The sequence below is a fragment of the Ammospiza nelsoni genome, chromosome 4, assembly GCF_027579445.1.
Source record: "Ammospiza nelsoni isolate bAmmNel1 chromosome 4, bAmmNel1.pri, whole genome shotgun sequence".
Lineage (NCBI taxonomy): Eukaryota > Metazoa > Chordata > Aves > Passeriformes > Passerellidae > Ammospiza > Ammospiza nelsoni.
Window position 1 is genome coordinate 51,762,958 of NC_080636.1, and position 138,126 is coordinate 51,901,083.

Consider the following 138,126-nt stretch of genomic DNA (forward strand, 5'->3'; position numbering starts at 1 on the left):
TCCGGATTGGTGAGGAGGCTGCTTGGGAAACATAGTCATGGGTAGGTGATAAAGTCACCTTGCTCCCGCGCTGCCTCACTGTCACCGCAGTGGCTTTCACCATTTGTTACAAGAAAATGATGGTCCATGTACATATTTATACGTGGATGGCAATAACATTGGCAATAACCCTCCCTGAGCCAGCCACCTTGTTTTAGGGAGCCCGGCTCATTTCCCCGTGCCAGCAGCCCTCGCCCGGTGTGCAGGGAGGTGAATGGAGCTTGGGTGATGGACGTTTGCAATGGCAACTATTCTTTGTCATGAAGGATGTTGCTTAAACTAGCAGCAGGTGCCAAGTGCGCCACATTTCCCCCCAGGTGCTCCCGCGGCACCCCCTTAGCGAGGAGATGGGTCTGTAAGGGCCTTCCAGTCTGCTCTGGAGAACAGCATGTCTACTGGTACTTGGGTGGCTGGAGTGTGCCTGGCTGGGCATTGCCTTTGTGTCAAAGTGGATTTGTGCTGGCTGGGGGAAAGGCTGCTGGATGCAGCGCTGGTTCAGCAGCGAACCATTGTTTGAGTTTTAGTTTGTGTTTTTAAACACCCACACACACTGCGCAATTAGCACATTCTTGTCCAGGCTATTGTTGGGCAAGGCTGTCAAATGGAGCAGCAATTGATGGTGCCAAAGCCTAGGAAAAGTACAACTAAAAGCAAAAGACAGTATAGGGTACACAAGGCAACTGGCTGTGCTTTGGGGCACAGAGGAGACACTTGTGCTGGTGAATGGAGGCACCTGGGAGGTTTAGTAAATCCCATTTGGAAACCTTCTCTGTGTGTCCCAGCCCTCTGCCTTGTCTATGTCTTGCTGCATTTATTCAGTCTAGCATATACTAATTCTTTGCTCCAAATTCAGGATTTGCCATTTTTGTGCCTTGATTTCAGGTGTTTGCCATGTTTTACCCCCCTCTCTCTGTGTCCAATGGCAAAGTTCCCTGGTTTTGATGACTTATTAGAGTGTGCAGTTCTGGCTAGGGTGCCTTCTTGCCTTCTTGCCTTTTGTCTTGGCCTCATGCTCAGGAGGCTGCTGAAACCTTTCTGGTTCTTCACTACCACCTTCTGTTAAAAAAAAAACAAACAGTGTGAAATGGTAGGAAAGAGGTTATGAACTTGATGCTAGTGATAAGTGAGTTCCTTCCATGGGGTGAGGTGACAGCAGATGGAGGTGTTGGGAGTCAGTCCTGGTAGCCCACAGGCTCTGGTGCAGCCCAGTTCCACCTTCCCCTCACCTTCTGAAGCGCATGCAGGCTGGGCAGCATTTTGGCACCTGCCTGTGGCTGCACAGAAGGGTCTGGGAGCAGAACCTGCCAAGTGCTGGGCCCTGGAGGAGTTGCCAGCCTGAGTCCCACAGGTCACCAGCCATGCATGCACGGCGCCTGCTCCCTGAGCGTGTCCAGCTCCGTGTCTCGCAGCCCAGTCCTGGCTGGCATCCCCGCTCCGCGTGCCTCCTCCTGAGGGGGCTGTGGCCAGAGGACAGCAGCAAGGTCACAGCCGCTGCAGGATTGTCAGGTTTGCAGGCTGCAGGAGGGGTCTGGGCTGGGCTCTCTGGAGCCATGGCAGCCTGCATGAGGATGGTGTCATGGCGTGTGGCACCTGCGCCTGGAGTGGCATTGTTTGCACTCAGAGGGGTGTGAAGTGCTCCTTGGGAACCTCTGATTTTCTGCGTGGCTCTGGCTGCTGCTCCTCATGCCCCGGAGGTGACTGGACCATGGGGAGGGCAGGCAGGGGTGATGGGCACAGCCCAGCTCGGCTGTCGTATGTGGGGAGCCAGACCAGTGCACTGTGGCCACCATGCTTGTCACTGTAGCCTGCTGGTGCCCTTGATTCCATGGCCAGATCAGCACAGGCACGCTCCTCTTGGGAAGCACACACAAATTCTGGGCCAAGGCACAAGGCTAAAGGCATCTTGAAACAGCCACAGTCAGGCATGGCTGCCCTAGGAGATGCTGCTACTTGTCTTGAAATGAGTGAAGTAGTGAGGGAGAGCCCTCCCTCAGCCTGCTGGCCACACACAAATTGCTTACAGAAGGTTTTAAATTTCAGTTGAGAACTGTTTGTGGCACGGCTTGGATTTCTGCTGGTGTTAATGAATCAGTGCTGACTTAATTTGTTTCTCGTCTGGAAGTTGGATGTGAGTGAGAATTTAAGGCCAGCATTCCGTGTTTTCGAAAAGCAAGGGTCCACATCTGCATTCCCAGGAAGTAAACATGTAAGGTCCTTTCCTGTGCCCAAACTGCAAATGGCATTCAGAGCCAAACCAATATGCAGTGTATTTTCGTCCACATTTCTTCTGCTTTGCTTAACACCTGCTTAACCATTTCAGGAGAGGCCCTTGGTCAGATAAAACAATTCTTTGTGGGCCACCAAGCATCCTTCCCTGTCAGTTGCTGTCCAAACCTTCCATCCCAGTGCTGCTCTCCCCACAGCCCCCCCAAACCAGTCACCCTTGGTTACCTGCAGGGCTGGCAGCCAAACACGCTGTGCCCCTATCAGCATAGGGAGGTTTTCTGCTTCTGTCCTTCCTTTAAAGCCACTCTTCTCTTACTGGCACTGGTGGCTTTGCCTCACAGTTCCTGGCTGAGTGAGCTGCTGCACGTAGGGGCACTCTGCACTAGATCAGATACGAGTATCAGTGGCAGAAAGGTGTGATTCAGACAAGGCAGCCCTGGTACAAACTGACGTTATTCTATCCCACCACTCCAGTGGAGAAACTCTCAGGGGCACTTACTGTAACCATGTGTAATGATTACTCACGTAACTTGGTCTGATCCTGTGGGGATTTGAGCTGTATTTGACATGAAGTGAAATGGATTTCCATTGACCCATACAGACACTTGCAGCAGTTTAACCAGCTCCGTTTCCAAAGTAGTTTTAGGGCATCTCAGGCACAGCTGGGGGAGATAGGGAAGTGGCGGGGAGTTGTGGTGGATGAGGAGCCCAGAGGTGATAGCCCCATAAAAGGGATGGTGCAGGTATCTGGATGCCCTGTCCAGCATAGTTGGCAGGTGCTTATCAGAGCCCAGCTTTTTAGGGCTGTTCCTGCACCCTGGAGTGGGCCAGCACACTCTGTGCTCAAAGCGCAGCAAATGGGAATATTCTGCCTAAAGCACTTTACGTTCTTCATGTTGTTATTGCTCTGATACTGAGCAGAGATTTATGAGGTACTCCAAGGTGGTGATTGAATGTATCTGTGCTTCAGGACCTAATCATGTAAGCAGGAATTAAGAAGGCGATTTTTAAGAGGAATGCCAATTCCCCAGCATTTGCCACAGTTGTTGGGGATTCTACCAAAGCCCACAGCAGAGCTGCATTTATTTCATTTATTTTGATATCCAAGTCTACTTAGGGAAGGAAATGAGTTAAATTAAGTATTTATAAAAGAGAAATTGGAGAAAAGATGTGCAAGTTCCCCACCCCAAGAAAGATACTGCATTGGCTGTAAAAAGAGTTCTCAGGGTGTTCCGTGTTTTACTCGCCTGTGTCATTCCTGCTCTGTGCAGAAAGAATCTCTCCTGTGTCTATGTCAGGAGGGTGACAAGCCAAAAATGCCATCAGTGCCTGTGGGGAGACAGAGGTGACTGGTCAGCACTTCCCAGCATGGGGAATCCCAGTGAATGGGATCGGGTTTAAGATAGGAGCCACATTCTGTATGTACTAGCAGGAGGAAGGGCTTTATTGCTCATTGATGAATACCCTGAGCTAGTACAGTTTGTAACTCATGAGAGAAAGGCAATGCTTTTGCTGCTTCTGTTTGCTGTCTGGTGTGAAGTCAGTGGGTGACTTGCAGAAGCCTTCCAGATGTGGGATTCCCCTGTGGGTGACTCAAATGTACCTTCTCTTTCTTTCCAATTTTGGTGGGATTTTCCTTGTGGAATCAGAGCTCTCCTTCAATCCATGTCCATGTTGTTGGCTTTCCCAGGGCAGATCTCCTTCCACAGCCCCTTGGAAAGGAGAGAGACTGAGCTTTTCTGTCTTACCAGGGCCAGACAACACATGGAGTGACTGCCAAAGACAGACACGTGTCACTATCCCCTCTCCCAGCACATCCCATCCATCCCACTGTCCCTGGAACAGAAGGAGAGGGGAGTGGGGAGCAATAGAGCATGAACCCCTTGATAGGAGCCCCCCACACCCATGACAGAAGCTTTTGAGATGTGGGCTGTACCACTGCCATGTTGTCTCTTCTCACAGAGCAGATCCCCAGTCCTGCTGCCCCTGTTGTGTCTTGGGAAAGGGGAGCTCTTTTTAGATCTGTGAGCTGGGAATTCCCTTTATAAAGGTGTTCTTGACTTCCAGTTCAAAACACTTCAGAGCACATTTCCCATTGCCATTTCTCAGCATCTTGCCACCAGTTTTGTTAGCACCAGTTTTAAGAGCAGCAGCTTTCACATAGGCGTGAGTTAGATCTGAGTTTTGCTAAAGGCTGTAGGGAGACGTCCCATTCCTTCCTGTCATTCCATGTATACTTTGAAGAGCTGTGCTAATTGTTCCCTTTCAAGAGTCAAACCCCTGAACTTCTGAAGCACCACTTCCTTGCCAAAAGCACTGCCAGATCTGTCTCCTAAGCTTTCCTGACCACAGATTGCTAAAGCAGGTGCTCATGGTCCATGGTAAGTCATTCAGGCATTACAAAGCTCCAGAATGTGGGTGTGGAGGCCAGTTTCTGGGTGCAAGTTAGAGGTGACCCTGGGTGTAGTAACTGCTACATAGCCCCATACAGAGTGCAGCCACTGCCTGGCTCTCTGAGTGATCCCAGCGCTGGCTATAAGGCTTGTGCCTACTGCTCAGTACAAGCTTGGAGCCTAACTAGAAGTCCAGCAAACTGGAGGAGTTTCAGGCAAGGTCCCTGCTTGGCCTGGCTGAGCAATAAAGTTGTTTCAGTTTTTTTCTTGCTCCATGGCCTCTTAAGCTGGAACCAAAACCCAGCAAAGGAGAAAGGTGCTTGGGTCCCATAGGAGGGGAGTCTGAGCAGCCCCAAAAAGCAGAGTTGCTGTGTTCTCAGTGCTGTGCTGGCAGCCACTGCTGGGCTCTGCAGAACATTTTCACAAGGCCCCTGCAAGTGGCACTGACTCACTGCAGCCACAGCCCCTGGAGCATGAACAGCTGGAGCAATTTCCAGCCCCGAGTTTTCCAAATTATGAATGTTTGTGAAAGGAGAAGCAATGCTGAAGGTTTTTAAGGATTTGGTTTTGTAAAAGACATCTGGGTTGGAGGTTTGTGATCCCTCATAAGCATCTGTGTGTTTAGTGTGCTGGTATTTCACTGCATCACCTGGCCCTGTCTTTGTGTTTGGATTTCTCTCCCATATGCCTTCACTCTTGTCCCATTTTTACTGAGCCTTCAGCTTTCCTGAAGGACAAACAGTTCCTAGCCTTTGCAAGCACCCTTAAATGTCCCCCACCTCCTCCCAGCTGCTCCGTTCTCTTTTGGCTCTGCTTTAGGAATGTTTTGGAGGAGCTAAGAGATGGGATCTTGTATGAGTTACAGGCAGATAAGCTCTGTGCAAAGAAGCTCTTTTCCACAGAGGTGGAAAAGAGCAGCTTCCCTACCTGGAGGTGGGAGGAAACAAATCCCAACTTTCAGCAAGGTCCTAAAAGAATCCCAAGCAAATTCCATCAAACCAGTGACACTGGCTTTTCTCTCATGGCTGTTCCTGAGAATGATCAAGTGCCATAAGAAACCAGTTCTTTGAAAGGCAGACTGTGGTAATGTAGTGGGATTCTTTGTGCCGAGCACAACTCCAGCTGTGACATCACCTCTGTGGTCTCACCACTGGTGACAGGCAGGAATTCCTCGCAGCTATAATCCACTATGTGCCAGCCAAAATCCCAGCCTGGCAAAAACCCCTGCTTTCCATCATGGAGGCCCAAGGATGGAAGGAGCCAAACCTGCTGTGTTTGGTTCACGGAGCTGGTCATTACCAGAGCCCAGCTCTGGTGATTACCGCAGTGCGGCGCTGGTGCGGGGCCCGATACAAATAAAAGGTCTTTGCAGTTATGAGATATTCATGCATGGCAGCTCCAGGTATGAACTCAGGTGCTACTGTGTGCTTAGCTATGGGAAATGGAGCAAAGCAGGGCTGAACTCATTGCATCCCACCACAGCTGCATCTCACAAATAATGGCCATGAACACCCTCGTCAGCAAGGCCATTTCCTGTGGCTGGGGCGGCAGTTCCCAGGCCAGGTGTCCTCTGCACAGACAGGCCAGCCAGGGGTGACATGGCGCAGTGGGGAACAGTTGTGAAGTATTCATATAGCCTGTTTATGGGAATGCTGATGGTGACAAGGCCATAACAAGTGTCTCACACTTTTTGTCCCAGACAGGGGAGGGGAGCTCTGTGTGGGAAGGCTGTGGTGTGCTGGAGAGGGGGAAACTGAGGCATCATGTGACCAAAGCCTCGTATGTTGTGCAACAGAGTTTGGAGCACCCAGGAAGCCATGGCAAGGGAACAGTGAGGCTGGATAGTACCTGGTGATGTTCCCCCAGCCTCACAGTATGCCTAGTGGGAAATGGGGAGCTGAAGGCAGTGCTCATGTAAGAGAGACCAGAGGGGTGACAGCCTTGTTGCTTTGTCCCTCATGTTTGCAGTTGACATCCCTCAGACCTCCCTGACTCAGAGACTTCTTCTGGTGTCTATCCAGACTTTTCTGGTGTTTTCTTGGGGTTTGGGGTGGATGTGAGGCACAGGAAGTTAATTTTCCAGCTGAATTTACAGCATAGAGTCTGACATCTTCCACACCATTTTCCTGCTGGAGTACCTTGCAGACTGAAGAGCCCTCCCTGAAAGGCTGGATGCTTTGGCACTGCTTCTATTAGATAAAGCTAGAGGTTTGCTGCTGATAATCCTGCCACAAATTCAGAATTAATCACAGCATAATGGAATCTGGTAGTGCTGGTTGTTAATTCTCTATTGAGTCTGCATTTCTGTGTTTGTTCTCATTTGTTCTGATCAGGGCCATTGTCTCTAATATTGCTGCATAAAGGGTAAGAAATAAATCAGTGGTGTTTAGCTTTCCTAACCATCTGCTCTGGCTCCCATCCCAAACTCAGTTTTTAAGTTGGGCACAGTTTCTGTGATTTTGCCTTGTGACAGAGAACGTCTCTTGGGAGAGGAGGAAAATGTGACTCCTGATCTCACCCCAGGGATCAATCGTTCCAGGGATACTGCATTTGAACTCACCAGGTTTTTGTTGTCATGCCCGTGATTAGGCTGAGCTTTGGTGGAAATGCTGAAAGGAGCTTCTTTCTCTCTGGTATAATGGGATTAATGCTTTTAACAGCAGTGTGGGTACTTGGAGGTGTAAAGCACTTGGTTTGGCCATGGAGTTTGTGTGCTTGGTGGCATTTGGTCTCAGCAAGGTCGGTCTCCAACCTGGGTACACTGTGATGCACCCCTTGGGTTGTTACTGAGCCTTCCTGTGGAGCGCAGCCAGTTGGTTTTAAGAGGTGTTGTTAATGCAGTGAAATTCAGGGCATTTGGGAGCTGCTGCATCGTCACAGATGGGACATACATCTTGTAAACTATAAATTTTTAAAAATTATTTAGCATCTCCATTGCTGTGTGGGCCATGTGGCAGCGAGCATGGGATAATTCCGCAGCTTTCATTAGAGCACACATCAAACATTTAAAGTCCACGGGTGGTGTTTTCAGGAACTATTATAATAATTAGGAAAGGAGAATGGGTTTAATAAGAGTTGTAAACAGTGATCAGCAGCCAGACCCCGTCCCTCCCCGCAGACCCATCTGCATGGCACATCTGGGTACATGGAGCAGGGAGCAGCATGTTCCATCCCACCTGCCCTGACTCTGAAGGAAGGTGTGGGGAGTCTGGGGTCACTCTGGGACACAGCAGTGACAAACTTGAGGAGGAAAATCTGTAAAATAACACAGAAAACCCTAGCCATACCCTTCTAGTAGATACTTGTTCTCAGTCTCTTGACAGCTGTCACTAGGTGCTCAGGGCTCACAGGCACAGAGCCCCGTGGGCCCTGGGCTGTGCTGGGTGGGCACAAAGGGATGTCCCTGCCAGTGTGGGGCCAGGTCTGGCAGCCAGTGGGATGCAGCATGGCCCCACCCTTCTCAGGGACTTGGACACAAGGGCCTGAGCCAGGCTCTTGCGGTCAGGCCCTGCTGACCCTCTGGAGACCAGCAGAGAGAAGTCTGCAGGTTTTGGTGCATTTCAGCTGTCAAGATGAGACATGAGAGGTAAAATCATGAACTCTTACCTAAAAGTCATAATGGGCACTCTAATCTACTTAATCAGACCAAGTAGTGTAATCCCTAGGAGCAACTCCTTGCAACAGGATACATTGTGGTCTGGAGGGAAGCTCCAACAGCTGGAAATCCAGTCAGGCTATGTGGATTGTGAGCATCTTCTAAGTGATGGGAAGTCCCAAATTATACCCAGTGGAGGAATATTCTGGAAAGCAGGTTCCCATTACTTAAGTTTGATATTCCATGCACAACAACCATAGTCAGGATTGCTTCCTGTGACTATGGGGCAGTTTGGGGTGCTTGTGTTCAGCCACTCTGGTCCCCATTCCCTGGTGCTCTCTGCAGACCTTTGGAATTTCCTAGTGACAGGCAGTGGCTTTGTTCAAGGTGATGGAGATCCTTGTGTAAGATACTGTGGAGGGGAAGGATGGTTCCAGTGCAGCAGCGAAGAAGCTGTTGAATAATTAGCTGCTTGCTGCAGCTGCATTGTGTGTCCTGCTGGGTGTTAAATGGGCAGTGCTCAAGTCAGCAGATCTGTTATGTCATTCCATGTTCCGTGTCAGTTCAGGCTCTGGAGAAAGCAGCCAAGGTGCAGGCCTGGGAGCCACAGGCTGGTTTGAGCACTTTTGCACTTGATAGCCCCCACCTAGGAAAGGCCCTGGTTCAGGTGGGACTTCCAGCTGAGCTGTCCTTTCTCTCCCGGAGTACATCCTTCCCTGGGCCAGCTGTGCAGAAACACAGCTGTGGCAACTTGTCAGTCACCCGGCCACCTTCCGGACAGGCCACCAGCCAGGCAGGTCTCAGCAGGGAGCTCTGCTGGAGCCACCGGTGGCTGTCACAATGCTCTGCCACACCCTGAGGCGCACTGCCAGGCAGGGGTCACCGTGGGAGGGGGGAAGGCACCTCCTCTTAGGCTCTGAGCTGAGGGCCGGTCACGGGGCATGGTAGGCTCCGGATCTGAGGAAGCAGTATGGTCTCACCTGCCCCATGGAGGGTGAGCCCCACCACAGGGGCAGATACCCATGGCTGGGGTCCCCTCCATGTGAGCCCCCACAGCCAGCCTGGCCCTCCAGCCTGGCATGGGGCAGCTCTTGTCCACTGACCTAAATTGAGGCTGAGCAAAGAGAGCAAGCAGCTGCCCCACTGCTGCTGCTCTGTTTTCAGCACAGCTCGAGCCTCCCTAATCCCCTCGGATTTCGTATCTACCAAACCAGCTTGGGCCCATCAGTAAATTGCAGTGGCATATGGTCCAGGTTTATGAGTAATCTGGCACACGCTGAAGGCAAGGAGGACGTCATTCTTCAGCAAATACGAAAAATATTGGGGGGGAGGTTATGACTGTATTTAATATAGTTGATGAGAAAGCTGTGAGAAATGTTTACCTTTGAAGCCAGTCCTGTTTCAACTTCAGCTGCTGGGAGAAGCCACTGTGAAACAGAAAACAAATAGAAGTAACAGGAGAGTCCCATTGGTCCCGTGAAGGTTTTGTCACTTAAACTGATCCCATGGGGCTGTGCAGGGTTGGAGGGGAAAGCAGGCACCCTGTATACAACCAGTGCCACAATTGGAATAGTCCTCATCACCTCCCTGCAGGTGAAGTTCCTCCAGCTGGTGCATATGTCAGCAACATAGCTTCATTCCTGAAGAGAAGAGGAAAATGCAGTTTTAGCAGCTCTGGGAGGAGGAGCCTGGTCATGGACACCTTGGTGGGCCTGGCCTTGTTGTAGTGGCAGTGGATGTCCGTCTCAGCATGGTTTCCAGATGTTCTCTGAGGACACAAGAAACACCTCCCAGTGTCAGTGTACTCAGCATTGGCTTCATCAGGGCAATTCACCTGAGGAATGTGCAGGTCCTGGTCAAGGAACCCTTTGTGCAGTCCTTTCCTGGCAGGCAGATGAAGCTGTGGCTCAGCTGACATCCCCAGAGACATCTGTGTGAGGACTGGGACATCTCTGAGAGCAGGAGGACATGGAGACTGTGTTAGGTACAATGCTGCAGCAGCACTGTGAGAGTTTTCCCTTGGCCCCTGATTGCTCTCTGTGGCTCAGACCAGCAATGCTGCTTTTCCCTCCAGCTGGGGTGAGAGCTAACAACTTCTCTCCTCCCCACTCAGCTGCTGTGGGCTGTGGAGCCCCATTACACAGAGGGCTTGAACTTCCTTTCGCTCTTGCCAAAATCCATGTTTCCTCAGTGTGTTTGGAAGCCCAGCTACAAGAACCTCAGTCTCTCACAGCCTCCCTATGCTGTGTAATGCTTTGGCAACACTACATGTTTTCTTGGTTGCATAGACGTGGCTGTGACATTCAGGGAGGAGTCATCTCCAAGAGGAGGTGCATGTCTCCTGTCCTGTGGCCTGGTCAGCAGCACAGGGAAGGAGAATACAGCTGGCTCTGAGTGCCACTCTTTTCTTGCTGCCAGCTGACACTTGGAAACACCCCAAACTTCAAGGAAGGTTTCGCCTCTTTAATCCAAGAAAAGGCCTCAAACAGCTCACAAATAACTTAAACCTCGGGCTTTTAAAATTTTAAACAGAGCCTTTGGGACCATATTTGTTCAAACCTTGCGTATCTCGGTGGCTCAGATTTTTAGCTGTTTGCTGCAAGCTTTGAGGCAACACAGTGTGCAGTTTAAAAGGAGCTTTGTTTTTTAAGTGGGAGCTGATTTTGTAAGCTCGGAATTGTGTGTTTTGTGTCTTTGTTTTGCATAATCCAATTTTGCACTCGGGAAACTAAAGGAAATATCTTGTGTAAAAGGGTGGATGCAGACCATGTGATCTCAGCAGCAAGCTGGAGCAGGGTGTGTTTTTCCAGGGGTCGTGGTGTCTTCTGTGGGACCGTGCTGAGACATTCTGCCACTGCTGGGGCAAGTTGCTGGAGTCAGGAGAAGTTTCCAGCAGTCCGTGGCAATCCAAGGGTGTCAGCTCCCAGTTCTTATTTTAAGTGTATGTTGACAGGACCTTCACGTGCTCTGTTGCTTTGCTTGGTGTGCGTGTGTTCAGATGGATCAGGACAAGTCCCCCCTGCCCCTCCAGGTTGCCCTGGTACAGCAAAGGCCCTGCTTGGTGCCAGGGACAAGGGCATCTCAGGGTCCTGTGTCAGTCCGTGCCTGGGAATGCCAAGCTGCATGCCATGCCTGGAAAACAAACCCCACGGTGTCCCCTCATGCTGTCACTGTCATGAGGGAGGGCACAGCTCCCAAGAGGAGCCCACTGGGATTTTTCAAAGCAGTTTGGGGAAGGGCTGAGCCTCAGGTGTGCAGCAGAGCTGTGGTCTGCAGTTGTCTCTGCAATTCTTCTCTGCTTTCATGTGGGTGGGACAAAACCAGGTGATCTTTCCAATTGTGATGACAGGACATCTCAGGTGTTTCCTCTTGTAGCAGATGTAGCAGTGAGTGGTGGTGACTCAGAGTCTGCATTTGTAGCCGTGCACAGGCGGTGTCCTGGTGTCTGTCTGCTGCTGCAGGACACATGCTAGGCCCTGGGAGCCGAAGGAGTTAAACTGTTTCCAAATAGGCCTCTTCATGCTAATAAAGTACCTTGGAGCTGGTCCAGCAGGCAGACACCTGGGTATTATCCAAGCATCTGACACCCCTAGAGAACTAGAGCCTTGATGAGCTTTGTACACTCTCAGAAATCTTGGAGAAGAAAGGAGGCTTTCCATGGAAAATGGATTTTCAGGGCCAGCTGAAGGACATGACGTTCAAGATCATTGCTTTAAAATAATTTCAGCTGCAGTTAATGTGAAGCAAAGAAGAAAAGAAAACCCAAGACAGTGAAAGGATAATTAATTCTGAGTTGGAGCTGCAATTTGGAAGGGCTGTATTGTGAAGTGACCCTTTTCCAAATGATACCTGCACTGGCTCTTCTCGGAGAGTCCTTTGCAGTGAAATGTTGTGTTGTTTTACTTTTACACTGTATGTTTATTCACCCCTGGTGTTACAGAGACCTTGAGTTCAGCCTTGCAGACAAGGGCCCAGTGTAGTGAGGAGGTTCTGCAGGGAGCTCTGGAACAGGCTGGGCTGAGCAGAGCTCTCTGGGGCCAGGTCCCCTCTCCGTGCTGTGGCAGGATGGTGCCTGGCTGTCCCCTGGACTTGTGGCACCCTGCCATCCATCCTGCTTTGTTCCTGTCTTCTCCCTGACCACCACAGCATGCACCCTTATCAAGAGAGGCTCTGCAGAGCCCCCTCTAGGACCATGGAGCATCCCTTTGGAGGGGCACAGTGTCCCTACTCCCAGGGTCTCACCCCACAGAGCTCTAAGGAAACTTGGGTCAGTGGATCACCCTATCTGGCTTTGACCTCCTGTCGCTGGTGCATCTCCTCCACTCCTTGCACATGTTGTACTGAATTTCTCCAGAAGCTGAGAGATGATTTTTATGAGGAGCTGTTCCAGGGACTGAAGCCTGTACAGAATATGATGTTTATTACTGCCATTCCAATGTAATTTGGAAAATATTTATTTCTGGCCTACTTGCTCTTCCTCAGCTTACAGCGAAACCAAAAAAAAGTGTCGAGGCCAGAGCTCTAATGAGATTCACATTTTGGACATCAGATCAGTACAATAATGCATTTCACACTGTTGTTTCCTAATTTGCCTAATCAAATAAAAGGAGATGAAGCATCACAGAGCCCAACCTCCCCGTTCCAACAAGGCAGCACTGAACCCATCACTTGGCACTCAAATTAATTTTCCCCATGCAGGTTGGCCAAAGCACATAATTTATTCAGCGTCTTGCAGCTCTGTCAGTAGACACCATCTATCCCAGGGGCTGGCAATCCCAGGCAGCTGTCCCAAGGAGCCACAGGGTGCATGGATAGCCTGGAGAGGTTTGGGGAAAGAGGGGAAGGCGTCTCAAGCTACTGCAGCCCATGCTGTTGCGGCAGGTATCGATCAGTCAGGTTCTGTGCTGTGCTAAATCCCAGGGAAATCCTTGCTCCAGTACCACAGGTGGAGCAGAGGGGTCACTGTGCCCTCAGGAGATATTCCAGGGAAGTGAGGGCTGTTGTTGGAGCTTGGGGAGGTGCTCGGGGCCAAGGTGGGGCTTGAGTTAATGCTAAAACCAGTGGTGTGGTCAGGGAGGCATTTCTCAGTGACTTAGTCATGTCTTGTTACATCCTGAAATGGGCAGGACTCATGCTCCAGGTAAATCTATGTCCCTGAAGGCAGCTTAAGAAGCAGTATGCTGTTTGGGACAGGTTTTCCTAAGTGTCCTGCTGAGCAGTGCTGCAGGGAGCTGGGAGCTTTTGGGTACTGCCCAGTTCACCACCCAGAACAAAGCAGTTCCACTTAGAGAACCCGAATGCTGAGACCTGGGACACCTCTCCTGGCTGTGGAGCAGACTTAGGAACCCCTGTGAACAAATGCTGCAGGATTGGTGCCATTGCAGATGCTTTTCTCCTACAATGTGTTGGAGAATTTAGCAGAATTTGAGATTGTGCTTTTAAAGGAGAACTAATCAATGGGATGGGTTTGGGGTTTTGTTATGATTCACTGGGAGTCAGGAATGTTATTTCAGTGCTGGTGAGATCAGTGCAGACCTAAAAATGGTACTCAAACCCCTCAAAGTATAAAACCATGTTTGAATTCTGTTTCTCAGGAGATCTGTCCTGGGCTCGGCTGTGCTGTAGAGCACATCCAGCTTTGCAGGTGGGGTGTTTGTCTCAGAAGGAGGTTTGTTTCCAGTTCCAGTGAGGACAGCTGTGGTTTGTTGCAGTGGGCCCCTGGGCACTACTGGAACATCCCAGAGCTCCCCAGAAGGCAGCAGCAGCCACAGGCCCCAGCTGAGCAATCCTGTGCATTCCCATTTGGGAAATTAGGTTTGTTTACAAAATCAGGCAGAGCAAGCAAATTAAAAAAAAATTAGTGTGAATTAAATAATACAATTTTGGTGCAAACATGGAAATCAAATTTTGCTTTTCCATGGGCTGTGGAGCCATCCTTGTAGCACAGGAAGAACCATTGTGAGTTCACTGCCAAGACTCAAAAAGTTATCAAGTAAAGGCAGTTTCTTGCATCCAAAGTCCCTCATTATATTAAAAAAAAAATTGCAGCACAAAATTTACAAGTGCATCACAGGACCCAACTGCACTGTTAAACAGATGGCACCTACACAGGACCCAAAAATATATAACAATTTTAATTGAGCCAATGCAAAACAGATTTGTGAAGTAAAATAGGACATGCCAGGTCTAATAAGGCCCTCTCTAGAAATTGTGGCATTAGTTTTGTAAGGGCACAAGAGGTACTCAGAAGTTGCTCTTTAGCAGATGAAGCACTGCCTTGACTTGCTCACTGCAGCCTCTGAAGTTTCTGTTCAGCACACTGCCCCTGCTGTGGCTTTTCCTGGAGTGCAGTGCCAGCCCCCTTGGCCATGTGAGGCCATTTGCCCCGTGTCCTGCTCTGGTGCAGCTCCCTGGTCCACAGCCCTGGCTCTGGGTGAGGACACAGCCAAGCCCCTCGCTTGGCACGTGGGAAGGGGACATTGCTTTGGCCACACCTGAGCTTGTTGTCTGCGCTGGTGAACTGTCACCAGGGCCACACTGCCATGCCTGTTTTGGATGCATAGAGGGGAGGTCAGAGATAGATCCTGCCTCCCAGCACTGCAGAGCTGAGCTCCCAAATTTCCCCTCAGTGTCTCCTCTGGTGAAGCAGGGGTTCCCTAAGCTGAACTCTGAAGGCAGGTGGTGCTGGTGCCTTTGCTGCTTCCCAGTGAAGTAAGGAAAACACCTGTCCTGCAGCAAATCAGGGTTCCTGTAGTGATGAGGCACCACTCAATGAGAGAGAATGGATTGGGGATTTCTCCCTCATTTATAGCACTGGGTTTCTTTCACCTTTCCCTGCAGTCTGAATTGTGACCAAGAAAAAAAGCCATTTCTTCCACAGCTGGAAAGGGAGGTTTGGTCTGAAATGACATAATACAGAATTCCCAAGTTCCTCCTGCACGTGCAGGAGAAACAGCAGAAAGGAAAAACAAAACCTCCCCTACTCCAAACTTTGATCTTTGTTTTTTCCCTGGAGTATGTCAGTATGATCCAAACCATGAGGACATGGTAAGGTAATGACAGTTGTCAGGGCAGTCTGTGTCCTGGGAGTTTGTGAGAATCCCAGGAAAGAGATGCAAACCCATGATGGCCTGCATGAGGTGCCACTGCTGAGAGGGGTCAAAGATGAAGTTATCTTTGCCACTAAACCCCAGCACCTCCAGGAGTGGGAATGTACCCCTGTGTGGGAGCATTCCAGTGTGATGAGGCTGAGTCAGGTGTGTCAAACAAACTGCAGTGTGGGAAATGCAGAGCTGTGGTGTCACCTTAGGGATGATAAGAAGAGGGATGCAGCTCAGAAATTTCCTGCAGGAAAATCCCCAATAGGAATTAGTACCAGTCAGCCAGGACTGTCCTGCAGTGCCTAGAGCTCGAGATGAGCCTGCATCACAGCACTCAGAATTCCCTTCCATTTTGCCTTGGATCAGTCTGACCCAGCTCCCCTGGGTTACACACAGCAGGTTCATGCCTGATGAATGCTGCAGTTCTTGTTAAATCAAAAATCTGAAAGGGAACATGGCAAAATTAATGTTTTGTTCATATTAACTCCAGCCAATTCATTTCTGCTGTTATGAAAATATATAAAATAAACATAGCCTTGTCATACTGAGGATCTTCTTGTCCCCATGAGTTCTCCCTTGCCTCACTGGTGAGAGGAGCCCTTTGGGTTTGCTTGGTGGCATTGCTGGACTCTTTGTACACAGCTCTTTAGAGTTCTCTGAGCCATCCTGAGCACTCCTGCCAAGTAAGTCTCACTTGTGTCATCTGAATCAGTGGATTTTATATCACCCTACGCCTCTTGTCCCACAAATTATTTGTGATGGACGTTTCCACACTGTGTAATAAGGAAACTCTTAACTATTATCTGCACCAAAATGCCACGTGTAAGGTGCTGTGCTACTGTGCCAGTTAGAAGGGAAAATCCATGTAGGGACTCAAAATGCAGTTTTGCTTGTGATCAGCCTTTCTGTGAAGATCTGCTCATTTCATGGTTTTCAATGGGCACAGGCAGAAAGGATAAAGAGTGATTAGTGGATTTCTACTTCGGTGTCTCAGTTGGTTACAAATATTCTTTGAGAGGCAGCAGAAGAACGTGAGGGACAAACCCTCTTTGTCTGCATGTTGTCCTGTTACACAGCACAGCTCAGAACACGAGCCAGCGCTCCAGTGATACCTTGGAATGTGTCGTGTGTACATGGAAAAGGAAGGAAAAGTGAGAGGGAGTCGATTGTGTTTTAACCTAACATCTGCTGAGCTCAGTGCTTCCAGCTGTGCCACCTCAGCGCCTTGAGGAGCACTGCAGGACTTCACCTGTGTCCTGGTACACCTGCCCAGCGCTCGCTCTTGGTCCTGCGTTGGGCTGGAGACTGCACAGAGATTTAGTCAGGTGCTTGCTGGTTGGGCTCTGTGGGTCAGACGTCCCCAGCCCAGGGCCAGTGCCACCCAAGCTGTGGTTCTGCAGCGACAGGGCGTCACTGTGGGCACTTAGTGGTTCTGGTTGTGTGGCTGATGCTCCACAAGGCATGAGCAGCATCCTTGTGGTGTTGGAAGGGTTCTCCCTGGCCCTGGGTGGCTGGGTCCCCTGGGTACAGCTGTGGCAGCTCTCCTGGCCACGCTGTGCAAAGCAAAGTGGACTGCCTCTGGAATTCAGCACCACAAGTCACCATGGCACTGGAAAGCAGAGGTCTGAGATGTGGGAATGATGGGGAGGCTATGGGGGAATAGAAGACGGAAATAATGACTGAAACTTTGATAATAATTTTATTTATAGTCTAATGTGCAGACATGGCTGTTGCTGATGAGGCTACCAGTGACATAAATAAACTCAAGCAGAAGATGTAAGCGAGTGGATAAATGTAAAGGCATCTTTGGGCAGTGCCACGGATTTGGACGTGGACCAAGAGAATTATTTCTGTCCCTTGCGATTCCAATGAAGAGCACAAAGGAGATAATTAGCCCAGGATGCTCCGCATTGCTCTTTCCATCTTACGCACATTCATGCCCACCAAATGTGAAATGTTCGCCTTTTCCCCTCCAACGTGATGGTTGTTGAACTTATTTTTAGTGTCATTTGATAAGCCTTCCTGCTCGCAGAGAGACATCCCACTGACCCAGCCACTGGTCATTGTCTATACCAGTTCCCATCAAAGCGGGCGCGCTTTGTCAGGTTTCGACTCGAATATCCATTCTGCCTCTGAAGTACAGTATCGAAAGTGACTGGATCATTTGAGCCTTTTTCTTCAGCTGCTCCCTCCTTCCTCCCCCACAGTGTTTCCGCTCACGCTAACATAATTTGGCATTGTCGACGTGACACGACACTGGTTTTTCTAAAAAATTATAATACATACATTGTCGATGTTTGGTGATGGCCGGCGCTCCCATAAATTTAATTTCCGAATTGATGGAAAGAGGTCTTTCCCACTCGGAATCGTACCCAACGTTCGGCGCCCCCTCCGCCACTGAGGAACGCACATACAGTAATAGGTCATTCAATGTCAAAAGGCATAAAAAAGATGAGCAAAATCTTCACAGGCTGCTGCTTGCTGTTGCCTTTAATTATATTAATTAAACTTTGAAATTCTCATGCAAAGAGGGTTGCTGGCTTGTGACGCTGAAGAGCCCTTGGAGATTTGCGGGGGGGAAAAAACCCTGAGATACCAGTGTAGTGGCTACTGCTTTTTTTAATCTAAAAAAAAAATACACAAGCCTACGACTGCTAGGTATGTTTATAGATGATGATGTTTTATGCGCTACTGAACTGTGAATGCAGGAAAGGGGAAAAAACCACCAGCCACAGTGTCAAGGTCTTGAAGCATCAGTCCCTCCAACTCGGCTAGAGATCTCTGCTTACAGGCTGTCTTCCCGCAGAATAACGCTCTAGTAATTCCTTCCTGTCCCGGGTGCATAATGAAGGAAAGGTGTCTTCAAAAACTAAAGGGCAAAGTCTTGCTCGCTACTGATACCTCGAGGCATCCTGTCTACATTTTGTCATGCGTGTGCACTTTTCAGTGTTAGAGTGACAAGATTTCCAGTCAGAAGGTTCCCGTAAGGCACAACGGAGGGAGCTGGCAAGGGTTGGGGATCTGACATGGCTCTGAGGCACTTGACTCTGTGCCTGCATAGCCTGGTGGGAATCGTTATCCTGTGCCTGTGGCGAGTAGTCCCTGTGTAAATACCACGTGCCTCCGCTGCAGCTGAGGAATGCTGCGTCGCCGCTAAAAGCACATTGCGTCCTGAGAATCTGTAGTCCTTAAAAAAACAGCAAATAACAAAAAATAGAAAAGCATTCTCATCTTTGGTGTCTGTGCTGTCCCTTCAGTGGCGCACAGAGCCAGGCACTCATGGCAGTGCTGCTCTCCGGGGCACGGGCAGAGCACCAGTGCGGAATTAGAACGCGGGCTCCCGGAGCGGGGATGCAGGAACCTGTGGAGCTTGGGCTGCAAGATGGTCCAAGGGATGCGAGGAAGGGCTCGGTTCTCTCAGCTGGGTAGGACAGTGGCAGTGTGGCTGTCTCTCTTCCTGGTATCCGCTTCTTCTCCTCTACTGAGAGGGAACTCGGGTGAAGTTGATACAGCGGCCCTGAGGGAAGAGAGAAGCTGTTACTGGTGAAGTAGCACACAGACAGAGGTTGCTGGATGCTGGAAGGAGGCTGTTGAAATTCAGATGTTTGGGAAAATAACAAACCCATGAAAAACCTTTTAAGAATTAATGGAAATTACCCAGAGTGAGGCACTACATTTGCCTTACAAATGCAGGCTCTAGGCAAGCACGAGGACACGGGCGACACATTCTGACACTCCCAGGCCTTCTGTGAGCATAATTCACGAATTCTGTCAAGCTGCAGTGAGCAAACCCAAACCCATCTGACTGTGGGGAGGGAAGAGCATGGGGAAGGCATATCCTGCCCCCAAATCTCCCCTAAGCCAGGTCCTCACACAGTGAACATGGATAGATGTGACTGTTAGTTAGCAGAGCTGCTGCTGATTTGAAACTGCATTTTATTAGCAATAACCCTAGCTCTGCACCTACAGACTCTGTACTTAGGATCTGTGAATTGCTGTGCACAGAAGGAAAAGGGGTTTCTTGGGATGCCATATCCATAAAGAGGTCCAGGTGAATCCTGACAGCTTACTGTGTAGCTGAAATGAAACCATTCCAACAGCAAAATCTTCAGCCTTTTTTATTAATTTGGAGCTCTTTTAAATGCCTAAACTCTTACAGGGTCATGGGGTGTTAGAGCAGGGTGTGCTGCCTCAAAGCAGTTCTCTGGCACAGCAGCAATTCCTTCCCTTTGGTCACGGGCATTTGTCAAGGATGGTGCCACGTGAACAGTGCTGGCTTTGGAGCAGGCAGCACTGCTTGTGTTCTGAATCCTTATTTCTGCTTTAGATGCGCTACTGGAGGAAAATTACTGCTTTCTGCTCAAACCTGGGAGATGATGGAATTGCCAAATTAAATTTGGGCTGAGTTTCATATTCCTATCATTCATTTAGTTTGATCTCCAGTTTTTCTGGGTATCAAGGAGGGTGATGGCACACAGTTATCTGGCATGACTCAAGCGGGTCTTGGCTGGCACGAGAGGGGCAGTGTTCTCATCAAGGGGTTTCCTAATGTTTCAGTTCTGTTTCTGTCAGCTGTTTAAGAAATATAAAATGGGTGAAAAGGTGGGGACAGGAACTGTAAGAACTTCTGGCTGCCACCATCTGTATTATAAATGTAGAAGAGATGCACAGAGATAAATGATGGAATCCTTTAGGCTAGAAGAGCTCTTAAGATCACCTAGTCCAACCATTCCTTCATCACTGTCAAGGCCACCACCATGTCCCCAAGTGCCATATCCACATGGCTTTTCTGCCAGGATGAGTGGTTCTAGGCAGAGCAGGGAGACAGGAGAACCTTAAACAAGCACTGCCCTTTCTGGTTCCCCTCTTCTCTCCCACATCTCTGCCCCCACCTTCTTTATTCCATGACTCATGGAGAAGGGAGGAGAGAAAGAAGTTGTGTGGTCAGGCAAACTGTTGCCCCTGTCACTGGCAGGGAAAACACCCTGAGCTGGGGAATCTCAGAGCCCTAAGAAACACTGTCAGCATCAGACATGTAACATGTAATAACAAACAGACTGTTGGTTTAAGTGGGAAGTTCAACCATTTGCATTCTAGATGGGCAGACTGAGGCAGGCAGAAGATGAAAGGCTGGTGTTCACTTGTTAGGGGTTTATCACTTCAGATCAATATGAGCTGCAGGTTTTTGTTACTAGAAACTCAGTGATGTGACTAACAGCACTGTCTCCTGCAAACTGGTGTGGAGAAAAAGCTCTGGACTCATGTAAGTCCTTCCTTGAAAAGTATCCAAAACCTCCCATGCAGCAATATCTGTGTCATCATTGAGACCAGCTTTTAGAAACAGAATATTAAATTCTTCTTCTGATTAATCTGACCTTTACAGAGACAACTATTTACTTAAGTAGAAGCACTATTTACTAAACATTAGTCTCACCAGTCTGGTTTTGGACTTCCCAATTAAAACATGCATGTTCCATGTAACCAATTTCACCAGCGCATTCTCCTCCTGGTGGTACTGCCAGGATACCCCAGTGTGGGGAGTTACTGTTACACTCATGTCCCTGTGCTCAATTAAATCATCAATCCAACCAATTTGAGTTCTGACGTACCATGCCTTGTAAATCACTGGCTCATAAACCTTAACAATACCAACATGTACTCCGTATGAAATTGCACTAAATTAGTGGTTTAGCATGAGAGTAATTAAAAAATGAGTTATGCATGCATTCTGTGATCTTTGCAGGGAATATAAGATCTGTCTCCATGCACCAGATCCAACAGGAAAAACCCCACTCTTAAGCTCACAGATGCACCAGATGTACTGCAGGGTAACAATGTGGCAGGTCTCTAACACCAAGAAAAAACAGGAAAGAGATCTATGGCAAGGGGGTTTACCTAAGAAGGAACTCTTTTATATGACATCAAAGACATTTCTTTAGTTGTTGAATTTCTTACTGAATCTAAGTTACAGGACAGGGTGGAAATAGTCACAGGGCAGGGGATCTCAGGGAGTGAGTGCTCACACCAAACCCCAGATTAACCCTCACCTGGCAATGCCAAAACAAGGCACCAGGAGGGGCCTGCAGGAGCGGCTCTCCCCATCGTGCCCCTCTCCAAGCCGTAAGGCTCTGTAGGCAGTGCTGGGGGCAAGGGGGAAGGAGAGATCACTTTGGGACAGTGTCCACCCTGGGCCTGGAGCTTGGCCCTTGACTGCAGCGAGTCAGGTGTGACGAGAACTTTGAGGTGTCTGTGTGTGTGTGAGCAGACACATGGTGCTGTCCTGCCATTCCAGCAGAATTCTGGGCTCCAGCAGGGACAGGAGAACATGGCATGGGCTCCTTTGGAGCCCTTCCAATGTTCATCAGGAATTCGGGAAGGGCAGGTGAGGCACGCTGGATCTGGGATGGAATGTGACTGCACTGAGACTCTAGGCTGAGCTGCTCTACTTGGTCTCGGCTGCTTGTCCTTGCATGTTTCCTTTAGCATGCTGAGTAGTTGTATCTGTGGGAAAAATTTCCATGGGTGGCATTGCTGATGTGTTCAGCATCTGGCTCAGGACTAACAACTGCTTTTCCCAAAGGAGCACTTGGCAGTGCTGTCTTGCCCGGACAGTTGCTGCTCCGTGTGATACCCAATGTCCTAAAAGCTTGGCTTCTCCTGGCCTTGGAGGACTGAGATCCCCACTGCTCACTGCTGAGACTCTTGTGCTCCTACCTCGGCTGCAGTGTCCCATGAGGAGCACACGCCCTTTTGGGATTTGGCAATGATCCTGCTCTCTGTGTGTGATCAGTGCCTGCAGAGCCACGAGGAAGGACAGGGCTTCAGAATAATGTCCCTCCCAAGACACGTATTGAACACTGTTGTGTTGTTTCTGTTGCCCCATCGTCACAGCACTACCAGAGCATCTTCCATCCCCCACGGGCACATTCCTGTGAGCACAGCCTGTCCCTGGGAAGCAGTCTGCTCCAAACAGCTCCCCAGGACAGCCTGCCCAGGCTGCTGCTGCAGTGTGGGTCAGCAGGCAAGAACCTGCTTTATCTGATTCTGTTTCTTCTCACATATACCCTGTGGCCCAGCCTGCACTTGGCCTCCCTCTAAGGATCCAAGTTGAGGGCAGTGGGTTCTTCCCTGTAGCCCTTACACAAACAGGACTGTGTACACCTCTTCCTCTTTGGTAATGCAAGGAAACACGCCATTTCCTGCTTTCCACACCTCTTCAGAGTCATTACCTCCCCATCTGCTGTTCACTGGGATAAGGCATGGGTTCTGGACCTGCATGCTTGTGTGCAATGGTGACAGTAAAAGGGAATTCTGAGGGAGTAAAGCTGGGAGGGATTCAAACTCGGCACTGAGGTGCCAATGCATGGCAGCACCTGCCTCAGAGTCCCGTTTCCTTGCTGAATTGATGCTGGCACTTCCCCTGGGCAGTGGGAGCAGAACCAGAGTGCCTGTGCAGGGCCAAACCCCACTGTCTGGCAGGGCCCTCAATGACCTTCCTGTTCCAGAGGTGGCAGAAGCAGCATTACCTACAGCTTGTGTCACCTGGCCCATGTGGGCACTAAAATCCCTCTGGCATTAAATCTGACCGCTCCTTCCTGGCTCCGCTGCCTGGGATGTATTACAGTTACAACACTCAATCACCCCATAAATACCCACTGACAAGTGTACAGCTGAAGGGACTTTTTTTTTTTTTTTTTAGATCACTCTTTACTGTGGAGAAGGGCTGCTAACCTACCCCATCCTGTGCAGCTCTGGACAGCCCTCAGGGATTGGGTGCTGGCATCATCTCCCTCCCCTTTGCTCTTTGTCCCCGACAATGTGGTCATCCCTTGTCCCAGCCCTCTGGGAAGCTCAGGGTGTTGTGGGCATTTGAAACTGGTTTCCCATCCTGCTGACACCAAGCCCAGGGCTGTGCTGCCAGGCTCTGAGCACTCAGACCTCCTCTGTGCCCAGGTGCGCTGCCACAGGCAAATCCATTGCCAGTTGTTCCTGTCACCTGCGGCAGAGCCCGCACGCTGCCATTGTGCAGGTGGCACCTGCAGAGGTCCTGCTGGGCATCCCTGAGCCATGGTGTGGGAGCAGGACTTTAACCCCTGGAGAGCTGCCTCCCAGCATGACCTGCTGCTGGACAGACTGTTTGTCACACAGTTCATCAGCAGTAACTCCTTAGAAGGACTGCTCCTGAACCACTGTTATTGCTGCAGGCACCAGGATCTGCTCCTGGGGCTCCCTTGAGGCAGCTTTTCCCCAGAATTCCTGAACTGCTGGCTGAAACACCTGTGACAGAGCTGAGGTGAGCTCTGAAAACACCACAGGGTGGGCTCAAAGGCCTCCTAAAGTAACACAACATCATGAAAAGAAATAAACTACAACTGAATGGTGCTATTTGGGCCCTAGCAAGAATTCAGTTTTTTACTTCAACAAATTTTACCAGCAGCTTCAGTGGAAAGAGATGTTCATTTGTGTATTTTCCTCAGATTTATGTAATGTAGCCTCCGTAGCATGTGTGCATGAACCTCATGATCTTTCCCAGCCATCCCACAGTCCTGGATGTCACCTTCCAAAGGTCACAAGGTCTGGGGTCCAGGAACTGATTTCCCAAGGAAACCCAAGAAAAGGCTGCACAGTTACAGGTACCTCACAGCCACCTTCCACCCCTTGGACCTGCTTTAGCTGCAGGAAAAAAAGGACAGGAAGATAGGACTAAGTTGTTTTAAAAAGTAGTTCCTATGTTTTCGCACCTGATAAATGCTGTATTTTGGAGCACAGGCCAACAAACCAAACCTGCCAAGGAGAGGTTCCAAAGAGGTAGTTTAAAGATGCTAGGTTGGAAGATTTTATTTTTCAGTGCTTGTGATTTAGACGTGTGCTTGGAATACACGTTAAGGAGGGCAGGGCATGTTAATGTGTGAAATGCTGCTGTTGGCACGTGGGGTGGCTCGTACCCACTTGGTACTCACTGCATGGATGGCACTGCACACAGCTGCTGCTGCCCTGGGAGCCAAGGGTGTCTTTAGTGTGCTGGCAGCTGGGAGGAAATGCCATTAGAGCAGCTTTCTACCCATGAGCAGCAGTTACTTGGGAACTGGGCATATGGGCAGGTCAGCACAGTTGCTCTGTCTTGGCAGAGCATGTCACCAGGGGTGTATCCCTGTGGGATCTGGGTGCAGGGGCTCTGCAGCTCCCTGAGTCTGTGGCACCCAGCGAGAGCCACCTGCACTTTGGCCTGTGTGCCGGTGCCCTGCACCCTGTCGTGTGCAAGGCGGAATGGAGACGGCACAAGGCTCTGGGCAGCCAGGGAGTGGGCAGGAGTGGGCACTGGGCTGGCGTCAGCACTGACCATCCTGCCCTGATGGGTTTGGGTAGTGAGAAAAGGGAGGGATTTCTTTCCTTTGCCAAGTTTTCCATGACTGCTGTATTCAGCAGTTGTCCAAATAAACTCCTGCCTTGACCAAGAGTGGTTGTGACAAGCTGCCTCTCCTGTGAGCCGGCCTTCCAGGCCTGGGAGGAGGGAGTGCCGAGCTGCTGAGCTCACCCGTGGGCCTTGGGGGAGGATAAAACTGGCTGTGTTTGTAGCATCTGCTTCAAAAGGAGATCGTGGCAAATATTTTATTCAGCAGAGCTGGAGGTCTCCTGTCTCTAGAGGGCAGGAGTTTGTTGTTTTCCTCATGCAAGGCAAGCACTGCTTATGCAAAAGGAAAGGATGTGGAAATGGCCTGCAGAGTCCCTGTTTTTCCAGCACAGATCCTTTGGAGGGAGGGCCCTGGGTCACTCTTCCTGACTTTTGGCAGTGAGCTTCCCTCACTCCCAGCACTGCTGCCTCCCTGGAAGTACCCCCCTGACCTGGTAGGGTGTGACCCTTTCCTGAAGGGCACGTTCTCACTTCCATTGCAGGCACCTGCCAATGGAGGGCTCTTCTCCTTCAGCTCTCCTTAGTCCTTGGAAGGCAGCGCGAGGCCGTGTCACTGCCCGAGGGAAGGTGCTCTGTGTCCTGGCGCTGGCCCAGCACACACCTTGCCCAGCACCGACACTCAGCCGCTCGCGCACGTGCTGCCAAAACCAGGACACAGCTCCTGCCATCTCCACAGTGACGTGCAGCGCTGTCCCTGGGACAGCTCCCTCTCCTTCCATGGGACACTGGGGGGTCAGACTGTAATTCATGCTTCCAGGTGAAGCTCCGAGAGCCACACGTGCAGCACTGCAGTGTGTGGGGAAGAACAGGGAAGGGGTTTTCTCTGAGACATGTCCCAGCTCTTTGAGCTCTTCCCAAATCTTCTGGGATGAATCCCTGCTGTGAATGGGGACCCCATTTATGCTATAGGGTGTCTCTAGACAGACTGACACCAGGCCGGATCTCTAGTGCCAGTTTCCTTATGTCAGCATCCTAAACAACTTCCTGAGTTTGGTATGTCTTCTTTAGGAAGAAGAGAAAGATAATCTGCTACTATAGAGGCATCACACTTCAAGCCTCATAGAATCGAGAACTGGCCTGGTGAAACCATAATTTAGCAAATCCTAGTGCTTCAGGGCCTTTTTTTATCTATGAGGACAAAGAATATCAGAAATATGGAGTTCCTAGGGATGGCACCTCGAAAGCACAAGTTAAATATTCCCATTATTCTTCCTTCCTCCTCTTTGTGCAACCACTGTGAGAAGAAAGCAATTTATCCTTCTCTGAAATCAGGTGTAGGAACAGATAAACCAGAACTGTCAGAAGACTTGTTCTCCTTAAACTCCACTTCTGCTCTATCATGACCTCAGCTCAGTCCTCTCCTAAAAGCCCTTTCCTTTAGGAATACTTCCCAGCGTCCTTTTCTTGATCAGCTCTCTAACCTGGGCCTTTCTGAAGAAAGACTCTCCTCTTCAGATGGCCCAGAGATTTAAGACTCAGGTGCTCTATGGCTTTAGGTGTGTAAGTCATCCAGGCACATGTTGTGAGCCCTTAACAGAGCAGTGGTGGCACAGCATTCAGATCCTGACCCACAGATTATACAGCATCTGACTGGCATGTGGCAATTGCTTGTAATGAGAGAAAGCAGCCCAGTTCTGTGGTATTTAGTACACTATGGGAATCATTTTAAGCTAGTTATCATACAAATACTATAACCAAAAAATCCACCTGTGGGAAGATGCCAATCTGTTTGAAGCAGTAGGCAGGGTTTAACTGGGGGCTCCTAGGAGGAAGACTAGAAAGGCTGTGGCAGGAGGGGCAGCTCCCCGAGGTTGTACCCACTTGACTGGGGCTGGCTCTGGCCCTGCAGATGGGAAGGGAGAGCCAGCAGGACCCTCGTTCTGCACACACACAGTGCATGTGGCAGCCCTCTAGATGCCACTGTCACCCAGCTGTCCCAGCCCTACAGTGGTGACAATTCTGTGCTGCTGACACCAAGCACTGGGCCAGGAAGGACACAGTGCCAGGCTGTTCCCCACCCCTCAGCCACATCAGCTTCCCTGACACCATACAGTAAATTCCTCTTCCTGCATACAAACCCCCAACACATTTTTAGGCTTTGGTTGGAATGCCAAAGGGATTAGTAATTCACACTTTTCAGGTATTTGGGCATCCCACTCCCCAGCAGCATTCTCTGATTTTATACTGACGAGGCATTTGCTACAACTCCCCCGTAGGTGCCAGTGTCACTAAGTTAGCAGCTCTGTTAATTTTTAGGCTCTGCTTCTCCTGTGCACCTTGCTGAAAATGAGGAATAGTTTCTTTAAAGGCAGCTGCGTAAGGCTCATGGCACTGGGATGTGGAGGACCCTGGACTGGGCAGCGACAGGCTTCAGTCTGTCAGGGGCTCCTTCCTAGCCCCCCAGGCTGGCCTGTCACACTCTGTGCCAAGTGTGTGACAGGGGTGGGTGCACTGGGATGTCCTCTCTTCCTGCCTTGGGAAGGGGCCTGGGAGTAGAGGCTGTATTTCCTGAGATGTTTTTTCCTCATTAGAAGTCACTGCTACAGATGTGCCTATGGAGATGTCCCTGTTCTTTAGCAGTCAGGAGAGGTGTCCTGTGGAAACACCATCAGGCTGAGTTTACTCCTTTCCCTATGCATTCTTCCTAAATGTCCATTACCAGTGACTATGGGAAAAAGGGATTTGATGGGATGTTTGTGTGCTCCAAGTGCTGAGCAGGGACAGGGTATTTATGGAATTTACTCCATTGCTGCCAGACCCTGTTCAGATCCCCTGACTCCCAACCCCTCAGTGCCGTGTTTCATACATGGGAATCAGACCAGACTGGTGAGTTTGTTCTGGTTTTCAGTTCCCACCTTTGCCTTTTTCCCTTTTTCCCTTTGCTCAGTTTAATTTGTGTAATGAATGAGGGCTTTGGAGGGGCTTTGTTACACATAAACCCAGAGATGGTGGCATTAAGTGCATTTGCTAAATTAATAAAGAAATCTGCGCGTTTGCTGTAGGGTTCTGTTGTTGATTCGGGAACAGTGAGCTCTTGCAAATCTCAGCTTTCACCTTGCCAATCCCCGTATCCCTCTAAGTGCACTGCAGCTCCTTGGAACCTGTGGGGGGTTGGTGCTGGCATCCCTTCACTAGATCACATTTATGCATTAGTGCCATCTGTGCCTGCTGCACCTTCTGTGAGCCAGCCCGGCCAAGTGACTGGCAGTTATCTGGGACTGCACACAAAAGGAGAGGGGAGAGAAAGGAGGAAGGAAGAAGAGTCAGTAGGGATGGCACCTTCCTGTGTGCTGGTGGGTCTGGGGAGCACAAACCTGCACTGGGGTCCCTCCCTGCCACTGCTGAGTCCTTTCTCCCTAAGTAACAGAGAATACCTGTATTGTGGCATTCACAGAATCACAGAATCACAGAATTTTCAAGACTGGAAGAGACCTATAAGATCATCTAGTCCAGCCGATGTTCTAACTGTTCAGCTAGATCATGGCAGCAAGTGCCACATCCAGTCTTTTTTTAAATTCTTCAAGGGATGATGCCTCTACCACCTCACTGGGTAAATGATTCCAGTTTCTGACCACTCTTTCTGTGAAGTATTTCCTTCTTACTTCTAACTTACATCTAGCTTGACGCAACTTGAGACTGTGTCCTCTTGTTCTATCCGTTGTCGCCAGTTCTCCCTGTCCTTGTGTTCTGGAAGAGAGACAAAGTGCCAGGACATGGGGAAAGAAGCTGCTGCAGTCTGGGAACAATTTGGGGACAATGCTGGGCTTTGCACTGTGCAGTGTTTCCCTCAGGGCAGGGCTGGACCCGGGTGGTGCCGTGGTTCTGTGAGCAGGGGAGGAGCAGGAGGGAATGCAAGGGTGGCCGTGCTGGTTTATCCATTTGCCTTCTGTTCAGGGTCTCTGTTGGTAAAAAACCCTTGTGTGTGAAATGGCCTCTGAGGAGTTCTCCCGTCAATAACAAGACAGGGGAGCGTTTGCTGCTGTTCCTGTGCAGGCAGCTGAACTGCTCCCAGCACCCAGGCCCATGTGGATGAGGTCTGGGCACTTAGAGATCATGAACTCCCAGCTGAAAGCCTGGATTGATCTGTCCTACACAGGCAGGTACAAAGTACAAGAGCAGACAGAAATACAGATGCAAGAGTTCTTACACTGAACATAACTGTGTGCTAAGAATTTAGAAGTGAATTATCTGGCATAGAAATTAATTAAATCATTGCAGTGTCAGTCTGTCCAGATAAATAAGGTACCTTACCCAGCCTAACTTTCATCAGGGAAGGAGCACACGACCGCCTGGCAGGGGTAGTGAGCAGCCTCCTGAGCTGAGCACCTTTCCTAACAAGGCTGAGGAGTCATACCTTCCTCTCAAAGCAGGACTCACCTCTGTGTGTGCCTGGACACACCCCAGAGTGAGGGACCTCTCCTCCTCATAACTGAGTTTATAAGTATTTACATATAATAAGTACATCTTCCTGATTTTTTTTCTGAATGACCACTTTCACACTGTGGAGTCTTTTCCACTTAGAATATGATACTTGGAATTCAAGAGTTGCTTTTTCATTCTTTCCATATGTTCTGTGTTAAACATATGCTATACTTTATATTTAAAAACTAGCAGCAGCAGACTGAAAAAAAAATGCCCACACCACACCACAGAAATATGTTTGCTTCATTATCCAAAGCTTCTGGGTTTCTGTAGTTTTTTACCAGGCAGGGGGAAGCACCCTCGAGGCCAGTCTCAGAATGGGAGATAACTCAGAGGAGCTGTGGAGAGAGAGGAACATCTGGTCCTCACTAAAGCGTGGGTAAAGCTGGCCAGAGCTTAGAGCTGTACACAGCTGGGTTGAGGTGGTGATGGAGTTATCAGCTTTGGAATTAAGGAAGGAAGCTCCTCCAGGTCATTGAGGAATTGGCCTTGAGTACTTGGGTAGTACTTGAGCCGGCCTCTCCTGAGAAGCTGCACTGATGCCAAAGGAAAAGCAGCAGCATGTGCTGGGTGTTTAGGTCCCTGCCCAGTGCCCTTCCCCTCCTGCCTGGGCTGACCCAGATTTCCTCCTGGTCATGGCAGTGCAGATGGCTTGGCTTGGGGGGGCACACACCTGGGCACAGCACAGGGCCAGGCCAGGATGGGCATCCATCCAGCAGCGCTGAACACCAAGGAATGCACTCCCCACTGTTTGAGATCTGCCTGGCCTGGAAGGCTGGCTGGGTCGGGGGATGGCACTGCCAGGGACAGTGTGCTCGGGGGCATTCCTAGAGCCTGGGGCAAAGCTGGGGGCTGCTCCCAGAGGCCAGCCTGAGCCCTGGCTGTGAGGAAGGGCACAGTCAGATCTCCCCAAAGGAGCTGCGTACCCTCCAGAGGGTGTGTGCGCACAGCACAGCCCCCATCAGTGTCACTGGGAGCCTTGCTCTGAGCTGCCTCCTGCCTGAGGAGACACTTGGGAATGCCACCAGGAGGAGGACACTGGAGTTCTAAAGGATTTGACAGAAATTCAAATTATCCCACCCTGAGAGTTTCAAGCTGCCTGAGGGTTCAGATTGGTTTGACTGGACAAAGGAAAGGAACAGCTCCCACAAAAATCCCTGTGTGAGAGCTGGGAAATGGCTGGGAACAGTTAACTGGAGGTAAAGTGTAGGAATGCCGTGATAAATGGTGAATTTGGGAAAGGTGGCGGGGTTTGTCACAGCTATTACAGAGCCGAATGAAGCGTGGTTGCCGCAGCAACGCCGTGTTTGTTGTACACAGAACGGAGCCGTGGGTTGCCCAGTGCCCTGCACCCCCGGGTTTGGGGCTTTTCCAGTACTCTTGGACTCACAGTCTGGGAGACAGGAGGCAATGCCCCAGTGTCCTCCTGCTAGGTATGGATATTTTAAACTTTATGAAATCACTGATAATTTAGACCTTGTCTCTGGAATTACCTGGTAAATTACCACAGCAGCATTCAGAACTAAAAAGCAATGAGGTGTGCACAATTACCTTCCGAAGCTGCAGCCACACATGGACTGAAGCCGGAATTTAATTGCAACACAGGTAGATCGGTGCCTTTTCTACATCCTTTCACTGATGAGCATGTCAGCTCTTTGGAGTTGAAAGCACAACAGAACCAAATGACAATCAGAAACTTCTATATAAAAATTCTCTGGCAAAAATGAAACACAGGTTCAACTATTGTAATTCATTGCATATTTCAAATTATACTTTCAAACAGGTGCAGATGAATGAGTAAAAATAGCTTTGTGAACTGTCCTCAAATGGTTTACATGCATTTAACTGCAGTTAATGAAGGGCTGATTGAAGCTAAATGATTTCTAAAATTTTTAAATGACCCACACATGTTGTAAGGGGTCTTGTACCAGCTGTAATAAAATTCAATCCAGCTGGTCTGTCCTAGGCCCTTGCAAGGCCTTACTGACATAAACGGCACTTTTAATCCCACTTTGCTTGTGTAAAACCCCCTGGTTCAAATTGTACCTTCACTTAAACCAGAGGAGGTTTCACAGTCTGTGAATTACATCTGCCAAGCAAGTACACAAATTCAAGCCCTTATTTTCCTGGACTGATCTCGGGGCTCAGTTCACACAGGAAAGTGCACAAAATCCAGCAGTGTCATTTAACACTCCATTAGAACGTGTGAAATATAAAGATACTGGGAAATACAGTTAGGAAATGCACTTACAAAATCTAGCCAATTAGGATAAAAAATTCAAAATTCAACAAGCTAAAATCCAACAAACCAAAAATCCCAGCAGGAGCAGCTGGAACGTGGTCAGTCTCTGCACCGATTCCAGTCGGATTCCATAGCAAAGTCTTTCTAAAGTAAAGGCTGTTCCAGCAGTGCTGCAGCCCCGCTACCACAGCATTATAAATTAATGCCAGAGATGCCAAAAGGCCCCTTAAGTAGAAAATGTCAACATGCAAATGTTGAGCAGGAGATTCAAGGAGCACTGGGAGCCTCCAGTTTCCCCTGGGACAGTTCCCACCCCATGAAGCCCTGGGAAAGCCTAAGCCCCCGGCCCTGCCACAGCAGCTTTGCTGGTGGAAGCACATTCCCCTGCAGACCAGGGGAACTCGTGGAATGGCCACTTCCCTGCCACAGGCCCTGTGGGGCAGTGTGTGGAAAAAAATCTTCCACCCTGTGGAGGAGCACACAAACTCAGCCAGGGCTTCCACACAAAGAACCAGCCTGCGCCTGTGCAAAGCTGCCACCTTTGGAGAGGCTGGCTGGGGAGGAAGGAATGGGAAACACGGAAAGAGGAGCACAGGAAAATCCCTTGCTGCTAAAAGTGAGGGACTTACACTTAATTGATGGCAGCATTTGGTAAGTTAGAAGAGCTTAGTACAAACCTCTAATGTGCTCAGGGCATAACCTGTGTGATCTGTGTACAGTTTGCTGTAGGTGAAACAGGAGCAGGACAGACAAGTGATGCTTCTCTGTGAAGTGTTCCAAGGCCTGTGCACGTGGCACTTGGGGACCTGGGTCGGTGGTGGCCTTGGCAGTGCTGGGCAGGTGGGCAGACTTGATGATCTGAGAGGGTTTTCAATGTGACTACACCAAAAACTCAGCACTCTAATGGGTCATTTCCTGGTGTCTTATTGAAGTGAGGACTGTAGAAGTTAGGTGTGAAATGACACCTGGAAACACTCAGGGAAAGCATTTCTGTGGAAGACTCAGCTTTCCTGAACCACAGCACTGGCTGTGCTGTGTTAACTGTCCAGCCCTGTGGCACCTCTTTGGGAGGACATTCTCACCATGCCTTCATTAATACAACTAAGAACAGAAAAAAGTGTTGCTGCTCTTTATCTTTTTCTTTCTCCTTCCCCCAGACAAGTGGTTTGGCTGTTCCTAATTAAAATGAAGAAAAAAATGGCATAAGCTTAATTAAGATTTTAATTCAGTTAGAGCCTACAGGAATAAATCACTGCAGACTTGGTAGTGACAATCAGAAAATACAGTTCCTCCTCTGTCACAGAGATGGTATAAATGATGGGAAATCCTGAGACAGGGATGCAAGAGCTTACAAGTGCAGGTGTGTCTGTTACCCAGGTAATAACCCTGTGGTTGCACATGCGCTGGATCAAAGAGCACGGAAACTGGCTTTCCCAAATATGGGTAATATTCCCAACTCTGGTGCTGGATTTTTTGGTGGGATTTTGGGACATGGACCCGTTCTTTGGAAGCGTGGGTGAGAAATTGCAAAACATGTGAAACACTGTGTTTTTCCTAAGCAAAATGATGCTTTCCTTAGGATTAAGTAGTGGTGGTGAGCACAAGAACAAAACGCAAACACCTCTCAGCTGATGGCCTGACTGTGGCAGGTGGGGTGAAAATGGACAGAAATGAGGCCCACGTAGCCTCTCCTCCTGAATCTGCACAGAAATCCTGGTTTTACTGTGCTCACAGAATAAACCTAATGATGATCCCCTCACACAGACAGAGTTCCTTTGAGCAGCACTTCAGACTGTACAAATTATGTGCATTTTAAAACTAAAAACTGCAGTAATTTTAGCAGTTCTATGATTTTTTTTAATGTAGAACTGTGTCTTTGCTCCTTGGCTAGTAGATTCTTTTCAACAACTCTTATTCTCAGACTTTTAGTATAAGTTTTCAATTCCAAATCAGGAATTCCTTCAAATTCCTTCCAAGAAATTACCAAGATGTTATGAAGGAGAAGGCACTGCTGGTTTTACAAGACTTAAGAATAAAGAAAATGCATCATAGGATGTTGAACAGGCACAGGACGCGTGCACTGCATTTTTCTTGACTGGGAACTGGGTTCCTCCCTGTCTGAGCGCCGTGAACACCTCTGCCCCTCCCAGGAGCCCTTCCAGAGGTGCCATCCCAGCGCCTCCCAGGGCAGGGACGGGCCGGCTGGCCCCCAGGGCCACAGGGCTGTTGTAGCAAAGTGTGCAGTTGGGTTTTCACCGTAATTAGGTGCCTAATTGTGCGCCTGGACTGGGCTGCTGTATTTGCATGTGGACTTAATGATGATTTATCGAGGAGCTCTCTGGCCACACCTCGCTCTGCAGCCTGGCAAAGGCAGCCACAGGGTGAGAGGTGAGCCTGAGTTCTGGCTTCTCCCCAGCTTTTATTTTAAACTGAACACCTGTTTCACTTGGGGTTTTTAAACCACTGGAGCAAAGGGAGAAGTCCAACTCCCAGTGTCACTGAGAGACAAGCACACTGCTGCACTAACAGCTGGGAAAAAGAGAAATTCCAGGGAAAAGGCCAGGGCCAGGTTAATAAATGACATTTCCATGCCAGGCGTCCAAACAGTGCTGATGTTGAACTTGTTCAGTGGTGTGCTGTCAGGAAGTAACCTGTACCAGCCAAGGTCAAAAGGGATCTTCTTTCAAGAGAGATAAATTCTTAGTGTCCTCTCTCAGGATCATCCAGCTGCCTTTTAACTCAGAACTGCCTGAACTCCAGCACTGGAGTTATCAGGGCCAGCTCAGCTGCACAGCCACGCAGTTGGACGCTTAATAGACACAGCACTGTGAAAATGTCTATTATTTCCCTTCAGTGAAACACTTTTTAACTACAGCATCCGATCACTCTTTATGTCGTATGATGTCAAAAACACTTACTGCACAAGCAGAGATCTGTGTTTCTTTTGCCACAGACAATAAATCTTTAGTGTCTTCTCTTGCCACGCATCACTCCACTTGCTCTCAGGAGGCACCATACGCCTCTCTTTCCCTCTGCCTCTTCTAGCAAGGTCACTTTCCAGTGATGAAACAACTTTTCCAGAAGGTATAGTGTTCAATAATTAATACCTACTGGTAATAGCTTCCCAAAGCAGTCCTTTAAAGCTCTAATGCTCATCACAGACTTGCAGTGGGAAGAACCCTTAAAATAGATCTGAGTAGCACATCTGAAAATATCAGCCTCAGGAAGCTGGGGTGCGTGTGACTGAACTTGCACCATGGAAACAGACAGACCTGTAGCCCTGGCGCCAAAGGAAGCCCAGCCCTTCTTCTCACACCAGGCTGTACTGCAGGTGTGAGCAGGTCAGGTCACCCCTGTGCAGTGCTCCGGTGTCACCTCCCGAGCAGGCACATCTCCTGCTGCTCCCACAGGTTCTGTGGGAACAGGGTCCCCAGCAGGAGGATGCTCAGGAAGGTGCCCAGCTGCAGATGCTGAGGGCTCTGTGGGTGCTCAGGCCATGTCAGACAGGCTGGGGACAGACCCTAATCCCAGAGTGGCAGCGAGCTCAGAGCACCATTTCCCACCGCTGTGGTGGAGTTCCCTTCTCCCAGCCATCTCATTAGCACCAAACTGGCCTTCCCAGGCCATGTCCAGTGACGGCAGCCTTTGGCATGCATGCCAAACGCTGTCCCTGAGCATGCACGGGACAAACCAGGGGATCAGTAGTGTCAGTGTTTCTCCTGGCTGACAGGGGGTGCCACGTGGCTCAGCCTGAACTGCTCAGTAGCTGCAGCAGTTATTCATAAAACTGCTCTTCAGAGCCATCTCAAGAACTGAGCTCCATGCCACAACTTTCTACCTAAGCAGTGCAGTCCTTGATAGATGCAGGGGCTTTGTGTAGCTCATTCTAGACTGGTGTAAATCTGACTTGGCTTGGCTTGTGTCTGTGTACGAGGTGAAATCTCTGCGCCCTAAGCTCTGCAATGAGTGTATTCATGGGAGAAAACCTGCTTTATGTTGCTCCACTTTGGCCCCAAATACCCTTGTCATTGTTTTAACAGTGTGACTCTCCCATTTTCACCCCCTAGAAATGCACTGTGAACCCCTTTAACTCCATCAGCGACCCTCTGCTCCCTGCTGGTACTCAAGGCTCACCAGGGGCATCTCTCCTTCCCCTTCTGGCCATGGGCTTGCTTCATTACTTGGGGCTCACATCAGCTCTGCACATGTGCCTCAGCTCCTTTTGTCCCTCGGGAGAGCCCTGCTGCTCTGTCCAGAGGACACACTGCATTTAGGGATGTACGGCCAGGGCCCAATGGGAAGGCACGTCCTCCCTGCTGCGGGGGAGACACAGCACTGCATTACTCCTGACTTCTCTGAGCCAAAACCTAGTATTACTCTCCTCGCTCTCAGCAGAGCATTTATGGGTTTATAAATCAGGACAGACTGACATCAAACATGCCCTGAGAGTGCCTCGGAGCATTCACAGAGTGCCAGCTGGGCATGTGGCTGGCTTGGGAGGAAAGGGCCTTAATTACAACCAGCATAGGAAGAATTTAAGGAAGCAGGAAGAGTTCTTTCAGAGAATTCTCACAGTTCTAATGCACAGATTCCTAAGTACAATGGAAAAATTATATCTGTTATTCCCCTAATCCTTCAAACACCTTTCCTTTTTATTGTAAGTATTGGTATCAGAGGAAAAAAACCTTACTGGGCCGCCGTAATCATGGAGCCGATTGGCCCCGATGCCCTATAACCACCTGCTGGGGCACAGTCATGTCACCAGAGGGGACTGATGGCTGCTCCACTGTGGGAGCAGGTGGGCTGGGAGGGCCATTCCCAGCATTCCTATCACTGCCCTGGCCACTTCACTGGGGAGCCTTTGTCTAGAGATGTTGTTTTAGTAAAGGCATGGCAGCAAATGGCCTGTGACTCTTGTGGCTGGGCTGTGGGAGATACTCCAGGTTCAAGACAGGCACCCACAGCTCCCCAAGGGGGCAAACAGAGATGGGAACAGGGCAGCCAAGCAGTCCTGAGAGGCAGGGAAGCAGCCCTTGGAAGAGGGCTGCTCAGACATCCTCTCTGTCTCCTGGGCGAGCAGGGGGGCACTACTCAGAGTTTCTGAGCAATTCCCAGATTCAGGGGTGCTCAACGGGGCTGGGAACCTCCTTCCCAGAATGGACTGATATTCTCAGAGCCCTTGGGCACTGCTCTGAATGTTCAACTCTAAATAACCATTTTCTATTGGATCATAATATGCTTATTCTGCTGATCATTTTATGGCCTTTCCAGATTTTAGTAAGGTCTATGTTTTACTATAATGTAAAATAAAGTATCATCCATCTACCTAGGTACAGAAGGATACAAAACATGCTACAAGCTCCTGTGTGCTTTGCACCCTTGCTTCCTCTCTGCTCAGACAGGCACAGTTTGCATCCAGAAAGGGAACTTCTATTTCACACTAGTAAAGAATTTCTGTTCTTCCACTGGAAAAAGGTGATAATGAACTCCAAGAAAATCTACCCCTTTTTCACTGGATTAAACTGTTTTACACTGCTGTGTGTGGCCTGCTGGACTAACAAATAAAGACAGGGCAAGGCTGTGGGAGAAAACTGCAGACAGAAATGTGTCTGAGGAACAACCATTACTTGGGAAGGGGCAGTACTGAGCCCCAGAGCACCCATGAAGCTGCAGCAGGGAAGCGCTGTCCTAGGAAGGCTGTCGCCCCATCCCCAAGGTTGTGTTCACAGCCAGATGTGTCACCTGTCCTGAGGCGGCAGGCCAGGGACACTGCTCCCCTTCCTTGGTCACCTGTCCAGCACAGCTTGGAGCCTGGCAGGAACTGAGCCCACCTGAACTGCAGTGGTTATCTCATGTAGCATTTGCTCACCAGTTCCTGGAAGTTACAGAATTCTTTCTGGAGTCACTGGGAGGGGACAGACCTGTGTGCACCACAAGCCCTCTGTGAGAGGGAGCAGCATTGGTAACCATTGTTGTGCATTGCATTGCCTTCCTTGGAGCCTGTGCTTAAATTGCAGGAGGCTGTGGCACAGCCAGCCCACAGCCAGTGGTCAGGAAATGTTCTGGCTGGGGAACACCTGCCCACAATGCAAACAACTGAAGTGTTATGGGGGTTTTGTTAATGCTTTATGGATCTGTAGGTCAGAATTAACTTAAACATGCAAAAACTGATTTCAGAACAAAAGTAATTTTGAATTATGGGAATGCACTAATAAGATCGGAGGCAATAACTAATTTTGGATCACTTTTCCTCTCCCTCTCCCCACTGTCTGCCTCTCCCATGCAGCAGTCACATCCAGCAGCATGTGCACTGTAGTTCTTCCCAACTTTTGAAGAGCTGTAGGGGAAAACAGCTCCCTCCCCCTTGCCTTCTTTTGGATAATGTTGTGCACAAAAGGATTAACGTGTGCAACTGCTTACAGGCTTTAGAGCCCTGGGTTGGCAGGGCCTGGGTGGGCACATCTGAGCATTCCAGTAGCTGCAGTTTACCACAGGTTTGTAACAACTCACCCTGGGTGACTGAACGAGCTCAGGCTGCCACAGCTATGGTCAGTGATAGCACACCTGCCAGGTGAGACCGAAACTCACTTTATAGAAACAGCTTTTCCAAGGTGTTTTCACATGCCTTTGCTGTTGGTCAGAGGAGTGAAGTTAGAGGCCAGTGAAGTGACAGGGAAACCAGCCTAGTTCTATTCACCTCATTCTGCCACTACCTCCCATCTTTGGCTCTGGTCACCATTTCAAGCATCACCTGACTCTGTTCTATCAAGTATTTGTGCTGATCTCCTCCAAAATGGCAGTGGAACCACAGCCTGGACTTTTTAAAATGTACCATGTCACTGTGGAAGAACACTGGGACCTCTTAAATCTGCCAAACTAAGAATGCCATTTGAATGCTAATCTAGATAAATGGCACGTAAAATTGATCTGGATTAATACACATATCAATATAAACAGAGGTATGGGAGTTCAGAGTGTGGGAATGTAACCTTTGAGCGAGGTGTTTTTTCATTTTCATCCCCTTTTGCTGAAGACTGTGTGAATGCAAACGCTTCCTCGGCGCTGCATGCGCGTTACCCATGCGAGCAGCTCCCATACAGCGATGTATGTATGTGTAAATTGTGTGAATGTAAATATAGATAGGCCATATGTCCCCAAAGTCCCAAAAGAGCATCTGATGTTGATATGTAGACAGTGTGTTAAGGACCTTCCTAATTAATAAGCCAGATTAAAAACCTCTTGGCAATCAATTAAGATTAATGACAGAAGTCATTCTGTCTCCCCCTCCGCCCGCGTCTCGGGCTGTGAAAACCCTGGGTTGGGAAACTTTAATCCTGTTATCTGCTGCCTCCTTCATCTGCAAAGCCTGGAGATTAGCTCAGCGGCCATTCCCGAATCCCAGCCAGCCGCTCGGACAGCTGCCCTGTGCCACCAGCTCACAGGGGAGGAATAATCTGGCCAGGGGAACAGGCCTGCTGCATCACTCTGCTGCAGCTCACTCCATGGGAAAGGTGTTGTCAGGATGAGGAAAACAAATGTGCTTGTTGCTTGGGAATCCTGTGCAGTGAAACACTCTGTGATTACCAGCCCCTGCCCTGCCCAGGGAAAGGTTTTCTTTGGCTTGGTTTGGGGGGTTGCACTGCTCATGTGCTGGCAGGGAAGCTGTGCGACACCTATGGCACATCCGTGCTTCCCCCAGCACCGACGTTCCTTCCTCCATGGCTGCCATCCCGTGCCACATGGCCTTGGAACTGACAGGCAGGTTGGCTTCTTCCTGCTCTCTCATTCCTACCACTGCTCACAGAGGGATGAGTCCCCAAGGCTCATTCAAGAGAGCAGCAGACTCATCTGCACCAAGGGAGGCAGTGCCAAGAACTGCTGCCTACATAGTTGGGAAAATATCCCTGTTTCTCCTGACACCAGCATAACATCCTCTCTTCAGCAAGATGGTCCCTCCCGCTCCCACTGACTGACAGCAAATCCGGCTGCCAGGAGAGCCACTCCAGTGGCTCTAGGAAAGGGCACCTGCCAGGCAGCCAGCCAGACCCTCCTGAAACCAGCTCAGGCTACAGGGAGAGGGCATGATTCCAGTGACCAGGAGCTTCCTTTTGGAGGGAGAACTGCTAGCCACATCTTGCACGTGCAGAATGTATTACTTTTGTAGTATGCAGAGATGCTCAAAAGTAACAGTTTAAACAGATGCTTGTGGTAACTCTGCAGCCATTATTAGAAAAGACCTTTAAAGCAGGAAAAAACTAACAGGCTTAAAAACAAGTACCAGTGTCTTCCTGTTTAAAAGGCTGGTTTGTATATGGAAGTACAACCTGGAAGTATTCTACAGTTCTTGTCTCTTCTGATTGTCCTAGAATGAAGTACAGTCTTTCTCTTCCTTTACCACTGACTCCTATTTCCATCCTGATAGGGCAAAATTTTCATTACAAGTGCCATGCACTTAAAGATGTTTGTGTGCATAAACGTACACAGGATCAGAGTCTCAGCCACCATCACATTGCAGCAAGCTCAGACAAAGAATCCAAACTGCTGATGATCACCTTGTGCTGCTAAACTGTGACTTGGAAAACAAACACAAGGATTTAGAGGAAAAGCTAGGCCCCTGAGGCTGGTGCTGTGCCCCTGTGCCAGGCTGTGTTCCTGGGCAGCCCCAGACTCCTGGCAAAAGAAGTTCAGTACAGATCCTTGGACACTGAACTGGTTTATCAGAGTAGCCCAGACTGCTGTGGCTCAGTCTTCTTTGCCCCTTTAATAAAAAAAAGGACGGAAGTCTAGCTAGGAGCACAGACACAGGGTAATGCATCATTTATAAATTACCTTGTTAGCACAGAAAACACCACATGGTTCTGCAGCTGAAATCTCCTGCTGTGGACTTGCTCTGTTTGATGGGAGCCCTTCAAAAGCGCTCGTGGCTTAATGGAGGCTGTTTGTGGGGCCCTCGATCCATACCTGCTGTCCTCATCCCTCACTGGGAGCCCGGCGCAGCTGCCGTGGCGTGCAGCTGTCTCTGAAGTGGCTGCGTGTCCTCGGCCCCCAGCACAGCCAGCCCGCGATGGATCTCTGGATTTGTGCCTGAGGCGAGCCGGGGAGCAGCTGTGTCTAAGTCGTGCTACCTTTAGTGCTGCAGCCCCCGGGCCCCACGTGCCCCGGCCTGCCCTTCGCTCCCGCGGCCGCCGCACAGCTGTGCCCGCAGCCTGCTCGGTGTGCCCACACCTGGGCGCGGCTCCCGCGGCCCCGGCCTCCCCCGCAGCCTCCTGCTACGGCCCTCCCGGCACCGCCTGCCGCACGGCACAGCCAGGACAGCGCGGGGATGCACCAACTGCTCGCTCTGCTTTGATACCTCATGCCCAAATTTCAACTGCCTCATCAAGCACTCCAATTCAGCAGTGAGATCTTTTACAAATGGAACTGACAAGTTCCTAAACAGTAACAGAAAGGTGCTGAACAACTCCACGGCTCTGTGTGTGTGTCTGTGTGTCTGTGTGTGTCTCCCTGTGCACACTCGTGCACTGACACACTAGGGGCCCACCATGGGATCTCCACCCAGTGTGTTAGGAACAAGGAAAAAGATACCATTTTTTCCCCAAGACAGCAAACACTGCGCAGACAGAAATGGCACTCTGCAGTGACATAGGTCACATCTGACCCACCATTCCTTTTCCCTTGAGCCGCCACTCTGTTTTTCACAAGCTGAGATGCTGGCCAGTGTTGCTCCTGTCAGGCCCAGGGAAGGAGGGTATCTGCACAACGGCTCAGCAAAGCCTGCCCCCAGGGCAATCCTTACAGTAACTCCTTCCCTTTAGGGGCAGAAATCCCCAAAACAGGCCCTGATTGACACTTTTTTAGCCTTTTAAAGCACCACTTCTACGTTCCTGTTTACATTGCATTTACCCGTTAAACTGTATTGTGCCATGTATTTTGTGTGTAGATTGCCGTTGTTATTGCTGCTCCATGTCACATGCATTATTCATGCAAACAGTGACTAACCTGCCACGGTAACAATGCTAACAGCTGTATCCAGCTGTGCTCTCCACCTGCAGCACTGCACTTGGCCATTCTGCTGTTTCCAACACTTGCCTTACCTTAGTCTCACCTCTTCATCCTTTTGAACAGCACCAAACTTCATCCCGCGAAAATAATCAAAATTCCCGTTACCTCCCATTCTACCACATGTAACTCCCTCCCCTTCAGCCCTGTCATCCTTTTATGTGGCCTTCATGTTGCATGGTGCACAGACAGTGCCCTGGAGTACGTGAGACTGTGACCTGCTGCCATCTTGTTGAAAGTAAAGCATTTGCTCCCGTGGCTCTTCCCAAGTGCCACAGACAGGAAGCTGAGTGGATGCAGGAGATAAATGCTGACAATCAAAGTGATACTTTCCTAAGGAGCAGCAAACAAAAATATTTGATCTGGTTTCACTATCAGAGGTGCAAACAGCAGCTCTGTGTCCTCAGCAGCATTTGGGGGAGAGGCCCCTTTTTCAGTGGCCAGAGATGTTCCAGGAGAAAGGACTATCTGAGAAAACATATTTCCTCACCTTCTTCTGTGAAAGGTGCCATTGGTGTGCAAGTGCAAAGCTCTAGGAAGCAACTTGCATGGACATTATTGCCGGCCTCTGCTGTTGCAAACAGCTGGGTCTGAGAGTGATGTATGTGCCTGTGACAAGAGTTTACCCTGCACGAGGCTGTGTTCCTGTTCTCCACCTGAGCACACACCACATCCAGCACCCCTCCCTCTGCCTCCGCCAGCCCTGTGCCAGTGCTGCGCATCCAGGCTGGTGCAACACCCCTTTTGCCACCTGGATCCCCCGGTGTGTCGCCCTTCCCACCGTGCCACTCTGGTGTCGCTCTGCTCCCCCCCGGGCCGTGTCCCGGCCCCTGGCCGGCCGTGCACCGCACACCCACCTGGTCTCCTTGCTGAGGCCGCATCAGCGAGACTCTGTCATACTGGCGCCGCAGCAGCGCCCACAGCGCATCCAGCCGGCCCTGCGGGGACACGGGGGCTCAGTCAGGGGCAGCAGCACCCCCACCCGCACAGGGGCTGCCCAGGGCAGCACCGCTTCCCTGGAGCCTGGGGAGCAGAGCTAAGGCTGGCCTGTGTCCCCTACAACCACTGTGGTGCTGCTCCTGCCCACCCGGAGTGCCTGGGGAGCAGAGCCGGTTAGGAGCATCCCACACTGCACAGATGGCTCCAGACCTTGCCTGTGTGTCTGGACATCACGGCTTCAGGGCTTTCTGGGGGTCAGAAAGGAGTGGCAGGCACTTGGGAAGACAGCAGTGTCCAGTGTCCCAGCTACACCTGGGTGTTTGCTGCTCTTAACACCTAAAAAGGCAAGGTATTTACAGACCTACCCTCTGCCTGTAGGCAGTGCTTGTGCTCTCCTGGCAGGTGACTCAGAGCACCATCCATATGAGCCAGATAGAACAATTTGCTTTTTATCAGAATTCTTGCACTACATTGTTTTATGTAATTTTTTGCTTTTCTTGGTTTGTCATGACAATGTGTGTTTAAAACTTAGTGTAGCAGCTACAAACTGTGCAGTTTTGGGTTTAATTAGCTCTACTAAGCCAACAAAGCCCCCATAGATTTTAATGCTCTCACTGTACAATATGTCCCTTTTTAAGGGGAGGCAAACAGAATATGGCAGTAATGATCAAGTAGTGCATTTAGGGCTACAAACTGCTTCTGCCATTCCTGCTGAGTAGGTGTTCCCTTCGAGAATAGCACATTACACTTGAATGGGAACACTTGGAAAGTAAGGCACAGCTCAGCCTGCATAAGGCACAAAGAACCCAGCCCTTAGTAACAATCGTGCCAAAGACTGAACAGATACCTTGATTGGTGTGTACCACTTCTGCTGTATGGCTGGTGAGGTAGGCTTTCGTTTAGGTGGTTTAGGGTGAAAAGGTTCTTCTGGTTCTTCTGGGAGTTTCACCACAGCATTCTTTGCTTTTTCCAACCTGGCCCCTTCTTCTGTGGAGCCTTTGTCGCCCCAGCGCACCTGAGGAAAGGCAGAGTTCAGGCGTAAGTGCACCTCAGGGCAGGGAAACTGCTGCAAATAACAGAGGGTAAATCTGGAAGAGGTGCTGGATAAACAAGAGAGGAGGTACTGAGGAAAACACTACCTCTTCAGTCTTAGGTAAATGTCTGTAAATAAGTCTCAGAACTGAAAAATCCTATCTTTCTTCACATGGGTGACAGGGGATCTGTGAAATCTCTAAAAATATAATTTCTACTTCTTATTTATCCTAAAATTTCAGACCTTAACCTGCACCCATGAAGGGTAAGATTTCTGAACCAGGTCTCCTAGCCCAGAGAGTTTTCAAGAACCCCAGTGTAGATTTAATGTGATGCCTAGGGAGGTTTAAGCAGAAGCTCCCTGAACCTGCTCAGGTTTCCATGTTGTCCTGCAGGAAGATACATGCTGGAGAAGTGCAGGTGAAACTGTCTACCCTGCCTAAGTGCATGCAGAACATGCAACACTGTGTATGATAATGTTAACTGTGTGTGTTACGCTGCTCCAAGTGTATAAAATATATAGAGAGTTGAAAGAGAAGGAAACCAGGGTTATCACTGCCAGGGAGACACATATTCTCACTTCCATACAGGCTGTACTCACTGTGCTCTGGAGATTAAATACATGGAAAAACCTCCCTGCTAAGAGGGATAATTCACCTTGCTGCAGGAATCCTGTTTCACCTTTAACTCAAGTACCATGCAGCAATCTGAGCAGCAGTGTTTGCTGTACTGTGCACAGAAACAAGCCTGGACAAGGCTGTTCCCTTCTCATCCAAAAAGGAACAGCTGAAAGTTTGAGAGTCCTTAGTGAAAGTGACCTGGACCATTTCAGCAAGACTTGCCATAATCATGCCATTTGCTGAGATGTGGCCTGCCAGGAAGCCCCTGTACACCTGTGTCTTCACTGTGATCAGTGGTACTTTTACAGGGCTTGTCATGTGGCTGCTAACATGTATTTTAAACACTGTTAAAACCATTAGCTGGTGGATCTCTCACTGAAAAAATTACCTTCTCCTTCAGACAAAAGCCAATTCACCCAGAAGAAACCACAAGTGGTGGAGTCTGACCACCCAATTTTGACATAAAAATGAATTAACTGTAACAGGTGGGTTCTGGCAATGACATCACAAAACTTTAAAGCAATGCCAAAAGACAGAGCTAGGAGAGCACTGCCCAAGCTATCTGGGATTGTCACAGAGGAGTGGAGCTAGTGGAGAAGGCAGGAGTGGATGGGTACCTGCTCCAGCACAGGAGTGGGAAGTGCAAAGGTGTTGGTTCAGTCCCTTCCTTCTCCAGAAAGGGAAGCAGCCAGATGAATCATGCTGCTGAAGGAATGGCAGAAGAAAAAAAGCCAGAGAAGCAATAAAAACCAGACGACTCCACTGCCACATGGACTGCGAACATGGAAGAAATGACAAACTGGACCAGCAAGTTTGTCAGTGGCCATGGCACAGAAACCACCTTTACCTGCCAGATAAGAAACAACCTCCCTTGGAGTGTTTTCTCTCACTTCTTCCCCAGCTCCCCAAAGGAGCAGCGTGCTCTTCTAAGCCAGGGAGAGCTGTGAGGCCTGTCCTGCTTTCCCTACAGCCAGAGCCCATCTTCCCAGCCTGTCCCAGACACAGCAGGGCAGAGGTGAAGTTCCCCACTCAAACCCAGAGGCACTGACCATCGGTGCCCAGCCACACCTGACACTGCTCTGGGGTCTCAGGGACAGACAGAGCCACACAGCCCCACACAAGGGGGGCTTTTTTCTAGGGCCCATGATAATGCTGGCAGGAATTTCAGTTGGTTAACTTCTTTAGCCCTTAGTCCTGCATGAAATTCTTACCACAGATGAAAAGGTTTTCTAACCTAATCATCAGTTTCTACCCTTGTTTGCATTTTTGCCATGGGCTGAACATGTCTTTCTTTGTGGTCCCGATGTCACTTTGTTCATGAGCTTTCTGCTCCATTGTGCAGGATCCCATTTGGGAGCCCCTCCTGGAGGCCATCATAGTTTCCCTCAAATCCAGGCTTGTAATTCTTGATGTTGGAAAGCATTTCCTAGTTTGCTTCTGAAAAACACTGCACAAAATGTTTGCTTTTTGTGAAATCTGAAGCTCTTCTAAATTAGCAATTCTAAACTGTTGAAGAAAATGCATATAAGTGACACAGCTTCAAACCTGCATATTCTGCCTCTGCATTTAAAAAGTACTCGAGCAAAGCTGATTAGGCCAATACCTTTAAAGTTTCATTAAGACACCTCAGTATGGCCTAGGTGGGTGTTTCAGACAGAGACAGCTTCCTGGACTGCAGTTAGGAACTGCTTTGCACATTCCATATAGGCTGACTTGACTACAAAACCTGCCATAAGGATGTGCCCATAAGGATGCACATTCTTCATTCTGTTTTAATTAACATGATGCTATCGTGTCTCTTCAAAGACAGGCTCTGTTGTCGCTGCGAGTCCCTCTGGGATCAAGCCTCTCCTCAGCGTCACCATTGTCAGCGCATTTGGCTGGCCCACACTTGGGGGACTTATGTTTCACTGTAATTCCTTCCAAAACACGCAGAAAAGGCTCTCACTCTCTCATTAGCGTGATGGAAAGAGCATGTCTTGAGGCAGCTATTTAAAGTCCCAGTCAAATGGAACTACTGAAAGCTGTTCTTTCAGAGGCAAGGTCAGAATTGTTCGATATGGTAACGAATTTTCCAAGGCTTATGCCAGTGGGAAGACAAGCACACATTATGGCCTTGTATTTTCAGTGCACTGTCAAGTCTTTGTTTCCACACTTACAGCCTCAGAGAGCTCGTGCTTGAGGGAACTGCCATCTCCAAATCATACCAACCTCCATCCTCTTAATTCCCCCAACTCCTCGTCCACCGTAGTAGGAAGCATCCACCGTGGGCCACTTCTTGGAAGGCAAGGGTTCCTGTTCTTCTTCCTGTAAGTACATTCAAATGGTGTTTACTTTTAAAAGATGCTTCCACACCCACACACTGAATGTCTTTTCTGTGTATTCCACTGGAGTTCCCGGAGTGTACCCTGTTGGTTGTGAAAGGGGTGCAAACACTGAGGACAGCAGAGCCTCCAGTGTGTTACTGCCTGTAAGAGGGACAGGAATTCTCTTGTTAGGGGGATTCCTCAGTGTCTGGAATGAGAGAGCAGGGGGAAAACACTGCCTAAGTCCTACATGAATCTTTAGATGTTGGACAAGGGCTATTCAAGCTTTCTGCTTTCAGTGCAGAATGTGGAAAACAAAGCTGTCTTGGAATAAAGGCCCTAAGTGTTTCTGCAGATCTGGGCTTAATTCAGGCCACACTGAGCTGAGGCCTGTGGAGAGACCCACACATCCAGATCTGTGAGAGCAGAGATCTGGACTTTAGGAACCCTCTTCTCCAGTGAAGGCACCCCCCAGGGCAGTCCTTTCTCTGGCAGCACTCGGACAAGGAGGCGGACGTGCAGCGCGCAGGAAAGCACAGGAGTGGTTCCATGTGGGGGCACCATACCTCTTTTGGGGCTGGCGGAGGTGGAGGGGGATCCTTGATCACCTGAAAGAACCAAACACAGGAAAGAATAAGGTGCTGCACTGCAGCAGCCCAAGGCAACAGACCACGGTAAGAGTGACCTGTTTCCACCCGAGCCCCCACGAGGGCCAGCGAGCTGGCAGTCTGTGCTGCCCGCTCCCCTGAGCATCCATCAGCGAGGCCTTCTGGAAATGAGCACCATCCGTCTGCCAGAGCTGCCATCCCCAGCCTGCAGACACTCTGGGCAGACGTGTCTGCCACCGCGCTTCCTGGACGGATGAGTCTCAGCCGCTGTGAGGAACAGCCACCACTGAGACCTCACAGAGTCCGTCAGCAATCCCGGAGGAAAAGCGTCTGAGGGCTGTGTGAGGTCCTGCACAGCCGTGGGCCGAGCTGCCACTGCTGCTGTGGCGGCTGCTGGGGAGTCTCTGGCCCAGTGACAAGTGTGAAATGCCTTCTGGCAGCTCAGGCTTCACCTCTGGATGTCCGGGACGCTTCCGCAGCCCTCTCATTTCCCACCTCCCAGCTCCATGACTGTGCAGTGCCTGCACTGCAGTCACACTCCCACACTTCTGACACTGCTCTGGGTGAAGCCCACTCCCGGGAGCTTTTCTTACACCTCTATTTAAATCTCCCTACAGTCTCTTCCCATTCCCTTTGTCACATCCACACTATAAAGCTCAGAGAATGCCCAGCACTGACAGTCCCAGCAGGGGAGGGACAGGCAAGGGACCCTCTTCACTGATTCAGCTGAAAACTGAATGCACAGGCATTCCTCCACGAGAAAAGCAAGTTTGCAAGCTAACCTTGGTACATTTTTTGGTGACATTGGGCCATGTTTTGGGCTTGGGTATTGCCTGGAAATGACTAAAAAATACACCATGAATATCAAGGAGTCCATTCTTGCTATGCTTTGATATTACACAAACATATCCAAAACTGTACATGCCGACAAACAATTCAATCTAGTACAGGTTTTAAGTAACTTAATTGAAATATGCCTTACTTTATTCACTCTGTGCTGTTTAATATTAGTACTTTTATAAAAATACCACTGCAGTCAGCATAATACATGAAAGAAACATATTTTTCTGATCAGTAGAGTTTTCCATCTTGATTTATATTTCAGTTATCAGTCCCACCCAGACAGTTACTACTGACTGCCTTTCAGCAGTGCATAAAGGAATTTGGCCCAATAGGATAAATAACTTATGGCACCCCTGGAACCAGTTTTCCACAGCCCTCCAGGTTTAAATTATGGAATGGCTCATGTCAAACTCAGAGTGCTTTGGGTGGATTGGAAAGTAACTATGGATTTCAACTTTGAGACATCCCTTTGCTGTTAGGATGTTGCAAAACCATGCCAGATATTACTTTTCTTTAAACAGCTCTGAAAACTTTTTCTTCCCAGTCATCAAGAGTTTCCAGCGTACTTAACAGAAAGTAATTATTTAATTAGTGAAACACTCCTGAGAGCCACACTGGAATCATTACCCCAACTTTACATGAAACAGCAACACAGAAGGATTGTGGGACAGATGCTGAGAGATACTTGGATGCTGAGTAGGATTTCCCAAAGCCTGGAGATATTTAATTCTCGCTGAAAGCAATTAGGAGACTGGAAACAGTAGAGCAGCATTTTCTCTCAATGAAGGGACACCTTATTTAATTTCTGCCCTTATTTCCATTTCACCTGTCCCTAACCATCGTCCCAAAACAGTCTCTGTCTCTATCTCTGTCAAGCCTGCCAGCTGTACAGGAGAAGGTGCTCCTAGGTGGGTCTGTATGCACCCATATGAAATGGCACTGCCTTCCTCATCTATGGCTGTGCCACTCTGAAGCCTCTGTCTGAGCACAGCTTTGCCCAGCAAACCTCTCCGTGATGAGGGATGGAATTCCTGCGGGCCCTAAGCCCATTGGGGATGTAGGAATCACAACTCCCACCCTGGACAATCAAGGGAAACCTGACTTGTTTGAGCTTACTGTGGCTTCCTAAGGCAATAGTCAATGACAGCTTTTGCTCATCTCCTCAGTGGAGGATCCAATCCTGTGCCAGCTCCTGAACTTGCTAAAGTTTGAGGGGAAATTCAGTTTAAAGCCAAGCAATCCATTAATTAGCTGTTATTTCTAATGGCTTCAGAAAATGAAACTTGTTTTAAAAGTGACAGTGGTGTGAGAAAATAATCTGCTTTGAGTAGCAGCTCCTCACCCTGCTGACAGCACTGGAATGTCAATGCCTGCATCCTTATGCTTCCACAGGCTCTCACACTCACACACTCGAATCACACGTGCACACACAAGGATTCTTTTCAATCGTGTGATATTCCAAGTGAAATCAGTAGAAAGCTGTTTTTGAAAAAATAGAAATCCAAGGCACACGTGCAGCTCTGGATGGAGCAGCACACAGAACTGCAGAGAGGAAGACCTGAGTATTGTAAATTAACTTTCCCCGAGCTGGATTCAGACTGTTTCAATGAGGAAGCCTCTGAATAATGCTGCTGTCTTATTATCCTCATGGAGAGATGGGCTGCTTCCTCAGTTTGTTTGGTTTTGTTATCAGCCTCTCCGGGCAAAGCTCCATCTCATTTAGTGAGTCGCAAAGAATGAAGGTTTGAGTTTGGAGATGAGCTAATTTCTTGAAAAAAAATCATTAAAAAAAAGTTGGTGCTTGAGGCAGCAGTGCCTCTGATCCACTCATTAACACTTCTCTGCCGCTCCATGATGTGGGCATTAGGAGATGTCAGCACAGAGCCTACAGCCAGCTTGTTGCAATCACATGTTCCACAGCGAGGGACAAGTGACAGAACTGTCACAGTGAAACCCTTGGAAGTGGGGGACAAGGAAGGAAAAGGAAGAGGAGTCGCCCTCCCCACCCTCTAAGTGTCCATGGGACTTACACGACGGAAGGCTGTGAGACCGAGCCCCAGGCAGGATGGAGCTGGGCCCGTGGGCAGGGGGAAACCCACCCACCTGGCTACAGACATTTGTTCTGCCCACAACACTCTCTACCTCTCTGGATCTGACTCCTGTGCTCTTGCTCCTTGTTCCAGGAAACCAGGGAAGCAGAGCCAGAGGAAGGGAAGAGTAGGTCCTACCTGGCCCTAATGCTGCCTCTCTTCTCAAGGATGCTACTGAGCCAGAAGTGGCCCTTCCAGGTGATGGATGTCCAAGCCTCATGGGCAGGAGAGAAAGGCAAGAACTGAGGGACAGCAAAACCAGAAGGAAGGATGAGTGCTCTGCAGTAGGTTCAGTGCAACAGCGTGTGAGCTTGGAACTCAGCAATGCTGTAGCAAAGAGGCCTAAGATTACCTTTTCTTTAGAAGTAACAAAATAGTATCCAAAGGAGGTAGGAGGAAACACAGAGGGCACAAACATTTGAAGAACTATGGTTTTATAAGGCTGAAAATTGGTAATATACAACTATTCACTGGACTGCTTCATGTTGGAATTTTAACTTTTGAAGCTGGTTTATGAATCAAGGTTAGGTTTTCTTATAATAGGAAAACCAGGGGCTTGCTTTTTACTGATTTACAATGTTCTTTTTCCACAGGGAGACTCATCATATGAAACACAGCGGAGGTAAGGTGATTAAGAGGAAGCGCCCTGGATTTCTGCTGGGCCTGTGCTGTGGAGAATGAGAACAAGGGAGGCTTTTTGTTCCCACCTTAGGAAGCCCAGACTGTGAGGGTGCAGATGGAGGCTGAGATTTCCTGCCCTTGGACAGCCAGAGGCCCGATGGACCCCCCCAGGTCCCAAGGGCTGCAGCACAGTCAGGTGAGAAGGCCATTTCCTCTCTGCCCCACATTCCACAAGCCCCAGACAGGAACAGGAACCCAGACCAGGGAAGCAATCTCCATTTCCCAAGTCCCCCATGCTGTCCTTGAGCTGGATGAATAATAAACTTTCCTGCTCCCCCAGAAAGGAATGGCAGGAGGCAAGTGACCAACACCACTGCTGCTGGGGTGGGGATAGAGAGCGCACTCAGATAAAGAGATGGATGTGTGCAGGGATTATGAAAAAAAATAGAGATTTCAACCTGAGAGCCCATAATGGACTACAAATACCAATTTTCCTGAGAGCAGTTTTAAAGTGGTCCTTGATTTGAGAGTAACATCTGCACACCATTAAGGCCATCCCATTCCCAGTAAGAGCACCATGCTGGAGCTGGTTCCTGTGTGTGTAACTCAGACAGGCAGGGCTGTGCCCAGAGGAGCCCCAGTGCTGGAGCTGCTCTCCCCAGTCCTTTCCTGCCTGTCACAGGCCCCCCCAGAGCTGCCTCCCCATCACTTCACCCGTTTCCTGCAGGATCTGTGTTTCCCACCCGTGGCTCAGGGTGCAGGGGCTGTTCCCAGGGTCTGTACTCACCACTTTGCAGCAGAGGGGCCAGAACCACCAGAGCAGGCCGAGCGCCACCAGCAGCAGGAGCACGAGGACGGCAATGAGCGCTCCCACGCCACTGGACTGCGGAGACAGCAGGGACAGCGTCAGTGCTGCCCCACTCGCTCGCCCCACAAGCCAGCCCAGGGCCTTCCTTCTGATGTAAAACTTGTACAGCTGACAGCCCTGAGATCACAATGAGGCCCAGCCTGAGGAAACAGAGTCCCTTGCCTGCTAGAGAATGAGCCGCCAGCCACCGACAGGGGAAGTCTCATCCTAAGCCTGTGGATAACACAGAGGTGCTCTTCTCCATGAGGACCCAAGTCTCACACATGGACTGGGGAGCACGCAGGGAGGTTTTAGGGCATCTCTACAAATAGTACACCTGTGAGGCTTTGATGCAGATTGCCCATACTCCTGCACAGACTGTGGCACATTGACTCCCTGCAGCCATCCTGTGGGAACCTGCAACTGAAGGAGGGAGTGTTCCTGCTTCCAGAAACACCTGAACTACAGAACTGAGCAGCCCACCTCCCACACCTCCAACCCACTTCCTGGGGGTGTCTTTATTCCTACACTTTAGGCTTTTAAAACACTGACAGAAACACAACAGCATCTCTAAAATAAAAGTTATATAAAATAAAAGTTATTCAGACTTCAGCTGGGGAAAAAAAGGAGAGACCCAGAGGACCACTGAGACTGAAATACTGCATGAGCAGTCCTGACCCAGACCTGCTCCACTGCACATGGGGGTGGAACAGAGCCGTATCCCAGGTGCAGTGAGGCACACAGGTACAGTGGTGCGTGGGTGCCTAATGCTGTGTGATTTTGTTTGTTTTCACTGCAGTAACGTGTGTTGGGAGGCTGTAACTTGCAACTCATCTCCCATTCAGCCGTCAGCTGCTCAGCTCCCAGAATTAGTGAGCAGTTCTAGCAGTGACCCATTTCTTGAGTTGCCCATCTGCTACTATGGAAACAGCAGTTCTTGTGTGGAGCCGCCTTTGCAGCAGCACAGGCCAAGACCAGAAACCAGAAAGAGACAAAAAAGGCTGCTGAGAAGCTCTTCCTGCTGCTGTGCACATCTGTAGCTCTCTGCTTCCTGCCAGGACAGGCTGTGAGCACAGAGCAGCAGAGCTGCCATGCAGCTCGGTGGGAAGGCCATGCCCAGCACCTCACTCTGAGCTGCTTTGTGTCAGGGCTTTTCTGTTCCTCTCTGTGCACTCCTGGCAGCTCCTACAGGGGCACCATGTGCTGCCTTGTCTGCAAGGACTGAGGTGCAGCAGGCTGCAGCTAGGCTGCAGCAGCTCCTGTGCTGCACAGCCCTCAGCCACCCTGCCTGGCATGCTGCTGACTGACAAAGGCCCTGGAACACAGAACTGTGATTTGGGCTCTGGGTGTTCCTTTGGCTCCCAGCTCAGTCAGGCTTCCCTCCTCAAACTGCAGGGCTGCACTGGAGCTCTGATCTCTACAGCTGCACAAATGGTGAGGTTTTAAATTAATTGAATAAAAATGTCTTTTTTCTCTCTTTTCAGTCACTGATCTACGAGCAAAGAAATCCTGTTGGGAGCCATGTGTGGTGACGGGCAAAAGAGATTCTCTCTGTGCTCCATGCCCAATGGAAAAGCTGCTCTCCAGTCTCATGTGAGGTAAGACACATTTAAGGCCCACGTGCACAACACGTGCTCTACACCGTGGGCTCATATCTCCCTCCATAAATTCCAGCTGTCCTGTGTAATACAAAAGGAATTAAAGGACAGCAAAAATGTGAGAGTAGAAAATATATGTGTTAAGTTAGAACAGTCACTGGCTGCACAAGTGTGTGGTCTCTTCCAGAAGCAGTTTTTATCTCTTCTATAACCTGTGATCAGATTGAGCAGGATGTTCACACTGCCTGACTCCTGGGTGTAAGTGGGACACTCTGGCCTCTGCTTGGACAGCTGTCTCCCCGGATGAACAAGAGCTGAGAGCCTACACTCCTCACTCGGGCCCCAGAGTTGCAGAGCATTAGCACCTCTGCAGTCTGTAACCTCTCTCCACACACAGGCTCAAGGGCCAAACTTGTACCCCCTGCTCCCTCCAGCCCTAGTGAGGGAAGAGCCATGCTGGAATGGGACTCAGCTGACTGTCATGCCTGGCCCTCAGGACAGGTCTCTGAGGGCAGGAAAGCCTCCCAGTACTTGGAAAAACACAGCTTTGCACAGCAAAGTGGAAGCAGAGGTTCTGTGCTCTGAGGCTTTGCAATGGCAAAGTCCAAAGAGAAACGGGGTGTAGGGATTTTAGAAGGAGTGACAGAAGTCATTCACTTACACACTCAGAAGCAGTGATGGTTAACGAGCTGGACATGAAAGACTGGCCTTCATTCAAACTCACCAAAACCTCCAGGATTCTGCCAAGAGACAAAGAAGAAACATGAGCAGCCATGGAAGAGCCAAGAAGGGCTCATACCTGCTGTGCAGGCCCTTGTACCTACAGTCTCTGCTCCACAGGGAGTGTCCTCAGAGGGGAAATGGAAGCCTGTGCTTATTCCTATTTGGGAATAAGTTTGGTCTCCTTGACAAAGAGCTGTCCAAGTAGAGAATACCCCTTCCCTATTCCACAGAGCAGAAAGTTTTCCATAAAATAAATTGAAGTTCAGCTGTAAAAGTAGCATTGTTTTGTCTGTTCCATAACCATCTCCTTAGTCACACACAGACATTATGGTTAAAGATGTCGGATAATTATAAATGGTCAGGACTTGCTATAAATAGCCCCGAACACTGCATACAAATAGTATGTGGTTTACATTTTACAAATTAACCCTACAAGAAAACAACACATGGTGGATGTTAAACAGAATAAGACTCCTCAGCTTCTCTGGCTTGGATTCCCAGGATTCAGACAGTTTATGTTATGCATAGATGTAATTAAATAAAAATGTAGATATCCATGAACTAAAATGATTAATCATTTACACCGTTCTTACATGTCATGAGTTTTTATTCTGGCACAAACACTGTAGTCAATATGGAGTTCAAAGCTATTTTAGCTAATTTGGCTCATTTCTTCTTCAGTTTTAGCAAAAATGAAGTGAGTTGCTTCCACTAAACTCATTTTTATATGATCTCTGTTCTGAATAATTGATCCAACAGAAAGAATAATCTCCTTCTAATTGGAATTCACTGGAATAAGTGAATCAGAACCAATAAAAAACCCAAACCTATTTGATTCCCTTGCAGAGCAATAAATCAAACCACAGTGAAACTCTGGTCAATGATGACTTTTTTAAAGATGTGGTGCTTTTTACTATTTTAATTCCAATTACTTGTTTTGGCATTGTCATGAGGAATGCTGGGGGAAATTGCAGCATGAGGATTCTGCTCAGGTTTGGCCAAACACTCCTGGAACTGCAGGGTAGAAGGGTTTCCTGCCTCCCCTGGGGGAGACAAGGACCCCTAGGCTGAGCTGCTCACACACTCCTGCAGCTGTCCCACCATCTCTGTGTGCCCTGGCAGCTCTCTGAGTCCTGCCTGAGTTTAGTGTGGCTTACGTGTTTTATCCAGGTGTGTTTCGTGTCCCTGTTTTGCTCCATCTGCTAGCAAAGACCATCTACCAAAACAATTCTCTGAGGAATTCCACTAGTGAGGAATAAGGCTGTTTTGGTAGATGGTCTTTGCTAGCAGATGGAGCAAAACAGGGACACGAAACACACCTGGATAAAACACGTAAGCCACATTAAAGCAAAGGATCATTCCCTGGCATCCTGGGGACCTTGGCATGTTCTTGAGCTCACTGGGTTGTATGAAACATTCTGAAAAACAGCAAAGATTTCCCAGCAGGCTGGAGTATATTGTAGCCCTTGCTGTGTGCAGCACAGTACCAGTTCCTGCCTGTACTAGGTACCAGCCTGGATTGCATTTCCCAGCCCACAACCGCAGCTCTGCAGCCCCACTCCCGCTGTCAGCCCGCTGACAGATCCCAGGGAGCAGGCTCACTGAGCAATCAGCTCCAGCACGGGCACAGCTCCACCCTGATACACCGCTGCAGGGATGAGCCACTGGAGATGTCACTGGAGCTGATCATAGCCGCTCTGTTCTGGAAGCCACAGAGTGAACTCACACAGATAATTACCTCATCTTCAAAAGGATGAACCTGTCAACACACTAAAGCACTCCTTCCCTGAGACTGTCATGACTGTTGGGGATACTCAGTACAACCTTTCATTTCTTGATCAGCCACCTGTTTGCTGGGCTGTGGGTACTTGTGATTCATACAAACACTGCCCCCTAAATAGGGAGTCCCAGAAAGAGGTGTCCTGTTTCTGCTGCTCCTTCACACATGGCTCGGAGACAGACACATACACAAACACATCCCAGTGTTTACCAGTGTGAGGCTTTCAGCTCGGCATTCTGCCGAAACTGAAAATATTCTGAGATGAAAATGACAAGCAGCAGCCATCCCATTTCTCGGGCCCCTGCTTTTCCCACTGGTGACTGTCACTGCTGTGTGAGGGCTGAGTCCCTCTGTGGAGCTCAGAACAGCCCAGTCAAGAGAACATTCTTGTCCCTGCAGCCAGGGACACAGCCCTGGTTCACCAGAGAAGGGTGAGGCTGTACTAGTTTTGTCCCAGCACAGATCTCAGCTGAGGGCTGAGCTCTGGAAAGCTGCCACAGAGTGAGATATGTCCTCAGGGCCCCTCAAATGAAGCCACTCTAGAGTCGGGCAGTGTTGTTGCTGCAGCCCCCTGGGGCCGTCCCGCAGGCCAGGCTCCAGGGAAAGGCAGCAGCGCCCTGCTCACGCCTCCTCACAAGCCCAGCAGTGCCCACAGACACTGGCTTTGAGGCAGGGTGCTCATTCCCATCCTCTGCTCCCTCCTGACACTGCACCTGAGAGAAGTGGAAGCAGAGAGCTGGCAAAGGAGCAGGAGTAGTGACAGTGGTGCGCAGCACAAACCCTACTGCTCTGCCTCTACCCTAGCCCTAACGTGTGCACCTTCCCAGCAGTCTGTACTTCCAACCTGCCTCACTGCACTAGGAAAAACTGCCTTCCATTTACAGTTCACAGCCCTTCCTCCACGTGGAAGGGATTTTCTTATCCTTTGTCTGTGCAATATCACTTTCTGGATGGGAACCAATCCTGGAAAACTTAAGTCTGAAAAGAGCTTTTTAAAACTGTTCTGATTTCTGACCAAAGGTAACCACAAGACTCTTGCAACTTGAAGCTGCCTCGGTCCTGGCCCACTGCCCATCCTAATACACAATTTACCCAAAAATGTAACTTGAGGAGACCAAACAGTTGCAATTCCTTCCCTCATGCCCACTGCTGGTTTATTGTGACAGCAGAGGGATGTGGCCCAGCGCCATATGTCCCTGCAACTCTGGTCTAAAGCCTCCCATTCCCTGTGAAATACAGCTGACATTTCCATCCACGGTAACCTATTTGCAAAGTATTCATTTGCTCCTTACTTTATGGGAAGCTACTAAAAGACTGCCATTTTATGACCCATTAAAAAAGATGAAAAAATTAAATACAATTGTGAAAGGCATTTGCTGTAAGTAATAAATAATTTACCTCCAATTTTCACGCACTGAAAATTAAACTGGCAACTGCTCAAAAAGTTACTAAAATTACGGTGACAAAGGTACTTCAGAATCAAATGCCTGCACTAAAATAGCAAAAATTCTGTACATAGGAGGAGGGCAAAAAATAGGTCTGTGTATTTAAAGGGCACTTTCCCTTCCAACTCTGCCTTCATGAAATAATGGATAGCTTTATAATACAGGCTCCATTTAACCAACCTCACTCTGATATCTTTGGGGACTGATTGCTGGGGTGCAATTAACATTTACCCCTCCATTCTCCCTGACCCAGTCATTCCCTGGGCTTTGCTAACAAACACTCCTGGACCACAATGATAACTCTGCATCCAGGGACTCGTCCCAGCCCCAGGAGGAGGCAACACACAGAGGAAAGGATTTCCACCCCGGACTTCTGGGTGTGGCTCTCTTTGCAGACAGCAACTCCAGCACAAGGACAGGGACAGCTCTCCTGGAGCAGGGTTCCAGCCCTGCCTGTCCTGTTTGGTGCAGTGCCACTATGCTACAGGCCAGCTGTGCCCAGGGAGCACTGGAATCATTCATTCAGTGGGAACTATGCTGGGGGCAGGACATGGCCTGCAGTTAGGAGAAGTGGGCAGAGGTGTTTTCCTCCCATCAGACACACAGGCACAAAAAGGAGCACTGAGTATTTTCCTGAGGATAGCAAGACCCACTCATCCTGGAATTCATTATGGTGTTTGGGGATTCTGGTAAAGAATGAGTAGAAACTCATCCCCCTGCCCTTCTTGGTGTAGCTTAGCACTGATATAAATTCAGATGATGGTTCTTTAGGACTCCCTCTTGTTAGCTCAGAATGCTCTAGCTTTTCCAGCCACATGTCCACATGTCCGGGCTTGACTTTCCACGGAACAAGACACAAACTTTCACTGCTGGGAGCTCCTAGGGAATGTGACAGAACTGGAGAGCAGCAAGGAACTAGATCTGATCTTGTGGAATCATGGGAACCTGCAGTAGCAGGGTATGAAACGTCATTATTCTGCTAAAGTAGACCATTAATTCAGCTCGGGATCCTATGGCCACTGCTGGATGTGCAGCACTTAGTTCTGCTCACGCAGTCCTCGCTAATGCTCTGGGAACACTGCGTGCCCTAGGAGGGACATGAAGGACTGCGCCAGAAATTACTACTGATCTTAACACCACATCCATATGGCTGAGGGGCCTGTTAGCCTGTACAATTCATTGAGGATGTTTCCATCTGTGAATAGGTCCCATTATACCCTAATTGTGTCAGACTAAATGTATTTCTAAAATATTTGCAGAAGTTAATATTTATGACAGACATTAAGCCTACTCCAGCCCTATTTCTCGCTTCCCCCCTACCTGAGTTGATTTCCCTGGCTATTCTGGAGAGGGGAGGTTGTCCCACGTGAGCACCAGACACATGAGAACTATGTCCCATGGGAGCACCAGACACTGGGAACCATACTGTCCCTTATTTTTGTGGGAACAAAATGTTGTGTAGGGAAATAAAAGACAATGCCTACATTAAACACTTCACCTCACTGAGTTTGCCACAGGAAGAATCAGTGCAGGTGAGAGCAGTTCTTGACCCCCTGGCTGCCTGCCCAGGGCTGCAGGGGAAGCCCAGCTGTGTGCAATGAGGGGTAATGCCAATATCCTGACCAGGTCTGGACTGGCCATGGGCATAGCAGCAATTTGGGGCTATTGCCTTCACCTGAGCACAGGGGCTCTGCAACGCTGAAAACAACAGTGAATAGGTGAAAACAGCCTGACCTGGAGCTGGCATCCTACCAATTGCTGAGCAGCAGGAAGTCAAAAGGGAGAAGCACAGGGGCTTCCTTTTTGGCTGGTGATGGGAATGGCTGCAACTCCCACATCAGAGAGCTGCTGGCAAGGCTGGAAGAGGACTGAGCAGCTGAGAGAGCCCAGAATTCATCCTGGGGGTTGGGAACTCCTGCAGCAGCAGCAGGCTGCCTGCTCTTCTCTGTTCAGAGCATCTCAAAGGACAGCTGGCTTCTGAGAGGTAACTGGGCTCTTTGTGCTTTTGCCTTCTCACACTAGTGACCAGTGTTATGTGGAATGGGAAATATTTTAGTCAACAAGCTGCCTATTAACTTGCCAATCTTATAGAATTCTCCTTTTACTTGGTCCCCTTGTCTGTGAACAATGTTTTTTTCCAAGTGGTATGTAGTCAGCATGTGGGTTTCAGACTGAGGAAGAGGCTTGGAAAATTGGTCCTTTAACCCATGCCTGCATGCTGACACCAGCTGCCAAGCTCTCAAGTGGCTCAGCACTCAGCACAAGCACAGCCCCTTACGTCAGTGAGTAATTCAGCTCTGTGGCCAAATGACACCCCTGTCTGCATTGCCACAAATGCTGTGCTAAGGGTACTGAGTGAACAGCACTACAGAAAGAGCTCAGTGTCACTTGTTAGTCAGACAACAGAAATCCTCAACACAGCCACAGCATATTAATCCTTTCTTGAGTGACCCTGAAAGACATGTAAGACTGAGCTGCAGCTTGCAAACACTCTGCCTTTGCTGACAACAGCTTTTCTAAATTTTTACCTTTCTCAGCAGAAGAAAAGTGACAAAACAAAAATAACAGTAGTGAAGGAAGCCACAGTAAGCAACAGCTCTCCTCACTCTGGTTTCAGCCACTCACTTCCATGTTATCAGAAAACTCACTTAAGTTCCACACACCTTTCTCAGCACTCGTTTGGACAGGCAAAGAGATGTTTTTCACAATTCCATGACCCTGACTAAGTTCTGGCCTTGTCTGACTAAACAGGTGATGACATGTGTGTGTACCTGTGTGCACTGGAAATCACGGGGATTTTTGTACTTCAATATTTGTGGGTGTAACACCTGGAGGGTTGTCAGGGGCATCTTTTGAATGTGAGTTTGGACTTTGTGGTAAGACAGACTGTCTCAGGTTACTGCTGTTGTTTGTCCATGTGGTAGAACAGGGTGAGATAAAGGTGAGGTGTAACCTGCAGGTATGCCTGAGGTACCAAGTAACCTGGCATTGCAGAGGGGTGTTGGGTGAGCACCCAGCAAGTTCCAGAGTTACATGTGTGTGAGGGCAGTGGGACTGCTGGATGCATCCAGCTGGGAGAGGTGCGGCTGGGCTGTGCTGCCGACACTGGGCCAGTAAGGTGTGACACTGGCTGCTAGGTCAGGTGTAATTACAAGCTCATGGCCTGCTTGCTTTTGAGGCTTGCACTGTTAGAGGGAGGTACAACTGTGCCATGCTAACATGAGGCACTGGCACTTGGTGTGGGAATGTCAGTGTGTCAGCCCCAGCACCAGAGTGCATCCTCTGAGAGCATTAATGGTGCCGGATTGGCTCGCATGCTATTCAGATATTTATTTTGTGTTTGCTTGAAGAATCAGGCCAATGTTTTTGAAAGCACATTTAACTATACCATATGCCTACTTAAATCATCCCTATCAAACAAGTTGTGGGTTGGTGCTCTGGTTCATTCTGTTCTGTTTTCTCTCCCTTCCCAATGTGTTTATGTGTATTTATCCAATTTGCTCTGTTCCTTGTGCCAAATGGCAGGTCTGAGATCCCAGCCAGGCAGGGGCAGCTGTGCTATTGTTGGTGTCTGACAAAACAGAGGTCATGGGCTGGGCCTGCAGCTCTAGCTCTAATGACAGCTTGTGTGGGACATAATGGGGCAGTTACAATGTAATCAGGGTTTCTGTGCCCTCAGAACCAGGAATAAACCTTAACTTACCCCTTGGTAACTCAGAACTTAAGTCTCATTTTTAAGATGTAATTCCTGGCAAATTAGCCTCTTGCAAAATATTCTGCTGCTTGTTTACTTCATTGTCATAACTCCTTCCTCTGTCTGGAAAACACCCAACTTTAAACAGCCCCACCACAAAAAGCCGACCTGAAAAATCAGGAAACAGTCTCAGTGGAAGAAAGGGTGTCTCCTGCATGGAACTGATCCCAGCTGTTCTCGTTTCTAAGACTGATGAGAGTTATGAGCTCTGCCAACCTAGGCAGTAACTGCCCATAGAAAGGAGTAGGCTTTTGTCCTCCACGGGAGGACTCTTCCTGCCCTGGAGGGTTGTTCCAAGTCCAGCCCAGCAGTTCTAGGCACTGACACAGCAAAGCGTGATCATTCCCAGTGCCCACTGTTCAGTAAGAGATCAGTCTGCAGGGCTAGGGAATTCTAAACTCTGTGCTCCTTGGGTGGCCGGACACTTCATCCCCTTTTCCTGCTGCCTTTCAGCCCAGCAGGCAGGAGTCTCTAAGCTATTGGGAAGGGTGTTCCTTGGAGCTGCACGCCAGCTCTGAGGCACCAGAGCAGGCTGCAGTGGCTGGGCAGCTGAGGAGAGGAGGCACAAGTCCCTGGAGCCACTCGCGGAAGTACGCAGCTGCCACGACGCTCCCTGGCTCTGGCTGCGGCACTGCCGTGCTGCTCGGCATGGAAAAGGGAGCGCTGGGGAAACGGCACATCTGTCACCCACACACAGCCACAGCCTCCACTCAAGGCAGCACCAGATGTGTTTATTCGGAGCATGTACTAACTAGCTACTTAATGGCTTAGAATTATTAGCCACAAGTTAATTAGGCAAACATAGTCACCATCAGTCACCTTACAAAGCATCGCTTCTTCAACACTGCTTTTACTTCCTGAGTGCCTTTATCAAGCACAGGAAACAGGAGGGGAAAACTACCAATTCCATAAAGGAGCTGCAGCAAGAAATAAATGTGTGAAAGGGGTCCACAGGGTCTTAATGAATGGAGTGTACAGGTAATGCCTTAGCTGAGCGCCTATCCATGCTGCCAGCACAGTGGCACAGGGGAGGAAGCAGTGAGACTTAAGAGGCTGCAGCTGATGGGGAAGAAAAGGGAAGTAACAGTGGAAAAAATTATTCCTTGGTATAGCTAAGTCAAATTTGCAAAGATTGGCTTCCCTGCTGCTGCGTGTACTGGGTATGTGCCTGGGGGGGGTGCAAGTGCTTGCTTGGCATCCTGCCTGCGCAATGGATTTGGGACCACCACTGTCCCAAGGGAACGGGCTCTGGTTCCTCAAGATGCGAGACACAAAAGCAGTTGGTCAGTTCTTGACTCCCAGGTCACAGGCAGCAGTGCACGGAGTCAGGGCAGAAGAGGATCTATCTTTGGGTACTGGGAATAGTCAGGATCACTGGTTAGGAGCCTGCCATTCCATACAGCACCTTCCAGCTGCTCTCCAAAGGGACAGCTATCTAGAAACCCAGTGAGGTCATCTGAAGGATAGAGCCCACAATCCATTCATCTTCTCTGTGTCTGTTTGCTTTCATGTGTCCATGCTCTTCCCCTTAAATCTGGTGCTAGTATTAATAAAAATGGCACTTAGAAAATGGGAAGCAAGATTCAAGATAGCCCTGTTCCACTGTCGTGGAAACATGTTGTACCTAGAAATCCTAGAGCCCCAAGAGCTATGTGAGGCGTGGGGGGTAACCTCATTTTGCAGATTACCTCCTGCAATGCTGTCTGCTTTGTGCCAAGCGAGCTGCCCCAGACTCCATCAGCTCCTTGCAAACTGCAGGTAACCGAGAATTTGGCAATACAGTCATTTTCCTTCCTACCACCCAGCAAATAACTCCTATTGAATCTTTGCTCTTTAAGTGCCACCAGCGGTTTGTGTTGGACAGGATGTAGGAAGCGATAAATGGAAGCTGAAGACAGCAGGGTTTGAAGAGAGGGCAAATAAGGTCATTAATAGCAGCAGTGTGGACTCTCCTACCTTGGCATGCAAGCTGAGGTACCTGTGAGAAATTTCGCTTACACTCAGGTTTAGGCTGGGATTTTTCTTTTTTGGCTCTGTTATTCCTTTAGCTTCTGAGCCCAAGGAGAAGGGTGCTGCATTCTCTGGTCCCAGCAAAACCTGAGTTCAAGTGCAGGATGCACGAAAATGGAAGCTGGCCAGCACTGCAGCTGCATGAAAAAACAGCCTTCTGTAGTTCCCTGAACTATTTTAAGAACAATGACAATTCCTCAGCCTGTTAGTTCAGTTTGAATAATCCACTGCCTAGCCTACATCCATCCGTTCTTGCCTGGCTTAGAGGAGAGTCTGCACAAGATTGGATGTTTTCAGTAGGCACCATCAGAACCAAAATGTTATTGTGATTTCCCAGTGAGAAATGAGAGCTCAAATAGACTGAGATAAGTAGTAGTCATATAACTATTCAGTAGAAGCATTCCAGTAAAGCAGTGTTTGTGCTAGTTTGAACTGCAGTTATTGTCACCCACTCACCTAATAAAAGCAAATTTGTAAGTGTTCAGGCAGTGCAAGAAATGTTGGTTTTCCCACTGGCATTTCCATGCAAGGCACAAGGGCTCACCCAAGCAGAAGCCAGCTGGAAGTGAAGCCAAGCCTACAGACAGATTGTTCTGAATGCAAACTCACAGAGCTTAAGGCAGTGAGAGAGCAGAAGTGAAACTAGCAGGGAATGTGGACTTGTAAATATCACAGTTTTTCCTGTACTAGTGTTCAGGGCTAGTGATCATAAACAGTCTCTTGAAAGAGACAAGGGCTCTGATTGCCCTCGGAGGCACAATGGCTACAGAAAGATGTACAGTAAGGGAGAGGTCACAGCCACCTCTGGCTTGGTTAGATTCTCTCAAGCTGTGGCAGGACAACGAATCCAAGTCTCTGCTGAAAAGGGGAACTGATTTTCTCAAAATATTCTGAGCCCTTCAAAACGTGACTTTTAAATGGGCAGTGCAGTAGAATCAGAGCTTACTAACCAGCTTGACTGTGTTGTGGCATCTGCCATCACAGTGCAGAGCTGATCTTTTAAAGCAATTCAACCTGGGTTAGCGTCCTCACCTTCCTGCCAGGTGTATGTGTAATTTCCCTTTCTGCTTTATTTCAAATTCATAACGTGTTTTATAAGGCATGGGGTGCTTGTGTGAAAATCGTGAATAATTGTCAGCCGTTAGCTGATCGGGAGCCTTTTAAGTGGGCTGGGTTTGTAAGCAGACTATGGAATTTTGCACTTTAGAAGCAGCATGACAAGAAGGGATTTTAAATGGCACAGGCAGCACAGTCATGTTGTCACCCAACCTAAGGATGATACATCCATCTGCTACAGGGTACTGTGGAAAAGCAGACTGAAAAAAATGCTTGGTTTAATCTACAGCTGGCACTTGGGAAGCTCCAGACTCAATGCAGCCAACAGCTGGGAAGGAAGCAGAAACACACCATGGCCCAATTCCAGGAGAGTACGGGCTCACCAACCCAACATCCTAAATACTTTGGCATTTTATCTATTTCAAACAGCTTAGTATTGCTCTGCAAGTGAAAACTGCTAATTCATCAGGCAACAAGAAGTGTCTCCAATTAGGGAAAAATACAATGAAACCTGTTACATGAGTCTTGACTGTTCACCCAGAAACTAAGCTTGCTGTGTGGCTTTTAAATCTGCAGCTAACTCAGACTGCCTGTGTTCTCTTAAATCCACCCAAAAGAGCACTAGAAAAGAACAGAGCGGTTGTTGCTACATTAGTGACTAATATTAGCTCCACTACATGAGGAATTACTGGGAGATATCCAGCAGTAGTCTAGGCTGTGCCAATGGGAAGTCAAGAGTTGAAGTACGTACATATCTTTCATAGCTGTCAGTCTTCTGCACAGTAAACTGCTCAGCTCTGGGGCAGAGCTCCAACTCTTTCAATAGTATGTCAGGGAACTGTGTTTCACATGGTATCTTGGGAAAAGGTGTTTTCCTGTGAACCTGTAGAACTCCAACTGCATTGTGCTGAGGTGCATGATCCACATTGCATTTCCAGGGTGGCAGTTGTCTGCTTCAGTACCACTCCACAGTGTAAGGAAAAATGCAGCATGTGCAACTAACTTCCATGGCTTTACCTATGCAGATATGTCACACACTTCACATGCCTTTGGCAGGACTGGCTGTTTATGTACTCTGGGACAAACTGTGTGTGGAAAAGCCTTTACAGCCTCACCTTTTGGGGAGCTTCATACTGGGATTGTATGTCATGCATGCTTCATACTGGGAGTGTATGTGGTTTGCTACTGCTCTTCTGTTGTACAGTAACTGCCCTGAAATACCTGGCCTGGGGAGGAGGGGTTTAAACCCAACTGACTGGCATTGTCCTGATGACAAGATCAGTTCACTTACAACTGTGGTGGTACTGACTGCTTTTAGCTGAGCCAGAGGCTGCAGAGCTGCAGCACTGTGGGATGCACAGGCCGCTCAGCAGGCACAGGGGACTGACACCCTGCTGCACGTGGCACAAGATGCATTGGTCACACAGCCATGTGAAAAGCAGCATCAGGAGACAGATCAGTATTGAATCCCTCACCCTCCCTCTGCTCTGCATGTAGCTCTGCTCTGTGCCTGCTCTCCCTGCCAGCCATGACACAGCTCGAGAGGCAGACCCTCTGGCCCCAGCCACCCCACTGGGGCCAGGCACTGAACGTTCTTGCTCCACAGCTTTCCAGCTTCCCTCCCCCAGCCTGCTGTCCAACACACAAACCAGATGTGCTTCTGGAGTTTTGCTGTCCATCTGACAGCACAACTGAGGCGGCCGACTGTTGCTCAAGTCAGAAATGTAGCTGCAGACCAGCCATCTATACAACACGCTTACCTCTTCCGCTCTGGAAGTGCCACAGATCAAGGCCAATGCAGAGCTGCTATGCTTCCCATTGGATTAGCACTAGCCTCATGCCTAGTAAGTCTCCGGGAATAACTACTTGACAAGCAGGGAGGAAGCCAACAGCCAAAGCCTTGGCCCTTCCCACAGGACCCAGATCTGATGTGCAGTCTTCTGATTTCAGATTAGCCTAGGGTCTTCAGAAATGTGCACAATGAAGCCCAAGTGATCATAAGGCCCTGAGGCACCTTTGAGTTGGAGAGGAGTAGGGAAGGATTAATTCTCCAAGGGCCAGAAGTAATGTGCAGTCCTGGCCGGTGACACTGAGAATAAGGCCAGAGCTGCAGTTTAGCCCCAGTGCTGGAGCTGTTAACTCACTGGATCAGGATGTGTGGAGCAGGGATACATGTCCTGACACCTAATTTTAATAATAGCTTGTAAGTGTCAGTGGTAATGTCATCTTTTTAACAGTGGGCCTGGAGATGATCTGGATGAGAGCATATTATGCCCTGTTAAAACAGCTAATCTGCATAGAACTTATGACAAGCCAGATCTTTTCAGTATTTCATAAACTGGCTGAATATTCATTTTTAAGGCACTGTCCAAATGGGTTTGGTCACAGATGACTACTCTAAGTCCACTCCAAAGCTGGCATATACACCAGGGAAATAACACAAGAATGGGAGGAAAAATGCAGCAACAAACCACCCCCTGTAAAAGAAACCAAATATTGCCTTCAGCCAAACCCCTCCCAGTTAATGTCAGCTATAATGGTGCCAAATTCCAGCAAAACATGTGGTGGTATTTGGTTCAGTACTTACTGGCCACTTTTGTACAGGATCGGTGCAGGGCAGAGCAAAAAATCAGATTCTACTGTTTTAGGCCTTTCATCTGAAAAACAAAAATCACACAAGCTTACTATGCTGTGCAGCTTAGGTGAGGAGCTGGCATGTGAACGTGCTGTGAGCTCCCTCCACTCCCATGCTCCTTACTAGTCTGTCCTGGCTGAAACTGGCAGCAAGGCAGGCCCAAGGTAAGGAACAGGGAGCACCAGAGCCGGCTGTAAATGCCAGGTGAGCCCACATTACAGTGCTTATTGGAGCTACTCGAGTCAGCTCATGCTCTTCCAGAGAACACACTGCCTAGAATCAACACCGTCTTTGTGGAGAGTGAGAACACTATTAGTAGTTTCCTGGTAGCTGGAAGATGAAGGTTTGTTTCTAGTTGGCTCCATTCCTGTTGTTGCATTGCAGGACTGTTTTATTAGCTGTGACTTGAGTGTTTTTCTCCAGTGTTTCTTCTGCTTTTGAGTCTGTGTGATTGTCAAACCTCTTACACTTACAAAGCACCTATCTGTAGAGTACATGAAGCACTTATTTGTAGAGCCTTGTGTCCAGTACAGCATTTCGGTTCTTCAGATGTGAGGAGGGGAGGATGGAGCTTTTTTGCCTCATGTGTTTGGTAAGCTGGGGAAAATCCAGCTCCTATGTGCAGAGCCATCAACCTGAACTTCCCCATGGCAGGACTGATGATTTCTGTGCAAGGACTATTTCCTGACAGTGGGGTGAAAGCAGATAACTGATCTGCCAGATCAACTTGGAGATTACTCTGTCCTGCATTTCAGGAACAGGCAGACAGACAAGCAGTTCAGGGGCAGCTGAAGGAGGAGCTGTTGGCATAAATGAGCTTTTCATATGTGCTATAATCTGCACTGACTGCTTGGCCTAGATTTGGGGTTAGTTGTGAGGTGGGGAAGAGGGATTAGCACATTGCCATATGTTTTTGTCTTAATGGTATGTTTCATAGATTATTTTTCTATCCCACAGCTCCATTTGGCAGGTTTCCTTTCTAGCATTTGGTAATGGTTCTTTATAAATGCAGAACGAGGAAGATGCCAAATGCATCCTTTAAAAGCAGGGGAGCTGACACAGTAAGGGTGTGCTCAGAGGCTGGTCCCAGAGAGAGCCCAGACTCTCAGTGAGGGCAGCTCCAACACCAGCAGATCCTTGCCCGAGTGCCCGCACATACTGAGGGTTCTGCAGAGGGCCAGTCTTATGCAGAGGAGACTGCAATGACATGAGAATGGCTGTCCTTCTCTTGAGACCATCTCCTTCCTCCTGCTACTGCTCCAAGTGCCCTCCCTGTCTTCCTGTTCATCCTGGCTCCACTGGACCCCTTTAGGCTTCCTCTGAACCAGGCTTTCAGAGTCCAGCACAGAGCTGCAGAGTACTGTGGGAAGGACCACTTGGAATGTCCCACTTGAAATGTTCCTGCTTTCTTCCTGTACTACTCCCCAGCAGCTCGCTGTTGTCCATTGCTGAAGACATGGACCAGGGGGATGTAGCAGGCCCTGGCAAGACCCCATAGAGCAGATTGTGTTTTTGTAATCAATACATCACTGTGCCATTCCCCTACCCTCATGTGCTTCAGCACACCCCTTTCTGAAGCCAAGAAAAAAGAAGCAGCCCAGAGCTGTAGTTGGCAATTCTCACATCAGATGGTAGCAAGTGTTTGTGGGCAATGGGAAGCAGAGGTGACAATTGTAATGGAAACTGAAGGGGAATTTATACAAGCGAATTGACTTACACAGGCTGCCTGCATCCAGAACTACTGGGTTACCCTGTTATTCCGCCAAATTATTGTAGGTATTTAACAGGCAGGAGAAACTGGCAACCCACTCCATTATATACAATATCCAGGGTAAGGAAGAAAGTGCACTGGAAAAACAAATTCGATTGTGAAGGAATTTAAGACAGGCTAATATAGAAATCAGACAGTAGGCAGGGAAAAAATCATTTGTAGATTTTCCTTCAACTTCTTTTTTGTTTGTTTTTTTTTCCAGTCTAGCTGGCTTCTATGGAATTCTGTTCAGAGCTAGGGGTTTGATGTACATATCCTAGCCATCCATTTGAGCTTCTGGATACAAAAAGCCAACTCACATATAAGCTAGAGGAAAGTGCCAGTACAAGGTGTGGTGGTCACCATCTGAAACAGAATTGCTTTGTGCTATGGCTGCAGTCAGCCCTGATGCTGGGCAGACAGAGCTCATGGACCATGACAAAATACACCACTGCTCTGACCTGGCCTTTCTCTGTGCTGCTGCAGGAGGAGGACTGACGTGCCCCTGAACCCCACAGCACACCTGGCACACCACCCAGGACTGGCAGAGACCTTGCAAAAAACAAGGTAAGTGCCTCTGGGAATTGCAATGAGATGCCTTGGCCAGGATTCACTGCAGAAAGGGACCTCAGTCAGTACACTGCAGCCACAGGTTGGTTCATCAGCAAACATCTGCTTGCCCAAACATCAGGAGCCAAACACTTCTCACCATGCTAATGCCCACAGTGAGGGGGTTGCCAACACTGCTCACAGCTGAAGGCACCTGGTAGCAAATTGAAACCACTAAGCAGAGTGTGAAACAGCTTTCCTCCCTTTACTAATCCTCAGAGCTTTCCTGCTCTCCTCCTCTTGGCTATTTTTCTCTTTGAGTTGTTATGAGCTGAGGTAACTGCAGGATTACAGAGGCAGGAGATGGCAAGTGCCTGCACTTACGGATTGTTGTTCCGTTCACTTGATAGGTACAGGTCACACTGTCGCTTCTCCCACCGAGGGTTAAGCCGCTTCCTCTGAGAACAACCTGAAACTCCTCTGGAGGGGAAAGCAAACACACAAAATCACCAAACTGCAGTGCACTGCAGAAAGCTGCACTTAGACCAGGGCAACTTCACTTAGTTTGCAATAAACAAAGCACAACATAGTTAATGCTTCCAACTTAGTGAGATCTCCTTTTTCCTGAACCTTTGTACTGAATTCTCCTTATAAATTGGTAGAGGCACGATTTGTTCCCAAATCTCTATTGAGACAGCCCTCTGAAACTGGAAGCAGATTCAGGCTATCAGCATGATCTGGGGCTCAGCTGCACAGTAAGACACAGTTTCTCGGTGAATGAGAAATAGGGGACTCAGAACAAGAAGAAGACTCCCCAAACCCAGATCAGGCTCACTTGAAGTACCAGATGAAGAAAACATTTCTCCTTAGTACTATTTCTCTGCAAGTTGCCCAAGGGCCATGCTCTCTGTAAGCTGTGCAGAGGAGGAGTGAAGAGTTTTTATACCAGAGCTGCTGACTTCATCCAGAGCATCCACATTTTCACAAAAATATCCAAGTAATGTTTAGCAACTACTTTATTTTGATGCATCTCCAACTATGTGTGGATTATGAAGCTTAGAAAGAAGACAAGGCCTTAAAATTCTGTGCAGCTCTTCTATTTCATTAATATATTTCTCTTGCTGCCCAAAAATGCAGTCATGTGCTTTGTTCTTACACTCCACAGATTTTGGGGCAGATTTGACACAAGTGCAGAGCAGACTCATGGAAGAGGGGCAGGTAAATGTTCTCCAACCTCCACCTGCATCACCCAAGCTATGGAAGGAGGCCCTGGTGGACAGCTCCTCTGAGGAGAACAAGAAGGCAACAGAGAAATCTCATGTTTCTTTAACTTGAGGACTTAAGTTAGAAATGCTTTATTCCTTTGCATAAAATAGGGGGAAATCACAGTCCTATAATAATGGAACAGAATATTAAAATTATAAAATCTTACCTCCTACACAGACACTGGATGGCTCCAAATATAAAATCTCAGTGCAGGATTGTTTCAAAACCTATTGCAAAGGAGGAAACAGTCACAAATAGGTTTCATAGCACTACTTCAATGAGCAATCTTAGTTTAAAACAAATGCTTTTCCATAGAACACACATAGAGCTACAGGTTTGGTTTGCTAAGTCTGACTTTGCAGGACACTGCCTGGAGCATGAGCAGCTCTTGCACACCTGCAAGAGTCAGTCAAGTCTAGCAGTGCCTAAGGCTTGGATTAGTTTGTTAAACCCTGGAGTACCTTTGAAATATAACGATGTCCAGATCCCTCTCCTGATTTTCCATGCACCCCAATCCTAATGTTTAAGCCAAAAATGAATCACAAGGAGCCTGATCCAAAACCTAATCCAGTGAAAAGCAGTGTTCCAACAATGAAGCCTGGTCCAGCCAAGTGCACGTTATTGCTGGTGCTGGCACCTTGCCCTGTGTGGAGAGGCAGAGTGACAGCGTGTTCCTGACTGCACTGCCTGCCCTTGGACAGGGATCTCACTTCAGCTCTCCCTGCTGTATGTGGTATTTTTAGCAGTCATTCCTAAACATTTGGTGGCATCAGTTCAGCTCCCTGCAATCATGTGTACAGCAGAGAGTCCTGTTACTGTCCCCTCTCTAGCTCCACTTGCCAGGTGTGTGCCTGCTGCTGAGCTGCCCTGACTTCCTAGGCATGTCCCTCTGTCTTACTCTTAACTCCTGCCTTCCTCTCAGTAGGACTCCTTACACTCTATGATGTTTCCCAGTGGTTTCTGTTGCTACATACCCAGGCCCAGCAGAAACAATCATGCGGGCACTGTTCTGACAAGAAGCACGCCAAGCTCCAAGAAAGAGAGGAGCCTCACTGAACACTTCCCGTGTTGCCTCTCTCCCCACAAACTGTTATGCACAAATTCATCTTTTAGTGCTTTAAAACCCATGTTAAAAATTAAGTGGTATTTTAAAAAATGGAGATGTGTATTTGGATGAGACGCAGCAACAGAGATCTTAGGAAAGAATGTAGCCCAGAGTTCACTGCAAGCCAAGCAGTTCACATTAGCTGAGGATCTTGCTTCCAAAAAAGGGCTTTAGCCTCTTGATTCCTATTGCAGTGTGGAGAGAATTTATCCGTGGCTTGGCTGGGGAATATTTTGTATAGCGTTTTATTCCTTTGCTGTAAAAGCGTGTTCAGTTGTTTTCACTGAAGAGTCAGATAAATAGCTCAAGTGAAGCTGAGACTAGATGCCAGCTTTATGTGAAGCACAGATTGAGCAGTTGGCACAGAATTCAGTAATTTTGTTTTTAGAGGGAGAACTTTCCAACCCCTGTCCTGGCCCCATTTGCCCAGTGTTTGAGGAAAGGTCACTGGTATGACCTGGAGGCTGGGGAGAGGGGAAGACAGTGTGGGACTTCCCTTGCAAATCAGTAGTTCTCTGGTTTCATTACATCCCAGGGTGAATTTTCTAACACTGTGCTTCCAAATGCAATATAAATCAGGAAAAAACCTACCTGGATATATTTAACTACCTTTGGATTTAGGAACAAACTGGGAGGGACAGACATGACAACTCCAATTGAGCTAAAATACGGTGTAGCTAAAATTATGACAAATCACAAAAAAAGCAAATTTCAATGCAAGGGTCAGGATACACTGACTTCCTGCATGGAATCCATTTTCATGCATGCTCTTGGCTAAAGCAGAAAATACCAGATGTTAATACTGCTCTAGATATAACTGCTTCAACAATAATTTTTCATAATTTTTATTACTGCTGTCCTTTGCTTAGCTTAAGCAAGCTGTACTGTTTAGAGACCATCTCTTTGCAAGGTTGGTGGCCTAATTCTACCATTCCCCCCAGACAAATCTTCTATTGTCTCTGAGACGACTCAAATTTGGCTTTGTAAGTTTGTCAGGTTGTTTGCTATCCTTCAAAAAGCCTCCTGATACTCCACACTTGGGGGAAAAAAAAGATAATGGTAGAGAAATGTGCCTTGTCCCCAAAAGCCCTTCCCCTCAAGGACTGAGTAAGCTTAAAAAGCAGACATCAAAGCTTGTCAAGGACTAAGTGGATTCAGGTGGAGCCCATCAGAAGCTCATAGATCCGGCTCTTTGCTTAACCTCTGCTGACTCTCTGGGTTCTCCTTAACACTCCCCCTAAGCAACACTGAAACACTGCTCAGAACTGAGTTTCCTCAGAGTTAAACAGAAGCCATCACACGCTCTGCAGGGTCCAAGCCCACCAGCTGTCCTGAGCACCAGCCCTGGGTAGGGTTTGGCTGACAAGGATTCTGCCCCCACCATGGGAAACTGAGGATATTTTCAATACACCAATTGCCACATGTGCTTTCATGTGTGAGGGAAATGAACGTATTTGCACATCTTAGGAGAAGGTACAGAAACTTAACACCCTTCATTGTTCCCACTCTTTTCTACCTGTTTCAATCTTTTTTTCCTTTCCACGCAAGCTATTCCTTCCAGCCAGCACAGTGCACTCCAGCACTCCAATAGGAAGTTTTTTTCCCTTGGGGAGAAATCATGTGATGGTATTTTACCCATTTTCCTTATGATCCATGTGCATTATTTAACATGCCTTCACACCCCTGTCCTTTAGAATTTAAAACTAACTTTATCCTGATGTGGAAATCTGGGCTGCAAAGTCAGCAAGACCAAAAAAACTCCACAAAAATCTATACAATGCTCCCTCTTTTCCAGTTCAGGATAATCCAAGACACTGCAAATTCATTATTTAGAAACCTACTGCCCACAAGAAAAGTTGAAATAATAACTTAATAAGGCCATCCTTGGATAGGATAGTTAAGCACTCTGCTGACATAAATTCAAATAAGACAAATTGCCTTAGTTTAACAGCATGCAAGGAGAGATTCTGAGAATTGATGTCATCCACTTTGTCTCCAGAGGTCCTCACCAAATATAGGACTCTGCTCCCAGGCTCACAAAGGCTTTTCTCTCATTCCCTGCCCTTCCCCTCCTCCCAGGGCTGGCTTTACCAGAGAGAACCAATTTCCCACAACCCCAAGTGTAAAACAGAGTAGAAACCTGTCAGCGTTTGTCCTGCAGCTTCAGCAGTGGAGAGCTGTGCTAAGACTAGAGGGTGTTCATTGCCTCCTGAGGCGACCTGTGCAGTGTGGGAATGGTGCCAGCTGCAAGCCGAGTCTATCAGGTGAAGTGGCCACAGCTGTGACTCGTTAACAAAGGTGTGGCTGCTGGGACAGGAGAAGGCACTGCAGTTCTGTTCTTGGGCAGGCAGTCTCTTGGACTGTACAAAAATGAGACATGGAATCCATGCCCCAAACATCCTCTTGTCCAACAGCAACACAACAGACTGCTGAGGAAATGATTCTCTAGCTTCTCCATGTTGAGGACTTGTTACATTGCTGCCACACTGCAGCAGCAGCAACCAAGGATCTTATGTTTTAAACCCTGGTGTTTTTTAGGGCCAGTTCTTAGAGCAGCCAGCACCAGAACCAGTGGCACAAATGCAGCTTGTGCTCCACACCGACTCTGATGGATGCATGCAGGGCAGCCTCCCACCCACTCCTTCAGTAAAATCCCTTCTTACAGCTCCTGAGTGGTCTCTGTGCAGTTCCTATGGCATCTCTCAGTAAAGCAAGTTGATCATTTCAGAACACTTCTGAGAGCACAAGCTACCAGAAGAGAGGCACCCAAGATACCTGGGGACACTCTCAAGCCAACTCACCCTTGATGCAAGCTCGCTGGCATGCCTTGGGCCCAAACAAGCTTTTCTTTGCTGAAAGGGTCGCCTGTCAATCAGCTGCTGGGCTGCCCAGCTCCTCTGGGAACACCATGGCCATCCCAACTGTGGCTGTGGAGCTTTAAACCACCTGTCTCCAGGCTATTTCAGTGGCTTACAAGTGAGCATACACGTCAATCTTCCTAAAACAGTTGTAGGAAGTTCATTTATCAGGTTCACTTACTGTAGGGGCCTGAATATATGTATTGTTATAAAGGAGTCCTTGTGAATATATATATATGTAGTGAGAGTCCTATGTATTAGATAGGTGGGTCCTGTTGCTCTGGATGAGCTACAGCTGTGGGATCCTTGGTTGGGTAGCAGCTGTAGCTCATGAAGGGCTCTGGGATAAAAGGGGGTTGGGTCGAGAGCCCAGAAGGAGCCCCTATGGAAGCCATGAGGAACTGTGCTGCAGAGAGGAGCTGCATAATAGGACCAGCAAGAAGGTATGGACTTTAAGATGGGACTCCAGAAATATGAAATACAATAAGATAACAACAACAATTGGTGACCCCGACGTGATGGAGGTATGCAGCCAAAGAGAAGGTATGGAATCCCCCGGACAGCCGAGAGCTGTGGCAGCCGGAGAGCTGGGACAGTGGAAGATAGGACAGCTGAGAGCTGTGGCAGCCTGGGAGCTGGGACAGATATGGATATTGTAACTGTGTAATGGAGAAATTGTTAAAAGAAAAGGGGGGAAATGTAGGGGCCTGAATATATGTATTGTTATAAAGGAGTCCTTGTGAATATATATATGTAGTGAGAGTCCTATGTATTAGATAGGTGGGTCCTGTTGCTCTGGATGAGCTACAGCTGTGGGATCCTTGGTTGGGTAGCAGCTGTAGCTCATGAAGGGCTCTGGGATAAAAGGGGGTTGGGTCGAGAGCCCAGGAGGAGCCCCTATGGAAGCCATGAGGAACTGTGCTGCAGAGAGGAGCTGCATAATAGGACCAGCAAGAAGGTATGGACTTTAAGATGGGACTCCAGAAATATGAAATACAATAAGATAACAACAACAACTTACCATTACCAAAAGCTTTACCAGCTCTTCCATGTGACCCCATTTTCACTTAGTGCATTTTTCCCAGACTTTCCTGATTGTTAAGGAATACTTAAAATCCACATCTGTCCTCATGGCTTTCTATGTGCTTCTCACTAGAAGGTTCCTGAAGGCTCACAGAAACTTCAGTGCACCATTTCTGAAGCAGTATTTCTGCTATTTCTGTCATTACTAACACATTTCCTCCTACCACAGCTGTTGGAGAAACTCTGCCTGTTTCTGACCTGCAGGTGTCTGCACTGACCACACACCGGGGTGTTGTCAGCCCCCAGCTGCAGCAACACCCCACACCCAAATTCTGACATCAGCACTGAAAGGGCAGATGTCCTTGCAGCACACTGCACAAAGGCAGCCAACTAACAGGCTGACACCAAGCTCTCCACTGCTCACAGTCTTTGTAAACTCCACCTCTGTTTATCAATTCTGCCTTGCCAGAGATCTTTCCCCTACTTTATGCAACATTTCTTCTTGTGGAAAATGTGCTTTCTGGACCTTCCAAGACCTCTTTAGCCTGTCATAGACCAGGCATGGCTCTGCCTGGACTCTCTTTTCACCCTCACTGCTGCCTCTTACAAGTTCTCAGTGTTTAACAGCAAAGCAGGATGGCTCCTGCAGCTTTTCAAGTATTTAGCCTGCCATTCCCTCAGCACATGCTGTGGAACAGAGCTGTACCAGGCGGCACAGCGTTACACAAACAACTTTCCCTTCCAGAACACTAATGAAGATTGTGTTCCATGGAATAGTGAGAACAATGCACTAGTAACAAGCCATGAGCAGCCCAACCATACAGAGACAATTAACAAAATACGCTAAGCGTCAATTTGTCTTGCAACCTTGCTCGGTTTCGTTTAGCCCTGTATGCAGTTCAAAAGTTTTTGGCAGCAGGCAGCACCATAAATCATAACTTGCATGGCATCTGTTCCTGCCCAGAACTGTAAACTGCATTCAGGGTTTGGGTAGTCATCATCACAGCTGGATTCTTCACTGAACCACTGTAATGGTTCCAAGTCTTGAAAATGCTCTATGGCTCTGTAAAGCATTTGCTTCCTGGGACAGAGGTCGGAATAACCAGGAACTGCTGGAAGGAGACAGCTGCTGACATGTTCTGGTCAGACCTGGCATGCTAACAACTCTGAATAAATTAGGATTTCTAGGGCCACCAGAGGCCTTTCCTCCCTGTGGATCCATTCAAATTTGCACCTCTGTTTACATCAGTGCTCACCGTAAGCTGACCACAAATCAGGCTGCTGTGATTTTTGAGAAAAGGCAGCCTGAGTCTCTGAACCAAGCGTATGTCCCGTAACAGAGCAAATGCATCCAACTTGCTAGTTCCAGAACCTGTTTTTAAAGAAGAGAAAATGTTCACCTTTACAAGCTCATCTTTGTTCTACTGCTGTATGGCAAGGCTTGTGCAAAACCCCTGAGTGCACAACAGGATGGCTTCCACACTTTGTGTGTGCACAGATATCATCCCTGCAGCTTTATCCCCTGGTGGGCACGTGAAGGCATCCTGGAGTGCAGTCCATGGACACACTGCCAGCCAGAGATGGCAGCACAGCCCTGAAAGCACCCTTGCACAGCAGCCTCAGCTACTACTGCCTGCAGCTCTTTCCTGTGGAGATTCCTTTTCTTTCCTCTCTCCCTCCCAAACGTGGGGTCTGTAATTTTCTCTAGGGAGGCTACAAGCAGAACAGCTGGTGAACAAAATTGTAAGCTCAAGGAAAACAGAGCTAGAAACGAAACACTGTTAATGGTGTGACAGCCCATTAGGATGTGCTTCCTCTTATACTCTGCCAAGCTCCTCCCTCAGGTAACCACAAAACCAGCCTCAAGAGCTGCATCTCTCATCAGGATACATATTTCAAGACACAGTGGTAAGCGTGCATCTCATGTACTTGTCACTGCAACGCATGGATTGTCAGTGTCATAAAGTTATGGCAAGTGGGGGGCAGTAAAGGAAGGTGATGTCTGAGAGGGCCCTGATAACATAAAGAGTGTTTAAATCTGTGTTGAGCATTCCATGCCTCAGCTGGATCTGTGCATGCAGGCCAAGCCTCAATGACTGCCAGCTGTGGGCCTTTTCTTGGTGAGGAATTGCCTGCACTGTTGGGCTCCCAGTTTAGCTGCTCAGAAATGCCACTGGGTGTGGGCGCAGCTATTTAAATGGTAGGGAACAGCAGGGCTCCTGCCTACACAGGTGGAGCAGGGCATGCTGATGGGGTCCAGAAGCCCAGATCAGAGCAGGGGAAGGCTGTCCCAGCCTATAGAACACTGCTCCTGAGCGAGGCCATTCTCTGGTGAGTCAATGCCTTCTAGAGCCCCATCCCAGCTTGGGGCTGTGAAGCTCCTCAGAGCAATGGATGGTGAGCTCACCCAGGTGCTTGGTTCAGTTCCTACAACTATTCTGCTTCGTTCCTTCCAACTGGCTGCAGCAGGACTAGGCTTACCCCATGTTTCCATGTATGTTTGTTTTTCTGAGTCACTTAGAAGTATTACTGGCAGCTTGCTTCCTTTTTTTTCTTTTTAATTCAAACCTTTTTTTTTCCACTACCACTAAGACAGTAAAAAGGAAAGAGAAGTAAAGCAGGAGGTGTATAATTGGTTTGCTGGACTCACTGGTTTTGTTCTAGAGAATGAAATGCTGACTGTGCATTGGGCAGGATTTTTTGTACTGAATTCAGTGACTCTTATGGCATGTAAAGTCAACGTGTGTGAAATGAGGGTGATGAAGAATATAAGGCCTATGTAGGCTGGCATTGTTACAGATTTCTCATTCATGAGCTGTTGCTTTTTTTATGGAAATAGGACTTGTGCCCCCCTCCCCCCCCCCCGCCCCTGCAGTGTGGCAGAATTAGGTTTTTAAAAAGAAAAGATCTAGAGTAGGTTACAAGAGGAAATAAATTTAAGTAGAGCTCTTGATTGCTGTGATTACACTCAAGAAACCTTTATCAGACTTTTTAAGTGAGAAGCACCTTCGCAGCCCACCTTAGGCTCTGGACAGACCAGCCTGTCCATATAGCAATTAATGTTTGAACTCCCTGAAACTAACTCTTTCCAAAGTGCAGCCTTTCACTCTTTCTAGCATTGGTTTCACATCACATGCCTCTGCTGTGTTCAAGCAAGCTCTGTCATTTATCTCCCCAGTGCTGATCTGTGCAGAAAGGCACGAGGCAGCAGGACCACCCCACACTAGAGGGAAGGCAATCAATTCAGGGTGACTTGGAATGAAACACATGCTTTTCAAGGAAACACCATTTTGATGCTTCTCTCCCACAAAGTGAGAGCAGGAACTGCAGCAGTTAATATCGCATGGCTCCTTCCTCTCTCTGCTGCCAAACATCTGTGCCTGTGACTACACCTCGCTGCCAAGCCCAGCCTGCTCCCTGACACAGCTTGGCAGTGCCATGGACAAAGAGTGAGGGGAAGGGGAAGGCTGCTACCCTGTCCCCTATCTAAGTGAAAAAAATCCCTGAGACATATGGTCTTGCATAAAATCACCACCCGAGAGAAGCCTGGCGCGGCGTTAGGTTAGTGAGAATATTCTAATTACACCAAGGCTGAGCAGCACCTCATTGGCAGCCACCGAGGAAAGCAAATGGAGATGACAAAACTGCGGGTCATGAGATGAGTATTTTAACAGCACCGGAACCTTTACCCCCAAATTGCTAAAAACAACCCTAAAACCATTACTTATCAAGTAATGTAACTAGGAATCAAGACAAACTGTTACTTTCCATAACAGGGAAAAAAGTTGTTCGGGCTATTTTTTTTTTTTTCTTATTAGTAAGAAAAATCTGGCTCAAAGAAACTTCTCACTAAGGAGTGGCTGGATTTCACTTGGACCTGTGGCTGCTTCCTTTGGAGCCAGTTGTGCAGCATCCCTTATGTAAGAGAGCTGCCAGGCGTGCAGGGCTGGCTGACAAGTCCCATCCCAATCACAGGGCACAGGCATGCTCACTCTAACCAGAGTCGTGTCAGTGCTGGTGCGGGCTTATCAAGCTCACTGTGCTCCAGGAGAACATTATATGGTTTGTAATATGTCAGAGAATGTCAAACTGAGGGCTGCACGGCAGTGAAGGGTAGAACAGAAAGCATTCTATTCCAGGCCATTGATTCCTTTTAACAACTACATGCAGTAATTCCCAAAACTATCTCCTCAGTCTCAGTCACATGGAAAACATAGCGCAGTGTTAGTTCTGAACCTTGCACCCAGTGCAGCTGAAGATTAGACCGTCCAAGGGGATTAAATAAGATGACTGATTTAATCAGAATAATTCTTTTAATGATAACATGCTGCATTTCTCCTCCCCCACCTCCTTAAAGGTCTAATAGTTTGCTTCCTGGATTCCCAGTGCATAAACTGAGCATATTTTCTTCCTACAGGAAATGATCCAATTAAGTTGATGGATAATTGATAATGAACCGTTTAAGCTGATTTTGGCCTTGAAAAATCTTAACGGCGTCCAGTCAGCTGGCTGACCCCCCTTCATCCACGGTGGAGGGACAGCACTTGGGGAAAGGGAGGGAGCAGACTGAGCACACTGCCCAAGGAAGTGCAGGGAGGCAGCATAGCTCGAGGGGCTGCACAGCAGCAGGGATTACTTGAACATCATGTAATCAGGTAGTCCCTGATTGCTGCTCAGTACCCGAGCTGCAGCCTGGACCCTGGGTTTGGGCAGCAGAGCTTGGTAAGCAGCCAGGTTAGAGACATGGAACCAGTGTTCTCCAGTGTCTGATCCTGGAGCATCACTGAGGCAGTGGGAAGTTTCCCACCTTCCCTAAACACAAATTCTGTTGCCTTACAGCAGGTACCAGTGGGAGATGCTGTTGGACTCCTGGGAGTTCAGTAATTCACCCTCCCCCAGTGCCAAAGCCAGGTCAGCCTGAGGAAGTGCTGCTGACAGCACAGCTGGAAAAGAAGGTGTCAGATTCATGGAGAGAGGCTGGAGCATATCTTTAGGAAGCCAGTGCAGTAAGTTTTATCAACATAAAGGCTAAAATTGTTCCTCACATGAATGCCTCTTGCCTACCTCAACAAAACTGGCTCCCTCTCACGAGCCTTTGGTTTTGTCCCTGCCTGGGCAGAGCTGAGCGCGCCGCTGCCACGCACGGTTTGTGCAGCAGCTCCCCGCGGGCCCCGCCGTGCTGGCTGTCACTGAGCCGTGTAACTCCAACACTGCCATGCACAGCCAGTGACACAGGAACCATCCAGCTGACATGGACACCCCCAGGATATTCCATAGATATCCTTCACTGGTGTCCAAAGGGACTGGAATGCCAGAGGGATTTTGCTGACTGCTCTTTGCAACAGGAGCAGACTTCTCGCCATCACCTACAGAGTTTAACTGGAGAGAATTTATACGTTTATGGCAAACAATTTACTTTTTTATAGCACTCCCTGCTTACACCCCTTTAGCCAGAGTCTGACACTGGGTGAATCTAGTTTTCTTTAAGGACCTTGTGTGCATTTAATCCTTTGTTTGGCCTCACTGGTCCCGGACGCACTCCTTGGGTGGGTCTAACTCACTCCATGTCAGCCTGGGAGCTCAGCTTGTACCCTGTAAAACCCTGAGGTGTCCTCTCCCCTGGTCACCCCTTCACCAGGAGGCAGATCCTCGAGTATCCCAATTTGCAATTTTTCCTGGACAAACTGACAGCTTTATGCTGAGGCATAGGGCTTTTTCCCAAGAGGCTCAGCCAACTTGGAGAGAATTTTGCTTCAATTGACAATGCAACTACTCAGTTCACATGACTTGATCTATTTTTTTTTTTGTCCATTATGTTTAACAGTGAGTTTCCCATGTAAAATTAACAAAAAAAAAAAACAAACCTCTGAGCACCTGTAAAATGAACAAGCAGAAGAAGAGATTACCAATTCTATTTCTAATCCTTTCCAGACAGAATTTTTAAGAAATTTTGGAACACTGTAGATAAAACAACTCTAGGCTGACCCTATTTTGACCTACTTCCTCTAAAGTTCTGCATGTATCAGTTCCTGTAGTCTTATCTGGTAAGTTTTTGTGGTGTTTCCTAAGAACAAAATATATTTTAACTTCCTGTATTAAGTGCTGTCAACTTACTTCAGTATAAAAATGTGTTTGTCTACTTAGAGCTGTCATACACTGATAATGTTACTTAAGTGAGTTCCCTTAATGTAACTTTTCAAGGTACCAGCCTTGTCCAATTCTGCCTGCAGAGACAACCAGACAACTTTCACTCACAAATCAGCAGAACTTGAGTTTAATTAAGGGTTTCATTTCCTTATCTAGTACTGATCTGCTGCATGGTGACAGAAGCTGTGCCCTCCCAAAGCCTTCACCCTGTCCTAGCTCGTTGACTAGGCTACACTCTGTGTAACAATCAGCCAAACCCCATCAGTGACTGTTCCTCAGAGTGCAGTAAGTTGCCTTCAGCGTTTTGCTTTTAAGCTCTAGAGTTTTGCTCAGATTTATTCACACTGACAATGCTGTTTAGTTATGACCTTGTAAGCTAGGTATGAGCAAAGCTGGCAGAGCAGGGAACTTTGCAAAGCAGCCCCCTCTTCACAGGTCTGCACAGACTTTTAGGAGTGGATGTCAGTAGTGTAGTTGGATGTAGTTAGTAGTGTAGTAGTGGATATTATTAGCAGAAACAATGGCATGGAGGTGTGTCAACCCTTCTCACTTCCCTAGGATTTTATCAGAACTAATGTCGAAACATGACACAAGCTCTCTAGCAGCTAAGCTGAGGTTAGTCTAAATGTTCATCTCAACTGTCCTGAATGTTAATCCCTGGTCATGACTAAACAGACACTGCGTAAATGTCCAGAGAAAATAAATTGGAGTAGTTGCCTATGCTGAAAGCATAAGAAGGAGGTATGACAGTCTGTGCTAGAACTCATAACTTTTTTTTTTTTTAACACTAAAAAACATAGAATAAGTGCTCAGCTCTCCTGGGATACAGTGCAAAAGTAACAGGATAGCAGCCAAATTGTCTCATACTTGGAGAGATCAATGTAGTTGAGGCTCCTGCATCCCCTCCTCAGCAATTCTGGGCTGTAGTTTTGCTCAGGGGTTTTAATTGCTGGGTTGCTACCACTTCTGAAGACAATGTTTTTTCTGAACAGAAATTGTTCAGCAACATTCACAGAGGGTTTCACAACTGCACCTTTGACTCTGTACTTTGAGCAATACTGGTGCATGTTTGTGACCTATCTCCTTTTCATCTGGTTCACAATTAGCTTTCCCCTTTAGATCAGTGTCTCTGAGTCTGTATAGCTAACTTGAAAACTGAAATGAATTTATAACACTGACTAAAAAGGAAAACTCTGACTATTTCATGTTCAGTTAGATCTACTTATCAGTGCTATAACGTTATGAGAATGAATTGCCACAATCACTCCACACCCCTGCAAAGAAAAGTATTAAATAAAACATACCAAATATCCTATTAATACTGCCACTACACATGCACTACAAAAAAAGCCCACACACACACAAGATCCAAACCAACCAGAAACCCGACTATGGATGCTTCCATCCGTGCTCTGTGGGAAAAGCCGAGTGTTGACATGTCTGGTGGCCGGGCTGTAAATAAAGCCTGAGCCAACTCAGGAGCTCAGTCTGCAGAAGCAGACCGTGCATGTAAGCTGTTGAACAGTGTGCATCAGTTTGCTTTTCCTGTCACTGCTGTTACCTTGAAACAGTATGCTGCCATTCTGTATGTCTGGTCCTGTTCTACAGCTGAGATATGCCCAAATCTGGGATTTTTACAGCCGGGCTTTTTCTAAGTATCAGAAGCAGCTGGACTGAGGCTTGTGCAAACACCATCAGGCATATCTTACCAGAAAAGCCTCCCTCCCTGCTGACACAGAAGTGAAGATGCTTTAAAGTTCTGGGAGGTTTGGATGCAGCAGGCTGGCACTGCTGCTAGCCAGAGATTGCCCAAAACCACCTTGGGTAATGGGACACTATACAGCTTACGTTAACCTGCCATGTGTGTGAGATTTTCAATACTAGAGGGAATACCACATGGGCTGCCCTGTCTTTTCAGGAGAACAACTGTCAATGCATCCAAAGACGGATTAATTTTCTTTAGAAAGTTCAAGGAAGATTCTGGAACTACTTTTAAGTAACAAGGAAAATAAGTTGCTGCATTACAGCATTCACAAAAACCACACTGCTCAAAGGAAGCGATAAATTCGTGACTGTGTAGTATCCTGTATGTAAGTAGTTTCCTCTTGTTATTTAAAAAAAGAAAAGGAAAGGGAAATGAATGACAGTGGGCTCTCTCAGAAAAAGGATTTCATTATTGCTTTTGACTTCTGCCAGTAAGCCTGTTTGCACTGCCTGTTTGTGCTGCCTACATGCATAAAAGATACAGCCTTCAGTCTAAAATGAGACAAATAAATTTTGTGTTCACAACCACAGGTGTCTTAACACACAGTTGAAACACTGTCAAACCACTGATCACAACCAAAATGTTTCTCTTTGATCCCTTCCTGCAAACCATGGTAATCAGCTGAATGGCCTCATCTCACCAACAGGAGTTTCTCATGCCATGCTGAAAACTGGAACTGAGTCTTACCACTTATTGGGATAACAAGTGGTTAAACTCATGGATTTAAAATGCTTCTGTCTGTAAGTAAAGGTTAATTCCTAAATTGCACTTATTCCCCAGATTTTAAGCAGTTGTTTGTTCTCAAGTCTCCCAGAGTAACAGTCTCCATTTTTTCCAGACTAAACCCAAAGCAGTCATTTATCAGAGCATCCCCCGAACTTCGCACATGAACTCCCCTCTCCTTGTGAAGAGTCCTCAAATTCCACACGAGGTGTGAGCATGAATAACTGCAGGAGGCGCAAGCAGTGCTCATTTACAGAACTGCCTCTCTAAGGTAATGAGGAAGGAACTTCATCTACTGCAATTGCTGCTTTAGGAACCAGTTCTGCCTGGGAGTGGGACTGGAGAGCATGCTCTAATCTTGAGGAAAGGTAAAACTTATTGCCTGGTACTCACAGAATTGATTATCCCCTTAAGTGCTTGGAATCCTCCAGTGACAGGGAAGACTTGCTCTTTCACGTCAGCAATTCTTTCCAGCTTTGGAGAGAAAATGAATGCAAACACATGAATCATCTGGCAAACTAAATTCCTCACAGTGCTTTACACCCTTAAAATTTAAATGGATGTCTAAAAGCAACCCTCATCAATTCTGAGAAGAGAGGGAAACTTTAGAGCTCTCTCACAGCCAAGAGTTTTCTGAACTGTAGGACTTAGCACAGCTGACTGCAGCTAACAAAATGCTGGCTAGTCATTGTGGCAAGCATCACACTGAAGAAGCTTTTCAGGGCCTGCATCTTGGCAGTGATTTTGTACCTTTGTCCAGAATTACCTCCCCTGTTTGCTCTGCTTATTATTTCACTAAAAACCCTTTCACTGCACCTTCTGCAGGAAGGAGCCTTTCGTTTACCTCTCCTTGAAGCCACTTTGACTGAACAGGAGTAGCTACAGTGTTCACTGGGACACAGCAACTCTGGAACAGCTTTCCAGTGAAGGACATGAATCCCACCTTCTTTTCCGTATCCCAAGACTGTTACATATACACTGCTTGAATCTTGTCTACAGCTCCTCTATTCATGTGATCAGTACCCTGACCTGGTTGCCATTCCAGTGAGAGGGGCTTGCCTGCACCCTCTTGTTGGCAGCTCCCAGCTAACAAGGGTATTTCCAACGGGTCCCCTTGGCAGTGAGCACGACACCCACACATTCTATTTACGTCTACGTACACATCCGAGTATGTTTCCTGAGCCAGAGAAGACATTACGCTGCCTAATGTAAGTAAAATTAAATTTCTGTACTACTTAACATTAACTCTGTAAAACTCTGGGTTGAGGTACTGCCTAGGACTCTATAATAGTTAGGGTCTTATTCTTACCTGTTCCTGTTCAAAATCCAGGACACCGACACAGTAAACTCTTGCTCCCAGCTCTCTGGATTTCCTTGCCTGTAGTATCATAGAACAGAGCAATAAGCATTGTTTTATTCAACAAGGCAGCACCCAAACTCTGCAGAGCATGACATTTCTGGCTCATGCTCACCTCCTTCTCTGCATACAGGGGAATCTGTCCATCCAGCTTGCCATCAGTCAGCGCAATGATGATACTAGAGAACCTTGAGGCTCCTTGCTTCCCAATTTGCTCATTGGCCTGAAAACAACAAAATTAATTATTCACCTTAAAATTACATCCAAACTTTTAACCATGATGCATCTTCTAAGCATCTAATGCAACATCTCTCTCATGACAATCCTCTGCCTTCCTTGAACTCACTAACAGCAGGGAAACCCCTCATTGGTCCTTTCCAGCCACCATTGAGCCCATCTCCAAAGCACTGGGGTCACTGACCCATCAACCCTTGCCAACACGCATTTCTTCCAGGACAGATCTCTTCAAATCCACTGCCAGGATTTCCTTTGCTACCCCCCAGATTTCAAACATAGTCAGTAGGTTCCAAGATATTAATTTTTTTTTTTTTTTTTTAATAGCAACAAAATTCCCTTGGCCCAGCTTTTCATTGCACAGATCCTGGTTACAAACATGGTTCTACAGTCACAGGGGAAGAACTGACTTGTCTGTAACAGTCAAAGCTTAGATGCTCACCTTCAGAGCCAGGGCTTTCATCAAAACTGCATTATTTGATCAAAGAAGAATCTAAGTGGCTGGGAACTCTAATTAAGACAGCCCAAAATGAGGAGCATTTGTCTCTGGGTTGCTGCTGCATGTGGCTGTTTACAGTGTCACTGAGATGCTGGCTGAGCTCTGAGATCCACCCCACAGACCCCTGCTCCCTAAGAAGTAGAGAGGGAAATTCCACACAGCAGATTGCTGTGATGGCTAGTCATCCTCTGCATGGGGTTTGCAGAGTGTCTGGGCAACCCTGGGACCACTCAGGCAACCAGACAGATTTGAGCATAACAGACTGATAAAACATAAATCTATTTATGTTACAGGTTGTTACCCAAAGAGTGAGAACAGAGGATGTGTTGATTGCAAGAAGATGAGTAAAACCTACCTTCTTTAGTCCTTCATGTATGTATGTCTCACCTGCTGGTGTCACCTCCTCCAGATCCTTTAGACCTTTCTTGATTTTCTCTCTGCGAACGAAAAAAAGGTAAGAGCCTGCTTGTGTGACCTGAAGTGTGAAAAGGGTGTCATTTATCAATTGAAAAAAGGTATTTGTCTTCAAGGAGAATTGAAATGAAAAGCTGTAAATTAGAGCCTTTAGCTAGGATCCCACGTGGAGGCAGACTGTGTTTATGACAGAAGTGGTGCTGTGGGAACAGGCATTTCAGACCTATCTAACACAATATGCTTCAGTGAGTCAAAAAGCTGGAATCAAGGAAAATGTCCAGGTGGAGCAGATATTGCAAAGAGGTGGCAAAGCCTCAGCATTACATAGCCCAGTGGAAATTCTGTTGCATTAGGTCTATTTTGCTACTTTAAACCAACTTTGCTTCTAATCACACTGCAGTCAAAGAAGAAATCCCCTAAAACAGCGGTTCTATTTCAGCAGAAATCTTCCAGACTGATATGTACGAATTTATCACATAGAACTGAACTTCAATAATTAAAGCCTTTGCCCTGAAGAAAATATCAATAGGCAAACACAGCATTTGCAAGATACTTTTTGTTCCCATGGGAAAAGAGCAAGATTGAGGACAGATTTAAATTTTGACTGTTACAACCTTTTCATGTGGCCTTTCATAAGACATCCCACACAGGTTCACAGCTCACTTAGATTTAACGGGAGAATGCATCTGCACCATGATTTTTCATGAGCAGTACAGCAGATCCACCTGCAAGATGCTCACCAACTATGGGGCTGAAAGGGGAGAAGTTGACAGACTGCACCACAGGAATTATTTCCAGTGAAATCAGCTCAACTGGCAGGAACAAAGGCAGAGAGACTACTGAAAGAATCAAATCCAGAGGGTCTTCATTCTTCTGCAAACACAGTTTCAGCCAAGTCCATGAAAAGTCATGCTAGGGAAGGATGAGCAAAAACTAAGAAGGGGCAAAATTTGGGCCAGAATATATAGAACACTGTGAGAAATCTAGGTGAGAAAGAGGAACCCAGCAGGGGTGAGGAGATGGAGGGAAAATACATTGCGGGATGCGTGAAAGCTTTCCTTAGGCCAGACCAAATGAGAAAGAATGCATATGCCACACTGCCTGAATGCCACCCACTCGTCATTTGTTCCACGGATGGGCTTCCTCTATGTTTAGCAGCTCTGTTCCAAAGTACAATCCATAGCTGGAATAAGCTCCCCGTCACAGGATCCACTGATATGATCACAGAGGGGAGGGAGTAGAAGAGATATGTGGCATGGAATGTATGGAAGGGAACAAGTTATGTAAGATAATACAATCTGTTTGATCCAAATATTTTACATTCAGCATCTATAGAAACAACTTGCAAGTGATTATGTACGAACGCAGATTATAAACCACAGAGTTGGTGCTTGCCAGAAATGAGTGGCAGCACATCACAGGCGTTAGTGCTCTGCTGCCAAGAAACAAGCAGCAACTCAAGTCCCAGTTTTCTGAAACAGATTTCATTTTGCAAAAATAGCTTTCGTACAATCAGTTCAGTTTTATTTATCTGCAATGTCTTGTGACCCGGTCGCGCAGCAATCTCTGGTGCTGCCAGGCCTCTGCCTACAAGGGGTTCCAGGAAAATCTTTGGCAGCATGAGCTCTTTTAGTTGTGTTTAATCAGGCACCATCTCTTGCCCTCAGGGCACAGCTGCACTAGACAGACCCAGCCAGATGTCAGCTAGCTCCCGGCTTTCTCCAAGCTGGTCAAGTGCAAGCGGGTCCTGGTCTGCATGTCCGAATGCCAGTGTGGATGCAGGATTTGGGGCCCCAGCACCAACAGGAGAGGTAGGCTCCATCACTCTAAACCCCACCCCTGGCTGGTTTGAAGGCCAGGCACAGGGGCTCGTGCCTGCCTGCACTGTCCTGACAATGAATGGGACTCAGCAGTCAACCAGCCGCAGCAGCCAGGACCCCCGTTCCTGCTCCTCAGTGCTCTCACCACTTCCCTTTCTCTAGTTTCTGTAAGGCTGCTTGGTGGCCACGGAAGTCCCCAGGGAAGTTCTGGTTGTATAACTCATCTGTACCATGACAGCAGAGCCCTCAGCCTGGGTGCCTGGACATCCCACGGCACAGCTCAGGAACACTAACAAAGGCTAAGGGCCACTGGCTTTGTGGTGCAAGTCAGAAAAGGAACGGAGGTGGAAGAGGCAAAACAGAGCCAGCAACTTGCAGCCTGTCTGTGTTTGGGCTGAATAAGTACAAATTTAATATCTTTTTACCCACTCAGCATATGCGCTGCAGCCCATTTCTGTGTTTAAGCACAGGCACAACTAATTTTTAATAGCTACCCCGTCTGTTCTCTCTCTAAGCTGTGTAACTGCCTCAGACAGTTCCTCCAGCAGCAGCCAGGCACCACAGCTGCTAATATCCATGCAGATTCCAGAATGGGTGTTCTTGGCTCCTCTGAGTGGAGGACAGCACTCTGTATGTCTCTTCCATGTTGCATTCCACCTATTGAAGTGCTGGAATCTTGAATTATCTCAATGTGATGAGCATATGAGTGCTGGCAGGAGATGGTGGCTCTTACTGAGCATGTATTTCTGGTGAGAAATGAGGCTGTGTGCTGCAAGGCAACGGGCTCATCCCTAACAAAGGAGGGCAAACAAAACAGATACTTGGGGTTTGCTGCTAAGAAGGATGTGGAGTAAACAGGAAAACACACACACGTGTCAGTGAAACCGAGAGGGGAAGTGTTCTTTAACAAAAAGAGGGATGGCTCCATCTCTGATGAGGCAAGCTGTTGTAGTGGTGCAAGAAAACCCTGCATGAGCCTCCCCAGATGTATCATTTGGAAGAGGCTTATGCCTTCTAGGCCTCTTAAATATTACAAAGGGCCGATTCACTTAAAATAATTAGTCTGATTCAAACCTGAGGTCTCCTGCACAGGCTCCAGATGAAAACCACATCAGTGGCCAGCTCTGCTCTACTTGATACACACACAGCAAAACACTCTCTGCAGATGAGTCTGTTCTGGCAAGCTGCCTTGGACCCACACGCAGGGGCAGCTCACGTGACCGAGGCCCCAAATGCATCCATGTCTTACGCATCCCTGTGAAACCAGGAGCAGTCAGCTGGACTAGGGACAAGGAATAGTTGGTCATGTAACCAGGTACTCAAGTGTCCTACTTTTTCACCTTCACTAACACCATCTCTGTTTATCTCCAGCAGGAGTTTCACCCAGGCAGAGGCAGCAGGGCTCGTCCTGGCTGCTGGCACCGGTCAGGGCTGCCAAAGCCGGCTCACAGAAACCTGGACTGCTGCTGGCCAGGACAGCTGGCCAAAAGAGAACAAAGGCAACATCGTGCCAGCTGTACGGTATTCCTGAAGGTATCCACTGTCCCAAACCATGTGCTTCCCGGGAGCCAGCCCTGAAGGTGAGTGCATCAATCTTTGTTTACCACTTCCTGCACAGTTTCCAGCTCAACGTCACAAATGTGTGAGTTTCAAATGGGCTTTAACCAGTGTGAGAAGGCTGTTCCACCTGGGTGCTGCTGTTATTCTATGGATTTATTGTAGCATTGTGTGTACTGTGATTAACAACGAGTTCTCTTTACAGAGTTAGTCACAGCACTGCCCACACTCACAAAATATTAGGGAATTTGGGGGTTTTGGTGCTATGCTGTGGCTTTCTTTGTATCCACAGCTTTATTGTGCAGTAAACCCAGCAAGAATATTGTGCAAACAATCAGAAGCCTAAGACTTTCCAAACAAAAAATTCTGCCCTACTTTGATCTAACTGCTGGGAAGAAATTGTGGTTTCCTGACATTTGGGAATTAGCAAGAAAGCCAGGGCAAAAACATGCCTGCAAGTCCAAAGTGCACGTAACAAACCAAGGCCATAATATCACATAATAACCCTCACAAACACCCATCCCCAGAACTGTAGTGTGCTTAGTTAGCATCCTCATCTTCTGTTAGGAACAATGGGGGCCAGACAGTCTCAGCATTTTTCCTCTGCTGACTTCTTTAATATCTAAAAGGACAGCTGCTCCAGCTGTATCTATCTGTCCTTACCTGTGTACATATGGTCACAGTCAGCAGTGTCCTCTTCCCTTCTCCTTATCATTCCCCCTGAACAAGAATGGTGGCACTTTGTCTCCCCTGACACACATACAAGAGCTTCGGCCAACCCTGAACGAGAGCCAAGCCCCTCAAGGGAGCCCACTGGATCTGCAGAGGTTCTTCCTGTGATTTACACAAGAAAAGCACAATTCTGTCCCTGGCTCCAAGCGTGCCGGCAATGAAAAAGGCGCCTGTGTCCCAGTGGCGGGCTTCCAGCACCCTGCCCAGCATTTCAAGTGGTCTGTGTGCTATCACTGCTGCCTCTGAGGCCTGATAAGAAACAGGCCACTGACAGCCCACTGAAATGGAGAGAAAGGACCTCATTGACTTCAGCAGGCCTCAGAACAGGCTCAAGTGTCCTCTCCTGACCCCTCTCCAGCCATCTGGAAAAATGACTTATAAGCTTCTCTCTGCCCACAGAGAGCAGATCCAATATCCCAGTCCGGATGGGGGGAAGTGGCTGTTTTCATGTCACGCCACTCTATAAATGCTAAAACAGGAGGGGCTCAGAACTGAATTTTTGGACATCTCAGATATCAGCTACATTTCTGCCTGTTGCCAGCAGCAGGTCTTTTCAGGAGGTCTCATACTGTTATGTATTGTTTAAAACAAACCCACAGCAGAGCTAACTAACTACACCACACCAACTACAGCTCCCTACTAACAGGAGCAGAAAGGATGGACCACCTTACTTCCACCCTGCCACACATTTGTGGAGTGATTCCTAAATGGCTTATCCACAGGTTCAAAACCCAGAAGAGTGTGCACGGTGGCAGCTTCTGGACAAAAGGGAGAGAGCAGAGGTCATGTTGGTTTTGAGAAAGCTGAGAGGACACCAAAGGACTCTGACAGCAGTGCCACTGTCCTCTGCTGAGAGCGCTCATTCCACACGACCATCTCCCAGTTTCTGTGAGTTCGGTAATAATTTTTACAATATTTTCTTCTCTGCCTGTTTCTCCTCCTTCTGTTTCCCCCCACCCATCCTTAAGATATCCTAGCTGCAAATCCTCACTTGCTTTAGAAATCAGAGTGAGCAGCCTTGAATTCCATCCCCTGAAAGTTCAGGCACACCTGTACATCACCACAGTGTCAGGAAGATCTCACACCCTTCAAGTGGCACCAACCCCACTGTCTAAAACAAGCCCTGAAGTTCAGATTAGGAAATACAAAACAAAATACCTACCTTATGGGAGAATATGAGAAACATTTTTTTACCATTTTATGCTTCTCCTAGACATGAAAAAATCCTGATAACCATTCTATGGAGGCTGCTTTACAAAAGCAAATGGAAGAATCATTCTCACGCTGTGCCAAGTGAGATGCAGAATCACACAGAGATGAAAACATTAGCGCTAATTTTTCTGCAAAGCAGTGGCAGAAGTAACATCAAGGATTTGTTTCCCATCATTCCTCTCCTTCCTTTTTTATGAGGCTATCCAGGGATATGGCCACAAAATTAAATCAGCTCTGCAGACTGGCCAGCACTTAGAGGTATTGGTCGTTGTTGTATTCCTATGACTGCTGCTCTGATTCAGTAAGGGCAGAGGCAGGAGGGGAGAATTAAGAAAGCAGAGCACTGACCTGTCTCCAGTTAGCGGCATAATGACATGCGCCTGGGTGGAAAACACGATAAACGACAGCCTCATCTTGGGGCTGTGGAAAGGGAAAGAAGGCAAAAACACATTTCAGAGAAACACACAGATGCACAGCCTTTCATTCACTTGTTCAGGTCCCATCCACGTGAACTTTACCCTCCAGCCTCCTAGGAATGCACTTTTGAACTACAAACCCAAAATGAGAGGAGTTGAAGCATTTTTGCCCATTACTCTCTCCCACATGACGAGTCTCTGCTGATGTGCCCACCCCACACACACCCTTTGGAATCGCCAGGGCCACTGGTATAACACCAAGGCAGGGACACCACTCAGTTCCCTCCTGCTCCCCTGGGTACTGACCAGACACACGTCCCATCTTTGAAACTGACCCTGCCAATTTACCCTTTTCTTTCAGGATGACACAATGCCAATTTCCAACTTCGCTTTTTATGTTTATCAAATCCTCCCAGTGCCCACTGCTTTAGCCCTGAGAAAGCATGCAGGGCCTTCCAGAGTGAGATTGGGCTTGTTCCTATGACCAGAGAGCTGTGAGACTTGAAAACTTCTTCCCTAAAAGCATCCAGGGAAATGTCATGGTAAAAAGCAATGCTGTACAAACTGCTTTTATTGAGGAATTCAATCTCTTTTTTTTTTTTTTTTTTCCATTTATGTTTAAGAAGGTCACCTGTCTCTGCACAAGGTTGCAGGGAATGATATCTAATTAGCAGTGGAAAGCACTTAGGAGTTGCCAGATGCTCTGGAGGCCCAAGACAGGAATTTTCCCAAGGTAAGCTGTAGCATCTCTCCTGCATGATTTTACGTTTTATTCATCACAATTTTAATATCTTCACTAACTTGGTAATTTACTGTACATGAGAATCACCATTAATTAATCAGGTTACATTTAGTAAGGACTTAACACTTGAAAAGCTGAATGACCATATGTTTTCAGTCCACTGATGTCACTGATGCAGCTTAAGACTATTGACATCAAGGGAATGTAAGTACTTTTTTTTTTTTTTTCTTTTTTTTTTTTTTTTTTTTTTCTTTTTTTTGGTGTAATTCCAGACAAAACAACAAAACAACTTTTAAAAGTTTCTGTCGCCCCCTGGACAGAAGTTTTACATAAGTTTACAGAAGATTTGCTTTTGACAAGATGACAATAAGCTATATTTACTTATAAAAGCCTAACTGGATCATCCTTTTCTTAGCAAGCCAAGATTACAACTGCACTCTGCACTGGGTTTTCCTCAGCAAAACCTACCACACCACCTCTCCCTTTGTGTGTGGTGAGGGATTCGTTCAGTTTATTCTGGGTTTTGTGGTAAGGTTTTTTAAAGCAAAGCACTGCAATCCTCAGCTATTTGTACAGAGCAGTCAGCCAGGATTTGCAGCAGCTATTTCAAGAGGAACTGGGCTTGCCCGACAACACTGCTGACAGTAACAAAGTTGATTATATGTAAGTACAACAAAGGCACTGTTACATGGGCATGGGCTTCCTCTGCGTTTGAGCTTTAACATTGCTCCCTTCCTTTAGACCTGCACTATATATTAACACATATGTTTACATGTGTTCAAGACTGTTTCTTTATACAGATCTCCAAACACAGAATTTGAGCAGAACTCCATCAGAAACTAGGCACATGGTATATTGAAAATCAAGTCTGACAAAAACTTCAAATCACATCTGAGAGTCATTTAAGAAAGTGAGTATTTAAAGGCACATATTGTCACCTTTTTGCTCAGTTCCAAGCACAAGAAAATAAAGTAAATTTTTCAATGTTTTCCAGCAGTCTGGGTCTTAGAAGCCAAACTTTTAATGTGTTTGAGGAACACATCCCCTGAGCTTGCAAAAACACGGGGACCAGGGGTAGGGGGGTGTTTAACACAGCCCAGAATTACTCCAGCACCACCTCGGCTGTCACAAGCAGCACCACGCACCTCACAAATCTTTCTGTCAGCTGATTTACAAAATCAAATATCTCTCGCCAGTTCGTCGCCACGCTCCCGGACCTACAAGGGAAAACCAGAGCACATCAGCGGCCTGATCCGGGCTGACATTTCGGGAGAAACTGACCATATTCGCGGTGCCAGACATCTCGCTGCTAAGTTCGTCGCCCGGGCCCCGCTCCCCCCTCGCCCTGAGGGCGCTCACGGCCGCCGAACTTCCCCACAAAAGCCCGGCCGCCGCGGCGGGGCAGATGCTGCCGCCGCTCGCTTCCCCAACGCCTCCGGCTGCAAACGCACCTCTGCTGGGGGAACTTCCAGGGGGCCCCTCTGCACAGCCCCTCAGAGAGGTCCGGGCAGGATTCCCGAACTTCCCTCAGGACGCCGTTCCCGCCGAGCCCCTCACGATGCTCTTCCCGCCGTTTTCCCTCACGGCGCCCCCCCCACCTCGCGCGCGCGGCACCTCACAGCCGCCCCCCCCCGCGCGCGCGGCCCCTCAGCCCCACGCAGCGCCCGAACAAAAGCGGCGGCGCCGCCGCCCCGATGGCGGCGATTCCTCCATCCCCGCCCGCGTCTCGCCTCGCCGCTTACTTGTCCAAGACGAAGTACATATCGAAGGCTCCGTGGCACGACGGCTCGCCCGCAGCCGGCGCGGCGCCGGCGGGCAGCGGCGGCAGCAGCAGCGGCAGCAGCAGCAAGGGCACGGCCCCGGCCATGGAGGCTGCGGGGAGCGCAGGCGGGCGCTGCCGTCCTGCCGCTCGCCGGAGTGGCCGCCCCTCGCCGCCGCCACCGCGGCTCGCCCGGCCCGGCCCGGCCCGGCCCTCCCTCCCCACAGCAGCGGCGGCGGCGGGCGGCTGGGGCGGGGGACAGGGCGGGCGGGCTCGCACCGCCCCCGCTCGCCCGGCCCCTGCGTCCCCCTTGCGTCCCGTCAGCCGCGTCACTCCGGTCCGCGGTGCTGCCGGCGTTGCACGTGTGCCAGGGAGTGAGCCCCAAATAAATTTAATGTCCTGGGGATTGGGGATTACACCAACACCTCAGAGTTGGGATTTTGAAACAAACAAAAAAAGCCCCGTCCTAACAGTGATCATGTGTCTCCCACAGGCTGCGGACGTGAATCAGACTGCAAAAAGGATCTTGCTTTTCGCTCCGCAGGAGGAGATTGGGAAGTCGGAGTCATCCTGCTGGAGAGTTTTCCTCTCATCTCACTTCAGCCCCATTCCTGCTGTCTCTGGACGGTTCGCTGTAGCCACAGCACTCTGACCTGACACATCCGTGTCACGGTGCCTTCTCCACACCAATCCCAACACCAAGCCAAACCTCCCTATGATGCAAGTTGGAAACTTTACCAAAGCCCGCGGACCAGCAGTGGATAATGTCAGCCAGAGATCTGGCTCATGGAGTTCTTAGTGCCTTTGAGCTAGCAAGGCCAAAGGGTAAGCAAGCAGTGTTTTACAGTCTCCGTGGATACACAAAACATGGGAGATTAAGGGCAGAGCAGCCTAGGCTTTGCCAGAGACCCAGCCAAAAGAAAGGCCGAGCAGAGGCTTGTGAGACAACAGAGGAAGCTTGGTGAGCTTCCCAAAACCAGCTGCACTCCAGCTTTCCAAGCTGCATGAGTCCACCCCAAGCCCCAGGAGCACTCGCCTTGCCTGGGAGTACATGTCATGTTATCCAGATGTTGGAAATCTTGCTTCAAGTGCATGTGACCCCGTGTGTTTGGAACAAGCCTTCTCTGCCAGTTCACTCTTTACTTGTTTCCAAGTGTGTGAATTCCTCTTTTAGCCTGTGGTTTCTGCTGAAGAAGCAGATAAATCATGGCTATTTTGCTGGAATGGCTGGATGAGAGGGAGATAGGCATGTAGGACTTACAGGGCAGTGGCTCGTGGCTGTTTGGCTTCATTCACACAAAGGCTGCAGCCTCCTTTCCCAGTTCCCAGAACTTGTTTGCTGATGCCTGGCTCTCTCCCAACCCTCTTCCAGTGCCACAGTGCTGCACAGCCCCATCAGGACAGGCATTCCTCCCTGTGTGCACACAAGCCCTCAGGAAAGCAGCCCCCTGAGCTGATATCTTCATGATATCCCAGGAGCCAGATGGGGCATCAGCAGCTTGCCAATGCCAAAACAAGCCATATTGTAGCAGCAGGAGGGGACCTTGGCTCTTGGCTGCACCAAGGGACCCAGGCCAGCTGCAGACCTCTGCCCTGACCCCATCTGGAGCAGGCACAGCTTGTTCTCACTCCCCATCCTGCTCTTCTGGAATCCAGTTCACTTGCACAAGGACCTCCTTTACACTGGCTCCTTGTGCCCGGAGGCTGGGACAGCAGGGAAACCAGGGGTCCAGGGATAAACTGCCCTCAGTGATGGAAAACAGAACTCTTAAAAAAATACAGCTACAAAGTAACCCAGCCCTAGAAGCAGAAGTTTTGACGTGCATGGTCGATGTGCAAATGAACTCAAGTTCACTGCCAAGATTTACTGCAGAGAAAAGTAGGAAACAGAGCAGCTTACAGCGCCTTTGGGGTTATACAGTTCCCTTCTTCATCTCCAGCACTTGCAGATGATTTCTCCACATGTTGTCCTTTAACTTCCACCCACTCCCACCTTCTTTTTGGCCCAGGCTGGTTGGGAATACCTCAGGCAAACGGTGCCAGGCGAACTTGTATCTGGGAATGAGCAGCTGGAAGGAAAAGTCACCCTTGCTGTAACCTGGCTGTGAGCCTGGCCCTGCCTGTGGGTCCCCAGGAATGCTGCAGCACCAGGGTGGGGCCTGCAGGGGAAACCCTTCAGCGCTGTGCTGGGATGACCTCGGGACTGGAGTCAAGCAGTGGTTTGGTGGCCGCACAGGCTGCCTTTTGCACGGACTACAGAGGGTCAGGAGGGCTTTGTTGCTTGTTAAATCCAGCTCAGGTCCAGGACACCTCTGCCCAACAGCTGTGAGCCAGCCTGTTTTCTTCAGGATGCTCAGTGATTGCCAACATTTGGAAAAATGAAACTTGGGTTTGTCTGTGAGTGTGGCTGCCGTGCTGATTAATTAAATCCCCTTTCTGACTTAGGTCTAGGATTGCCCTTCTGCCACATGATCCAGGGGCAACATGGAATGGGACAGCTCCACAGCCAGCTCTTCCAGACACCCTGAGCTGTGCAAACCCAAGAATAGGGGATGATGATGATGGTGGCGATCCTTGAGCCACGGCAGCTCACAGGAAAATATTTTTCTTCTTCTCTCACAGGATACGAACCACACATGGAAGTCTCATGCTTTGTAAAAGGAAAGAGAAACCAGAGGGGCTCCAGCAGTTATACAAGATGCAGGAGCTGTTTGAGAGCTGCCTCCTGAAGGATTAGCTACAAATCCTTGTTCCCTTCACAGCTGTAGCCTTGTGTCTGTGTGCATCCTGTAAAGCAGTGTAGAAATTATTAAATAAAAAGGACACCATTAAGTAACACAGGAACTCTCGTGTCCATGTGGTACTGCCTGCATCATCCAGATGGAAAGTATCTGTCTAGACAAATCTGGGAATTATGCAAGCTTGGAATTCCTGAATAGCTCTTCCTTTCCAATATCATGAAGCATTTGCAGTGCCCACCAAAAATACAGAAATACAGGGGAGAAAGAAACCCTTCAATCCCAGCAGCCAGGGAACCTAAACGCTGGCAGTATGTAGGATGAGAGAAGGTCTAAGTGCAGGAATATGGAGCAGTGTCCCTGCTGTGTGCAGGCTGACTCATCTCCGAGGAGCCAGGATGGTCCCTGGTGCTCACTCCTGTCTCAGCAGAAGCAGAGCAGGCTTCCTTGAGCTTCTTGTGGTTCTCTGCTGCCTGATGCCCTGGACAAGGCACAGAGCTGCTTGTTTCCACTTTTCCAGAGCTGTTTGTTTCCACAGTGCTCAGGCAAGCAGAAGGAATGAAAACAAAGAGGGAAAGATGGGCTGTCCTGGTGCAAACCACAACAGCATAAAAATAAATCACTCCAGCTGGGAGAGCCAAAAAAAAAGCAGGACAGAAAACATGGAACTCCCACTCTGGCCCGGGAGCTGCTGCTGGCTCTGAGCAACACCCAGGGATCACTGGGGCTGGGAGCTCAGCACAACTCTAGAGTTGCAGTGACCCTTTTTGGTGTTCTTGGGAAACAACGGCCCGGCCAGAGGAGACTGAAGAATGGAGCAGCCAGGAACTCTGCCTGCAGAGCAGTGTAACCCAGGGCAGGGATGACACAATTCTCAGTATTGTATGGAGAAAAGTAATTTTTTAAAAAGCACAGGTCGTGATCCAGCAGTCATCCAGTTTGTGGCAGTTTTATCACTGACTCCAGGGGGGCAGTTTCAAACCTTCCAAGGTTCATCCAAACAGAAACGTCACTTGTGGTCAGTTTGGGGTCACACTGGAGAAAAAGGGGCTGATGTTTGTCCATCTGGCCTGGCCCCTTCAGTGCTGCAGAGGAGAGTGAGAGAGAGCATTGTGTCTGTCCTGTCCTCCCAGGCCCAGGAGAGAAAGAGTAAAGAGCAACTGGGAGCCTGAGAGATAAAACCACGGCTTGTACCACTGTTTGGGGGCAATCAGGGCAATATTTCTGCAGGGCTAGGGGGCTGCAGCAAGACTTCACATCATGCCTGAGCCACCGTTGGATCAGCAGCCCGGAAAGCAGATGTGCCAATTTCCTGTCCTTGATGATGATGGGCCCTAATTACGCCAGAGCTGTGGCAATGTCCTTTCTTGTGTATGACCCCTAATTTGGTTTCATGAAGTCATCTGTGCCAGGTTCTTCCGGCTGCAAGGCTGGGGCGAGTGACAGTCACAAAGAGCTGTATGCTCTGTGTGCCCAAACACCTAGCCCGTGCTTTCAACCAACAAGATTTGACTGGGAAAAAACAAAATTCGGGCAACTCACCAGGAGCTGGGTCAGTTGCTTGGCTTGACTTACCTCTTGCTAGTTATCATGCCTGCTGTGTGTTGGGGGGAGCATTCCAAGATAGGTGCAGGCACTCAGCAGAGACCAGTACATGAGAGGCTGTTCACTTGTGGGGGGATGAATTTTGGAACTGGGGGGAAAAACACTCTCCTTTGTTTTTCCACCAGGGAGATTCCCTTGCTGTCATTGCTGCTGATGCTTTTTTCAACTTTTCACCATTCCTTTCCATGGTTTATGACAGTTTATTTGGGGCTTTTATTTAATTTTTTCCCCCATTTTCTGTCCTACTCATAATTTGAGGAGTTCCCCAATTTTGAAGATTGCCAGCAGAGCATATATTTTTAGTTTATATATTTAAACAGAGGCTTCTATAAGTTTGGGAGAGGCTTTTTGGATGGCATTGTGGGAGGTTTTTCAACTTTTTTCTTGCATGACATTTTGAGGAATCTTCTTAGGGTTTTGCATATTTATTTTTTCTTCCCTTCTTTTCCTCAGGAGCTCTTTGTGGAATTAGATTTGTCTTCTCGTGTAGATCCTGCTTTGCATGGGTGGAGTCACTGCTCCTGAGCCCATCCGCACCCCCCAGGAGCTGTTTGTTGTTCCCTGATTGTGGGACTCTGATTATTGTTTATTGATTATTGTGCTGATTACCAGCAGCTCCCATTTCTGGGACGCCCAAGCCTGGGCATCACCCAGGCTTGCTGCTGCTGCTGGAAGAGGATGGTGCTTAGGTGTTTGGCACAGAGGTGCCGTGGAGGTTTGCAGGGCAGTGAGAGGAAGAGGAGGGACTGCTCCCAGGACATCAGGGATGCACAGCAGGGGCTTGGTGGCCACATGGTACCTGTTACTTCCTATGGCCCACATGGGGATGGAACCCACAACCCTGGCATTTTAAGCACCAGGCTCTCAAGAACTGAGCTAATTTGGTGTTAGCTCGCTTTGGGGTTTTAAGGCCTGACTAGATTTTTGATCTGGTCTGGTGTTGGCCCTGCTTTGAGCAGGAGGTAAACCCATCCGAGGTACTTTCCAACCTTGGTGATTTTCCTTCTTGCTTACAGCCCCTGTGCTTGGCTGCAACACCGTTCCTCTGCCCTGTGTAATCTCAGGTTAGTGAAGATTTGTACACCAAACTCCACGTCTAGAGGATGTGCTTGGGGAAGCACCACTTAGAGGAGGTAGGATGGGGTTTCCATTGCAGTCAGCTCCTGGTTCTGCTGCTGTCACACCGCAGGGCAGGAAGGGTGCGTGTGGGAGTGTTTGCTGGCTGACTCATGGCCCTGCCTGGTTATTCACCAGCCAGATCACGCCGCTGACTTGGCATGCATCAGCCTTGCCCTGTTCATGAGAGCTGCTCCTCTGGCTGCCTGGATGACAAGTGTTTCTGATCACCAGTGTAACTGTGCTGGCCTTAAGACAGGAGTGATGTGGCTGGGATGTGTCTTATCTGACTGGTGTTTACATCTGTGTGACTCTGAATTAGCTTTTCCTCAATATCTCCACATGTAAGAAGTTTACCTTATATGCACTCATGTCCTGTTGTCTGCCATACAATATTTTATCCTTTTCTCCTTATGTCTGGGCAGTTAAGATGGGTGGAGGTGGAGCAGTGCTGACTGGATTGCAGGCTTCATTTTCTGCAGTGCCATTGGCAGAGCAACAAATGCTACAAGAGCAGGAAGGGTTGTGTCCCTTCCCCCACGGACAAGCTGGTGAAGCAGCTTGGCAAGGACCTCGTATGTTTTCATGGATCAGCTTAGCAGGGTGCAGAAGATGGTGTGCTTGGCACTGCTTTTGAGGAACAGGTAGAGTTACCTGGCAATAGCCACAGAAAGAGAGCTGGGGTACCAAACTGTCATCCCCCCCGGGGCAGGATTTTCATGGTCCTGTTGAATTCTTGTGCCTGTAAGAAAGCCTTTTAAAGGAAATGTTTTGCTCAGCAAAGCTAACCAAGAAGCAGTATAGCTCATGGTACAATGGTACCATGGCACCATAGCCCAAGACACCTGTAATGACACATGTTGAGCAGGAAGGGCCTTCAGTCCCTGCTGAGGATATGCAAAGACTGGTTTACTTCCTTGGAAAACTCATTTCCTGAGTCGGAGACAGTGATGAGTCGGTGTGCATTCACCTGGGCAGCTCATCTTGTGGCACAGACAAGCCATGGTGCATAAGCTTCTCAGTAGCTCCCTGCCAGCCCTGTGCTCTCCCCCTTCCTCTACTCAGGGGCACTTACTTGTTTTGCTTGCTATTCCAGGGTTTTGTGCTCCTGCCCTAGCAAGAACTGTTGGTAGCGGCTGCACTTCAGAGAATGAGCCAGAGTCACCGTGAGCTTGGAAAGGTACTTCGGTGCACAGAGACCAAAAGAAATGTGAGATGGTGTCAGCTGCAGTGAGTGAGCAGATGTTCCATGTTATGGAACCAGGCTGGTGCTCTGCAATGAGAATTATGCCCTTAGAAATCAAGTTTACTTGGGAACTCAGTATGCCAGCAATGCTTGTCCCCCTCAGGATTTGCAATCTCAGCCTCTGTTCTCAGCACCTTCACTGTTACCTGGGTGCTGGCTCAGGCTGGAAGCATGGGAAACGGTGGTCAGTTCTCCACAGTTTGGCTGGGAGAGGTGAACAATGTGCTTGCTGTACTCAGCATGTTTTGTCCCATTTGTTTTGGAGCTGCTTTGCAGGCACTGAGTGCAAGGTTGGCCACAGGCAGGAGTTACAGAGAGAGCACAGCTACTCTGAGCTAGAAACATGGCACTGTTGATCAGTGCTGTCTGTGCTTATCTGCAGGAAGTAAGGAATAGCCCCCATAAATCCTGTCCCACAAATCAAACCCTCCTGAGCTCAGCTCTCATGAGCCACGTCACAGATCTTGGATAAGCAGCAGGGAAAGGTGCAGCTGAGTCACCAGCAGGGAGGGAGTCAACACCTTGCTGCCTCAGGGGAGCTGTTTGCACACACAAAGATCAGCCTGCTTTGTCCTTGTCTTCAGGCTCACCATACACACTTTCCCAGATGGGCGGGTGATATTAGTGCAAGGTATGACCCTGGAGGTGCACGTTAGTATAACATGTGTGAGTGGGAATGCTGAGGGAGGCTGGTGTTGTCTGAGGAATCAGCAGGAGATATCCAAGTCCCTTAGAAATTGCTAGCCAATGTGGGCACGTGTTAGCAAGGCTGAGTGGCCACAGGCACTGGTTCCTTGCAGCCAGGGCAGCAAACCTTGGGGGTTAATATTCACTTTTCCAGTTTCACTTTTACTGGAGTATAACCCTTTACTGGAACTGGGAGCCAGCATAAAAATAATGGCAATTTTTTCTGGGGCCTTGGCTGGGGTCCTGCCTTACAGAAATAATGTGCCATCTCTGCTGCCCTTTGGTGACAGTTCCCATCCTCAGGTGGAGATTTTAGGGATGTGCAAGAAGGCTCAACTTTCTGTGCCTCGTTTGTAAAGTTCCTAGGCATCCTGGAATAAGATGCATAACAAGATCCACAAAACAGAACACTGAAAACACCAAAATAAAACCCAAGCAAAACAGGCTAAAACCCCCTCCAAACCAGTTTTTCAGCTGCTGTGCTGAGGGAATTTTCATTCAGCATCTTGTAGGCAGTGTTTCATGTCTTGCAGAATGAAAGTTACTGAATGTAACTCATCAAGGCAGAATGCTGTGATATAATTTAGAAGCTCATTAGAGATCATAATCACAGTGACAGATGTTGGTGGGAAGTAAAGAACCATCACAAAGAAAAATAGAGAGATGTTTGTCATGAGGGTACTAGATCATATGGGGGCAACATTTTCTGGGATATCTAAGGGATTCCATTATCACTTGGAGGTTTCCATCTAGATTTCTTAGTGTATAAATTGCTTGGAAAATAAGACTGAAGCACTCAAATATTGAAAGGCCTTTTCAAGACTTTGCTTGCAAGAGCCATAAATTGAAATGGTGTCTCCAACCCATGTTGGAGCAGGGCATGCCCTTCTCTTGGGTGAGCTATGCATACCACAGCCTCTCTGAGTGTCAGATGCTGTGGGATGGGAGCTGGCTCTGAGGTGGGAGAGCTGTGCCTGGGTAAGGAGCGGTGGAAGCAGCTGAATTGTGCAGGTAGCTTGAGCATGGGCTTGTGGCATGTGCTGTAGAGAAAAAGGCTTTTAAGGGTGACCAAAAGGTGTTATTTGGCCTGTTACTGGAGTGAGCACAAAATCATCACCAGATCTGGAGATGTGCACTCTTCCTTTGTGCCACCCACTTCCTCTGGGTTGCACCATCAGGGTTGAGACAGACTCTGCAGACCCTGTGCACGAGCAGTGACTCGGATGTGGCTGCCAGCGTGAGAGGCTCTGTGGGGATGGAGCGGAAATCCTGGCCTGTCGGAAATCCTGGATGGCAGGGCCACAGCAGGGGTTGAGCCCCCAATCCTTATGCTCCTGTGCAGTTTGGAAGGGCAGAGATGAAAAGGGAGGGCAGCCTTGGGAGGTGGAACTGCACGGCCTCAGTGGAAGTAGGTTAACAGAATCATCATTGGGCTCCACTGGCATGTGGGCTCACTGGGGTGTGAAGTCACCTGATGGAAGCATTGCCCAATAACAGAAATCCCCTAGCAGAAAATGAGCTTTTGTTGCTGCAGTGCTGTTCTTCTGAGGTGTTCCATCTGCTTTACAAAGAGTGTCTGACTGAGCCCAGCAACGCTTCTGTGAGAACAGCATCTCTAGTGACAGCTTCCAGCTGTCTAGCAGATGAGAGCACCCAGGTGTCGTGGCAAACGGGGAGGGAATTACAACCATCCCATTTCACTGAGAGAGGGATGCTCCCGCAAGACAAAAAGCGACCACCTAGTTGGTCTGCTAGACAGCTGAATGTCCTTAAGTAGGCACTAAAAATGAGGGCGTGGAGCGTGCTGTAAGCTCATACAAGGAAATATAAGAGAATAAGTCAAAATAGTTGGATTCATTTTATCTTTGGAATGTGGGCTAGGCAATTTTAGACAGTTACTCTGAATGATCTTTAAACTTTTGTGTTAAAAAGAGGAGAACCCAGCAGGACCACCTCGGGGCTCAGCCTGGCACAGCCGTCCCGACTCTCGGTGGCCCTGGCAGGGCAGGAGGGGCTGCCATGTGCCACAGGGCACGGAATGCAGTCAGAGCCCTGGGCTGGTGCTGTGGCACAGATGATCTCCATAAACTGTGATGACATTAATCTAATGTATGCGTTTTCCTACGAATGTGAATACCAACAAATACAAATCCCATGCAAATCAGGCGCTCGCGCAGTATGTGCAAGCGGCTGAACATCTGAGGACTCAAATATTATATCAGAAGTTGTTCGCAGACATGCCCGTTCCAAAATTTGCTGTTACACTGCCCTTCTATGTTCCCATGGGAACTCTCAGGTGAGGGAGAAATATGCTCCCTGCTCCCCTTCAGCTAAAAGAAGTTTGTGAAGTAAAACCTGGCTTCCCTGCTGGATTCCTCCTCCTTCCCCAAGCCTGCAGCTCCTTCAAATGCCTGGCTGCCAGGAAAGATCCCCGCAGCCTCTGTGGTTTCCCCTTGGGGTGGGGGAAAGGTGGATGTTAAGCATTCCTCAGAAAAGGAAATGGTACCTTCTGCCAACTGGCAAGGAGCAAGTGCTGGCACCAACTGCAGCAGAGAAATTATTCACTCATTCTGCAGGAGCGCGCATTGGGAATCCCTCTTCCAGTCCCTGCCTGGCTCTTCCAGCTGTGCCTGCTGCAACCCAGGTGCTTGAAGGGACCTGGGGGGGTGTGTCCCCAAGGGGCTGGGAAGCTTCCTGGGATGGTGTCTCTCGGGTGAGAAATCTTTGCACCTCTCAACTGAACAAAGAGGGAAGCTGAGAGCTTTGCCAGAGGCTGCAGGAAGGGAAGGAGGCAGTGAATTTACTGCCCCTCAGCCAGCACCATGGGGAATTCAGGCTGCCAGAGGAAAAGGAAAAGGTGGGAACAAGGGTGAACTGTGCAAGAACACCAAGTGTAAAACCCCTTAGTTCAGGTTTTGGGGTTGTTTTGGTTTTTTTTTTGTTGTTTTTTTTTTTTGTTTTTTTTTGGTTTTTTTTGTTTTTTTTTAGTTGCTGCAGAAAGCAAGCAGTTTCAAAATGGTGCTGGATCTTGTAAAATGAAGTCTGATGGATTCAGCAGGGTTTGCAGAAACACCCCAGGAAGAACAGGGGGAAGGTAACCCAGCAGCTCATGTACAGGCAGTCAGAGGTGATGCCTTCCAGGTGGAGGGACTGGGTTGCAGAGACATGGGCCTCAATGAAAACAAGTAATAGGGGAGGCAGAAGGATGTGTTGTTGTAAATACCCAGTTGCTCAGGTTATTTTTTCCTCATGAAACTATAGTGGCTTGTGCATTCAGGATGGGATTTAGGAGAGGGAGCAAGCCTGTCCAGGGGGTTATATCCCACATGGAGACTGTTCTCCCTTAAAAGGGGCCAGATTTTTTGGTGGCATAGGGAGATTGCTGATGGGAGCTGTGAATGGCGCTGCCAGGAGAGGGGCCTGTCCTGGCAGTGGCAGTGGGTGCTTGCCTGGCTCCAGAAAGGGGATGCCTCTGGAGCACAGGAGTACAGCTTGGAGGGGTGGTTGGGTTTTACCTGCTCATGGATATGATGAGCAACATACCATTAAACCCCTTCCAGCTTTCCCCTTACTATCCCCTCTGTGCACTCAGCTGCTCAGAGGGTTCCAGGGGACTGCTGACTTCTGTGCTGAGAGAAAATAATCTGGTGTCTCTTAGGCAGTGGCAAATTGTGTGGGCTGAGATCACATTTACTCTTAGCCACAGCCTGCAAGTATTCCATGCATAGCCCCCCTTAATGAAAAGCCCCAACCTCTGCCAGCACGTTAAGAGTTAGGGCCAGCAACCCCTGGCATGTCGATAAATCTTCTTCCTGAGCTCATCAAATCCCCAGCCTGCCTGTTCAAGAGGGATTCACAAGAGGCAATACCAGACTGACCTTTGTGCTGCCATAAATGCGGGCGCACGTGAGCCAGCTCAATCAGCAGGCTCTTTTTTTTGGCTCCCTTCACTCAGGGTAGTTTGTCTCACCCAGCAGCTGCAGGATCACTGCAGCATCCTGGCAGCATGATGTGAGGTGCTTGCCTTTCTCTGACCCCTTCTTTGTCAGCTCCTTCAGGTGGCTTTTCCCAGGCCTCCCCTTTTGGACCCTGTGGGACTGTTTTTCCCTCTCCCCATGACTGCCAGTCTTTGTAATATATATACTTTGTAATTTTGACAATGTTGATTTTTACTGCAGTAAGGGAAAAACGTGGCCTTTTTTGATAGCCAGATTGCATGTTTGTTTGTTCTTTTATTTTTGGCTTCTTAGAGCTTTTTGCCATTTTTCACTTTCCAATTGTCTCTTCTTCTAATCCAGGCACTTATGCTCAAAGCCAACATTTCTTATGGCAATTTTTTATCGCCTGCTGACCAGAACAGAATAGGGAAAAAACGGATTCTGGCTGAAGGACCTACAAAAGTAGGATAACATAAAGGCTTGAAGAATTTGATATTTGAAGGATTTCTTCTGTGATAGAATAGAAAAAAACTGTTTAGAAGTAAAAGACCTGGCTGCAGGCAGAGGTCTGGCTTAAGCTTTAGAACAGAGTATCTCTGTAATTTGAGGGGAGGAAAGTGGGATCCCACTTTATGTCACCGGGGGAAAAAACCTACCAAAAAGGAATTGCTTGGGCACCCAGATGGTTTGCAACTCAGGATAATGCCTTGGGGGCTGGCAGCAGACAGGAGGTAATGAGCAGGTCTGATGTGCAGGGGAAGTCAAGCAGAGGCGGTGGTGGGCACGGGACCCTGTTGAGGGAGGTTGTGCTTGCTGAAATGGGGTGCTGCAGTGCAAGACTGGCAAGGAAAGGTGCAGCACACCTCGGTCTCTTGGGAAAAAGGCATCTGTGTGTCTTGAATAACACTGTCATGTGTGGAGATGGCTGAATTTTTTCAGGACCCTGTAGGGTGACAGTATTTCGCTGAGACTGTGTGCAGGGGGTCCTGGGGTTGTTGTTGTTTTTAACATTAGGTAAGCAATACACTGGAAAAGCCACGTGTTTCTTGGAGGCACTGGTATCTCTCCCCTCCTCCCGAGGTTTGCCTGGTCCCCTGGCGCTGCCAGGAGCTCTGGGGATGTCAGGAGCCCTGCTTCCAAGGCAGGAGCGAACTGCAGAGTGACCTGGGAATGGGCTTGCTCATTCCCACAATATCAGCCTCTGTGGACGCTGACAAGCCAAAAGACAGAGGCAATGGCGGCAGCAGGTAATGTTACAATGTTGATTGTGAATGGGGAGCCTTAATGCTAAACAGCAACATTTTGGAATCCTTCAGCACAGCAAGATCCCAGGCAGAGATGACAAGCTTTTTCTGCAGATGAGAGGAGTGCCAGGAGTAGCACTGTCAGAGGTAGGTCATGGAATGGGGTGTTGATTGCTGTGTACCTGCTGGTGCACAGCCAAGGAAGGAGGGAGGGTTTCTGCCTTGGCTGATGGAGTTTGAAGCCTTTAGTGATGCACTGGTGCTCCATGTGAGCCCTGTGCACTGCCCCTCCACCTCGGCGTTGGTGCTGCCAGCCCTTCTGGGAACAGCTGCTACCATGGACCATCCCCTTTGTCTGAGCCCTCGCTCACCAGGACCGATCCCAGCCCAGGTCAGAGTTTAGCAGAGCTGCCATCCACCTTGGACCACGTGTCTGAAATCCTCTCTTTCCACCCCAGCTATTGTTTCTGAGGACCTGTTCACAAAAGCTTTGTCCGCCCACTTGCTTTGGTGTAGCCCCTGAGCAGGGCCAACCCACCCGTGTTCCCAGGGAGGTTATTCCTGGCTGAACAAGCTTTGCTCCATGCAGCTGATCTGCTTAAGTGCACTTCCCTGCCTTGCTTTCATTCCACTAGTCAGGCTGCAGAGATAACGTCTGTCTTTGTTCTGATGCAAGACCCTTGCGTAGGTACACAATCTTCCCCATAGTGTGTGCTTCAAAATAGATAAAACGCCTTTTCTGAATTGCAGCTTAGATGGATTTTGATAGAGAGGATGGGGGAATCGTATACAGAAGGAAAAAATCTTTTAAAACAAGAACGGAAGCAAATATAGTTTAGTAGTATACTCGTTACAGAATGAACAGCATATTGTATGTGCTGTGTTAGAGGTATGTTATGAATAACAAAAGCACTGGAGCATTTACATATTTGTTTTCAGAAATCCTGGCAGTTGGATTTCACCATTCTGCGCCTCTTTGCCAGAATCACTAAACAGTGGTACATATGGCTTCTGAAGTACCATATGCCGTGGAAAACGTTAGCTGATGCCTATACTGATGCGACACACTATAGTCTTTATTTAGATTTTCTTGCAGTTTTGAACAAAGAATATTAGATCATGCAAAACATTGTGCAAGCAGTATGGAGTAGTACATACAGGAAAACATAATGCATTGTGCCCAGAGAAAAGCCGGCTAAGAAAAGGGGAAGAAAGGGTGGTGTCGGGAATTAGAATGTGCACGTGCCAAGAAATGCATCAAAGGGTGGGATGGGGCTTTGTGCGGCCAAGGCAGGAGGTTTTGCAGTGCTTGAAGCAGAGTCAAGAGCCAGAGCTCCGTGGATGTGCAGGTTTTGAATCAAGTCCTGTTTCTTAGAGGTGCTCCCTGTTAACAAAAAGTAGCACTCAGTCTACACACATACTTAAATCTAAGTATGTGCTTGAAATCCTTGGAGAGCAAAGGAAACCATGTGCATGAGTGCTTTCCTAGAGCCCTCCTTGCAGGAGAGGGGATAACTGCTCTCTCTCCCGTATCATTGTCTGAAAATAATGATGATGAGCACAATGAGATTGGCGAGAAGCGTCTTGAAAACAAAACAAAATATAGCTTCCAACACTGTGACCGCAGAGCCCAAGCTGGCATTAAAAAATGAATCCAGGCTTTTGTTTTGACAAGTTTTTAAAGCAATTTCTCCCCCCCCCAGCCGGCTTCATCTCGTACTCAGATCAGCCGAACGCTGAGGGGAGCCCAGTGCTGGGGCTGTCGGGAGTAGCCGGAGGAGAAGGTAAGCCTGAGGAAAAGGAGAGCAAGGAGGTGTTTCTTGGCACCATGGCTCCCTGCCGGAGCAGCGCCTCACTCTCCCCTTTCCTTTTCTCCTGGCTCTTCTGTGTGCAGACCGCCCCGTGAACACTTAATAGGCTTAGCTTTAAGCACCGGAGTAGATCCAGTGGGATTACTCGAGTATTTAAATGAAGGTATAATGTTTGGACAGGAGGGAGAAGCATTGGGTCTCTGTCTCTTGATGTGGCTCCTGCTCTTGCAGCCACGCAGTTCTAATGTCTGAGGATGGGGAGTTATGGGGTTCACACTGCCTCTGCCAGAAGGGTGTTGGGGTGTATGTGGTGCAGCAAGCATTAAACCACCAAAAGTAGGAAACTGGGGAAATCTCTTACAATGTGCAGACATTCCTTGGTTGAGGCTGACCAGCTAACCAGAACAGAGACAAACCCAGCACAGAAACAGAAGGTGGATGAGGCTGAGTCCAGAATGCAGCTGGAGCAGAACGACTTCCTGGGGAGGCGAGAGCAGAAGGAAAGGCCTCACAGCTGAGCTGTGCCGCAGATGGCCAGGCACAGGATGCCGGGCAAGCCGCTGCCTGTGGGAAGAGCACGTGTGGTGTCAGAGATGGGCTCCACCATGGAACACTTGTGCTGACCTGGGAGGGCTCTTGGTGTGTGTGGGCATTTAATAGCACAGGTAATGGCAGAGAGGCTGGTGCTGGGGAGGGGAAGCCTGTGATTCCCTGCCTGGCTGAGAGCAGCATGAAGGGCGCTGCAAGCTGCCAGTGGCCTTTCATGGTGCAAGCAGAAGTCTTAGAACACGTAAGAAACTGAGGCTGTCACAGGAATTCTCTGTGAGGCAAAAGCTGTGTGTGTAGGTAGGTAGCATCTCACACACTTGATGAACCACTACCTGGGTGGATGTGGACAGAAATAGAAGTCAGAATGGGAAAACAGGGCTGAGGGGAGCTTTCACTGAGCATCTATTTGAGGTTGCCTCCCAGGCTCCCTGGAAAGCACACAGTGGCTCAAAATCAAGCTTCGTTATGTGGTTGTAAATTTGTTAAATTAATAAACAGGGAAGATTGATGTCTTTACATCTATCTCTGATTGAGGTGTTTTAATTCCTTTGTAGGAACAAGTACCTTCCCAGAGATTCTGAGCAGAGGAAAATGGAGCCTCTCTTACCAGAGAGTGATGTTTGTAGCAGTGCCAAGCAGATGCTCCTTCCTTCCACCTCTGGTCCCCACATCTCTTGCAGGGCAGGGCAGGGAGTGCCCAGCCTGCCGTGGGTGTGCAGCTGCCCCTTTGGGCTGTGAACCAAGCTGTCAGGGCCAGCACTGAGACCGCTCTGTCACGAGCAGGGTGGCTGTCTGGGCTGCAGCAGGTAGACCCCCAGAGGGGCAGCACATCTGAGCCAGGCTGCCCCCGAGCAGGTCGGTGCAGCTCCCTCCCCTGGCCCGGGCGGTTTTCCCGGCTGGCCTGGCACCGATCTCCCTGCGTTGTTCTGTGTGTCGTCCGTGAGCACAAGCAGGCCATTTGCTGCATTAGCCTCATTATGCTTCCTTTCCAAAAAGCGCCCACCACTGTCTGCCTTGTGGTTTGGAAAGGGGTTAACGCTTTCCCGTCCCAAACCTCAGCTCACCAGCACATATCCCTTGTGCTGCAATTATTGAATGACACTTCACAACTTCATCTCCTCTCCTGCTACATCTGCTTGCTGCTCCCATGTGCAACCTTGCTCACATCCCAAACATCTAAATGCATTGTTTCCTCTGTTTCTCCTGCCAGCATGGAAAGGAGCCATCCCTGAAGCAGGATTGCCTTTGAGCTGGCAGCAGACGAGTGATTGGCATTGGGCAGTGCTGCTGAGACTCTGGCAGGCCGTTTAGCAGAGAACCTTGGCTAATGAATGTCATCCACACCTAGCAGATGTGCCACTGCCTGCCATGCCAGATTTTTGACATAATACAGGGCTGCTGGACATGACAGTGCTCGGGAAAAGCCAGGGAGCGACTTGTGCCTTCAACGTGGCGTTTGGTCCTTCTCGTGCTCTGTGAGAGAAACGAAACCTGCAGAGGGCAGGGAGGCACAGCCGCGTCTCCCGGCCCTCCACCCTGGTTTTATCGGTGCGTAAATCCTATTTGTGTCTCTTTCACTCCTGTGCCAGGCAGTCTTAAAACCCACCACCTTTTCTTTTGGTTCCCTGTGCTCCCAGCCCCGGCTCCTGCTGGGCCCTCCCGCCGGGTCCCGAGATGGGGAACCGAGCAGGGGGCTCAGTGCCCCCCGGGAGCTGGGATGTCTGCCGGCAGGTGCCTGGCACCTGCATTTCGCCGCCGGCAGCATCCCCGGCTTCGTCTTTCCTCTCCTGCCCTCCATCGGAGGGAAGCAGCATTCGCCGGGCACAGCGTGGGGCCAGGGGAAGAGACTGGCCCCCCGGACGCCCCGAGGCCCTCCGGGTTTCCGGGACTCCCCCTCACCCGCCCGGCGCGGGAGTGGGGACGGGCTACCTCCTAATCCCGTCCTAATCCCGGAGAGCGGCAGCAGAGCGGGCGGCCGCTAATCCCGGCCCGCCGCCGCTAATCCCGGCCCGTGGCCGTGGGTCCCTGCCCGCGTCCCCGCGGGCTGGGGGCGAAGTCCCCTCCCCAGAGCGTGCGGTGGGGTCCCGGGTCGAAGCCCCTGCTCTCAGGGACGTAAATCTGTTAATGACCTAACTCGGTCATTAACCCGCTGCTTGCCCGGCGGGCGGCGGCGCGGGAAGGGGCGGGGGCCGCTCTCGGGTGGGCGCTGCCGGCCCGGTGCTCCCGCAGCCCCCCCAGGCTTCTGCACCCCCTCTCCGGTCCGCCACCCTCGCACCTCCCCGCCTCGTTTTTGGGGTGACATCGTTGCCGGCTTTTTCTGTGCTCCCAGGAGCAGCGCGGCGGGCGGTGCTGTGAGAGGGGTCCCCTCAAACACCCTCCAGGGAAGGCTGGGGCGGCTGCGGGACGTGTCCTGCATCACGGGGAGCTCCGGGGGGGCGCCTCGGGGTTGTTCCCTCCCAGCCGGCTGCAAGCCGAATTCAGTGCGGCGTGGCCGGGGAGAGCGTAATGGGGGGTCGGTCCCGCCAATATCGTACCCCAGTCAGCAATGCTCCGGCTCGCTGGCTGCCAGAGCTCAGCCGCCGATGCACCGTGTAACGCGGGGCTTTGCCACTCTTCGGTTTTTTTGGTGGTTTTTTTTTGTTTTCTTCTTTTTTTTTTTTTTTTTTGTTTTGTTTTGGTTTTTGGGGTTTTGTTTTGTTTTGTTTTCTCGGCCTCTTTATCTTTCAATTGCAAAGCAATTAAAGGTTTGTATGAATCTGCGAGCATCCCTCCCCGCGGGGCCCTCTGATGCCCGCTGTATTGCCCTTTAGATGCCTCTTCCTTTTTTTGTTTTACAATTGTTGTATCAATATAATGCTTCCTTTCTTCCTCTGTCTCTATAGATACAGATATACAAGGCAAACCAAAGGTTTCGGCTGCTATTCAGTGCCTCCTCATTTGTCCCAGAGCCGTAACAGTGGTGCCCTTTCTCTTCTGGCTGCTTTTCCCTGCTTCTGGAGCAGCAGTTATGGGAGAAGCAGATGGCTACTGATTGGGTGAGCTTTGTGGCTTTAATACTGAATACTTTATGGAAAAGGACTTTATCATGCTTGGTTGGTCAGAGGAACAACGGGATGAGATTTATGACTAGAGAAAATAAATCTTTTTAAGTTTCAGGCTCCTTCACACACCCCACGTCAAGTTGCTGCAGCAGAGCTGGAGCTGAAATCCTCTGCATCTTTATTTTTTTCCCTCCCCCCCACCCCGTCTGTCTGTCCTTTCACTGCTCTCCCCACCCCCTCTGCGCCAGGCTTTAGCAAACCTTTCCTAACTTTAGGGACTGTCACTCGCTGCAGAGGCCAAGGCCTCCAGAGCCCCCGGGCAGCACCAGGAGGGGAGAGGCCATCCCTGCAGGAGGATTATCCACTTGAGGGAATATGCTGGGCACTCAGCTCCTGCCGTGCGGAACTCAGCGGCCACCCAGGGTCCGGCGGGGAGCTGTGAGAGACGTTGTCACGGACCGACAGCAGAGAACTCCTGTGGCCACCAAAAAGACGTGCAGCCCACCACTCTGAGCTCAGGTGTCCTGAGGAGATGGAGCCCAGGACTGCCCCACCCCACGCTGGTCCCAGCATGGGACGTGCTGGTGGCACACAGGGACAGAAAGGCCCAAGGGTGTACAGGAGGCAGAGGCAGATTTCAGTCCTGCAGGGATTCCCCTTCTTCCATTTCTCTCCCTTTTCTGTCCTTCGTAGCCAATCATGTCTTCTGTCAGGCTGTTAAATGTTTGAAGGAAGGTGAAGCTAGGTGAAAGATTTCCATGTTTTAAACCTTGATGCTGCTGTCAGGCCAAGAAAGAAGGAGAAGCAGAAAGCCTGAGAAAAATAATTCTGAAATAGAAAGTCAGCAGTGATAGAGGGCTATGTATGAACCGTTTAACCAGCCACCTGTATTATGTTTAGTGGTCTAGGGTTATAGGTAATAAAAAGAATTCCTGTGACCCTTTGGTGAATATGCAAATTAATATTTCTAACCAGACTATGTGTTTGCTCAGAAGAAAGTAGAAGGGAAGTTCAGGCACAATTAGGGATGAGGAAAGAGCCAAGATGCCTGTGGTGTATCTGAACCATGAGAAGGCAGGTAGGGAAAGTATGTCAGCTTCCTGGGGAGCAGGAGCATTGGCTCCTTGGGGTGAACCACAGCTAAAGGTAGTATCTGGCCCTTTTTAGGGATTTGTGGCATTACAGTGATCTGATCCGGGAGTCCAGCACCGGTGAGGTGGGGCTGAAGGGTCAGAGGGAATAGGAAAGGGTAGGCATCCTCAGGTGTGTTTGGGAGCTGGGCTGGAAACAAGACAGAGCTCTGGTGGTGTGCCTCAGCCCTGGCAGGGACCTGGAGGTAGGCAAACGTTCATCTGGGTGGGGGTCTGAGGACTCCCAGTGGGCTCCCCATGCAGAATGAGCAGTGGGGGAAGCGCCCCTCCTCTCTGTGCCCCATGTCTGTAGCATGATGGGATGTCTCTGGCACCCCAGCACAGGGCTTCCCCAGGAAAGGCGCCATCCATGAGCCTGGTGACAAGCAGAAAGGATGGTTTCAGTCATTCAGCTGAGGCCCTGATTTATTTCCACTACAGAGGCCTGTCTGTCTCCAGGGAAGGGAACCGTTCTGGCTGCATTTCTCCAGGCACCAGGAAAGCTTGTGGCTCCACATTTCGTTTTAAGTGGATTTTCCATTCCACCTGGTGTGCACCTCCTGGGGACCACAGCTGGCCCTGCCCCTGGCAGCAGCAGGCAGAGAGGGTAGCAGGGCAGTTCAGAGCATCCTTTTGTGCCCCCTCCTCACAGTGCCCTGGCCCCGCAGGAGTGAGTGTGGCTGGGCTTGTGTGCCTCTGGGAACTCGTGTGTTCTCTCAGTGATTTTATTTTATGAGTGATTTTATTGCAGTCACCTGGGAGCTGACTCTCAGCTGTGTGTCTCCTCACGGGAGTAACCACACACCCGTAGGCCTGGCGCATGCCACGACTCAGGCAGTGTTTCCCAAAGGATGCAGGAGTGTTTCTGCGCGCAGGTTGAGCAGCCTTTCCTGGTCCCTCTCCTCTCCTCTCCCCTTCCTGCGTGAAGGTCAGGGAGGAAAGAAAAGATTGACACTCCTGGGAGCAGGTTCTCTGTCCCTTGCAGCCATCCCCACACTAACTCATTGCGGGCAGAAGAGGGTTCTCACGGTGGTTAGTGATAACGGTGTCCAAGCATCCAGGCATCCCCACTCTGCCAGCCCTGCAGCCGCCTGAATCTCCACCAGGCCCCACCCTGGCTTCTGCAGGGATTTGGCCAGCCCAGCCCCTTCTGAGCTCGGGTCCCGGGCTTGTCCGCTGCTCCTGGGGCTCCCCTCGCCCGGGAGCTGGTCCGTGCCGAGCTGGTGCCGTCGAGAGGGGCTCGGCAGAGCAGGGGCTGTGCTTTTGGAGGGCGGGGAGTGGCGGGGGTTTGCCGGCTGCGGGGGTCCCTGGGAAAGCTCCTCAGCCCGGAACTCCTCAGCCCGGGTTGCCCCTGGCCCTCCGCAAGAGATTTTCTGGAAAAACAAGCGAATAGGAAATACATGGATGTACCGAGATAGATAGGAGCGTGCGGCAGCCGGGCGGCGGCGGGCAGCGATCGCACGGCCCCGCTGGGTGACACCGCGCTCGCTGGCAGCGCGGCGGGGACCGGATCGGGCCCGGCGCGCCTGCCCCGTGTCCCCCAGAAATCCCGGTGAGGCATTTCCAGGAGGCCGGGAGAGCGCCGCCGGCGCCACGCTTTGCGGGGTTTGCGGTGGGCGCACCCCTCAGCAGAAACTCCAAAAGAAAGAGCCCGTGGCCGTCCCAAAGCCGTTCTGCAGGTCGAAGGACGCTGTTCCCTGGGATCCCCTTTTAGAGTGGCATCAGAGACTGGATAAAAGCTCGGAAATTCCTGCGCGGTCCTTTCCAGTCCCAGGGAATTTCGGTAGCTTGGATCACGCCGAAGCGATTTCGAGATCGTATATGTGCTGTGATGTCCCTTAAAATTCTCGCGAATAAAATCAGCGCGTAGGTTTTCTTTCCCCCCACTAATGACAGTCATTCGGACAATTTATATCTTACAGCGAGAGCTGCAGCGCTGACGAAAAAAAAAAAAGGAAAAAGAAACAGGACTAGGGAAAAAAAAAACCAACACCACATCTGAAGTAGGAATTGACATCCAAATTTTTAGACTCCCATATTTTTAATGTTATGAGAATCTCCCTTTTAGGAGACGCTGCGTTTTGTCGAATTAATAAGATAAATGTTGAAAGCATATTATATGCAGCCTTTAATCCTAATGCAAGGAAAATCGTAATTATGTGGAGGATAAGTGAATTTGAAAGCCAAACATCAGCCCACTCTCTGCAAACCCCGCTCCGTTCGCCCCTGGAAAACGCTTTGTCTCTCTCTCTCTCTCTTTTTTTTTTTTTTAGTTTAAGGGGTTTCAAATTCTATTTTTAATTATTCTTTTTTTTTTATCTGTTTTATATCTGAAATGACGATGATCAGGGAGGGACCGGTAAACACTTTTCCACGCGATAAACCCCTTATTTCTGCACAGAGCATCCGCGCCTCTGTGTTTCCCGAAGCTGCGCGCGTGTCGGTGAACGCGGGAGCCCCGCGTGTGCAGGGGGAGAGCCCGTGGCCGCCCCCCGCCCCGGAGCGGCTCGGAATGGGCGGGGGGCTCCGGCCGGGGCTGCCCCTGCCCCGCTCCGGCGGGGAGCGCGGGGCTGCCCGGTGCCGCTTCCCCGCACGCCGGGCCTTCGCCGGCCGCCGGCAGCGCAGGAGGGCCGCTCCACTCCGCGGAGCCAGGCACGGGCATCCCCACTCGGCTCCGTCTCGCCGAGGAGGTTTTTTTCCTGCGTGTCAGATTGCCCCTACCTGGCAGGTGCGGGGACAGGGCGGGAAGGCGCCGCCGGGATCCCGGCGCCGGGCGGAGCGGCCGTCGGGCACCCCCGCTCCCCGCCCCGCATCCCCGCCGGGCCGAAGCGGAGCCGCGGCCCCAAACACGCTCCCTGCCCCGGCAGAGGGTCGGTGGGGGAAGGCGCCCCGCGTTTCCCACCCCTTTCCCCGGTGGTGCCCGGTGGCGGCGGGTCCAGGTGAGGGTAGGGCGGGCGGCGAGCGGGCAGCCCCGAAGGGGTTAACGGGAGGGACGTGGGCTGTCACGCGTCATTGGGCAGATTATGTGCAGCAAACAAAAAGTGTGTGTCTGCGTGCCAGCCCCTCACTGCACCGGGTCCGTCTGCACCGCGCGCCTCCCGCTCCGCCGCCCGCACGGCCCGGCCCGGCATGGAGCGGCGCTGAGAGCCCGAGGCAGCCAGCCCGAAGCCGCCTTTGTGCCACTGTCGGGGCGAGGATTATCCCCACCGTCCCTGGTGAGTACCGGCGGAGGGGCCCCGCTGCCCCCCGCCGCCCCGGAGCGGGAACAATGCCGGGGATGGCCGTGCTGCCGGCGGGCCTGCCCGGGCTGCGGGGACCGGCGGGGGAGCCTCCGGGAGCGGCCCCGGCGCCGCCCGGCCCGGACAAAGGGCGGCCGGGGGGAGGCAGCGCCGAGGGGCCGGGGGCGGCCCGGGGAGCCGGGGAGATGCGGCCCCGTGGGGAGCCGTAAGGGGCTCGCCGCCGCCGGGAGGAAAGTTGGGCTGGGGCCCCTCGCCGCCGGTGGTTTCGTTTGGCGAAATCGTTCCTTCGGGGAAGGGATGCGCCGGGTAGCGGCGGAACGGGGAGGGCGCCGGGGAGGCGGCCGGAGCGCCTTCCCCCCCGGCCTCCGTTCCCGGGGAGGGGCCGGGACCCCCGCCGCCGCTCTGGTCTGGGAGGGGGTGAAGTTCCCGGCGGTGCGGGTCGTACCCCGAAATCGCGGGGGAGCGGCAGCTCGGCAGAGCCGTGCCCGGTGCGAGCGGCGCCAGCCGTCAGCAGGCGCACCGGGAGGAGCACCGGTCTTTTCCCGAGCCAGCCCCAAATGACGGATTTCAATGGCAGATGGGGCAGGGGGAGGCAGCCGTGCGCTAATCTGGTCGGGAAGGGCGAGGGCACCGCAGCCGGCGCGATGCTCCCTCCCCGGCCTCGGCGGCGCCGCCGGCCCCGCACCCTGCCCGCTGCCCGCGCCCCGCCAGCTGCCCGCCGCCCGCATCCCTCCCCTCGTAACGCGCGGCAGCCGGGGCTCTCACCCTGCTCCATAAATAAGCGTGTCGAGGTAAAAATAATTACCTCTGCTTGCTGCTTTTAATTAAAGTCTCGGAGGGAAAGTGCTGGATTATGATAATGAGCAGCCATACGTTCCCCTTGTCGCGCGGAGCGGGAGGTGAGCTGACACGCAATCGGCGACAATGACAAGCCGCTGGAACCCACCCGCTCCCCCGGCGTAGCCCGCAGCCCGGCCCGGCGCCGGGGATTGCACGAGGGAGACCCGGCGCCCGCTCGGGACAGGACCTAGCCGGTGGGATTCCCGGGTCCCTGCTCAGAACCAGCTCCGCCGCGATATCTAAAAAAAAAATAAATCGGCGCGGCAGAGTCCCCGCACCCCACTTCTGCTCGCAGCTCCGAGCCTACTTTAAATTTTTTTTCAAACCGGAGAAACTGCTCGCCTGCTTTTTTCTTGTCTTTCTATCTTTCTATCTAATTTTTTAAAATGATTTGGAGGTTTTATCGTAATGTTTTATTTATTAATTCAAGTTGATTTTATCTTGTTTTCCGGGGCATCCCGGTGTACCGCTGAGCGGGACCCGCTGCGGTAACGGGGCCCCTCTCTGCCCCTCTCTCCGCCCGCAGGGATGGAGGACGCCGGCGTCCAGCGGGGAATATGGGACGGGGATGCCAAGACGGTCCAGCAGTGCTTGACTGACATTTTTACCAGTGTTTACACCACCTGCGACATCCCGGAAAATGCCATTTTCGGCCCCTGCGTCCTGAGCCACACGTCCCTGTATGACAGCATCGCCTTTATCGCCCTCAAGTCCACCGACAAGCGCACCGTCCCCTACATATTCCGGGTAAGAGCCGCTCGTCCCCGGGCCCAGCCGCTCGCCACGCCGGCCGGTGCCCGCACGCGTCCCCGCCGCGGAGCGCAGGTCGGCCCGGGGAGCCCCGGCCGCCGGGAGGCTGTCCCCGAGGGCAGAGCCGCGCCGCAGCCGCCGCTCCTACTGCTGCCTGGCCCTGTGCTGTCGGTCCGTCGATCGGCCTGTCTTTCGGTCCGGTGGATTGATTACCGCGGGTTTTCAGGTGGACACGTCGGCGGCCAACGGCTCGTCGGAGGGGCTGATGTGGCTGCGGCTGGTGCAGTCGGCGCGGGAGCGGGAGGAGCAGAACCTGGAGGCCTACATCAAGAGCGGGCAGCTCTTTTATCGCTCCCTGCGCCGCATCGCCAAGGACGAGGAGCTGCTGGTGTGGTACGGCAAGGAGCTCACCGAGCTGCTGCTGCTCGGCCCGGCCCGGGCCCCTGCCCGCACCAACGGTGGGTGCCCCGGGCGGGAGGAAGGAGGGGGATCCCTGCGGCCGGGGGGAATCGGGAGGCGGCGGAGGGCTTTGGGCTCCCGATCCCCAAACTCTCGGCGGACATCCCGTCGGTGGCCCCGGCTGACGGTGCTGCTTCTCTCTCCCTCTCTCTCTGTCTGTCGTGCCCACCCGACGCAGGTTCGCCGCCCTTCGCCTGCCCCGAGTGCAGCCAGCGCTTCCAGTTCGAACTGCCCTTCGCCGCACACCTCCGGTTCCGCTGCCCCAAGAGGCTGCACGGCCCCGACATCGGCCCCGCCGCCGAGGCCGCCACCGCCAAGGACGGCTCCGGCAAGGAGCAGGAGCCCGGCAAGTTCGGGAAGTCCGGCGGGCCGCCGCACCACCCCTTCCCCGGGCCCGACGGCGGCCCTGCCGCCAGCACCAAGCCCTCCACGGACTTCCACAACCTGGCACGGGAGCTGGAGAACTCCCGCGGCGGGCGCGCCGGCTCCCCGGGGCGGCCGGCGCCCCCCGAGGGCGGCCCTGAGGCGGCGGCCGGGAAGGCGAAGCGGCGCTTCCCCGAGGAGGAGGAGCGCGGGCCCGGCGCGGCACGGGGCCGCTTCCCGGCGGAGCGGCCGGGGCTGCCGGCGGCGCCCAAGGAGGAGCCGGGCTGTGCCCCGCAGCAGCAGTACCGCGCCGCCGGCTCCTACTGCGGGCTGGAGGAGGGCGGGCGCCTCTTCGCGCCGCCCAGCCCGGAGACCGGCGAGGCCAAGCGCAGCGCCTTCGTGGAGGTGAAGAAGGCGGCCCGCGGCCCCGAGCCCGACGGCGGCCCCGAAGAGGGCCCGGAGCGCGGCTCGCCGGGCGCGGGCGGCGCGGAGCCGGGGCTGTGCCCCCGCGGCGGCGCGGGGGGCCCGCTGGCCGCCCGCCTGGACGGCGGCAGCCCGGCGCGGGGGAGCGCCTTCAGCACGGTGCCGCAGCTCGGGGCCGGCCCTGGCGGGCCCGGCGGCGGCGGCGGCGCCGACGAGAGGAAAAGCGCCTTCTCGCAGCCCGCCCGCTCCTTCCCGCACGTCCCGCCGCTGGTGCTGGGTCCCAAGCTGGGCGGGCTGGGCGAGCCCTGCCCCGACGGCGCCGCCGCCCCCGCCCGCCTGTACGCCGCCGAAGCGCTGGCCGCCAAGCTGCCGGGCGGCGGGGAGGCGGCGGGCGGCGGCGGCGGCGGCGGCGGGGGGCTGCCCAAGCAAAGCCCCTTCCTCTACACCACGGCCTTCTGGCCCAAGAGCTCGGCGGCGGCGGCGGTGGCGGCGGCGGCGGCGGGGCCGCTGCAGCTGCAGCTGCCGTCGGCGCTGACGCTGCTGCCGCCGTCGTTCACCTCGCTGTGCCTGCCGGCTCAGAACTGGTGCGCCAAGTGCAACGCGTCCTTCCGCATGACCTCGGACCTGGTCTACCACATGCGCTCCCACCACAAGAAGGAGTACGCGCTGGAGCCCCTCGTCAAGCGCCGCCGCGAGGAGAAGCTCAAGTGCCCCATCTGCAACGAGTCCTTCCGCGAGCGCCACCACCTCTCCCGCCACATGACCTCCCACAACTAGCGGGGACACCCCCGTCCCGGCCCCGGGAACACGCCCGGGACCCCCGCGCCGGGGACACCCGCGCCGCCCGCCTCTCCCACCCTTCCCCTTCGATGCACGCGTTTCCACAGTCCGGGGAGGGGCGGGGAGGGCAGCGGGTGAGAAGGATGAGAAGGTGAAGAAGAAGAAGCAGAAAAATGAAGGTAAAAGAAAAAAAAAAAAAAAAGAAAGAAAAAGAAAGAGAGAGAGAGAAAAGAGAATCACCGGGAAAAAGAAAAAAAAAAAATTACTTAAAAATACATTTTTTAAAATGTCATATATTGCAACATATTGATGCATTTGTCATACGTTTTTACTTAAATTATTAAGCACTTATGGTTTAGATGTAATAATAATTCTATGTCAGGGTAAATTTTTATTTTGGATATGAAGCTAAGGGCGAGGGGAGCGCGGCGGGGCCGGCGGCCGGCGGGCCGGGGTCCTGCATGCACCGGGCGCTACCACCGTCCGGCCCCGCCGCCCGCGCCCCTTCCCCCCCGAGTGTCACTGGTGCCCGTGGAATGGAGTCTCGGTAGTTCCGTGTTTACCTTCCCTTTCCCGTTTGGGTTTGGTTTTTGGTTTGTCTTTTTTTTTTCCTCGCCCCTCTGGACAAAAAAAAAAAAAAAAAAAAAACCAACAAAAAAAGATTTATTAAACTTTATAGTTTATCCGGGTATGTTGGATGCTTTGACAATAAATGACTTTATTTTCTTCAAAGCACCTGGACGTTAATCGATGCGGGGGAGTGGGCGGTGACGAAGGGGTGGCGAAGGGGTGGCAATGGGGTCCCCATCGGGCCGCAGGGAAGGGCAGGAAAGCCCGACCACGCCGTCTGTTCTCTGTGCTCTCCTTCCCCGCTCCCCTGCCTCCCTCCCTTCGGCCCCTCCGACATGTGTCCGTCCTTCCTCTGTGCGTCTTTGCTTTCGTTCGGCATTTTATTCAGCCTTTATCTCTCGCCTTCATCCTGTCTTTCCCTTCCTTTCCTCTCCCCTTCGTCTTTTGGGTTGTCTTTATTTTCTTTCATTTTACCTTTCTTTTTATTTCTGTCTTTCTGTGTTTTGCTATTTTCCCACCTCCCCTCTTCCAGCAGCCCGTATTGCCCCCCATCCTGGCCACGGCTGTGGGTGGTTGCGGGCTCGCAGGGTGGGCACAGCCACGGAGGCGGCCCGGAGGTTGTCTGGGGTGACAGGGCCCAGGGGAGCCCCCAGCCCGCAGTGTCGTGGGGTAGGGAGCGCTTGAAGGGGCCCAGGGTGGGTCCCCTCTGTCCTGGTGCATTACTGGGTGGTGGCATCGCAGCCAGGGGCACCCGGGAGGGCCAAGACAAGGGGGACACTCCCGGGCACGGGTGCACAGCCTGCGGCGTGTGCGTTCAGTGCCAGCCCCGCTTTGGGGGGCACTGGGGGGCACCGGGGCACGCACAGCGCGGGGATGTGCAGGAAACCCATTTCCACACACAGGCTGCCGTCACCTCGGCACCGACGCTGTGCCAGGTCACTGGTAGGGAAAATACCCCAAAGCCGGAGCTGTGCAAGGCTGGAGCCCACAGTGTCAAATCAATGGGGTCCAGGTGCCACCGGCGTCGGCGGCCGTGGGGTTTGGGGTTGCACGGGGTACCCGTGATGCAGCTTCCCGCTGGTGTTGCTCGCTCTCTCAGCGCGCTGACCCCGGCACCCCGGTACCAATAACCCCCAAGCCACGCCAGGATCCGGAGCGGCCCCCTGCTCTCATTCCTTGCCTCTGGAATACACATAGCCTCACCTGCCGCCATTAATTGCGGGGGCGAGACACTGATTATCCCGTGGATTTTCCTTAAGAAGCGGTGCCACCCCTGCGCGTCCCGCTTTTGAGGGTTCCCCGGGATGCTTCCCCGGGCTCCGGGGGATGCGGGCGGGCTGCGGGGATGCCGGGGGCGGCAGCGGCGGGTGGGCACCGCCACCTAGCGGGGCCGCCGCGGGGCTAGCGGCTGTGCTCCGGGCCCCGGCGGGCTCCTTCCCCCGGCGATGGTGCGCAGGGCTCCTCTGCCGCCGCAGCTTCGCCTCTCCGGCTGCCCCGGGCCGGCTTGGGGCCGGCTTCCTCCCGCAGCCGGGGAGGTTCACAGCGGCGGTGTTGGTTATGCTCTGCCCGGCTCCCTGCGCTTGTCCGGGTGATGCTGCAGGAGGGATGCTGCTTCCCCTGCACGAAGGTGCACTCGGGAACCCAGCACATACCCTCAGGTTTCGCAGTCTCCTCCATCTACCCCAAATATTGTATGGCTTTCACAGCCGTGTGCTGTGCTGTGCCCCTGCCCTGGCAGCCTCCTGCAGCACCGTGCCTTCTGTGCATTCCTTGGGACTCTCTCAGAAGGCACTCTGCTAAACCCCAGGACTTCTCCCACTGGGGTTGTGTTAGGGGTTGCAGTCAGCCCCCTAAAAGCACTGTTAGACAGGGCACACGTGGTGCAGCAGGTGCCTGCATTGTTACTTCCACACAAAGCTCACTCTGTTTCTGTCTAAAAGCACAAAAATCTACAGGCTAGGGAATTTAATCCAAGACTTTGTTTGGGTGAAATCGAATATCGAACTCCAAAGTGATAAATCAAACTCCAACTGATGCTTCCTGCACAAGCAGATCGTGCTGTAATAAGGGCAGGCAGTGCCCATGATCCTGAAGAGTCGGGTGTTGTATGGAGAGGGTTCCCCTTGGGCCTTTTGGGATCAGGGCTTGGCCACAGCACGTTCCTCCTTCCCCAGAGCCATGCTGGCTCTCCTCAGGTCAGCAAGGGTACAATTGCCACATACTGCTCCTTTGTCATCATTTCTGCTGCTTGGGAAACAGGAAGAGAATTTTTTTTCTTTTAATTTTTTTTTTTCTTTAAATGTCTTTCCCTGTCTGCAGTTGATGCTATGCTGTGTCTCTGCACAGCACAGAAGCTGTGGCACCAGCTGGCTTTCCCCCATGCAGGGTCCTCACCCAACATCACAGCCCAGCCAGCTGTGGCATCGCCTGGGCATTTCTCTGGGACAGAGCTGCCCCTGTAAGCCTCTGCCAGAGCCCACAGATGCATTTGCCTCTGAAACCTACCCACAAGGGGCATCTTTGATATGCTGCAGAGGAACAGCAAGTAGGAGCCGGGAGTAAGGATGAGCAGCCTTCAGATTTGGGGAGCCCCTTCCCTGTGCCCTGCAGCCCTTAGACTGCTCTATCTTCCCTGTAGCTGGGCCACGCTGCAAATCACAACAGTGATAATAATTCAACAAATCCTGATATCAACGCTGTTCCTGGGGAGCAGAAGGCAGCTTTGCACCCACAGAGGTTTCTGTTTGAAGGCAGCCACGGGCAGCAGACCCACAGGCTGTGCACTTTGGGCTGCAGCTGGAGCTAGCTGCCTGCCTGGGGGCCTGATCCCCTCCTGCCCGAGCCAGCAGGAGCTGTGCCTGTGTAGGTTTGGGAATGGATTAGGTTTGGGATGGGCACCTGAACTGCTCGCCAGTGTGGGCGTGGGCTGTACAGAATGTCATGTGGATTGTGTCCCATAGGTCTGGACAGAGGTGTACAGGTGAGGCTCTCCCAACCCCTGAGCATCCTCACAGCCAGCCTGCAGAGGCCACCCCAAAATCTGTGTGTTGGGTTTTGTGCTGTGTGTGAAGGTGCTGAGTGGCGTGCCGGACAGACAGACATCTGCTGCCACTGCTGTGAGGAGGCCGAGCTCCTCTATGTGCAGTGCCTATCTCCAGCTAACCTCTCACTGGTTACATTTGGAAAATCAGCTACTAGGATTTCACTGCAACACCGAGCTCTGGAAAACGCTTTGTTCAGCTGTGGGTGTCTAGGAAAGGCTGAAGTGATTCCCTTGTTTGAAAATTCCATGAACTGTACGGTATTCCTTCCCTGCTTTCCCTGCTGCTAAGGGCTGATTTGGAGTGGGGAAAGACCCGGCCCAGTACAGAACGTGTTGATGGTGTGCTTAGAAAAAAGACAAACAAAAACCAAAACACAGGGGGGATGTTTCTGTGAGATACACTGCTGTCCTGCAGAATGCTGGAATGCCTGAGCGCTTTGAGCTTTATTTAAAGACATAGTGCTTTTCACATGTTAGAATTCTTTTCTTTCCTTATCCCGGTTGCTTGTGAGGTGGCTTCTGAGTGATCTCGGTGACATTCGTGCCCGTGGGGCATGTTAACCACTTGCACCTGTGCTTTCCCCACCACCTGAAGGTAATAATCATCTTAGTTAAGTAAGAGGAGGGCAATCATCTCAATTGAATTCACCTGTTCTAATGCACACCCTCCCTCCTGGTAATAGGTTTGGACAATCATCCTAATTAAATTAACCTTTTTTAATGCACCTCCTCCTGGTGGAGTGTTTGGTTCTGCAAAGCTTCTGACTCAGCTGCAGTTCTCCATGTTTCAGGACAGGGGACGCTTCCAGGGGGATGTACAGGGGGACCTGGGGACCAGCCACCCCCCTTTGACTGTGGTGAGTCTCCTTCAGGCACAACCTCGTTGCAGGGGTTTTGTTTCCAGGCTCTGCTGGCTGGTCTCATGTCTCCCCATGCTTTGCCTGGCATATTTTTGAGTGGTAATTTAGCAGCACCAGGCTGACATGGGGAGGGGGGAGCGCTCCTGCGGTGCAGCTCGCAGGCCCGGTGCTCTGCAGCAGATCAAACAGGCTCGGAAGAGTCCTTCTCATCTTCAGTCGGGGAATTTTACACTTGAAACACAGCTTTGCCTCCCCATTTGCTGACTTTCCTCTGTAACCGAGCCCTGAATAATTTAAATAACATAACATCAGTATTAGGCTTCTGAAGCTGCTGGTGTGTGTGAGTGAGGATTGCTACTGCCAAAGGCGATTACACACAATTGCTCTGGGAAGTTCACTATTACCTCTGCTTATTTATTTAGGTTTAATCCTCATGTTTGGTTTGTTGTTATGTTGGTGTTCTTTGGGGCTTTTTTTGAGCTGTGCTGCAGGAGCGCCTGGAGTATTTGAAACGGGTGTGTTGGGCAGGGGAAGAATTAAGAAGCACCCAGAATCACACAGCGCTGTTGTGAGCCCTGAAGTGTCACAGTGAGGATGAAAACACACCTTGTGCTATGGGGACTTGTGACAGTATCCCCTCTACAGTGAGGGTGGTTGGGTGTTGCTCTGAGGGGCACAAGGGAGTCCCCAGAGAACGGGGGTGCTGTCCTGCAGCTGTCCCATTCCACCACAAAGAAAAGAGGAGTGCAGGCAACCAGTGAAGCCCCAAGGGCTCTGCTGCCTCACTGGGGCCCCCCCAGAAAGGGTCAGGAATGTTCACTGCAGTGGGGTTCCTTCCAAAAGGAGGTCTTGGGGACCAGCCTGGGCAAGCACACCTGGCTGGTGTGACTTCTTGGTGTCCACCCCCCATCAAAGGTTTGAGTTGTCTGGAAATTCTTCAGGTGGGAAATAACAGCAGTGTGAGTGAGCAGAGGCTGCCTGGCAGCCAGGGTGGTGCCAGGAGTGCTGTTGGAAACCGTGAGGGTGCACGATAGGGTGGAAGCTGAGGGGGCTGGACTTGCTGGTGAACCTCTGGCCACAGAAGTTTCTCAAGGCGAGTATCCCTGTCCTGAGCATGCAGATGCCTCCTTTCTGCCCCTGGGCTGCTGCTGTGCCCGCTCACCCCCAGGATGGTAACTGTGAACATTTTTGAATTTGCTTTTTACTTTCAGGGGCAGAAGTGGTTTCTGCTGCCTCAGATGGAGAACAGGGATTTTGCTGCCATGATCCTGTACCAGCTGCAGCCTTTACACCAAGATGCCCAAGAGGAAATCCTCCTGGAGCAAGGTGGCCTTCTCTCCTCAGCTGTGTTGCTACAGGAAGTCTCACACAAACGCCACTCGAGAGGTGAGGAAGTCCTGCAGCTCCTCATCCTTCTCATGGATCAGCATGTGTGTGTAATTCAAGAGGAGGTGGGTAAGTGGAAGTCATGGCTTTTGCCAGGCTAACCCCTACAGCTGGGAGAAGTAAACAAGGTCTGAGTGCCCTGACCTTCCTGCAGGTATGTGCATCTATATATAGGGCAGTCTATGTATACATGTCTATATATAATGCCTGTGCATATAGCTCTGTGGATATAGATATCTGCTGAGAAATGGTTTGAAATGGCAGCAATGCTGTGAGATCATCTGCTCGCACCAGCCTGTGCCAGGTGTCACCCAGGCTGGATGCAGCTCCTCAGCCCGTGTCCCTCCCTCCGTGTGCCCCCGACCTTCAGCTTCCTCGGGAGGCGGAGGTCACCCTCCGGCGTGCCACCGGCTCTGCCTCCTTCCTGCCGAACCTGATCCCTGCCTGGACGAGCCCTGCAGTCAGAGCACCCTGGGCAGGTCGAGGGGCAGCTCCTGGCGGGGTGTGGGCACAGCCCCGGTGGGGCAGCGCTGAGGGCACACGGGGGGAGCGGGGGCTGCGGGCTGGGCAGGGTGCGTCCGGCCCTGTTGGCTTTGGGCCAGGTGAGGTTTCTCCAGTGGCTTTGAGGACATGGAACTGCCCTAGGAGCTGAGGAAAGCCTAATCCATACAGAGCTGTGCCAGGAGGATGGATGGGCTGTTGCTGCGGGGTCTCCTCCTGAGCGGCGATGCTGTGCTGTCGGTGTGTTTGTGTTTGGGGAGGAGCTCGGCCCATGGTGCTGGGGGACACCGGGCACGTGTGCTGTCCCCCTGACGGTGGCGGGAGGCTGGGGCTGTGTACCCCTTGCCTGGGAGCCGAGGAGGATGTTGTGGTTTGATAAGGGCCGCCGCCACCTCTCTGCAGGCCGTAAGATGCCATTGGGGGGTCGTGATGGGCCCCCCCCGTTATCCCTGAGGGCCAAGCAGGGCCCCGTGAGTGAGGGAGAGCGGCTTTGAGGTTCGAGGGCTGCCCCGAGCCCCCTGCCCGCGGCTGGGCTGGCCGTACAGCTGCCGTGTCGCCCCCCGAACCCCGGGCAGGGGGCTGCAACCCGAGCCTGTCCCCAGAGTCCTGCAGCCCCGCGGCCTCGTCCCGGCCAGGAGGACAAGTTAATTCCCAGAGAGATGCACCCTGAGCCCCGCATCTGCCGCGGGCACGGGGGATGGGGGGGGGGGGGGGCGTGGGGCCGGGCACAGGTGCGGGGCCGCCGCCCGGTTATAAATAGCGGGGAGGGGCGGCCCGGCTCCCCCCGTGCTCGGTCCCCCCCTCCAGGGCTAGGAGCGGGATGCGGCGCCCTGCCTCCCTCCCTCCTCCCGCCCGCCGGCAGCATGAGCCCGTCCTTCCTCCTCCTCCTCCTCCTCCTCGCCTTGCCCGCCCGCGCCCGGCGAGAGCAGGTGCCCGGCGGGGCGCAGCGGGGCCGCAACGCCCCCGCGTCTTCCTCCTCCTCCTCCTCTTCCTCCGCGGCGGCGGCGGGGCCGAGCCGCTTCCCGCGGAGCCGCCCGGATCGGCGGCGGGGCCGGCTGTATTGCCGGGTGGGCATCGGCTTCCACCTCCAGCTGCACCCCGACGGCCGCGTGGACGGCGCCCACGACGCGAGTCCGCTCAGTGAGTGGGGAACGGGAGCTCTGGGGGGGCTGCCGGGGCTCAGCATCCCCGTCCTTGCGGGCTTCCCATCCCCGCGGGGCTATCGGAGCCCCTCGCTCCTGTCGCCCTCGCCTGGGGTGAGCTGCAGCCCCGGCGGGCCCGGGAAGGGGCGTTTGGGGTGCTGGGGGGGCTGTGCTCTGTGGGATACGTGGGAGATGCCTATGTTCCTCAGGGAGGTGCCACCCGGGGGTTTGCCCAGCCCGAGGGGATGGTGTGAGAGCCTGAAGGGCTGCACTGCCACACCAGGCACGTGGGAGAGAAGGAGATGCTGCCCCTTTTCGGTCCTTTCCCAGTGGGACTTTTCCATCCCTCTCACTGCATTCTCATTCTCCCAGCACAGCGATAGGATATATTCAGTTTAAAAATAGGACTGAGGCTGACGTTCCCCTGAGAGAAAGCTGTGCTAACTCACGGCTTATCCTCTGGTCGGAGTTGCCATGATATCCTGCTGGAGGGAATGAAATGGCAGGTGGGGATGAAAAATCCCTCCAGGAGCCCGGGGGCTCGGGGCCGAGGTGACCCTGGCGGTGGCTCAGCTGTCGGGAGCACTCACGCAGCAGCCACCACATCTGCCCAGGACCGAAGGATTTGGGGCCCAGACTGTGCCGGCTCCAGGAGGGAGAGCAGGAGCTCTGCTCAATGTTTGGTGGGCACAGCAGGACACGTGGCCTGGAGGGGTTTAGGGGATGGATAGGAAAAGGGGCCCTCACTCCATGGCTGTTTGGGGAGACACGGGTTTGGAAGGGCTGGCAGAGGTTTGGTGCTACAGCTGTCCTGCAGAGACCTGAATTACGTGCAGTTCCTTCCTCCTTAAGCTGAGCTATCCCCCCCAGAAAGACCACAGGGACACCAGCTCCACACGTGGGAGCAGAGCCAGCCCCAGCCGGTGACGGGGGGCAGTGCCGGGCTGTGGCACTCAGGAGGCCCTCGGGAGGAAGAGGATGGCTTTTGGCAGGGAAACCTGGCCTTTGGCCTCTGGGAAATGGGGCTTGACCCCGGGCAACCCCAACAAACAGGAGTGTGTCTGCCATGGCAGCAGGGCCACCCCGAAAGGGCAGGAGGGTTTGGGGTGCCCTTGGGGACAGGCAGGTGTTTGACAAGGGACTTGCCCTGCTCCAGTGGGGCTGCTCAGCCCCGTGGCCTGTGGCATGAGGGGTGTGGCAGCTTGTAACCCCCCCAAAGTGCCCCAGGCCCTTGGTGCTGGGACTGGGGTGCCTCAGGGGGATGTTCTTCCTCCTTAAAATAAACGTGGGAAGCCATGATCCGACACCCAGCCTTGGGGGATTTAGCGTGGCCTCGCAGCGGCTCCCGGCACCACGTTAATCCCACGGCCCCGTGGGGCTGGACGAGATGCTCTGCGGGCTCCTCCCTCTGGGGCCGCGGCCACGGAGCCCCTGAGGCTGCGGCGGGGCGGCAGTGCCGGCTTCTCGGGGTGCCAGGGGTGCTCTGGGGGTGTGCTGGTGCCCCCCAGCTGGCAGGGCTTGGGGGGCACCCGGCCCTGTGCCCGAGTTACCCTGCACCACCCGGGGAGGTGACATGTCGATGCTGCTGCTGAGGGATGCTCGGAGACTGCAGTTCCTGTGTCGGATGAGCTGCAGGTCCTGCGTGCCCCATCAGGGGCCAGAGCCCCCATCACGCTCAGAAAAGTCGCATTTTTTCCATGGCTGGGCTGTGAGGGTGCCTCCAGTCCCAGCTGGCTTGTGGGACCCAGACTTCCCGAGTGCAGTGTCCATGGCATGGGCAGCTCTGATCCCAGCAGGCTGGTGTAGGTGGTTTACCCAGGGGTGAACTTGTTCTACCACAGCCCAGCCAAGAATTGTGCCCCAAAATGGAGCTTTAAAAAACCCTCCAAGTCCCAGCCAGCAGCTCGTATCATCCCAGAGTAGATGGAGGCAGAGGGATGGAGCAGGAGCTGGGTGGAGCCAGGCAGCTGAGGAAGGAGCAGGGACGTGGGAGAGGAAATGCAAACCTGTCAGACTAAGTTGTATTTATTTTTTTTCTCTGTCACGCCGATGTGGGAAGAACTGTGATTTATTCTGGGATTTCTGTCATCCTAGGTATTTTGGAAATATTTGCTGTGTCTCAGGGGATTGTAGGAATACGAGGAGTTTTCAGCAACAAATTTTTAGCGATGTCAAAAAAAGGAAAACTCCATGCAAGTGTAAGTAACCCCCCCCCCCCCCCTACCAGTATGTGTGGTGCATTTTAAAGGCTCTGTGACACCTCCCAAGCGCCGGCACCGGCGCCACCAGACACCGAGGGACAGGTGGAGCCGCAGCCCCCGAGCCCACCTTCCTGCTCGGGGCTCTACAGTGTGCGGAGCGCGCCCTCGGGAGCGCGCCCGGCGCGGTGTGCATCAGCAGAGCCGGCTCCCCGAGCACGGCCGGGTTATTTTTAGCTGCCGCAGATCGCGCAGAAGGGTTTGGCCAAATGTCTCCTCCCGGCGGGCAGCACGCGTGGCGCCGGCAGCGCCGCGGCTCGGGCTGGCTCTGCCCTGGGCCACCGGGAATTGGGGCAGGTGAGGGCCGGGCTGCGGCCAGGGTGGGAAAATCTCGGTCACCTTCCTCTGCAGGGTGTTGGCCTGAAGGCTGAGGTTTCCTGCTGGTCTCATGATGCTTTTCCCAGCTCTCTGTTTCGGAGGAATCCATAAGCTGATTTTGCTGCTGGTTCCAACCTCGGGATGCTGCTTCCCTGTTTCTTGCTGTCAGCTCCAGGGACCGTTTAGGCAAACACAGTGAGCCCCAGTGCTTGCACCCAAGTGGGTGCCTCTGAAAGGTGTGTGTGCATGTAGGGGCATTTGTAAGGCAGCATTTCATCCCTGAGGGTGCTTCCCAGGGAGCCCGGCCAGGGCTGAGGGCTGGGGAAAAGGAAAAGGCTGTTACCCATCCCGCAGCTCCGAGACAAACCTCCCGGTGGCAGGGCGGATGTCACGGATGTGCCTGCGCTGCCCGAGGCCGCAGATCACCTCCAGGGGGATTTCTGGACTCACCTCTCTCTCCCTTAAGCCTTTCTGGTGTGTTGCTCCTACAGCCTACTGATGCTTAGGTGAGCATGTGCTCGCTTCTCTTAAGAAATCACCTATGAGCGTGAATGGGATCTAAGGGAGAAGGGGAATGGTTCTGTGGAGGAAAAAACATGAGGTGAGAGCAGAGGGGCAGAGCGGGAGGAGAGGGAAAGGATGGAGAGGAGATTGCTGGACCCTCCAGAGCCTTCCCCTCTGGTGTACAATGGCCTCTTATCTGAGCTGCAGCCTTGATTTACGCCCTGGCACAGGCAGAAATTAAATCAAGCCTTGTCGGGGCACGGTTAATTGTTGACACACAAAGGGCAGGGCCAGAGAGGGACCTCAGTCGGAGGGTCAGGGCAGGGGTGAGGACATGCGGTGCCCCGCTTGGGTGAGAGCTGCAGAACTGTAGAAACTTGACCCAAATGTCTTGAGATTGCTGGGCTGAACAATGCCAATAATGCAAACCCAGCATCTGTTGTTCTTTGCTGTGCTGGCAGGACGGGGGTTATTTCATGGCCTAATGAGTGCTGAGCAGCACAAAGCACGTCCTGTGCCCGTCACTCAGGGCAGAGCCTTGATATGGGAGTCAGGCTGGGGGCTCCACACTGAACCGCAGGCAAAACTCATTCCTGCAGGGATCTGGGCTCCTCCAAAACTTGCTCTTGGGCTCTGCTCCATCCCAGCTCGGTGTTTCACAGGTGCTCTCCTCCTCCTCCTCCTTCTTCTCTTTCTTTTTTTTTTCATGCCAGCTTAATTAAATTACTGAGTGGTTCATTTTTAGAGGCGCCAGCTTCGGAAGATGACAGTTATCCCGGCAATTATCAGTTGTGCGCACAGATGGCTTTTTCCTCGTTGGTAAACCCTCGCTCTCCTGTTTGGCCATTTTTAGCACGGAGAGGGTAGGAGGGGTTGTGTGCCTGTCCAGCATGGACCCTGGGGGGACAGATTTGTCCAGGTAATTCTCTTTTCCCAGGAGCTGCCACCAAGCTGCATTCCTGGCTGGGGCAAATCTCTGCTCAGCTGGGTTTGGAAACTTAATTGACTCCAGGTCAGCTCTGGAGCTCTGCAGAGCAACTCCAGTGCCAGCCATGTGATGTGGCTGCTCCCCCTGCCCTGTGTGGGGAAAAAAGTGGGTTTTCCAGGCTGGAGCACTGCAGTGATGAGCTGAGAGGCCAGGAGGTGGGCAAGTCTGACAGGATCGTGGTGAGGCAGCTGCTGATGCACTTCCCAGGCATGTGGGATGTCCTGCCTGAGCACTGGGGCTGCAGGGAGCACCAAGGGTCAGCAAAGCCTTACTGGGGAAGGTGGAGGCCTGTGCACGGGGCAGACAGCAGGGAGGGTGTATGGAAGATGAGGAGAGCAGAAATGAGTCACAGAGTTGGTGTCCCTCGGGACCAGCAAGCTGAAGAAGGCCTAAATCCAAGTGCTATGAGGTGAAATGAGCGTGGCAGGCTGTGGGCTCTGTCACTTGTGCTGTAAGGCTCAGCTTCTTGGGTTAAATCTGGGCTTTTGAACACTTCCCTTGTGCTTACAAAGCCCTGCTGGGGGTTGGGTCTTGCTCTGGGCAGCCGGTTTGGGAGCTGCAGAGCTCAGCATCGCCTCCATGTCCGTGGTTTGGAGGTGTTGCTGTGGAATGGAGCTGGGGAAACCCTTGGGGCACCGGGCACGGTGCTCACCACCAGGTTCAAGTGTGGCAGAGCATTTGGGAGGGGCTGCCAGGGTCTACAGACAGGGATTCCAGGGCTGTGGGCACACAGGTGCAGTGCTGGGCTCTGCTCTTTGGCTTTGGGATGTTTTCCCCAAGGAAAGCCCAAACCTGGGTGCCAAGCAGCTCCTGGAGTACCTCCACCGGAGGTTTTCCAGTCAGGTGCCCGGTGCTCCATATTTCCAGCCGCTCCTCAGGGCCGGCTTTGGGGAGGCAGCCCAGCCCGGGAGCGCTGGGGCACAGCTGCCCCCCGGCCCTTGCGAGCGGTGTCCCCTGTGTGTCCCCGCAGGCTCGCTTCACGGTGGACTGCCATTTCCGGGAGCGCTTCCAGGAGAACAGCTACAACACCTACGCCTCGGCCGTGCACCGCAGCCCCCGCTCGGGCCGCCCGTGGTACGTGGCGCTCAACAAGCGCGGCAAGGCCAAGCGCGGCTGCAGCCCCCGCGCCCGGCCCCAGCATGTCTCCACGCACTTCCTGCCCCGCTTCGGGCACCTGCAGCCCCCCGAGCTCGCCTTCACCGTGGCCCTGCCCGACAAGAAGCCGCTGCCGCAGCCCAAGGCCCGGCCCGCCCCGGCCCCGCCGCGCAGGAGCCCCGGCCCCGCCCGCTACCGGCTCAAGTTCCGCTTCGGGTAGGGCCGCACCGGGCAGCTCGGGGGTGACCCCGACGCGGGGACCCGTGTCTCCCTCCGCACATGGACACCGGGAGCCTCCCGGGCCGGGATTGGATCGTCTCTTCACCGCACGGACCGGGCGCCATCCCCGGAGGCGTGCCAAGGAGAATTCCTGCCGTGAATTCCAGCACTGGACGGGACCTCGGGTGAGCGTTCTGTTGTTGGGACCTTGAGTAGGAAGGTACCTCTACAGCGAACATGTTTTCTTGTTTTCACTAGTGACTCCTTCGACAATCATTTTCACACGAGAGAGATGTTCAGAGCCAAGCGGTTTTGTTTGTTTTTCTCGCATCTCCTTCTTGCTGCACTTTTTCCTCTGACCATACCTCAGGCACCGTGCATCCAGGTCTGTCCCTCTCCCTCTCTCGGAAGCCAGCTCTTGCCTTCCGCAGGTTAAACCCAGAGACCAAGCCCTGCGAACTCTGCCGCCTTACCTGTGGTGCGGGGCGCTCTCCAGACCCTTTGTTGGCAATAATGGATGTGTGGATGTGTTTTGTGGGGGTCGCAGGCCGGGGGACGGTGGCTGCTTGCAGCCCGCCCCTGGCGGTCTCTCCCGTTCTTCCCTGGACAGCTGGAGGAGCGAGTCTCCTCCTGTCCTTCCGAGCACGGATTAGATGCCTGCTTTGAAATACCTCTGCCCCAGTGCCGGGGCATTCCCGCTCCCTGGAGGAGCCCCCCCGCAGGTATCCCCACGGGATAGGGATGCCTGTGGCCCCCAGGTGCCCGACAGTTTCGTCCAACCTTTTTTGCTGCTGATTTATTTTATCACTCTCAATACATTTGCAGAGGCAGGGAGCAAGGTTTTTGTTTTTCAGCGAGCGTGGCGATGTGGTAATAAGTGCTGTTACAGCTGCTGGTCCCCTGGGGAGTGTTTCCCCCACCCTGGCGGCCCTGATGTGGAATTGCTTCTCCATCGTGATAGTAGCAGTGCACACGGAGTTTGCAGTGGGTGTTTAGCAGTGTTGCTGTTCGTGCAGGCACTGGTAGCATCGAACCTCACCGGTGAAGCCTTAATAGGAGCCCGGGTGGGCTCAGGTTGGCAGAGCCCCTCAGGACATGAGCCCTGCCAGCGTCCGGCAGCAATAATCAGCCTCCCCTCCGCATCTGAGTGTGGCTGTGTCCTTTGGGATTGTGGTTCTTTGCCTTTGTCATCCCTCTGGCAGCCCCTGGCCGGACATGTGTGCTCCATGGGATGGGGACGCTGGAATAAAACTGTTGTTTCATTTTATAACCCGATTGTGTGATCTCTTGCCTTGTCTGTGCCCGATTCCCTTCTCCTGAAGGGAAAAACAAGTGGTGATGGAGTGAAGCAGAGCTGAAGGGATGGGTGTGCTCCCTTTGCTGTGCCCTCCAAACTGTGCCCTGGGCCATCCCAACTCCGGGGCAGGTGTGTCCTGCGCTCCCCTCACTTCCAGCTGGGCTGTCTGGCTGTGCAGGGACAGAATCCCAGTGATTTGTGCTCAGCTCCTCTCCGTGAGCTGATGGAATCGGAGCCTTTGCAGATGCTAGCCCAGGCAGATAACAGAGGAGAAAATGTGCTGGTCTTGGTGCCCCTGCATGCCCTCAGAGGAAACAAGGTATTGATTTCATCTTTTTTTTTTCATCTTTTTGGGGAAAAACCCTCAAAAGCTGATGTTTTGATGTTGTGATAATAATTAAAACATAGTTGTGCAGTTGAAACAGGGAGAGCAGGGTTGGGGAATCCAGCAGGCACTGCCCATTCCTGTCAGACACTCCTCTTTAAGGGAATTCATGGGGCTTGCTCAGCAGCAGGGGACTAAAGGCCTGAGAATGTGGCCGATATTTATTTTAAATTTAAAATTTGATTTTTTTTGGGGGGGGAGGGTTTTTCCTGTTTCTGTTTTCCTGTTCAACCACCTCAGAAGTACTGCTGCAGTGCTGGAGAGAACAAACCAGAAACCTGAGAGGATGAAGAGGATTCCTAGGTTCCTTTCCAGGCAATTTCCGCCTTCAGAGGAGGTGCAAATCCACATGGAGCTGGGAAGGGCAATGTGAGGAGTGCAGTGAGCTGGCACTGCCCCCCAGCTCCCTGGTTTGGAGACATCCATCGACCTTGTGAGAGGAAAAAAGCCTTCCCATCCATTTTCACCCTGCAGTCACCCCTACCGCAGGCGTATGCCTTGTTCCACATCCCCCAGGAGGATTTGTGTGTGTCCTGCACTCCTGAATCCATGGCTTGGAAGGAGCAGCCTTGAGCAGGAGTGAGAGGAAGAGGATTTCCTATGGAGCAGGTGAGGAAAGAAAAATGAACAAATGTCAGAGCTGAAGGGTCCCTTAGGGTGCTTCAGGGATCTCAGGGCTGGAGACCCCCGGGCCGGGCTGGGCTCCGTCAGCAGCGGAGCATTGAGGGGGACAGGGGCAGACACACAGTGTGTCCCCCCTCCGCCACTGAGGGTCAAATAATTTGGCACAAACACCGTCCGGAGGTGTGAGCTGAGCTGGCAGTGGGGCTGGCTCGGGTGGGCCAAGGCAGCCTCTAGCTGCTCCTGGCCCAGAAAGGTGTAGGAGATCCTGTGCAGGGCTTGTGGAGTAGGATTTGGGTGCTGAGTCGCTGCCAGGGACGATCTGCTCGAACAAGCCGCGTCACAGCGACATCCCAAGGCTCCCAAGCGCTGGAATTCGCATCTCCGAGGTGCCAGTGCGCCCTGCTGGGAGCCAGCTCTAGGGGGAGCGGGATGCCCGCAGGCAGTGTCGGTGGCAGGGCCGGTCACCTCCAGGTGTGCTCCGGGGCACGAAGGGAGTGAAGCCAAGCCCTGTTTGACTGTGGGCGCTGTCACAGCACAGGGTACGCGCTCCTCTGCCCGGGATGTTTTGTGTTGTTACGGTGTGTCCCCGCTCCTTCAACTCGCCTTGGAAAATCCTTGATGCACTCCCCGAAAGTCTCTGGCGAGGGCAGCTTAGGCAGCTTCAGGCTTTAGGTTTCTCTTTTTTTTTTTTTTTTTTTTTTTTTTTTTTTTTTTTTTTTTTTTTTTAGCTGTGCCTTCTCACACTTGCGGCAGGCAGCGTGCGCTTGCTGTGAAAGCTGAGCCTGTCTTGGGAATTCTGGGCTTTGCAGTCGTGCATTGTCGTGTCCTGTGTCTGGTTCCCTCTGATTTCTGTTCCTGCCCTTGCTTCTCTCTGATTCCCTGGTGTGTACATCTTCAAACACTTACTGGTGTGCCTTCCTGGCCTCTTGAGGAAAACACAATAACAGCTACCATAAATAGTAGTTTGGGGGGGAATCTTGCTATGAGGAGCTAAAAACCATTTTTATAGTGCTTAGATTGTCAGCATAGCTGGTGAACGGTAGAGCCACTGAGTGGCTTCCTTGTCCTGTGTGATTTTCCCCCTTTTTCTGGTGCTGGGAGATGATTATGGCATAATTTACTAGCATGTGTCAAATGTCTTTGGTAGCATTTGTGGGCCAGGAGCACATGTGCTGCATAGTTCAGCCATTGCCATACCTCATGTGCTATCCTGTTCCAAGCTCCTAATTCAGGAAAAACCTCACTTTTTTTTTTAATGCCTTTTAAATTAATTTTTTAAATTATTATTATGCAGGATTGACTCTTCACAGAATCATAGAATCCCAGAATGGTTTTGCTTGAGAAGAACCTTAAAGTTCATCTCATTCCACGCCCCTGCCATGAGCAGGGACAACTTCCATGGGACTGAGTTGCTCCTAGTGCTGTGTAATCTGACCCTGAACATACCCAAGGAAAATAATGGGAGTCTTTTAGCCCACAGCTGGGACACAGGACCACAGGTTGTTAATCCCTTGTGTCCAAACAGAGATGTTTGCTCCTGAAATCCCAGATGGAACTGATCCAAACCAAACCTGGGTTTGAGTTCCATCAGCCAGAGGAGGGAATGAGCCCTGGTGCCAGCCATCCTGGGGGTGCCACACAGGTCTTAGCATTTCTCTACTGTCATTTGCTTTGTGTGATTCTCCCTTGATCAGAGAGGGCAGAAGAAGAGGCAGGAGGGGGAGCTCATTTTGTTTCTGTGAACTCCAGGCTGGGGGCAGCTGCAGAGAACTTTGGGTGCAAATAATCCTGCCCAAACACAGTCAGCTTGAACCTCTCTTGGGCACTTTTGGATCCCTCTGTGCCATTCCTCCTGTGATCCTTTAGCTGCGAGGTGTGGGCTCAGAAACACCTGCCCCTACTGGATGCACTTTTACACATATAAACTTAGGTTATTAGGAAAGTAATCAGGTGTAATGAAAACGTGTTCTGTTTAGAAAACACAGAAAGCAGGTGTTTTGGCACACTTGTTAACAGTAGGTCTTGCACTTTGTTTCTGTTTTTTTAATCCTGTTTTTAGGAGGACTACTAAATTAGAAAATTAAAAGTGAGGGGAAAAAAATGTTGCTTTTCATTTTCTATGCTTTGCATTGGGCGTTATGTCAAGTGATTCCACTGAAATATAAACTGAATAATTGACCTTCGGGCCTCTGCAGTTCATTCTTTTACTGTGTTTCAGTGGCTGCAGGCACTAGAAACACCAAATCCCAAAGCATTCCTACATCTGTGACATGAAGTGCAGCATCTTTAAACCCAAGTGCTCAATGTGGGCTTTCCAGGTGGGTGCAGGTGGTCCATCCTGGCAGGGGTGTGGGAGCCCCTGGCCCCTCAGGAGTCAGGGCAGGCTGAGAGAAGGAGGAGCCTCCCCACAGCTCCAGCTGGGGATGATATTGGCTGCTGGAAACCCTTGGTCCAGAGCTGGGAGACCTGCAAGAACAGCTTTTCTTCTTCTTTCTGTCCATCACTAGGCGGAATATTAAGGTGAAGCTGCACTAATCCCTTTATTTTGTTTTTCCCCTTGGCTTTTTTACTGTTTAATCCTGTGAGCATTTCCAGCCTTGGCTATGCAGGCTTCTGAAAAAGCCCAGCAGGTAGGCAGATGTTTGTTTCATAGG

At 50.7% G+C, this 138,126-nt stretch overlaps 3 protein-coding genes and 1 long non-coding RNA gene across 6 annotated transcripts; 3 read left to right on the forward strand and 1 right to left on the reverse strand.

Annotated features, from left to right (window-relative positions):
* Positions 1-17,033: 17,033 nt before the first annotated feature.
* ANTXR2 (ANTXR cell adhesion molecule 2) lies at positions 17,034-94,530 on the reverse strand. Of its 2 annotated transcripts, XM_059470083.1 has the most exons (18): positions 94,307-94,530; positions 93,710-93,781; positions 91,755-91,826; positions 86,027-86,108; positions 85,054-85,161; positions 84,891-84,959; positions 83,975-84,055; positions 70,127-70,187; positions 69,079-69,174; positions 66,348-66,417; positions 53,654-53,732; positions 51,335-51,430; positions 46,952-46,993; positions 46,291-46,386; positions 43,275-43,442; positions 42,346-42,426; positions 28,379-28,452; positions 17,034-18,870 (listed from the first exon to the last, which is right to left on the reverse strand). In XM_059470083.1, exons 1-17 carry the CDS (start codon positions 94,429-94,431, stop codon positions 28,417-28,419), a joined length of 1,434 nt encoding a protein of 477 aa, XP_059326066.1. In that variant the 5' UTR covers positions 94,432-94,530; the 3' UTR covers positions 17,034-18,870; positions 28,379-28,416. The 2 variants fall into 2 exon arrangements, with proteins under 2 accessions (XP_059326066.1, XP_059326064.1); XM_059470081.1 differs by lacking the exon at positions 28,379-28,452.
* LOC132072085 (uncharacterized) lies at positions 58,756-71,249 on the forward strand. Of its 2 annotated transcripts, none has more exons than XR_009418287.1 (3): positions 58,756-58,924; positions 68,632-68,712; positions 69,105-71,249. It is a non-coding gene; the product is annotated as an uncharacterized LOC132072085 (long non-coding RNA). The 2 variants fall into 2 exon arrangements; XR_009418286.1 differs by having other exon boundaries at positions 69,860-71,249.
* Positions 94,531-116,493: 21,963 nt separating the features above from the next.
* On the forward strand, positions 116,494-120,877 carry PRDM8 (PR/SET domain 8). Its single transcript, XM_059470934.1, has 4 exons — positions 116,494-116,643; positions 118,034-118,254; positions 118,484-118,715; positions 118,895-120,877. Exons 2-4 carry the CDS (start codon positions 118,036-118,038, stop codon positions 120,277-120,279), a joined length of 1,836 nt encoding a protein of 611 aa, XP_059326917.1. The 5' UTR covers positions 116,494-116,643; positions 118,034-118,035; the 3' UTR covers positions 120,280-120,877.
* A 3,826-nt stretch (positions 120,878-124,703) lies between these two features.
* FGF5 (fibroblast growth factor 5) lies at positions 124,704-134,386 on the forward strand. The gene is made up of 4 exons (XM_059470867.1): positions 124,704-124,752; positions 125,967-126,141; positions 129,879-129,982; positions 132,823-134,386. The coding sequence occupies exons 2-4, from the start codon at positions 125,994-125,996 to the stop codon at positions 133,165-133,167; spliced, it is 597 nt and encodes a 198-aa protein (XP_059326850.1). The 5' UTR covers positions 124,704-124,752; positions 125,967-125,993; the 3' UTR covers positions 133,168-134,386.
* The last annotated feature ends 3,740 nt before the right edge of the window (positions 134,387-138,126 follow it).

What these genes read in the sequence shown, in the direction of transcription:
- ANTXR2 (XM_059470081.1), bottom strand. Translation starts at nt 94,431, where the DNA reads ATGGCCGGGGCCGTGCCCTTGCTGCTGCTGCCGCTGCTGCTGCCGCCG. An exon ending in CTGACAGAAAGATTTGTGAG is followed by an intron (nt 91,827 to 93,709) that starts GTGCGTGGTGCT and finishes CCCTTTCCACAG; the next exon opens with CCCCAAGATGAGGCTGTCGT. An exon ending in AGTGGTACACACCAATCAAG is followed by an intron (nt 42,427 to 43,274) that starts GTATCTGTTCAG and finishes GTGTCCCCGCAG; the next exon opens with GGCCGGCTGGATGCGCTGTG.
- PRDM8 (XM_059470934.1), top strand. Translation starts at nt 118,036, where the DNA reads ATGGAGGACGCCGGCGTCCAGCGGGGAATATGGGACGGGGATGCCAAG. An exon ending in CCGTCCCCTACATATTCCGG is followed by an intron (nt 118,255 to 118,483) that starts GTAAGAGCCGCT and finishes GCGGGTTTTCAG; the next exon opens with GTGGACACGTCGGCGGCCAA. An exon ending in GGCCCCTGCCCGCACCAACG is followed by an intron (nt 118,716 to 118,894) that starts GTGGGTGCCCCG and finishes CACCCGACGCAG; the next exon opens with GTTCGCCGCCCTTCGCCTGC.
- FGF5 (XM_059470867.1), top strand. Translation starts at nt 125,994, where the DNA reads ATGGAGAACAGGGATTTTGCTGCCATGATCCTGTACCAGCTGCAGCCT. An exon ending in ACACAAACGCCACTCGAGAG is followed by an intron (nt 126,142 to 129,878) that starts GTGAGGAAGTCC and finishes CTGTCATCCTAG; the next exon opens with GTATTTTGGAAATATTTGCT. An exon ending in AAGGAAAACTCCATGCAAGT is followed by an intron (nt 129,983 to 132,822) that starts GTAAGTAACCCC and finishes GTGTCCCCGCAG; the next exon opens with GCTCGCTTCACGGTGGACTG.